Genomic DNA, 144,179 nt, shown 5'->3' on the forward strand with positions numbered 1-144,179 from the left:
ATCCACCTCGGAGTTAGGTTGCTTCATGACTTCGTGACTTAGGTGCCCTCTTGCAGTCATTCACTGTCAACTCCAAAGCAGATAGAGTTCAGTAAGGAATCAGAAAACATAGAACTTTGTTGTAGAATTTTCTGTGCTATATAGAGCTGCGAGAGGGTGTTTATGTTCTTCAATTTCTGAAAATCAACCTAGTAAGATATCACCAGGATTACCAGACAGTTTGCAAAACAGGGTGATCTGCCTCGTACAGAGGGTGGCTAGGGAAACCAGTGAAATAGGACATACTCATTTAGTGAATGTAAGGTTTATTGAGGCGCCAAACAGAACCAAAGCTCCAATTGGCAAAGTTTTAGAAGTAAGCTTTATTGAGAAGCTTGCGGGCGTGTTCAGCAACTCAGGGTATTGAGCTATTGAAGTCGCACCCTACAGGTGCCGAGGGGAAGTTTTTATATGCCGGAGAGAAGGCAGAGGGGTGGGAGTTCCTATTGTTAGCAGGTGCAGCTGGCGGGCTGCCTGGGATACCTGGTGTTCTGAGCACATTCCGTGCTGACCACGGTCATCCTGCCCTTTCTTTGTGGTATTCTGAGAGGGTTGTTCACCAAGGGAGTGGAAGGGCAGCAAGGGGTGAGTGTGAGAGCTAAGATGGAGGTGTTGGATTCAAAATGGAGTTCCTCGTGCCAAGACTAGGCAGTGAACATGTCCTGTCTCCTGAACAGTACATTAGGCACAGAAGATAGACCAGAAGTACAGTTGGAGTACAGTTAATAGTGTGGAGAAGACCAGTAAGTATATATATTTCATACAAGTACTTAAGAGAAACACAGTCATCAGTTTTTGTTGTTATTATATAAAGTTCCTGTTATTCTTTTTGAAAAAGTTTATAGAAAGGCTGATTTAAGAATACAATCCTTTTCCTTATGGCATATTTTATGTGCAAGTACTTTTTTAAAATCTATTTTTAGAAGTTTTAAAAAATCATTTTATTGGGGGCTCGTGCAACTCTTATTTTTACAGTAAAAATTTTTTTAACAAAAAAGAGGTTTCAGATAATGTAAGTTCCCATTGTAAAGTAGTTTTATTGGCAGATGCAGCACATGTCAGACAATTGAATCGTTCGGTCATACTCAGAAGGCTGTGCAATCACTACCACAATTCAGGGACCGTTTCTTCTCTTGCTTGGTGCTGACACCCAGTTTTCTCCATCCTCGCCTGCCAAGCCCTTGGCAATGATCAATTCAGTTACGGTCTCTATCTCTACCTGTCCTGGATGACCTATACAGAAAACCATACAAAACCCAACAATGATTAGACAAAACATGGAAAACCCAATCAGAAAGAAAACAGAAGGTATTAACAACTGGTGCAAAGTGGGAGATCCAATGATCAGATGTTACATTTTAACCTAGCAACAGCTGCCGTAATCCACTTCACGATGCACTCTTCCTGACTGCAAGGTGTCCCCGTGCCTCCAGTGTAGTCAGAGGGGCTTCAGCGGAGCCCGAGCCTGGGTACGCAGCCTGCACATGGATTTTGGGGTTCCACTGTTATCCACAGCCTTCTGAAAACGGAGTGTTCACAATTTAAGCTCTGATACTATTCCCTCCTTTGGATTTGGATTTTATGAGTTACCGTCCTTGGATCACACAGACTAGCATGCTTCTTCCATGCGGACTTAGTTGACACCTCACTGGGATGGATGCTTGTTTGAAGATAAGTCTTTAAGACCACGGATGCTGTTCTGATAGGTGGACACGGTCTGGTTTCTTCACGCGTTTCTAGGGCACTCATGTCTTCAGTGCGCGCTTCATGAGGGTGAGCGTCCAGCGGGGCCATGTCACAAGAACTAATTCTTTCACACTGGGGCTATAATTAAATGCAAGCCCTAAGCCCATTCATATTTCTCTGGGTTATATATGTCTCTGGGTCACTTTAGAGATGCCATTATCATTTTATGATACAGAACATTATCAATCATCTCCCCTGGGGTATAAGGTAGTCTGACAATGGCATTTATTTAGCGAAAGGTAAAGAGTTTAAAACACTGTTGAGAAAGGTAACTTATACAAATAGAGGCTGAATTCAGGCCACAATACATGAATTGTTGACTTGTACAGATGAAACTCTTAAGTAACTGGACACTACGCAAACAATGGGGCTGGGTGATAGGGCAAAATGTTGAGTAACACGCATTCACAAAGACAGAACCACGTCTACCAGATGAATGCATGTCATAAGCAAGCAAACCGGAACAATTCACTGCATCAAGTTGATGCGGACACATAATGACCCTACAGGATAGGGTCGAACTGCCCCTGTGGCTTTCAGAGACAGTAACTCCTTACGGGACTAGAAAGGCCGGCCTTTCTCCGGTGGAGCAGCTCTGGTAAATATATGTAGTCCTGGGGCACCGTTCATGGGCACCCTCAAAGCAAGAGATCTGCTAAGTTCCCATTTTGAGAAGGGGGGAAAATATATTTGAAACCTTTTGTCTAAGAAAGGATTTAGATTCACAAATGGAGCCAGCCCCTTGAGCTAGAGGCGAGATGGTGGAATGGAATCTACCTGTTTTATCCCCTGGTGCAGACGCCCACCAGGTGGGCAGGTGCCTGACTTCTGGCTTCCCTGAGTAATCCCAGCCCCCGCTTTCAGGTGACTGATTTCAAAGGACTGTGGAAGGTCATTTACAAAAGGACGAAGACGGAGTAAACGCTGAGGACAAGCATCTGAGAATCCTCAAACTACTGATGCTGAATTCCATCTCAGAGGGGAGGGCTTCTGGGGAGCTTCTGGGAAAACCGGCAGTCCTTTGCTCAGACGTTGTTCAGTGAAATTCAAATCTTCCTTTGAGAAAGGCCAAGGACCGCTGCTCAACCAGAAGCCAGAGCTGCTTCCTTAACTCCTCTTGTTTCTCTACCGCTTGTGACCTGGTGGGCCAGCGGTCCTGGTGCCACTGGTGGCAAGAGCCCTTTGAGATGTCAGCGGAGAGGCTGGCCAGGCAGAAAGCAAGGTCTGGGTACACTGCCAGTTTCCCTCCACTTCAAGATGGAGAAGCTCGATGGAGCCTTCGAGGTGAAGGACCCACTAGTACTCATGAATGGGTTTCCCCTTGGTCATCACTGCCCTGAATTTGTGCTCCCACCCGTACAGGAAGTGTGATTCCTGCCGGGCTGGGACCGCACGGTTGCCTCCACAAGCTCTCCGAGTCTAATCTCGACACTAGGAATTTACCACCAAGTTTCGAGGTGTATTCCCACCTCCTAGGTTCACGCTCTAACCTCTGGAGTTCCTATTCAGACCCAGAAGTACACCCAACGTCCCTGGGGTCCTAGGGGCCCATAGCTTCTGGGATTCACCCCAATCTCTTAGAGTGCACCCCAAAAACACAACTGTGCAGCCTGATCCCCAGTTCGCCGCTGCTGAGGGCCCATTTCCCTAGATCATTCCTAGGAGCATCCTTCCTTCATCCCCAGATAAAAGGATCGGCCCTTTCTCCAACGGGGATTTTTCCTCATGCTGGTTTCCCATGTTTTCTTCCCACAGAGAAGTCTGGGGATTGTGGACCAGATACTGCACTGTCTCGCAAAAGCCGATCAACCAGATTCTGCCGCTGCCCCTGGCCCTCCAATAGTATAGATACATTAAGGTAACAAGAAAAATATAATACATCACTCAATGAAAGAGCCCTGGACTAGTTGTCCTATACACTAGAATTGCTACCATGTAGAGAAACATTAATACAAACAAGTGATGATGTTTTCAAAGAAGGACGACAAGGAGGAGGCTATTTGACTTGTGATTAAAGAGAAATGATAGATGTAAATGATTACCATGGTCCTCCACTAACCACAAGGTTGGAGGTTCAAGTCCACTCAGAGGTGCCCCAGAAGAACATATAGAAATGGATTTGGGGTTTGCACTTAATCCTAGCTCCAATCAATTAGTTATTACGACATGGCCTTGCTCTATACTCGCCCTCACGAAGAACCATAGAAGATATGGGTGCTATGGCAAAGTGTGGTGAAGAAATTGGATGGTGCCCAGAAAAAATAGCAACCGGAGTCTTAAAGCCTTGTTTCCAAAGAAGCAGCCATCTGAGTGAGATGTCAACTAAGCCCACGTGGAAGAAGCACCCCCACATCTGTGGTCCAAGATGTGGACAAGATAGAATTCAAACTCGAAGGAGAGAATGGTAGCAGGACTTCAATTATGAAATTCTGGTTTGCAGAGGCCTATGGGTGACAGTGGGAGCCTGAAATACATCGGCAGGGTCTCCACAAGGATGCTTCCCTGCTGACCATGCGTGAGAGATGGCAATAGCCTGGGTGTCAGATAGAGAGTGTTGGAGAGACCATTGGAGTTGATTTAAATCACAGATCTGCCTCAAAGGGTTAACACCTTGTCATTGATCTCCCTTTGAGCTTGATCTGGTTGGAAATATTTCTTGGGGTTTTCTGGTTGGTTTTCCTATTGTTGGGAGCATTCTTGACTCTCTGTTATGTATCTTTTTATGTTTTTAGGTACATGACACCCAGGTTGGGGGAATCTATATAGACAATAACTGGAATGGGGTTCCTGGAAGGTACGGCAGGGGAGGGAGGAGCCAGTGGGGAGCTGATATCAAGGAGTGTGTGCAGGAAGGAAGGAAATGTGTTGAAAATGATTGTGGTTTCGATTGTACAGCCTGCTTAATATGACTGAACTATTGAATAAGATGATGTTTGGATTAAGTGCTCATCATCCAAAGAATCCACTAATAAAGTGATTGGGTGGAAGGAAAGAAGAAGAAAGGCCTGGTGATCCCTTCTGAGAGATCACAGCCATAGAAAGCCCTGTGGAATACAGCTCTTCTCTGAAGCACCCGAAGGCACCATGACTGGACGGTAAATGGAAAAACAGAGCCACGAAGCAACCTTCTCGTCTACGCATGTCGATTGTGTCTCTTCCCAGCGCACGTTCCCCAGCTCCTCCGCAGGTCAGCGGGGCACAGAATCAAGACCCCCAATCAGATGTCGATTTGTTCTGGTCCCCTCATTTAGATCACCACTACTTTTTAAAGAGAAGACCTATTACATAGAAAGATGCTGAACCTATGTTCATCATTTAAAGTTGAACACCCCCCACTATGTTTGTATTATACTAGGGTTTGCAAAATGTGCTTTTGCTAATTTTTAAACTCAAAACAGACAAGCAAACTCACTGCCATTGAGTCAATGCTGACTCATAGCAGCCCTGTGGGACAAAGCAGCCCTGCCTCTATGGGTTCCCCAGAGTGTAAATCTTTATGGGGCTAGAAAGCCTCATTTTTCTCCCATGGAGCCACTAGTGGTTTTGAACTTTTGACTTTGCGGTTAGCAGCCCAACACGTAACTGCTATGCCACCAGGGCTTCTGAGACGTCCTAAACCACGCCTGGGCAGTGAGGACGTCTAAGCTCTAGCAGCTGTGGACTACAGGGCTGTCATGCAGCCAATGTGACCTCTGTAGGGTTTGGTTGGTGTTGTTTTTTAAAACTGGTTTCACCTGCCTCTTAAACCGCAGCCTCTTAAAACCATAAGGTCCTTTGTGAAGCTGGAGAAAAGAGCTTATGCTGTTAATTGTCCCAGCTACCGTGGTCAGAAAGGAACTTGGATGAAAGGAATCGTTGGCATTTTTCTGAACCCACACGCCATGGATACTTTTGTTGTTTTGATCTGATGTGTGTGTGTGTAGTGGTTTTGGTTGCTCTAGGAGGTGGGGCTTCCCTGAGGAACAAGACCCAGCCAAGTCCCTTGGAGTCCGCAGGCTGGTGTTTCCCTGCCAGGCACCCCCCTTCTGCATGGATCAGGGTCAGATATGCAGAAAAGGGTCAGCGGCATAAACACAGAAAGTGAGGAGGCACAGGGCTGAGAACTTCCACTTAAGATACAAGTTGATACACAGCAAAGCACTTAGCAAGATCCAGAACGTGAAGACCCAGGGTTGGCCAACAATGAACCGAGGATCTGCAGCATCTGCTGGGAGCTGTGCGTCTCTTTCTGCCTCGTCCCTGCACACAGGCTGTCTGAGTGTTTGCCTCTGGCACCGGCTCCGTCTGAGTCATCTTTATAGCCCATTTCTCAGCATCAGGATCACAGTTCTTGGCCCTGAATGGAGATTCGTGAATAGTGGTTAAATTTTAACAAAGCAGTCAGAAGACGCCCTGTCTAGTGGAGGGTTGACTCAGGATTGTTCGGAGAAAGCCTGGTCGGTAGCAAGTGCTCATTAACCACATGATGCGCACTTTGTCTGGAGATGCACTCTCTGTGTAGAACTTGCATTCTCATTTCCACCCCAGATATACTCAACCAGAAAATCAACCTGCATTTCAAGAAGAACTCCACAGACATCCCAGTGATTCTTATGTATAGCCCTGGGATTCTTAGAAGACTCACCTGGAGATGCTGGTGTGCTTGTAGATTTGATTCCACACATCGGGGGTGGAAGTACTGAAACCCTCAGGAGGGGAGTGAATTGGAATGACCTGGCTCAAAGCCCTGTGAACATCAAGTTATCATTTCTACAGGTGTAATCGTTGTTTACCGAGCACGTTCGTTTTTGTTTACGTGCATTATCTCATTTAATTTTCACAACCGTCCCAGGAGGTAATGTCTTGATCTTGATTGCTACAAAACTAACCGCCCTGATGCAAAGGGCTTAAGTGGAGAGCAAATGCTTTGAGAATGATTGGGGTGGGGAATGTATGGATGTGCTTTATACAATTGATGTATGTATATGTATGGATTGTGATAAGAGTTGTGTGAGTCCCTAATAAAATGTAAAAAAAGAAATAAATAACTGAAAGAAAAAAAAACTAACCACCCTACAACTTAATGGCTTGATGCCACAATTGACTCTCAGCTGTCATCTTTCTGAGGGTGCACTGGGCTCAGCGGGGCCCTTCTCAGGGGGTTGCAGCCAGAGGTTGCCTGGAGCCGCAGTCATCTGAGGGCTCGCAGAGGTGGTATATTCAAGACGGCACACTCAGTTGAGCAGCAGTGGATGCTAGCTGTAGGCTTGGCCTCTTAACCAGACCGCCTACCCATCATCTCTCCAAGTACCTCGGGTTTGTCTCACAGCATGGTGACTGATCCCATGAGGGCCATCCCGAGAAGCCCAGGCAAATGACCTGCCCTCATGGGACCTCGGTAGCAGCGGAAGTCCCAGAACATATTTCCACCAGTTTCTAAAGTTCAAGCAGGTCACTGAGGCCAGTCCAGGTTCAAGGGGAGACAAATCAGACTCCACCTCTTGATGGAAGAATGGCCGGGCCTTGTCAGAAGAGGACATGGGATGGGGAATATGTCCATGGTCACTTATAGAAAATACAACCTGTCACAAATAGGTGCTAGTACACAGGGAAGACAATGTAAAAGGAATTGCTAGGTGATAGGATTAAATTATTCATTCTGTCAACTCAGTCCATTATAACCCTTATACTTCAATGGCCCCTGGGTGGTGCATCTGGTAAACAGGTGTAGCTGCTAATCGGGAAGTTGAAGGGTCCAGTTTACCCAGAAGCTCTCCAGAAGAAAGGCCGGTGAACTTCCTGTAAGAAATGAGCCAGGGAAAACCCGATAGACCCAGCTCCACTCTCATCTACAGGGGTCGCCACACGATGACAACTGTTGATTTCTTTTTCTTTTATACATATTCCTCTCTCACCGTGTCCTGAAACTGTAATAATGGAACACTGACCCCTTTGCAGGAGACAGTATTCGTTTCACAGACGGGAAACACTGTGCACGTGGGTAGGATTGGGACCGCACTCCTGAGGAACGCCGTGGAAGGGGAGCTGACGCTGGCTGAGCTGGTGCAGTGGTGCAGGGACTGACACACACTGTGCCCCTTGAATCCGAATGACATGCTTGTGCCTTCAGGTGAAAATGAAACAATTAGAGGAAGGAGACCGTGGACCCGGATTCCCTCAGGTACGGAGTGACCGATTGGGATTTGAATGAGGTTTGTTTCACTCCATAGTTCATGTGCTTCCCGGGAGTCCGACGCAGAGATAGAGATTGAGGTGAAGAAAATTCACTGCTGAGTCCTGCCACCTGCGGAGGGGAGAGAGGGAAGGAGGGAAGAAGGTGGTCAGGATGTGGTCTTAACAAAGACCTCAGCAGGGCCCCGGGGACACTGGGAAGCTGGGATAGGCCTTCAGAGTTGTCCAGGCCAGGGTCCTGGGCCTTTGTTGACCCTCCTCACTCACAGCAAGCAACGAGTAAATGTTTGTGGAATAAATAAAAGCATAAGGCAGTCAATCGAGACTGACCTAGTCTAAAGGGGCCAGTGTAGAAAGCTTTGGTACCATGGATGTGTCCGAGAAGCCAGGTCTAGCTTAGAACAGGAGACTCTCCTATATAGAGTATTAAGGCCCTATCTCCAAGACTAGGAGCCCTGGTGGCTTAGTGGGTTATGTGTTGGGCTGCCAACCACAAGGTCAGCACTTCGAAATCGCCAATAGCTTTGTGGGAAGAAAATAAGGTTTTCTACTCCTATAATGAGTAAAAGTCTCAGAAACCCACAGGGGCAGGTCTATCCTGTCCTCTAAGGTCACTATGAGCCAGAATTGACTTGATGGTAGTGAGTTGTTGTTATTTTAAACTCCAGACAAGGAACCTGGAAGAGCTGTCTGGTCAGGGTTGGACAGCTACTGGGCCAGCCAGTGGTTGGAACCTACCAGCTGTGGTAGAGAGAGGAGGGTGTCTGTTCCGTAGCATTACAAAGCCGTGGTACCCCTATGTGGGGTCATGATGAGTGAGAATCTACTCAATGGCGGTGGGTTGGTTTTGGGAACTGCAAGACCGACCTCGGAAGGTCTCTAGCCCACACTGAGCTGCAAAGATCTAAGAGGAATGGAGCACGTCGCTCTGTGTAACAGTACCGAGGAGCCACAGGGAGGCCTAGAACATTTTTTATGTTGTCATGTTTAGACATGACCCCAATTGAATCAACATCCAGCATTCAATCTCTTTGCTCCCGGATTCCATATTGTCTTGAGACCCAGTGAGGAGTTCCCCAAAGTAAATAATTCCAGAGTCATCCACTCTGAGAGACCCCGGTGGGAGTTGGTCGGTCAAAGAGACTGTCATACCCGTGACCGTTGCAGCGTCTTCTTAAAAGGGTAGGGAGAAAAATGAGTGACACGACAAAGGAAATACACAACTCCCTGGCCCCGTTTCTCCTGCCTGCACCTGATCCAGCCTCTCCTTCACCTCTGTGGGTGACAGGACAGCAGGGGGAAGGAGACTCCACCAAGGAGAGGAAAAGGGGGAAAATAAAGAGGGGTCGGGCTTACGTATTGAAATGTGTGCTCTTACTGGTTCCATGTGTTAGTCCGGATGGACCAGAGAAACAAATTCATAGATACTCATATGTGTATAAGAAAGAGCTTTATATAAAAGAACAGTTGTATATTGAGAAAACACCCCCAGCCCAGTCCAGATCAAGTCCATAAGTCCGATATTAGCCCATATGTCCGATTCCAATCTATAGAATTCCTCTTCAGACTCATGAAACACATGCAATGACGCCAAATGTAGAAGATAACAGGCCAGTGGGTTGGAAGTCTTGTACTTCCAGTGGTGGTGGAAGCATCTCAGCACTGGCGTGGGTCTCCACATGGCTCCTCCAATTCCAGGGCTCTGGCTTCATCAGCATAGCTCCATGTGTCTTATCAGCAGGAAGATGAAACAGAGAGTCTGTGTCTGGCCCCCAGTGAGCTATTTATCTCCATTACACCTCCAAATGAGGACATCAAGCTAGACTCCTGGCTAGACTCCACCTCTTCCTCAAGTCGACATAGATTATGTAACCCTGTGAGCAGAATAACTGGGATCGTAAGTTTTCAGATGAAGAAATTGAGATCTAAAAGGGTTAGTTGAGACCCCAGGGGTGTTGAAAAAAAATAACAAGGGGAAACAGGAGGAGGGAAGGAAAGAGCCTAGAGTAGAACACCTTTCTAAGAAGTGGGGGCTATTTTACAAATGTTGCCCCCAAACCCTCAAACCGTGAGTCACCGGGAGGGAGAGGAGTCCCGGGGTTCTCAGCCCCTTTCCCATCCTCCTCATCATGTCCAGACACCTCCCAGAGGATGCCAGACAGGTGCTCTTGCCTTCGTCATGAAAAGAATTCGCTGTCCATGGGACACAGGGGAGCTTTCAAACAGGTTGTTTCACTTGCGCTTCACAACAACCCCAGCGAGATAAAGAAGTGCGGGTGCTGTCTTGATGGAAGATGGATCGGAGACTCAGAGAGGTCAAGCAGCCAGTCCAGGATCATGCAGCCAGTGTCAGAACCAGGATTCTAAGTTGGGTCAGCACCTCACACTAAGCCTTCTGCCTTACCGTTACTGTGTACAAGTTCCATCTGTGGTCACCGCAAAACCCGCCCGGCCTTGCCTGTGGTGGATCCAAACATTCTCCGCAGGGCTCTTGATTGTATCTGCTAACGGCAAATCTATTTTTGCTGATGGAGTTTTAGTTTATTGTTATTTGGGGAGTGAGGTTAGTAGGCATACAGCCTCCTGGCCTTCCTCACATCACGTCTCACATCTGTATGGAGTCATTTGGCAAGAAAAAGTGGCCCACAGTTCATGGGAATCGAGGAGGAGGACAGGACAAGGGAGAGGGGGAGGGGGAGGAGAATTCTGTGACCTATGGACGTGTGAGTGCAAGCACCTCGTTTTTGCCTCACCTCAAAATACCCACCCCCACATATGGACAGTCCCAGGAGCCAATCCTGCTCCTCTCGTCTGGGGCCTCTGGGGTCACAGCAGCACCACTGGCCTGTGCCCTTGACATCTAGCCTGGGTCTGAGGCCGGATCTCCCCTCTGTGGACAATGCTGCCAATAGGTCCTTGAGAGAGGGACCTTGTACCCACAGCACCCCAAAGGGCAGCACTCTGACCCCGAGGGTGGCCAAGCTCTTCCACAGAGCTGGGGCCAGGGACGAGGGTGGTGTGTGAGAGAAGGGCTGGGGCTGCCATGGACTGCTGGAGCCTGCACAACCGCTGGAGTCAGGGCGATGGCAGCCAGAGCTTTGGGATAAAGAGAGGAACATGTCACAGTGGCATTCATCCATCATTCTTCAATGTGCAGTTACATAATTTTCAGGTCAACTTGAAGATATAAAAGGAGTCTAGCCTGTCAGTCAGGTCACAGCCTGATGGTACCTCCTGGTGGGCGTGGTGTTCTCATAAGGAGGGTCCTGGGAAAATTCCTCTCTCTGCGTCACCTTCTTGCTGTCTAGTCACTCCGAGTTGGGATTATATTAAGTATTATATAAGCGTGCGTGTGAGTGAAAAGGGTACAAAATCCGAGGAAGATTTAGTAACCAAACATGGAAATGTGAAGCTCTCCTTTCTAGGCGTGTCCTCCATCATGAATAGTCAGTTCCCTAAGAAAGCTGAGCTCTTCAACTGACAGCCCGTCAAAACCACCCTGTCAAAATGGCATGGTGGGTCCTCCAGGGACCCTGATCATGTTCCTTTTGAAGGTTCTTTCAGGTTGGGGAACTAAAAGGTATCTGGGACAAGATCTGGGGTGGAGGTTGGGCAGAGCAAGGTTTCTCAACAAAACTCTCCTAAACTCGCCCACGCTGTTCTGGAAGAATGGGCAGGTAGGTCGTCATGGTGGAAAAAGAACATCCTTTAGGGGAGGAAGAGGGAACCCATTGTGATAATGGACACGTAACCACACGCCCGCACCCCCACCCCACGAACAACAGAAACCGTGGGGGAAGGGATACGGTGGCCGGTATGAGATATGAAAATAATAATAATTTATTATTTATCAAAGGGTCACGAGGGTGGGAGGTAGGGAGGGAGGGGAAAAAGAGGAGCTGACACCAAGGGCTCGATAGAAAGTGAATGTCTAGAAAAGAATATGGCAGCATAGGTACAAATATGTCTGATACAATTGATGTATGGATTGTAGTAAGAGTTGTAAGAGCCCCAATAAAATGATCTTTTTAATAAAAAGAAAGTCTTTGATGCAGTATCCCTAGCCTTTTTCTCACCAATACAGGTTTCAATTTTCTTTAAACTTCTTCCTAAGAAACCCCCATGATCATCCTGCGTCCTTTGAGAAAAATCTATCAAGAATCGATCCCTTTGGAATCCCCCAGAGAACGTAGCCTTCGGAGCTGGATGGAACTTGCCCAGCAGACTCTCAGAAGCCACTGCTTTGACTGGACCGTTTTTTGAAGGCACCCTAAAAAGACTACCCCGAAACCCACCGCCCTGGAGTCAATCCTGGTCCATTCGAACTAACTGTAACCCCAGGTAGGGTCCCCCAGACAGTAAACCTTCCTGGGAGCAGACAGCCTCTTCTTTCTCCCCAGGGGCAGCTGCAAAGGGTTGGAAGCGCAGGCCTTGTCAACAGCCCAGCACCTCCAGGGTCCCTGTACAGTTTAAGGGACCGGAGACCCAGGCATTCCCGAGAGAACGCGTCTGCAGCTCCCCAGCCATCACACGGGCATGCGTTACTTGGAATAAAACCGTGCATGTGTGTGAGTGAACGGAACCAATCTTTTTACTTATGAGGCCCCTCCACCATGAACTGTCCGCGGACCTTGAAGGGGAACAGGGTTGTGGGGCTATTGGAGGGCACACAGGACTCTCCCAAGAGAGCAGGGAAAGCGCCCTCCTTTCCACTCCCTCATGGACTGGGGGGGTGGGGGAGCCGTTTTCTCCCAGGGAAAAACCTCCAAGAGTGTGGCTGGGGTTTTCGGGTTCTCGGTGGAGTCCTTTAAGGCGTGGGCATAGCGGGGTAGGATTAACTCAGACTGAGGGTGTGACAAAGGAGCATTGTTCCCCCGGTCAGGCTGGCAGCGCAGGCTGTGACTGGGCAGGGCGTGGGCGCGGGCAGATTTAAGCCCCAAGAAAGGACTTCCAGGCTGACCCACGATGGCCAACCTCACCATACTTTGGGACAACCAGCTGCGCTCTCTCCCACCCCACAAAATGCCAAGGAACTTTTGGTTTTTTTCTTTTTTTCCTTTGCCCAAGTGGCGCATGAATCTATCTTACCCCTGACCAGGCGCACAGAGATTTGATGGCAGACCCTTCGGAGCCGAGCTCAGGTCCTCTGACCGCCCCCTTCCAGCTCACTCACGCCCCCTTCCCCTTGCGCATGTGTGAATCGAAGAAGCTGGGGCCCTCGCTCAGGCCTCCAGTGTGGACGAAAGTCCTGCCACCAGGCAGGCAGCGAATGTCACGACGGAGAAAGTCCCCCAGCTTAACATCAAGCTCCCTACAGGGCAGCTAGCCACTAGGCATATAGACATAGGCATACAGACATATAGACATAAATATAGGCACCTAGACATACAGATATAGACATATGGATACAGACATAGACATGGGTGCAGACACAGACATGTAGACATACGGACATAGACATATGGACATGGACACTGACACATAGACATCATGATAGACATGTAGGCATATAGACATGTAGACGTGTAGGCATATAGGCACACACATAGACACAGACATTGCTGGTGAGTATTGGGGAGCCCCCTCTGACCAATAGCGGCCCAGGGCTGTCTAGCAGAGTAGAGCTACCCCAGACGGCTGTCCTTCTGCACGGCATCTACACTTCACTCAGCAGCCTTGTTCTTAATCATTTTGACATGAAGGAAAAGTCTTTTATAGAGTAAGTGATAGACATTGTATTACATATTATCTGCCCTCTGCCGTCCAAGCAGTTCTGACTCGGAGACTGTGTATAGGGATCCGAGGCTGTAACACTTTACAGGAGCAGGCAATTCCATCGTTCTTCCTCAGAGCGGCTGGTAGATTTGAACTGCAGACTTTGAGGTTAGAGGTCTAGCGCTTACCTGACAGCACCTGCAGGGCTCATAGAGTGGAAAAAGTACAGGCAGATGTCTCTTAGAGGCAAGGATGGTGAGACTTTGTCGCACATGTTTTGGACATGTTGTCAGGAGACAGCAGTCCCTGGAGAAGGACATCATGCTTGGTAAAGCAGAGGGGCAGCAGGAAAGAGGAAGGTCCTGGACAAGACGGGCTGACACAGTGGCTGCAGCCTGGGGTGAGGGTGGCGCAGGACGGCAGTGTCTCATTCTGTTGTTCACAGGGTCGCTGAGACAAACGGAAGCGACAGCGGCCGACAACAACGACACACTCTAGATCACATATGAAACAGTAGCGTGGACACCGGGCCTTGGAGAAATGCATGGACAGTGGAAGGAAAAGATCACGGAAACTCCCCGTGCGCTTTTGCAGCCCCTCATGGATTAGATACATTTCATTCATATTTTAAATACATTGTAGGCATTGTCTAAGTGCATTACATAGCCGAGGAAATCCCACCAACTTTTCAGTAACATGTGGTGCTCACGGTGTGTGTGTGTGGGGGGGGGGTGTGTTGCTTGTCGTTGGCAAAGATGCTCCCCTTGGGGAAGAAAAGGTGGACTCGAGTTCTTCCTCACTTGTGTGATGCCTCTCCAGTCCTGGGGGGTGCTGGGTGCCTCTCCCCAGTGCATGGTCTCGAAGGAGACAGGGTTGGTGTCTGGGGTTGGAGAATCAAGAGGAAAGCCCCCCACAGATTCGCATCCAATCCCCTGGCCTTGGGCTTGCCTTGCCCATGCTAGTGGCCAAGAGTCTGATGGCAGTGACCCCGCCGCTTTCTGGGTAACTTCCTCATGCACTGCATCTGCAGGGACCCAGGGATGCTCACTGAGTCCTCACAGTACCCTGGTGTGAGCCCTAGAAGCAGTCCACAGGGGGCCAATAGGACAGCCAGGGCTCTGACCCGCAGGCCTGACCTCCTCCTTCCTCCCTGCCTTCCTGGGGCTGGGGATCTTTGAGAGTCTAGAGAAGATGCAGACTCCTACAGCAAATGCACTTCCCTTCAGAGGTCCCTAGACACCCAGGAGCCTGGGATGGGATGCAGACCCACCAGGGAAGGGCTCTGGGCTCTGGGCTCACCTTCTCCTAGCCCGGTGGGGCGAGCGAGTGCCCGGTGTCTGCAGAAGCCCAGGGCCTCACCCGGGAGGGCTGCGCTGGGGAAGTCTGCTTTATGCACCCATTTTGTCGCCAATGATCATGTCGGGAATGAGTATCATAGGACGCCACATTATTAGAACAAATTGTTTTTGTACTGAGGTAAGATTTAAGTAGAGGTCAAGGCCATATTTTGGCTCTCTTGAAATTGTTTTAATGTTCTTCAGCTTCAACCTGAACATACATAAGAGCCATTTGTGGTTCTGTTCCACAGTCAGCCCTGGCCTCATTGTGGCTGATGACATTCGGCTTCTCCATCATTTTTTTCTACAGAGCTACTTGGTTTGTTGTTGTTGTTTATGAGCCGAAATACATGACTTGCCAACATGTACAATTAGACTGTTAAGTGACTGGACACCATTTACACAAACAATAGGGGTTGGTGATATGGCAAAACTTTCAATAATATTCATTCACAATGGCAAAGCCACACCTACCTATGAAGGACCAGCCTCTCCACAACCGAATGGTTCTTGGGGCGGTTGTGTAATTGTGGGGTAAATTAAAGAGACATCAGACAAGATGTCTGCATGCAAGGGCTCATGACTTCAGGAGCCAGGTCAGAGGAGAGAGAGGGTATATCGTAATGTAATCTCTCGAGTTTATATCACCTCCGCCATGCTGGCCACAGGGAGCACATAAGGAAGGGGTTGGACAATAGGCTTACCCTCATAACATGAGGGGACAAGCTAGGGATGTTCACACAATAGGAATGGCAATGATCTAGGAACCGAGACACCACCCCTCTCTCCTTTTCCGGGCAGGTCTGCCCACCCCTGCAGATATGCCCACATGCGAGTACCCGGTGTGAAGACTGGCATGCTACACCATGCTTCAAGACAAAATTTCATTTATTCATAATTAGAAATAAATATTTCACAATATATAATTACTGCACATATTGTTTTGTGATGAATCACTATGCTTTAATTATGTCCAATTTGTAACAATGAAAACATCCTGCATATCAGATATTTACATGATGATTCATAACAGTAGCAAAATTACAGTTTGGAAGTAGCAATGAAAATAATTTTATGGTTGGGGGTCACCACAGCATGAGGAACTGTATTAAAGGGCCATGGCATTAGGAAGGTTGAGAACCACTGCACTAGAGGAATACTTATGGCAGGAAGTCACAAATGTAGCAAGATGGGCGGGCTCTAGAGTCAAGAGGGCAGCCTAACCTTGGTCGTCTCTGAGCTGCCTTCACCTTATGTCTTTGAGCTCTTCTTCAGGGGAACAATCCATGATCCTTTTCAGAAGGGAGTGGGCCCTACGTAGCGTGAGACAGACAATAGGATTGATTGCCTTAGATGACTGACAACCTCCAGGAAGATAGCCTTCAAGCAGTTGACCTTCAAGAGTATAGTGAGCGACCATGTGTTTGCAGACAGCACCTTATATTTGGCATTATTCTGGGGGGACATTGCGGAGAATGACTTTAGTGGGGCATATCTCCAGCCCATGAGAACCTTGGCCTCCCAGACTTCTTAATGTATGACTGTTGAAAGTTTGTCCACATATATTCTCTTTCCTGTTTGTTTCCCATACCTACAGATGAATATATGTCCTAATGAAGCAAGGAGGACATTTACATAGTAAGTACATGGTAGTCCTGAGAGATGGAATTAACTGGATGCATGTGTACTCATTCCATTTAATATCCACGCATATAGTCACCGTTTATGTTATTGGTCTTGTGAAATTCTAGCATGAACTTTTCAGCTTCTTTCTTATCACAATAGCCATGTTTTCCAATTACCAATCCTTCAGCTGTGTGTCCAACTTTTGCATTCCAATCAACAATAATTATCAGTGCAGATTGAGTACATGTTTAATCAACTTCAGATGATAGAAGTTGGTAGAATTCTTCAATTTATTCATCATCGGCTTTTGTGGTGGTGCATGAAATTGAATAATAGTTATATTAGTATGAACTGCTCTTCCTTGTAGGTATATATATATTATAACAGATAGCACTATACTTCAAGGCAGATCTTGAAATGTTCTTTTTGACAGAGCACGTGATGCCAGTCCTCTTCAATGTGCCCACATGACTGCTGGGTTCAAAGGACCACTGCCAGGCTATTGCAGTGCATGAGGGCCTAAGAGCTTTATGCATTTCATTCCATTTCATTTCAACCATTTCCAATCTCCCTAGATTCATACTTAAGATGTTTCACATTTTGCTTACTAATGTTTGTTTTCAGCTGTGTGTCCTAATTTTGAGTTGTGTCACACCAGTAAATGAAGGTCCCACAAGCTTTTATCCACATCATTTAAATGGACTCTCCTCTCCTCTCTCCGTCTCCAGGTGGGTTGGCCCACATGCAGATACGCCCACATACAAGTACCTGGGGTGAAGACTGTTACGCATGTTACACCATGCTTCAAGTCAAACTTTCATTTATTTGTCATGAGAAATAAATATTCTTGCCCTCAGGAAGAGATCACAGAAGACATAGATGCTCTAGCAAAGGGTGGTGAGGAAACTAGGTGGTGCCGCTATCAGATCAACTAGCACCTGGCCTCTTAAAGGCTGTCTTTTAAAAATCAGCCATCTAAGTGATGTGTCAGCTAAGTCCACATGGAAGAAGCATGCCAGCCTGTGAGATTCAAGGATTATAATGAATAAAATCAAAGACCAGAGGCGAGAATTGTGTTAGAGCTTAACTTCTGAACACCCAGTTTGCACAAGATGATGATGGCAGTGAGAATCTGAAATCCATTGACAGGGTCCCCACGTGGATTCAGTCTCTGGAGAATCCCCTGTGGCCTTTGGCCAGGGATGTGAATGCCCTTGCCATCAGACAGAGTGAGTGCACTGGAAGGTGGATTAATGCCGACGTAGTTAGGTCAAAATGAAACACCTTACCATTGATTTGCCTTTTGCCTCATTTTAAATTTGTTCTAGTTTTTAATATTTGCTACTTTCTTTTCAGTTGAGGCTTCTCTGTTTTCTTTTGTTATTTGTTGTTGTTATTTTTGTTTTTGTATGTTTTTCTGTATGTGAAATCCAGGATAAGTAAATCTACAGAGATGGCAATAATTTCTTAGGGTTATGGCAGGGAAGATTGGGAGGTGATGAGGGGTTAATAATGATGAGTATAAGAAATAAGACGATTATACAACCCTTTTTAATATGATTAAATCATTGGATTGTATGATATGCGAACGATCCTTGTATGTCAATAAATCTCTTTAAAAAGAAATGAAGCATGATATTTCACGATAGAATTATGCAAGACCAATAACGTATTCATTGAAAAAATATATTTTTTTTCAAAAACCAGAACAGGAGCTATACATATAGACTTCACCAAATGGAAGACACAGGAATCAAACGGACTATATTGGTGGAAAGAGGTGATGGAGAAGCTGACCATCATTAGCCAAAACTAAGCCAGGAGGAGACTTTAGATCAGAACATCAACTTCTCATGTGCGAGTTCACATTGCAGCTGAAGAAAATTAAAACACGTCCACCAGAGCCAAAGCACAGCCTCAAAGATCATCTCAAGAGACTTTGAACACCATGGCAGATGGCCCACTGAGCCATGGGCTGACATGAAGAAGAGCGTCGAAGACGAAAGGACTGGGTCTGTATAAGAAGACAGCAAGAAAGGGGAACCTCCCATAAATTGGATGTGAGGAGAGACTGAAGCGTGCTCTTGAATGGAGACTAGCTAAGACGCAAGAAAGAGCTGAACCAACAATTCCCTAGATCAGCTCGAGGAGACAAAGGAGAGAATTGCAGCGACATGTACAAAGACCTGGAGTTAGAAAACCAAGAGGGAAAGACCAGCTGCACAGGAGAAAGGTGTGGCCGTCTGTCTTCCCTAAGGACCACAGTCTTGGAAATCCTCTGGGCAGTTCTACTCTGTACCATAGGGTCGCTATGAGTCAGAATGGATACCATAGCTATGGGTTGGTTTTTTTCTCTTCCCAATAAAAAAGACAATTTTGTGCATATAAAATTTAGTTTTCAATATGATTAGAAACTGCTACTCAGAAAAGTGACTTGCCACAGGTCTTGGGGGCTCAGGCCCCTTGTCTCAGGAGATACCAAAGTCACATGACAAAACATAGTACACAAAGTCCAGCTCCTTCTTGGGTGAGTAGTGACTGAGGTTTTAAAAGCTGGTGAGAGGTCCTTTAAGGTGAGACTATTGTTCTCACCTGCCCAGAGAACAGAGGAGTGATTAAAATCAAAGGCATATGGAAACACTTAGTCCAAGGACTAGTGGACATCGGTCTCACAACCTGAGAACCAGAAGAACGAGATGCTTCCCAGCTGCCACTACCAACGACTTTGAAATGGGTCATCACAGACGGTCCTGGATAGAATAGAAGACAACATGTGGAACAAGCCTCAAATCATAAAAGACATCCAGCTTAGTGCTCAGACAAGCTCCAGTACTACGCTCAGGTCCTCCTTCCAGTCTGGAACTGAGCTCACCTGTGTGTCTCAATTTTCAGCCAAACGGGAGACAGCTGAATAAGGGGGGTTACTAACGTTAGTTAGATATACACACCGTAGGCTAATCAACCATTTAAGAGCAAAAGGGCAGCATTTGCCCCAAACCTGAGTCCAGCATGGTGAGGCCTGCAGGAGGAACGGAGACCCAAGCACTGGGAAGAGGTGGCAAGGGGAATATTCCGTTGAGGGGATCACAGTGAACGAGACGAACCAAAGTGTACGAATCATTGAATGTAAAACGGGTGATCTACTCTGAAAACCTCCTTCACTCAATTCACGATAGAAAATTAAAAAGAAAGAAGAAGGCGACTTATCCAAACTCAATCACGTAATTAATTATCGGAACGTGGGCTCTAGAGCGGCACCATCGGTGTATCATTAGTAACTGCAGAAGCCCAGGTAACTTCACAGCACCTGTTGTTTTCCAACTCTACCGTCCAAGGTCTTCGAACCGCTCCCCACCGCATCCCCAAGGTGGCGGCAGAGTCCACGGAAAGGCGCTGCCTTGCTGGAGCTCCACTTTGCCGGGACAGGTGAGTTGTGCCAGGTAGGGGAGAGACAGGTCATTAGGAGCAATGGGGAAAGACAGTGTTTTTATGCAGCTGTCATTTGTAACTCCAAAGGAAATTGCTTAGAGTGGCGTGATGGTTACTTGTTGATCTGCTAACGGCCAGATCGGCAGTTCAAAGCCACCAGTCGCTCTGTGGCGAAAGACCGGACTTTCTACTTCAGTAAGGAGTTCAGGGTCTCGGAAACTCACAAGGGCAGTTCTAGCCTGTCCGACAGGGCCATTATGAGTCAGCAACTCGATGGCAGTGTGTGTGTGTGTGTGTGTGTGTGTGTGTGTGTGTGTGTGTTGTTTAAGTCATAAAGTTGACACCAGAAAAAAATGAGTACAGTAAATTTTAAAAATCACAGAAGAAAATAACTTCTATTTAGATGAAAAGGACCTGCACCCTCCAACTCCCAATCAGAGAGCTAGGAAGCAGCAGAGGGGAAGGCCCCCCTGAGGCCCTTTTCTCTCCCCCCCCCCCCCGCCCCCCGAGTGCCCACTGTCTTGGCTGGGCTTGTCTGCTGAGGAAGTTTTTGCTGTTTGAGGGTGGAGACAAGGTCCCGCTGATGCTACATCAGAGTGGATCCATTATATTGATTTCAATCCAAAGCGACCTTCTCCTGGGTGTCCGAGCCTATGAAATCTTTATGAAATCTACAGGAGCAGACAACCTCTTGGTTCTTCCCCAGAGTGACTGGTGAGTTTGAACCACGGACCTTGTAGCTAGCAGTCCCATGCCGAATCTAGAGAGTACCCATGTCTCCGTAGAGGGGATTCCGTGCTTGCTTCTTTGTGGAGTAGAGTGATGTCCATGTGGAGGGTCAGTACATTGGCTTGTCATGGGGCCCTGTCCCTGCTCCTATCCTAATAAACATGTTATCCATGGATCCATAAAGAATCAGAGGCAAGGCCATTGGGTTTGCCAATGCCAGAACACTCAGGGTGCTTGTAAGGGTCCATTCGGACAGATTGACAGTGTGCAAGCCCAAGCACTGTGGGTCCACAAACACAAGGAATCAGCAGAACTTTACCCTTGTTCAAGATATTTTGATACGAGCATCTTCGGAGAACCATGGCCTTAGCTAGGACTAGCCAACCAGGAGGCTCCGTGGAAGATAAGCGTGGCAATGGACGTCTGGGACTAGCCAACCAGGAGGCTCCGTGGAAGATAAGCGTGGCAATGGACGTCTGGGACTAGCCAACCAGGAGGCTCCGTGGAAGATAAGCGTGGCAATGGACGTCTGGGGCTAGCCAACCAGGAGGCTCCGTGGAAGATAAGCGTGGCAATGGACGTCTGAAAATCCCGCCTATGGAAAGCCCGTCACAACACAGTCCTACTCTGATGCCCAGAACTGACACCAAGGCAACTGGAAGCGCTTAAAGTATCATTCCCAAGGCTGCTCAGCTATTTAAGTGAATGACATTTCTGCCATGCCGGCGTGGCTTCTCTGCTTCCCCTCCCAGCTCTAGCCAGCTGTGAACCCTGCTCATTCTTTCTAAATAGCCCCTCTCAACTCTGTCCCAGCTGACCTCCCACCAAAGGAGTGTTACCTATCTCTACCTTGATATCCTTATGGGATCTCATTCTAAAGGGAATTTACATCAGTAAGTGTGATCCAAGGATTGTAAATAATAAAATCTGAAACCTGAGGAAGGAGTGATATTAGAGCTTAAATTCTGAACTCCCGGTCTGCAAGAGGCTGCAAATGCCAGAAAATTCCCCAAACCCATTTGCAGGGTCCCCCATACAGAGAAGGCTCCTCCATAACAGAGCAAGCCTCTGACGATGGACCAGAGATGGGAAAGGCTCTGTTACCAGACCAAGTACCATTGTATGGTAGTACTCAGGACAAAATGCGACACCTTGTCACTGATCCCCCACTGACGCAAGTATAATTGCTCTAGTGTTTAATATCTTCTACTCTGTTTCCAATTGAGGCTTTTCTTCTATTCACTGTGTCGTTGCCGACGGGTCGTTCGTGTGTATTCTGCATTGATTGTAAGATTCTCTGCATCTGAAACCCAGGTTAGGTAAACCTAAAGGGAGAACAGCCACATCAATAGACTCCACAGGGAGGCTGGCAAGAAATGGGGTGCTGACAACCACGAGCACAGGAAGAAGGATTGTCTGGGAAATGATTGTAGGGACCGATGCCTATACAACTCCTAGGAATGTGATCGACTACTGACATTGTGAGATGTGAATTGTGGGTTCGTGAAACTTAAAAACCAACAAACGGGTTTTAAAAAATAATGAGATGTTGATACCTACCACTTTATGATGGCCTGATTTAGACAACAAACTAACAAGCGAGGCCCAGACTTTTCAGTTTGAGTAGAGTTTCGGATAAGCAGTGAAACTTTTGTGGCATGAAGTATACTCGGGGTACAATCATTATTATTTATCTGAGATTGAACTGGCTGCCCTACCCATAAACGTTAATTCTGGAATACCACTTCCTTCGTTCTGATGTTTCACTAGCTTCCTGCAGGGCTGAGGTCACAACTCAATTCCTTGTAGACTCTGGGAGGTAACTGCAATATGGGAAGTGGGTGACAATAAGGAGAGGTGGGGCTTGTAGCTAAATTGCAACAATAACAACACGAAAGAGCAAATACTCCGCTAAATTAAAACCCAGATTTTTAAAAAGATACAATAAAACATGATGTAAGTAATACAATTTAACAAACAATAGCACAAACAAACAAAAGGAGACAACCTTCCGCTTTCAGCCTGCAGTCTTGTCCTAGACTCAGCCATTGCTCTCTGCCATTCCTTCCCGCCATGTTCCAGAGAATTCTTCTCACCCCTGAGGGCCGAGGGCCTCTTCACCGCTGGCCATCTTGCACTCGGCCTATGTCTCTGGCCCCCCTACTCCCCGCTTGCAGCCATCTTTACCCTTTCTATAATCGGGCCTCCTCTCTCTCCAAAGCGTTCTCTCATGCTGCCATCAACTCTGCACCCCCCCCCCACCCACCCCCACCCCCGCCCCCAGGAGCCCAGAGCGAAGCCTGGAAGTGATTTACATATGCACCCTATTGTGATACAATTCAATAGCTCATAAGTCAATTAAACTGCTGGGAAAAATAAAAGAGGAGGGAACCTGTCGACTACACCTCGGGCCTTCACCTTGAACCTCGGCAGCATCTCCGTGCTCTGGACTGCCGTGCTTTTGCAAACCCAGGGGCTGAGTGCGGCAGGCTGCACGTGGGACACTGACCCAGGCTTCCCCCACCTGCTCGCCATCTTTCCCGGCTGCTCCCCCAGCACCACCTAATTCCCTTTGCAGGCATGTTTTCCCTCTGAGGCATTAGCCCAAGTTTCGGCCTTGGTGTGATGAGCTGTGGAGGGCGGACGGAAAAGTTCATTTTTTCACAGGGCTGATTAGAAGCTGTATTTGAAGGCAGCTGGCCCTCGGCCCTGCTGGGTAGTCCAGCTTTATTAGAAAATTAGTCATAGCCTTTCAAAAGGCTCCTCTGTGCACGTTGAACTGAATTCTGAAAGCACTGCCATGCAATCTTGGCAAAGCCCCACGTCTCTTTCCAAGGGCGGAGAAGGGGGCAAGGAGCACCGAAGGACGGCTTGAGGCCAAGGCCAGGCGGATCCTTTGGAGAGGCGAGGCCACACCCTGGAAACGCATGAAGGACACACTCGCTGGGGCAAGGAAGGAGAAGCACTGGCTACCAGGCAAGTTCTTGGTTTTATTAACTCCCAAGATTTTTTTAGCATTTTATTAGGGGCTTGTACAACTCTTATCACAATCCATACATATATATATATATACATCAATTGTATAAAGCACATCTGTACATCCTTTGCCCTAATCATTTTCAAAGCATTTGCTCTCCACTTAAGCCCTTTGCATCAGGTCCTCTTTTTTTCCCCTCCCTCCCCGTTCCCCCCTCCCTCATGAGCCCTTGATAATTTATAGATTATTATTTTGTCATATCTTGCCCTATCCGGTGTCTCCCTTCACCCCCTTTTCTGTTGTCCGTCCTCCAGGGAGGAGGTCACATATAGATCCTTGTAATTGGTTCCCCCTTTCCAACCCACTCACCCTCTACTCTCCCAGTATCGCCCCTCACACCCCTGGTCCTGAAGGTATCATCCACCCTGGATTCCCTGTGCCTCCAGCTCCTATATGCACCAGTGTACAACCTCTGCTCTATCCAGACTTGCAAGGCAGAATTCAGATCATGGTAGTTGTGGGGGAGGAAGCATCCAGGATCCTCCCAAGATTTTTTAAAAGCTCACTCCTCTCTCAGAATTCCTGGACTCCCCAGAGATGCCTGGCAGGGCTGTGCTGAGCTTGGGTTGGCCAGGTCCAGGCGGGGCTGTCACTGAGGCCTGGGAGTGGCTAACAGTCTTGGGGTCTTCAAAGCCCTCTCCTTTCTGGACTTCCTCCCTCAGACTCCACCACTGCCCCACCAGGGAGGGCCCTTCTAGAATTCCACTTGCCTGGTTGAATTTTGTTTGTATTCTTTATAAATAGAGATGCTTCTCTTTACTGGGGAAGGTGCCATGGCCACTACAAGCCCCTATTGTAGCATTAGGCTCTCAACTTCTCCACGGGGGGGGAGCGGGGGGGGGGGACATGGCTATAGATGATCTGAGCAGTGTCCTGCCAGGAAGGGAGTGGGAAGCAGAGAGGAGCTGAAACAGGTGAACTTTACTGGCTTAGTCCCTTTCATTACATAGTCTGTGGTCGTGTCTCTAGAGGGGGAGGGAGGTTGCCTGGGCTTATGTCCCGGGCATGGTGCTAGGAACTGGGGTATGGTTCCCCGCCGGATGGAGGGGATGGGGGTCCCCAGTGCCCAGGAGGAAGGAGTGTGGACACGTGGCTAGGGAAGTGGTTCTGGAGGGAGTGCGGATTCTGCACGGACTGCCCTCTCTGAGCCCAGGAGCGCGCCTGTGTAAGTAGCCTCTCTGTGCCGTAAGCTTTGTCTCCAAAAACCGAGGGTAATAAGGCAACCATCATTGGGAGACTCGTGTGAGGACTTTAAGGCGCTTTGCTGGTGCTGTGGATTTTGGGGTCAGGCTGCTAACAACAAGGTTGCTGGTTCCATCGCACCAACCATTCCGAGGGAGAAAGCTGAGGCTGTCTGCTCCTGTGAAGATTGAGTCTTAACAACCCACCACCATCAGGTCACCATGGGTTGAAATGGGCTCCATGGCAGGGCTTTGGGATGAGGATTTAATTGTTGTTGCTATTGGGTGACCCAAGGTACCATCGAGGAACCACTGCCCATTCCCGTGCCAGCCTCATAATTGTTTTGTTGGCGCTGATTGCTGCAACCACTGTGCCAATTCATGTCCTCGCGGCGGTCTTCCTCTTGTTCATGGACCCTATCATTTACCGAGATCAGTGTCCTTTTCCAGGAGCTAGTTTTTCCTGGTCACCTGTCCGAAGGACATGGGACAAAGTCTCAGCGTCCTGGCTTCTAAGGGACATTCTCTCTGTACCTCTCCTGAGGCAGAATTTGTTTGTTCTTCTGGCAGTCCCTGGCCTCTGGCGTCTCCTTCGCCAGCATCCTAATCGCATGGATTCTTCGCTGGTCCTCCTTACTCAGTGACCAATGGTCACATGCACCTGGGGCTGTGGGAAAGAGCACAGCTTGGGTGAAGGGCACCCTACTCCTCAGAATGACAGGTCGGCTCGTTGACACTGAGGATGTAACAAGTTCAAATATTTCAAGCACTGTAGCCCAGAGCCCCGCGCTGGCGCCTGCACCGAGCACTAAGGAAGTGTGTATGAGCCCAGAGGAGGGTGTGACCGACTGTCTGGATGGGGCAGGGGAGGCTTCAAAGAGACCGTGACATTTGATTTGCACCCTTGAAGGAGGAGTAGGAGTTCAGTAGACAGAGGAGGGGCTGGGGGAACCAGGCAGGAGCCAACATAAGCAGCGGTGGTGGAGAGAGGGGGGTGACTGTAGGAGCAGCAGGGGCTGGGGCGGGGATTGGGGGGCTCCAGCCCAGGATGCCTCATTTGCATGCTGCTGTTGCTACGTGCCATTCATTCCATTACACGGGAGGGTACAAAGGCACAAAATGAGTCTGCCTGTGGGGTACAGCCTAGGCTGGGACACTTGCTCACTGCCGACTCTCAGTGACAGGACAGGACTGGGCAGAACTGTCCCTGTGAGTGTCTGAGACTGTAACTGTTTATGGGAGTAGAAATCCCATCTTTCTCTTACAGAGTGGCGGGTGGGTTCGAACTGTGAACCTTGGGGATCACAGCCCAATGTGTAAGCACTACCCCACCAAGGCTCTATTGATGGCAGCCCTAGGAAACTAATGCACCTGGAAAGTAGGTCCTGTTGTCCCCATCTTGTGAGATGAAGCAGGAAGACGGGAGTGTGCCCAGTGTCCCCGGGTCAGGTGGCGGTAGAGCTGGCGTTTGAACCCGAGCCTGACTGACGCCGGCAGCGAAGCTCCATGTGTCTGGTCTCACAACGTGGTGGTTGCTGCCTGAAAATCCCGCTTCACACTCGCCGCCTCAAGTCGGAGTTTCAAACACTGAGCAGATGTTTTTCCAAATGGCTGTTCGAGTCGTGGAAGGTTCAAACTTGGTGCCGTTTGACAACCACGCTATCACTGGGTGGCATTGCTGACGGCAGGTGGACATTCTCTGACAGCTCCGGATTCTAGAAGCCGGCTTACTTTTGTTTTCCTGACTATGCAAATACACTCGAGCGTGCAGGCCATAACCAACTGTAAATAACATTGAGAAGGATGGGAATCGGAGGGCGCTTCCTTGTGCTCATGCAGCACGGACGCACAGACCAAGAGGCAGTTGCTGGCACAGAACGAGGGGATGCTGCTTGGTTAAACACCAGGAAAGATGCGTGTCAGGGAGCCAGTCCTGTGGGAAGCCGGGTTATCTGAAGAAGAAGAAGGCATCAGGATTAGAGGAAGGCTCGTGAATGCCACATGACGTGCAGGTGGCACAACCTTGCTTGCTGAAATGAGAAGAGAATTTGAGGCACTTGCTGATGAGGATCAAAGAACGAGCCTTTGGTATTACATGGGTTACAAGTCAACGTCACGAAGATCACACCCTCACAACTGGGCCACAGGCAACGCCGTGATCCACGGAGGAAAGATTAAAGTAGCCCAGGGTTTAATTCTACCTGAACCCACCGTCAACGCTCATGGAAGCAGCTGCCAAGAACTCGGACAGCGTCGCGCACTGGGCCATCGGCTGCGGGAAAGGGTTGAAGAGCGAAGATGTCACTTTCACCTGCACCAGGCTGTGGGGCTTTCAAACGCCTCTTGTGCTGGTGAAACGCGGCGATGAAGAGCAATCGTGTGTGTGTGTGTCCCTTGATGGAGAAACAGTGTGTGTGTGTGTGTGTGTGTGTGTGTGTGTGTGTCCCTCTTGATGGAGAAACAGTGTGTGTGTGTGTGTGTGTGTGTGTCCCTTGATGGAGAAACAGTGTGTGTGCATGTGTGTGTGTCCCTTAATGGAGAAACTCTCTTGTAATGACTTCACTTCGGAAAGAGTTTGTAGGCAGGATTTAGAATGGGGGATTCATTTTCACCATGGGGATCCTTTCTGTGTGGTTTTGTGTGGGTTCCACCTGATTTTCACTAACATTGCGGCCCTCCTTTGGTCTCCCAGTCATAGTGGGACAACGAGAGAGCACGTAGGAAGACAGGTGGGTTTAGAGCCATAACCCTGTGTGGAAGGTGGTCTAAAGGAGGCTTCTCCCAAGAGCCAGGTCGTTTCTGAAAGGAGGCTGGGGTAGTGGTGGTAGCATGAACATATGTGTGGGGATCTGATAAAAAAAATGAAATCGTGTGAATCCCAGTGTATCCATTCGGATTCAGCAAGCCCGTGTGGCGTCCTAGAGCCACTAACAGGGCACGTGTGAAACCCCATCTGCAGTGGGGGCAGCAGCAGGCAGAGGTCATGCCAGGCTGAGACCACAGGCTGAGGCGAGACCAGACTCCACCGTAGAGCAGCGCCGAGAGGACGAGGCTGTGAGGCAGAGGTGCAGGTGGGCGTCCCGGCCTCAGAGGCACCGACCGAGGGACCGCGGAGCTGAGGAGGGCCAGAGAGAAGGACGTGGCAGATGGCTGAGGAGAGGCATTGCTGTGGGTCAGGGATCGTATCTTTAATGTTTTCTCATCCTGACTTGTGGTAACCTGGAGCTTCGCTAAGAACGCCCCCTAATTGTGAGCTGTCTGTGAGCTCAGCGTGGCCCTTGCAATGAGCTAGGAAGCCCAGACGAAACATAGACCCTCGTGGGAGAGGCGGTTGGCGTCAGAATAGGGGACAGATCGAGGGTGGGGACATGCCCACCTCTGCCCCTGGCGCTCCGTCGAGGGGGGGTACTGCTGTGGCCTTGGCTTCTCCTCGCTCTGCAGCCGCAGACGTCAGATGTGGCCCAATGCCATTTCCTCCAGGTGCAACCGTCATGTCTCACTTGTCTGTGAGCACACAGCACACAGAACACTCTGCATGGCTTCCTCTGCGAACGTGGTCCCCTCCTGCGCACTCCTTTGCCCTCCGTCCCGGGGAGATGATACCAAATGAGTGTTTCTAGGATTTCTGCTCACCTGTCCAGCACTTCTGAGGCTCCACCAGATAGGGTTGTGATCCTGGAAGCAGCTGGGCATTGATTTGGTAAATCAAGGCCGCAATTCTTTCCACTGTTAAGAGGAGGGGCCTATGAAGTGGGGGGGGGGGCGGGGTTCCTTTTGCTGCTCCACCGTCCTTGCCATAAACAAGCCAGACACCGACAGAAGGCTCCCGGTCAATCCCAGTGCCAGGTGGGGGGAGGACAGGCGGCTGCAAGAGCTGAGGGGTGGAAGGGTCACACTCGGGGGGCGTGCATGCACATGAACAAAAACTAACAACCTCCGGAAGCCACTGTCTAAACCTTATCTGCCGCATAATGCACAGTTAGAGGGTGCCAAGTGGTGAGGCCAGCATGCGGAGCCAGCCGTCGGGGAGTCTGGCACACGGGTGGGAAGGGAAGGCCGTGCACGTCCAGCTTGCTTTCTAAATTGTCTGAGGGGCATCACAAAATTCCTGGAAAATTCCCATTGCCTTTCAAGGCCATCTTTTCCACGAACGCTTTGAAAGCTCCCTAGGAGAGGCTACATCTTTAAGAGGCCAGAATTCGGAAGGCCCTCGGTCAGATGGGTTGGCAATGCAGCTGCAGCAGTGGGTGAAACATACAAACAAGTGAGAGGGCAGCTCAGGACTGGGCACTGTTTCATTCTGTTGAGCACGGGGTCATTATGAGTCGTAACTAACTTGCCTGCACCTAACAACAACAACAACCTCAGTCACTGCCATTGATTCGACGACGCTGACTCCTAGTGACCCTGCAGGAGAGAGCAGTGCTGCCCGGCCCTGGGAGTGTCTGAGACTCCACTGTTTAGAGGAATAGAAAGCCCAATCTTTTTCCTGGGGAGCGGCTGGTGTTTTCAAACCTCGGACCTAGCAGATCACAGCCCAATGCATAACCACCAGGCCACCAGGGCTCCTGACTAACAACAGCTATTGAAAATATTTAAGAAGCTATTTAAGGTATTCTAAAAAAAAAAAATAAAACCCCAAAACCAAACAAACCTCCAAGCAATGGCAGTACAGCCACCTTGCTGATTCTGGTCAGACTCTGATTGTCAAGGAGATGCTACTGTTTTATAATAGACACATCCATCCTTATGCTGAAGGTGCCATTAAAATGACTCCACGAAGCCGCCCTGGGTGAACTGGGCTTTACCTCACACTCACCCGTAGCGGCGGGAAAGAACTGGCAGTGGTTGGACCAATGTCCAACACATCTCTTCCCTTGAGAGTGCCCAAAGAATGGTGAGCCCGGGCTACCATAGACTTACTGTCTTAATGCCCCCCTTGCTTGAATATGACATGTATGAGGCTGCTAGGGACGGTGCTGCTGCTGTCAATGACTATTTTTGAAAGTACCTCCCTGTCACCAGCTCCCAATGTTTGCACAGTGTCCAGTCACTTAAGGGCTTAATCTGTATAAGTCAACAATTCATGTACTGCTGTTTTTAGCTGGCCTATACTTGTGTAATTTCCTTTTCTCAATTGTGTTTTAAATTTTACACCCTTGGATAAATTAATGACACTATCAATAGATTTGCTTTATGCCCCAGGGAGATTGACATAAAATGACAATGGTATCTCATGTCTCTAACGTGAACCAGAGGCATCTATAAGCCACAGGCATATTCACGGATTTAGGACTAGTTCTTAATTTTAGCCCCAATCTAAGAACAATTAGTTCTTTTAAAAAATCATCTTATTGGGGACTCATACAACTCTTATCACAATCCATACATACATCAATTGTGTACAGCACATTTGTACACTCATTACCCTCATCATTCTCAAAACATTTGCTCTCCATCTAAGCCCCTGACCTCAGCTCCTCATTTTTTCCCTTCCCTCTCTGCTCCCCTCTCCCTCATGAATCCTTGATAATTTATAAATTATTATTTTGTCATATCTTGCCCTGTCCGATGTCTCCCTTCACCCACTTTTCTGTTGCCCATCCCCCAGGGAGGAGGTCACATGCAGATCCTGTAATTGGTTCCCCATTTCCAACCTACTCTCGCTCTGCGCTCCCAGTATCACCACTCACACCACTGGTCCCGAAGGGATCATCTGCCCTGGATTCCCTGTGTTTCCAATTCCTATCTGTACCAGTGTACATCCTCTGGTCTAGCCAGACTTGCAAGGGAGAATTCGGATCATGATTGTGGGGGTGGGAGAGGAAGCATTTAGGAACTAGAGGAAAGTTGTATGTTTCATCATTGCTATATCGCACCCTAACTGGCTCGTCTCCTCCCAAGACCCTTCTGTAAGGGGAAGTCCAGTGGCCTACAAATGGGCTTTGGGTCACCAGTCTGCTCTCTCCCCCTTATTCACACACAATGATATAATTTTTTTGTTCTGATGATGCCCGATACTTGATCCCTTCGACACCTTGTGATGGCACAGGCTGGTGTGCTTCTTCCATGTGTGCTTTATTGCTTCTGAGCTAGATGACCGCTTGTTTACCTTCAAGCTTTTAAGACCCCAGATGCTATCTCTTTTGATAGCCGGGCACCGTCAGCTTTCTTCACCACATTTGCTTATGCACCCATTTGTCTTCAGTGATCGTATCAGGGAGGTGAGCACACAGTGGTATGAATTTTTGTTCTTTGATGCCTGATAACTGATCCCTTCGGCACCTCGTGATCACACAGGCTGGTGTGCTTCTTCTATGTGGGCTTTGTTGCTTCTGAGCTATATAGCCACTTGTTTACCTTCAAGCCTTTAAGACCCCAGATGCTATATATTTTGATAGCCAGGCACCGTCAGCTTTCTTCACAACATTTGCTTATTCACCTGCTTTGTCTTCAGTGGTTGTGTCGGGAAGGTGAGCATCATAGAATGCCAATTTAATAGAACAAAGTATTCTTGCATTGAGGGAGTACTTGAGTGGAGGCCCAATGTCCTTCTGCTACCTTCATACTAAGCCTATAAATGTATGCACATAGATCTATTTCCCCATCCTCATATATAAATATATTTGCATATGTACATGCCTTTATTTAGACCTCTATAAATGCCCTTTGCCTCCTAGCTCTTTCCTCTATTTCCTTTTACTCTCCTCTTGTCCCATTATCATGCTCAGTCTTCATTTTAATTTCAGCAATTCCTCTTGGTTATATTACCCCTGATCATGCCCTACCAGACCTCCCACACCCTCCTCACCACCGATTTGGATCACTTGTGAACAATGAGTTCTTATAACATGGTCCTGCTTTATGCTCACTTTTGTGTGATGATGAAACGAGATGATGCTCACATAACATAAAGAAGAGCAGCTGGATCTTAAAGCCTGTCTTCAAAAAGCAGTCATCTAAGTGAGGTGTCCACATGGAAAAAAGCACACCAGCCCGTGTGACCTAAGGACTGAAAATAATACAATCCACATCTGAAGGAGGGAATGGTATTGGAGCTTAAAGTGTGAAAACCTGGTTTGCAGAAAGCCATGGAGGGCAGTGGATGCCCCAAATCCATGTACCGGGTCCAGACGTGGATTAAGCATCTGGTGGATGCCCTCTGATGATATCCCAGGGCTGTGAATTGCCTTGATTTCAGAAAGCATTATCAAGTTGAGTAAGACAGATAGAGTTAGGTTAAAAATGTAATACCTTATCATTTGATCTACCCTTTGACCCATGTTAACGTTGTTTCAGTTAAAAGAAAACAACAACAACAAAACCCGAAGGGAAGTATACGTGGATTAAACCTCCAGTGAGTTCCCTGTGACCGTTGACCAGGGAGGTGAGTTGCTTTGCTCTCACGCAGTGTTTTGGCAAGTGGATTATGGCAGAAGCAGCTAGGCGTCAATTTGACACCTTAGTATTTGATTTACCCTTTGACCCATTTAAAATGTCTTCACTTTTTAATATTTCCTACTTTCTTTTCAATTGACATTTTTGTTTTCCTTTGTTATTATTGTTGGTTTTGCATGGTTTTCTGTATGTGGAATCTGTGATAGGTCAATCTATAGAGACAGCAGACGAGTTAATGGTTTCTTGGGGGCTAGCAGGTATTGGGGAGCTATCAACAATGAGAATAAGGCAGAAACAATGGGCCAAAATGGACTGTGGTGATGAGTGCACAACTCTTCTTGACGTGATTGAACTATTGAATTGTGTGCTAGGTGGATGAAGTGCCAATAAAACTGTTTAAAAAATAAATAACATTAAGAGCAGGAGAAAGATGGAGGGTAGCTTGGACTGAAAGGAAATTAATTAAAAGAATAAAGGACTTTTTAATTATAAAAAGTTATTTATTGAACATTCTGATTTTAGATAGAGTGAATATTTTTTGAATTTTCATCTATTAATCAAATAACTGAATATTTTATCACCAGTGTTTCTTTTCATTTAAAAAATCATTTTATTGGGGGCTCATATAGCTCTTTTCAGAATGCATACATGCATTGTGTCAAGCACACTTGTTGCCATCATCATTCTCAAAACATTTTCTTTTTTTTGTGTTTTTTTTTCAAAACATTTTCTTTCTACTTGAGCCCTCGGTATCAGCTCCTCATTTTTCTCCCTCTCTTCCCCACCCTCCCTCCGTCTCTCCCTCATGAACTTGATAATTTATAAATTATTATTATTTTGTCATGTCTTACATTGACCAATGTCCTCTCTTCACCACTTCTCTGCTGTCCGTCCCCCAGGGAGGGGTTATATGTAGATCCCTGTGATCGGTTCCTCCTTTCTCCCCAGCTTTTCGTTCCTCTACACTCCTACCATCTGTTCTGCTCTTATGGCTTGGCTTAGTGTGTGCTGTAGTTTCCTATAGGTTTCAGCTATATTCACTGGGCGTTTCCCACATTTCCCCCACTTCCCCCATATAATCCAGACATTATTCCATGCCATAGTTGAAGCACATCAAGCAGTAAGTACAATTGCCACCACAATGAGTTTCAAAACATTCTCTACCTTCTTGAACGCCTTGATACCAGCTCCCTTTACCCTACCTCCCTTCCCCTCCCCTTATCCCTCCTCCCCCCGAAACCCTAACTGTAGTTGTTGTCTCTATAAGTTTACTTATCCTGGGTTTCATATACCAAAACCATAGAAAAACATGTAACAAAGGTTCGAGAAAGCTACCACCAATGACAAAATACAAGAGCTAGAACCGAATATAAAAAAAGGAAAACCAACAGAAAAGATTAAATACCAGATCAAGCCAAAGTGTGTCAGAGGGTAGATCAAGTGACAAGTTTTAACTGTTCAAATCAGATCAATCATTTTAATCTGTGGTCATCGTCTCACCAATCTTCTCTGTCTGATCACCAGGTTAGTCCCATCCCTCAATTATGGTTAGAGGGAAATCACCGGAGGCTTACTGCCTGTGTAGATCCTGTGAATGTACTTTGGGCTTCCCCTGTTATCCATAGCCTTCTGCACACCAGAATGTCACATAACCAAGGTCATTTCCCCTCCTTTTTTAAAAGTTACTTGAATTTGGAACATCGTCCTCACAGCCTTGTGGGCCAGGATGTGCTCCATTCTCTCCTCCTCCCCCTTTATCTGCTCCCGTGTGCTCTGGTCAGATATGTCCCTCTCCCGGGGCTGCAGATTCAATGCCATCCTTTGAAATAAATTCTTCTGGGGGGAGGGCCCCCCAGACCTCTCTACTGGTTCCCTACTCCATGCCGGCATGTTGCATTCACATCTTGGAGCACTGGGTTGAAGTCTGGACCCTCTCTCCCTGTGGAGATATAAACAATACCCTCCCCTTGGGTGGGTTAGTGTCCTGTGCCCCCGCTACCCATTTCTTTTGTATTATTAGTTTTTTTTCCTTTCTCCACCTGTCCACAGAGAGGACAATATGGCTGGCCCCACCATGAGACATGACGCCTCTCACTGACCCATATCCCTACAGGGGACAACACCAGAGACACAGTGTGGGAATTGCACCCGATCTGACCCTGCCACACCAAAGCAAAACACTAAGGGGTGCAATAGAACAGCAGCAAGGGAATGGAGCAGCCAGGTCCCCAGGAAATACTGAAGGTGGACTTTGGGGCCAGGGCATGGTGCCCACAGACTGGACTGGAAAACACTCCTAAAGGCCAACAAACAATCCTTGAACTAACTACAGGCTTTTCTTTCTTGTTGCATTTTGTCTTATTTTTTGCCAGTGGTTTGTTGTATATTGCTGCTTGGTTTTGCTCTGTCTTGTTTTTGTGCATGTTATTATCTCTGCACATGTGTCTAAATAAGATAGGATGGATGAAAAATCTGGAGGAGAAAACAACGGGACCTTTGGGACAAGGGGAGGTGGGGAGAAAGGTAGTGGTGTTAACTAATCCAGGGACAAGGGAGCAACAAGTGATCCAAATCAGTGGCGACAAGGGTGTGGGAGGCCTTGTAGGGCATGATCAAGGGTAATGTAACCAAGAGGAATTGCTGAAACCCTGGTGGGGACTGAGCATGATAGTGGGACAGGAGGAAAGTCAAAAGAAATAGAGGAAAGAGCTGGGAGACAGGGGTATTTATAGAGGTCTAGATAAAGACAAGTACATATATAAATTTTTTAAATATGAGGATGGGGAAATAGATCTATGTGCATATATTTATAGGTTTAATATTAAGGTAGCAGATGGATATTGGGCCTCCACTGAAGTACTCCCTCAATGCAATACTTTCTTTGATTAAATTGGCATTCTATGATGCTCACCTTCCCGACACAACCGCTGAAGACAAAGCGGGCGAATAAGCAAATGTGGTGAAGAAAGCTGACGGTGCCCAACTATCAAAAGATATAGTGTCTGGGGTCTTAAAGGCTTGAAGGTAAACAAGTGGCCATCTAGCTCAGAAGCAACAAAGCCCACATGGAGGAAGCACACCAGCCTCTGCCATGACAAGGTGTCGAAGCGATCAGGTATCAGGCATCATCAGAACAAAAAAAAATCTTACCATAGTGAATAAGGAGGGGAGTGCTTAGTGGAGGCCCAAAGCCCATTTGTAGACCATTGGACATTCCCTTACAGAAGGGTCTTGGGGAGGGGACATGCGATGTAGCAATGATGAAGAATACAACTTTCCTTTAGTTCCTAAATACTTCCTCCCCACCCCCAACCATGATCCCAATTCTACCTTAAAATTTGGCTAGAGCTGAGGATGTACACTGGTACAGATGGGAAGTGGAAACACAGGGAATCCAGGACGGATGATCCCCTCAGGACCAGTGGATGGTATAGGGAGGGTGGGTTGGAAGTGGGGGAACCAATTTCAAGGATCTACATGTGACCTCCTCCCTGGGGGTATGGACAACAGAAAAGTAGGTGAAGGGAGATGTCAGACAGGGTAAGATATGGCAACATAATAGATTGTAAATTTTCAAGGGTTCATGAGAGAGCGGGGAGCGGGGATGGAGGGGGAAAAATGAGGACCTGATACCTGGGGCTTAAGTGGAGAGCAGGTATCTTGAGAATGATGAGGGCAATGAATGTACAAATGTGCTTTGCATAATGGATGGATGGATGGACTGTGATAAGAGTTGTATGAGCCCCTAATAATAAAATGATTTTAAAAAGTCATTTTATTGGGGGCTCATACAGCTCTTATTACAATCCATCCAGCCATTGTGTCAAGCACTTTTGTACATGTGTTGCCATCATTTTCAAAACATTTGCTTTCTTGAGCTCTTGGTATCAGCTCTTCATTTTGTCCCCTCCCTCCCTTTGCCTTCCATCATTAACCCTTGATAATTTATAAATGATCATTTATTTATGTCTTACCTTGTCTAATATCAACTTCATCCACTTTTCTGTTTCCTTCCCCAGGGAGGTGGCTACGTGGAGATCCTTATATCGGTTTCCTTTCTACCCTGATTCCCCCCACCTTCCCGGTATCACCACGCTCACCACTGGTCCTGAAGGGATCATTTGACCTGGAATCCCTGTTTCCTGTTCGTATCTCTACCAGTGCACATCCTCTGGTCTAGCCCGGATTTATAAGATAGAATTGGGATCATAATAATCACGGGGAGGAAGCATTTAAGAACCAGACACAGGAGTCCTCAAACTTTTTTTTTTTGTATAAGAAAGAGGTTTATATACAAGAGCAGTTGACTATTGAGAGGACATTCCAGCCAGGTCCAGATCAAGCCCATAGTGCAATATTAGCTCATCTGTCCAATACTAATCTATAAAGCCCTCTTCAGACTCACAGAACACATGCAATGGTGCTGAATGCAGGCCAGTGGGGTGGAAGTCTTGTGGATCCAGTGGTGTTCCTCAAACTTTTTAAACAGGGGGCCAGTTCACTGTCCCTCAGACCCATAGGAAGGCCGGACTATAGTTTAAAAAAAAAGCTATGAACAAATTCTATGCACACTGCACGTATCTTATTTTGAAGTAAAAAACAAAATGGGGCAAAAACACCTGGCGGGCCGGATAAATATTCTCGGCGGGCCACATGTGGCCCGCGGGCTGTAGTTTGAGGACGCCTGAACTAGAGGAATGTTGTATGTGTCATGGTTGATACACTGCATCCTGACTGGCTCATCTCCTCCCTACAACCCTTCTGTAAAGGGATGTCCAGTTGTCTACAGATGGGCTTTGGGTCCCAATCAAGGTCATTTTATGCCGTTAAAAAAAAGGTTCTACCATGAACCAGCTTCAATCTGGCTTTTCTCTCCTCTCCCAAGGGAATAAACATAACTAGTTTATATAACCTCTCAGACCCTGGACAGTCTAACTGAACTGTATTTTCCAAACCCACCTTTTAATGCCAGGTCCACTACACCTGCCGCGAAGACCACATTCTGTATTTTTGTCCCCACTGACCTCTCCTCTAGAATATTCTGTTCTCTGCAAATCCTAGCAATCCTAAAAGCATTTGTTTAAATATTACCCATTGTATAAAACCTTCACTGATAGCACCAAACAAAAGAGCCCTGATTTCCTCTGTGGGACACAGAAAAAACAAGAACCCCAACAGTGGCCAGTCCCGTGAGAGCAGTCCTATTTAGTGTTTGACTTTAGACAAGTTGCGTAATTTTGCTAAGCTCACTTTTTACAACTCCTTGAGATATTCAGGATATGATGGTAAAAGGAGCATTTAAAGTTCCAGTGGGGCCGTGGTTACACGTTGGTCTGCTCACCGCACGGTCAGCAGTTAAAAACCACCAGCCGCTCTGAGAGACATGGAGGAGACTTTCCACTCCTGTCATGTCAGTCTCAGAAACCCACAGGGGGCAGTTCAGCCCTGTTCTATGGGGTCGTGATGAGTCAGAATTGGCTCATTGGCAGCGACAGAGAGAACCTTTAGACGGGTTTTTAAAATGACCCTCAGCTTACAAGCTATTATCTCATTATTTCCTGTATTCCTACCTTGCCCTCTTCTAACCAACTTTTATTCCTTCCTAAAGAACCTTCTCTTAGTTGCTATCATTTCCTGTATTTTCTAGATGGGGAGGCTGAGGACCCACAAGATTATGTAGCTCACTCTAGGACAGGTAAATAGGACCACTGGTGGCATAATGGGTTACAAGTTGGGCTACTAACAGCAAGGTCAGCAGTTCGAGGCCACCAGCTTGCTACTCACGTACAGGGTAGCAGTTTTGGAAACCTACAAGGGCGGTTCTGTTCTGTCGTAGAGGGTGGCTATGTGGCAGAATCAGTTAGATGTCCATGAATTTCTAGGCCACGTAGTGAGCACTTGTGGAGCTGAAATGTGGGCTTAGCTCACGCTCCTTTTCAAAAGCCTATCCCATACTGACGAAATCTGGGTTCCTCTGGCAGCAAATCGGAGGACGAGGGAGCGAAAGAGGAAAGGAGGGAAAGGTAATAGAGTTGGTACTCTGAGAGGGGCAGAAGGTAGCACCTATTCATTGACTAGTCAGCCATTGGTCAGCTAACAAACACAACTCCCTGCACTGTGGGCTGAGCGTGCTGAGTGCAAAGGTGGTTCCTTCTGGCATCCTACCCTGGGGTGTGTAGGCAGAAGCAAGCAACCTAGGGCCATAGGAGGTCCTTCTCATTGCACCTGTGAAAATGTGGCCCAAATCTGCACAGAACTGGCTAGCGCAGCAGCCATAAGGGCTAAGAAGACTGAAGCAGTGTACAAGAGCTGTGCGAATCAGAAAAAAAATAGTAACTGGGCTCTAAAGGTATCTCTCAAAACAAGCAGTCATCTAAGTGAGGTGTCAGCTAAGTCCACATGAAGGAGCACACCAGTCTGCATGATTCAAGGATTACAAATAATAAAACCCAAGATCAGAGGAGGGAATTGCATTAGAGCTTACATTCTGGGCACCTGGTTTGCAGAGGCTTTGAACGATAGTGAAAGTATAAAACCCATTTAGAGAGTCACCATATGGAGGAAGCCTCCAGTCAGCTCCTCCAGACCATTGCCTTGGGATGTGACTAGACTGGTCCTCACCCAGAGAGCACCGGGAAGTGGGTTACTGCAGATATCGTTAGGTTCAAATTGAACAGAGTATCTATTATTTTGTTGTCCCTTTTGACTAATTTTTAATCTGTTCTAGTTTCTATTACCTTCTTCTTTCTTTTGGATTGATGTTTTTGTTTGATTTTGTTGTTATTGTTGGGGTTGCTAAAATAGTTTTCTTTCTATGAAATCCAGGATAGGTAATCCATAGAGACAGGAACTGGTTGATAGTTCCTTAGGGTTATGGCGAGGAAGATTGGGGAGAAACGGGACACTAATAATAAAGGGCACATGAGTGAAATGTTCTAAAGTTGTGGTGATAAATGCACAACTTCAAACATTTTAATACACCTTTTTTTGGGGTCTCTTACAGCTCTTACCACAATCCAGACATCCATCCATGATGTTAAGCACATTTGTACATTTGTTGCCACTATTTTCAAATTTTCAAAAACATTTTCTTTCTACTTGAGCCCTTGATATCAGCTCCTCATTCTACCCCACTTCCCTCATGAACCCTTGATAATTTATAATTTCCCCCCTTGTCTCACATTGACCGGTCTCCCTTCACCCACTTTCCTGTTGTCCATCCCCCTAGGAAGGGATTATATGTAGATCATTGTGACCAGTTCACCTTTTCTCCTCCCACCTTCCCCTTCCCCTCCTGGTGTTAAACCTCTTATAACAATCCATACATCCACTGTGCCAAGCACATTTGTCCATGTTGCCATCATCCTTTACAAAACATTATCTTTCTACATGAGCCCTTGGTATCAGCTCATTTCCCCCCTCCCCCCAAACCCTGATAAATTATTTTCATATCTTGAACTGTTTGATGTCTCTCTTCACCCACGTTTCTGTTGTCAACCTGGATGTGTGCAGTGGGGAGAGGGTTATACATCGATCATTGTGATTTTTCCCCCTTCCCCCCTACCCACAGGTTCCCTGAGGGGTCCTGGAGTCCATGTGTCAAGAGCTCTCATCTGTACCAGTGTACATGCTCTGGTTTAGCCAGATTTGTAAAATAGAACTGGGGTCCTGATAGTGGGGGACAGGAAACATTAATGAACTAGAGGAATGTTGTGTTCTAGTCAGTGTTATACTGCACCCTGGCTGGCCCATTTCTTCCTTGTCACCCTTCTGTGAGGGGATGTCCAATAGTTTACAGATAGGCTTTGGGTCTCCACTCCGCCCCACCTCCTTTGCATCAGTATGCTTGTTTGGGGTCTTCTGATGCCTAATGCCCAAGCCTGTTGACACCTCGTGATCACAGACTGGTGTGCTTCTTCCTTGTGGGCTTTGTTGCTTCCCAGGTAGGTGGCTGCTTGTTTATCTTCAAATCTTTGATACTCCAGATTTTATATCTTTTAATAACCAGGCACCATCAGCTTTCTTCATCACACTAGCTTATGCACCCATCTTGTCTTCAGCGATGCTGTTGGGAGGTTGAGCATCACAGAATGCCAGGTTATTAGAACAAAGTGTTCTTGCATTGAGGGAGGACTTGAGTAGAGGCCCAATGTCCACTGATTGCACAACTTTTAAAATATGTTTACACCATTGGATTGTTTAGTATGTGAATCATATGCCAGCAATTTTTTAAGGGTGTGCAGAACTTGGGAGATAAAGGAATCAATCAGTGGATGTTGAAAAGTACTGTTACCAAGATAATTTTCCAGACTTTCACTTTAATGAGATGAAGAACTTGCATATGTATATTTTAAGTATAGGTCAGTGCAAGAAGGAGTCTAATGTATAAAGGATTCTCATCCAAGCTTCTTTTTAAGGTCTAGCTTTATGGGAAGGTTCGGGTTCACCTAAATGTTCTGAAATATGTCAACTAAACAATTATGGGAGAGTTCCTTTCTAAATCCACAAACTAGGAAGTGTTGTCATTAGACAAGGTGATTTGGTATCTTACCTTTCATCAGACAGATTAGTAGTAGAAATGATTCTGTAAGAGATTCAGCTTTGCCAAATCATCTTCAGGATGAAACTACTTGTTGCCTTGGGAAGGGGTGTGAGTAATTTTATCTTTTGAACTCATAAATTTAGATATTTTAGATATTGGGATGTAACATCCTCTCCACAGTGATCATATATTTGAAACCAAAGGCTCCATTTAGGATCAAGGTGTTTTTGTGTGTGTATATATATGTATATATATGTATATATGTGTATATATATACACACACACACACATATATAAATTTGGTGGGTAAAGTTAGCCAGCTAAGAAAGTTATCTAAACTCATTTGAAATAGATTACCTATTACCTATTAGTAAAATATGGTAGTATTTCATGGATACCAAGATCATCTATATCCTTAAGAAATTAAGCCAAGGTAGGGTAGGGTAGTTCAATGTCAAAAAATAAATAAAAATCTGCCATGCTAATTCTAGATGTGGCCCTTGGGCAAGCGAAGCTCTCTCAGGCTCCATTCTGTCATCCATAAAACTCAGCAGTTGTTTACAAAGTTATTACTAGGATTGAATGATTTTGTATGTGAAAGGATATTGCTAGGATTAAGTGACATTTTGTATGTGAAAGGACCAAGCCTAGACATACACATGAGTTTTATTTTACTTTAATAAATTGGTTCAAAGCGATTAAGGGATTCATAGAGAGCTAGGGGCAAAAATTCAGATTTTGACCCCGGGGAGATCTTGTGGCCGGGCTAGGCTATTGGCTGATTGTTTGCTCCAGCGAGTCCACCCTTTATCTCTCCAGAGGCTGTAGGTGATTAGAAAGGACAGACTCTCATTAGCCAGGAGCTCATGTCCATGGCTTTCCCATCCCAGCTGGACGTCTGGCACCAAGGAGGATCTGCTGCCTTAGGTGTTATGTTTTATGTAATAAACAAGCTAAGAGCAATGGGAAGTTATAACTTCCCTTGGCGGAAACTTTTGCCCAGGGCTTTACCTCCTACATACTTCCTCGTTCTACTTAGAAGACTTACCGTCACTTGACATTGTACACGTCTAGTCTCCTCCTCCCCCGTAATTATTCTTCCTGTGATGTTACTGCAGAGAAGCCACACCGCTCGCCAGCATCTTCACTTAGCCCCGTGGTTCTCAATCTTCCTGATCCCGCGACCCTTTCATATAGTTCCTCATGTTGTGGTGACCCCCAACCATAACATTATTTTCGTTGCTACTTCATAACTGTCATTTTGCTACTGTGACGAATTAGGCGACCCCTGTGAAAGGGTCGTTCAACCCCCAAAAGGGGACGAGACCCACAGTTGGAGAACCACTGACTTAGCCATTTACACTTACATCTATAGTATGTTGTTTCACGTGTATCTTCACACTTCACTAATTCTCAACCAACTCCTCTCAATTAGTCTTCCCTGCAGTTCACAGTGAGGACACCAAGGACCATAGAAATGAAATCACTTCCAAGGTCTCCAAGCCAGTAGAATGAAACAAAAAAACCAAAGCCGGTTTTGAATTCAGCCTCTGATCCCACGCACAGTGCCCCCTCCCATTCTATATCATTATATCCATTAACAAGGGGTCGCGGTGAAATTGATTCGCCTCTTGTTGAGACCACAAGCAATATTTTAAAAGGAAATAATGATGTATTTTTCACAGCTTGCATTACTACACTATTCCATTAGTGTAATCCTGGGTGCTTATGCAAATTGTAAGGAGATGGTGAGTCAGGAAGAAATGAAGGAAAATAAATGACTCTTACTCTTCTGATGTCTCTCAAGACAAACAACCCAATCATCAAACAAAAGCAACCACAAGCAAGACCCTTTCTCCAATATAAATATATGTACATAGATACATAGAGCCAAGGGATCAGGATCCAGGTTTGCCAATTTTATTGAACCAATAAAATTCCTACTGATAACAATGAAATAAAGTTCTGCAAGTATAAATGTGATACAGTTTAACAAAACCCATTGTTCTGTACCTATAAATAGATTTTCAAAATGTCATAAAAAGTGCAGTTATGAATTGTTGTTAACATGTTAATACACAGTTCCTTTATTTCCAATGTGTTTTGTCTTGACTCACTAGCAGTTCCTTCTGCATCTGTTCAAATAACATTACCCATCCCTCAAAAAAAAGCATTAAAGCCCTAGAATAGTACACAAAAACTGATCCATTCAGGTCAGCTTTAGTCAGAATTGTGACATCAGCAACATAAGAAAAACAAAACCTACTTACATCCCCCCTCCCCCCCCAAAAAAGCTTTCATGGGTCCTCTCCTTAACTGCTGACTCACGGGGAGGGCATAAAGTGGAGAAGGCTTGGATGGTTAACTACCTCACACTACGGCTACAGCAGAGTCTGGTTTGCCAGAACAAAGTTTAAAGTGGCTGTTGATCAAGTTTGCTATTTTCAGAATTGAAACTATAATAAAGACCACTGTTTGACACGGGAGCTTGTGTGAATCCTAAATTGCATCAATGATCTAGTCGATAAAAGCTTATTCTAATTAAAAATCTTATATAGTAAGAGACTGATCCATATAGCAGTCTTAAAAGATCACGTTTTCCGCCTCACATTAGTCCAAAGTCACGTGCTTTGTAAAAGAGTTCAAAGAAAAAAAAGTTACAGTAACAAAGCACAGGACTGCCAAGGCAAAACGTCACAGCTTCTGATTACATTGAATAAAAAGTACCAAGGGACACAAAAGATAATTCTGTATTAATACTGATGAATTAAAGAACTATAATAGACGTTTCACAGCATGCTACATATATCGCTCACGACTTAATGATAAATGACGTCTAAACTGAAAGTCAAGAGTTGGCAATCTGATTTCGTGCGCAATTCAGCTACAGACTCTTAATATGTACATTCATGATGTAGCTGCCCTGCAAAAATCAGGGTTTCAAAAAAAGAGAAGAGATTTCAAGTTCGAATCCTACTTCGTTAGCTAAAGGGTACATCCAGTTCTTCCATGACCAGGAAAGTTACTTTCTGTTTGAAGGACCTGCCTGAGCAAGGGCGTGCTCCCAGCTGACTGGCCAGAGCACTTTCTTGGCTTGCCTTGCTCAGACTGCACGTGGACGCGCCTATTCCACAAGCACTGAGAAGATGCCAAACTAGGATGTGGTTTGTGTTCTGTGTCTGTCTTGTTTCGGGGTGAAAGCGTAGAGGTGAAGAGAAAGGGGAGGAGGAAAGTGACATCTTTGCAGCGAAGAGAGATGGGTGCAAAGGAAAAGACTTGCACTAGAACATTTCGGGTCACTGTCCTTGGCGGACAAGGGTACCGTTTAACTCTGGACTTAGGGTTCACAGAACCAGTGACATTTGGAAAAGAGAGAAACAGTCTCTCAACATTATAAAGGAAGGAAACGTCTACATCCACCCAACTGATAGCTTTGCTTTATCCCACCACGTGGCCTGGCCTTATCGGAGTAGGGCCAGGCAGCTGATTAAGTAGCACTGTGTACTCACTTTCCTTCAGTACATATCACAACGCACGGACTTAACTGATCAGGGTGCAGGACGGATGGTGTAGGATCAGAGACCAGTGTCCTCACACTTGCTTTACTCCTCTCCTGTCTGTAGAAATTATACATTCATTTTTTAAGAGGTTCAATCGAGGAGGCAATAAACTAGACTGTTTTAGGAAAATTGACAGACCAAGCAATTATATTTTCCATCATCAGACCTACCAGTGTTAATGCTGTCCTACAAGCTGACACACGGGCATTGGTTCTAAGGATGACTTACTTCTGAGGGCGCGTTGTCTTCTGGCAGAGATTTCCCTACATCGGGAGAAGACTCAGCTACTTACTGTTTCCTCTCCCTACCCTCAACATTTTTTTCTCTTTCATTTCTGTACTTCATGGTGGGACTGTCCTAACTAGTTTAAGACTAGAACGAATGCTTCTTGGCATAGTGTCCTAGTAAAGACTGCCCTACCTCCATGATGAAGGCTCGTCTCTAACTGGGCCATCCACCCCCTCCCTCCCAGGCCCTCCAAGGCATTGGATGGGCTGGCCCTGGCTCTGCGGTCAGGTTGACTTGTCCGTGAATGAAAATGGAAAGCATCCAAACAAATGCGACTGTGGCTCACAACACGCTGCACTTTCAAACAGGGTTGTGACTTATCGCCAGGGCCAACAGCCACCTGCAGAGAAACAGTCCCCATGCTCGGAAACCGACTCAGAAGCCCTTCACGATCTATGAATATTGAGTGCACCCTGGCTGGAGTCGAGGGGCTGGCCTTTCTCCCTCCCGCTCCATAGCCACTCTGTGCGGCTGCATCGGCAGCACACCCAGCCTCCCAGGGGGCGAAGCTTACCACGGAGGCCGTGCACTCCTCCTTCATCCCAGAGTGTTTGCTTTGCCCTCCCCAAGCGAACGGGGGGGGGGGAGGGTGTTAGAGTCCCAGTCTAACCTGGGACAGCCTGATCTAACCTATGCATCTAATTCTGTGGTACTTTATCCTTCCTGTAGGTCAAATGGGCTTCTGTGTTCTGGCGGGGGTGTGGGCAGCTAAACACCACTTTTTATACGGGACCTTGTCTTAAAATGTGTGTCAAGGTCCCAGCATTAAGAAAGCTGTCTGAAACAGCCTTCGTTTGGATAACAGGAATTGCCGGTTCCATGGAAGGGCTCTACAGATCAATCTGGATTGCCAGGGAATCATAACTTTACATTCAAATACCTTGGGTTAACATCAATATTCATAACCTAATATAGATTGAAGTTAGAATGGCAATTCACTCACTTTAAAATCTGGTTTAGTGCTAAATTCTGCATGGTAGAAATAGTTCAATTTCTCAATCACGTACAAATATAAAGATTCCTACTTTGATAGAAGGCAAAAATCTTTTTTATGGTTTTATGATTCTTTAAAATATGGAAGTAGTATGACTGAACGAGAGAGAGTAAATCCAAGAAAAGATTGGATACTCGAAATTTACAGGCTCTTTGGGATGAGGTAGAGGATAACAAGATATTTTGGCAGCTGGGAACAGAGTACAATGGTATGGGACGGACAAGACGACACTGGTGTTGCGTTAACATGTGTTGTCTGGGCTAAGGGGTGGCCAAAAGAAGTCTGGTGGGGGAGGGGTTCATAGGGGACCATGGTGAAGCCATATTCTTAATGGATGGAGGAAAACTACCTCAGACACACGAATGCTGGTGACTATCAGCAGGTGGCTGGTGATGTTTGGTTTGGACTCTGAAAGGCATTCCGACCAGGATGGGCTAAGGGACGGGGAGGCGAGAGGACGTGTAGAGGTCGAGGCACTTGGGAGGAAGAGAGAGCAGGCTAGAGAGGGTGGACTAGATGCAGGTTAGGAGTTACCACGTGGGAAATGTTTCTTTCTGAGCAGGTGTGAGGACAGCCACTGTCTCAGAATTATGCCCCAGGGTTTTTTGAGAACCTTTCCTTCCCTACAGGGCTCTGCCTCGATCTATACCTCCACTTCTGAAATCCACTCACCCCAGGCTATTTCTGTTCTAGGGCTCACCTGAGCAGACACTGCTAAGGATGACAGACTCACATTGAATTCCGCCCCACTGAACCTTGGGCATTTCAACTCTGTTGACTGAGATGAATACATTCATGTTACAGTACTGCTTTGAAGAAAGATGACTTCATTTGATTCTCAGTCTTCAGAGGGGTGAAACAGAGAAACGGTTTATGCAGACAACCACCTAGAATAGGTTCTTATTGTACAAATCACCTAACTTAAAATTCAATTTTAACAGAGAAGCCACATGCCTTTCACTCTGCTGTTGAACTATCGGTTACTAAGAAAATTTCATATACTACTTAAGTAACATAAATTGCCTATTGCATACTTCTTGCTCCAGGCAAGACTGCTGGTTTGCATAAAAGAAGAAAAAGTCCTCTTCCAGAATAAAGAGAAGGATTTAAGGTCTTGCTCTCAACAGACAGTATGTACAGTTGATTTTAAAACAGCTAAAATACAAAACGAAGACCTCAGTTTACTATCGCAGTGCATTTCTGTAACATGCACGGAACAGCTTTCCATTGACTAACTGTCCTTAGAACTTAAAAGAATCATATCATCATATATGAATGCATTTGGAACAAAAATGGAATTATTTTTAGATATCTTTGTTTGCTGATAACTTTATTTTCTTGTGGATAAAATCCTAAGCCGCCAGCATTTCCCCCCCTCCCCCCAGTCTTCAAACTCTATAAAGAAAAGGAAAAAGTGGTGGCTGTGGGATGGTTAAAAGTTGCTAGGCAATATTAAAGACAATCAAAGGAGGGGCTCTGGTTCAAGTATGATCTGATGTAGAGCTTGGGGTGAGTCTTCTGTTCCACCACAGCCCCGGGGTGCTCTTCCCTTGGTGTGAAAGCCACGATGAAAGGTCAAGCCCATGCCCACTTGCTGTCATCTAGTCGATTCCAACTCACGGAGACCCTGGAAGACAGAGTAGAACTTCCCCTTTGGGTTTTCGAGGTCAGAATCTACCTTAGCTTCTTTTACTTTAAAACTCTTCCAAATGGGACAAAGAGTCTTCCTGAGACTGGGAAAATATTCTTCGTTCTAACAGGTGAAGAAGGTAGTAAGAAGTCCTGCCTCAAGCTTCCTTCATCATGAGGTGTCTCCTGTGAAGAGTCCAGTGAGCCATATACCGGGCCAAACTCTCACGCGAGCGATCAGGCTAAGGAGCAGATTTACTTTTGGATGGGAGACTGCTCAGCTATTTCTTAAGGTGATCTGCGAAATTAAGAATGACAACTGAAGCTGGAACACTTACTCTTCCAGCAAGAACGCGTGAACAGACAGCACTCAAGGACAGACATCAGTGGATTACTACACAACTTGTCACGTGATAGGCAACGAAGATGAAGGAGTCACATTCACATGTGCTTTTGGAACGTGACATTGCACATTTAAGTTTGGCACAATGCGAGCCCAAGGTGAAGGTTAGCGTGTCGTATAATTTTACCATCACACGAATGGAACCAGACAACTCTTTTAAAAAATACCACATTTGAATATAAAAGGCTATCCTACAAATTACTACATAGTAAATGCAATACTCTTGAAAAAACACCACCCTGGAAAACCGCATTAGAACTTCAAGTTTGCATTAGAGAGAGGGAGTTAAACAGCAAACTCGCTGCGAAATGGTATTCACAACCTAGCATGCTGTGCACGCTGCGCCTTAGGGTGCGCTCGCACCGGCAGACATCCATTTTTCTAGGCAGGTTCAGAGAGTCAATTGTTTTTGTGTCTAGTTCCAAGTCAATTTAAGTTTCCTGATTCTTGAGGAGACAGACCGATGCTGAGCTCGAGAGAAACGCAGCTAGGAACGAGATTTAAGGAAGGCAGTACACAGCTCCAGAACCCACACTCCAGCGAGTTCTATTCCGGAGGAGGAGGAATCGAGAGGGAAACAGGCAAGAAAACAACAAACACACAGCACAAGCTCAGTGGCTTTTTTGTTACTGAAGCCTTGATTCCCATTTTAGTAAGGAGCTCATACGGTGTTCTATGAGAATGGCTCCTCCTTCTCCGTATGTCGAAGTCATCGTTCATCCTGTAATCCAGTTCACCTGCACAAAAATATATCCAACTACTCACCGAAAGAAATCTAGTATAAAAGCAAAGGCCAACAGTACAGCTAACCTCCATTGGAAGTACCAACGTTAGGGAAGTCAAATGGACATTGACGTTGTCGTCTAGGTGTTTGCCTTTCTTCCAAATATTGTCCTTGCACTTGACTCATTCCCAGTGGAGTGGGACACTGGACTACATCAACGGAGAGTATGTGCAATGGGAAAAAACAGAAGTTCTTTAAATAATTTCTTGAAACAAACTACCCTGTCCCTCAAAAATATTAGTGAAGATTTCAAATAAGATCCTGGAATGGAAAGCAATGCAGAAATAACTGACAGGCACAGCTGTACAATCAATCATCTTCCTTTTTCCTTCTCTGGAACAAGATCCGAAAGAAAGCAACCTACTGTATTCCACCAGAAGGAGATGGCCAATGGACGGGTTAAAAGACTGAACAAAACTAATCCACGTTTCTTTTAGGAGAGTCAAAGAGTCTTAGTTAACAAGGAAGTCTGAAGTGAAATCACTGTGGATCTCCAATGGAAAATCTCCGCTACCAGCGCAGTGTTTGCTGTGTGGGGTCGTTCTCAATATCAGCATGCACGTGCCAAGTCACCCTGGATCAGCTCGCGTGCCCCAGCAGGGCAGTCATGTGTCTCACTGACTCCTCGTAAGTGTCTCTTCAGGCACTTTACTGGCTCATGAACAAAGTACAAATTAAAGCTCTAAACACATCATGTTGTGCTCTCTGAGAATAGTCTAATCAAGCAATATAAACCAATGCAAAAATGTGACTTTTTGGGGCCACTTCTTCTTCTTCCCCTATGACTTTTTTAAACCAGTTGTCTAAAGAGATTTTTCTGTCTAAAGAGAAGGGGCTGCTTTGGCATTATGAAAATAAAATGTTGCTTAAACCCAGGGAGGAAGTTAGAAATGAAAAATAAAGAAGGGGGAGGAAACACAAAACACTATCTTTGTGCAATAAAGAAATTTGAACAAAATTTCTTTATGGCTAAGTTCAGAAAGTCATTTCTGCAGTGGCAAAGCCAGGGGAGAAGAATTGTGCATTTCTCGCCACGTATTGCACTCTTTGCATTGTTGTTGCTCTGCTGTTCCACCCACCGATGCATAGAAACACAATGTCTCCCTTTGAGTAATAACGGTTTAATTGACTATAAGCAGGAAATCATGGTAAGTCATTTCTAAAGGCCTAACAGGAAAAATATAGGCATTTTAACCTTCCTTTGCTTACAATGTAGAAAGAAAAAGAAGAAAGGAGAAGAAGAAAGAAAGGGAAAAAACAGCTAAGAGAAAGAAAAAAATGTGCAAAGAAAATTTTTGGTCAGTCTTGTGTGGGCGCAGTGTGAGCAGGAGCAGCGGGGTGAGCTGTGAGCAGGACCGCGTGCGTGGACTGGTAACGGACGGTGGCTGAGGGTTACGTCCGTGCAGACAGGATTGTGCACGACTCCACTTCTAATACGTACATCTGACAGGGAACGCTGACACTTGTTTCAGAAGCGAAAGAAAATAGCAGAATTTGGCATTTCAGTAGCATGCTCTAGAATTCATCACGATTCATTTCACATTAAAGTATGGACAATGGCTGTATCACATTCATTTCACGTTATCGCCAATAGAAGTCAAAACCAAACAACATGAAACGAAAACAAAAGGAAAACAGTGCCTGACAAATAAATCTCCTGGGGACACAGGTGTGTCCGCTGAGCAGCTTGGTCCAACAGAGCATGCCTCTCCTCTCCCAGATTTAGGACACAGCATTACCACTCCATGGCCAGGCGGCCCATCCGGTGTTACATTCCAACCTCTGAAAGTCGAACAGATTGTAAGCGCGTTTTGTTTTTCTTTCCTGTTTGTTTTTTGCTTTTTAACTTAAAAAACCAAAGCCAAAAACACAAGCAAAAAACCAAAATGAAGAAGGGCTAAAGAGAGACGGACACAAACACACAGGCCCAACAAGGCTGAAGTTAAGCATTAACAAACCAGGTTCATGACTTATGGTCAGTCCACACTCCACTAGACACGATGCCCAGCAGTGCTCCTCAGCACTGCCTCTGCGGTTGTCAGTAATGTTAAGCATCAAGAAAGAATAAACAACCAAAAACACATCATTGCACATTACGGCCGCAAACAAAACCGGCTAAACGTTGACACTAGCGCAGGGGATGATTTCTGATGCTACATCACAAACAGCTTCTCAGGCCTCTCTGGTGTGAGGCCTCGCAGGAAGGAGACAACATGGACGGCACTCTCGGTGGGGCGCTCAGGTCAGATGCCGGGTGATGGCGCGAAGGGCGTACAGAAGCTCAGCTTGCATCCGCGCCTCCATCAACAGTAAATTCACGTGAACCTGGAAATAGAAACGTCGTCCACTTAGGAAAGGCTGCCGTGCGTGCACACAGACAGATGTGCAGGCGCACGGCTGGGCTTCTTTATGCATGTACATGGGGCAGCGCTCACAAGGAATCTGTCCTTCCTTGAAAAAAATCGCTGTAAGCAATAAAGACAACTATCAAGCCTAAAAACCCCAATACTTTGGTTAGCATATCCTTTGTAGGTAAAGCCAAATTACATTTTCAGCTGTGAAATAAGGTTAATTTTTGAAAATGATATTATTCTTATAAATTATACTTTTCCCCACTAGTTATAAAATTTCATGTGGCTAACAATCAGTCTGATCCTTTTTACAATCTATGTTTATTACCTGAAAAGGCTTTTTGAAAAGTTTGCATTGTTTATCTGAAAGATACCAAAATCAAACCAAACTGCCATCAAGTTGATTCCCTTACGGTTTCTGAGACTTCACATCTTTACAAAAGCAGGCGGCCACATCTTTCTCCAGGGGAACCACTGGTGGGTTTGAACCACCGACTCTGTGGTTAGCAGCTCAATGCATAGCCACCACGCCACCAGGGCTCCAGACTGGAAAGCTATTCAGGTAAGAGTTGGAAGCTTGAGGAAGTTTCTAATCTGTTATACATGTGCAGGTTTCCCAGAAACTATTAGAGAAAGGCATGGACATGTACTTCTCAGCTGACAGGTTAAAATGAACATGTTTTAAGATGTTATTATAACGAATAGGCTATGATAATATACTTAAGTCTGTAATCTTTTTATAAAGGTTAGTAAGTGTTGCATGTATTTTCCTGACAAATGAAAGCCATTTCTAGATAGTAAATGTCAAAATCTAGTGGTAGCACATACAGGAGCATAAAGGACCCCCAGGGAAGGATGCCGGAGATCCAGAGGGCATCCCCTGATGTGTGAGTGACGGCGAGACGTCTACACATCTGTTAGATACTGAAGCCAAGATCACCCCGTTCCTCAGGAAATGTCAAACTCGATCCTCTCTTGACAGGACTTGATTCTGACTCATGGACCTGGAGGGACAGAGTAGTTGACCCACAGGGTTTCCTAGGCTACATTTTCCCCCCTTCCGATGATGTTCTTTATTATTATTATTTATAAATCATTTTATTGGGGGCTCTTACAGCTCTTACAACAATCTATACATCAACTGTATTAAGCCCATTTGTACATAAAGTTGCTGTCATCATCATTTTCAAAACTTTTCTTTCTACTTGAGCCCTCGGTATCCGCTCCTCTTTTTTCCTTTCCTCCCCACCCCACCCCACCCCACCCCACCGTGAATCCTGGATAAATTACAAATTATTATTGTTTTCATATATTACACTGTCCACTCTCTCTCTTTATCCATGTTTCTGTTATTCCTCCCCCTGGGTATGGGGGTGGGTTATACACAGATCACTGCTATCGGTTCTCCCTTTCTCCCCCTTCTCTTCCCACCTTCCCCCTGCGCACATTACTGTTCCCAAGGGATTTATCTGTCCTGGATTCTGTGTGTCGAGAGCTCTTATCTGCACCAGTGTACATACTCTGGTCTAGCCGGATTTGTAAGGGAGAACGGGATCAAGTTAGTGGGGGAGGGGGAAGAATTAAAGAACTAGAGGGAAGTTGTGTGTTTCATTGGTGCTATACTGCACCCTGACTGGCTCGTCCCTTCCTTGTGACCCTTCTGTAAGGGATGTCTAATTGTCTACAAATGGGCTTTGGATCTCCATTCTGACCTTCCTCGTTCACATCGATATGATTGCTTTATGTCTTCTGATGCCTGATACCTTATCCTGTTGATACCTTGTGATCACACAGGCTGGTGTGCTTCTTCCATGTGGGCTTTGATACTTCCCTGCTAAATGGCCGCTTGTTTACCTTCAAGCCTTTAAGACCCCAGATGCTATATCTTTTGATGACTGGGCACCATTAGTTTTCTTCATCACATTTGCTATGCACTCATTTTGTCTTCAGCAAACATGTCAGGAAGGTGAGCATCACAGAGTGCCAGGTTATTAGAACAAAGTGTTCTTGCATTGAGGGAGGACTTGAGTAGAGGCCCAATGTCCATCTGCTACCTTAACACTTAACATATAAATATATGTACATAGACCTATATTCCTATGGTTACATATTAATATGTTTACAGGTATACATGACTATACTTATGCCTCTGTAAATGTCATTCCCAGGCTATCATCTTTACAGAGGCAAAAGGCCACATCACTCTCCTGTGGAGCAGCTAGAGCTTAACTACCGCACCACCAAGTCTCCTTTAGTGACTCAGGCCCAGACCAAGATTTTACGTCCAGCCTTATAACTTATAATATTATAATGATATGAAAGATACTTAGAGTCAAAGGTCAAAGGACCTATGACTTTTCACATGATGTTGCTGCTAAAATCCTCTACCACAGAGACCCTATGTTGGGTCTCCAAACTGCAAACCTTTACAGAAGCAAACAGCCTCTTTGTTCTCCTGTGAAATGGCGGGTGGGTTTGAACCTCTGACCTTGTGGTTGCTAGTACACCACTCATCTGACAGTACTACCAGGGCTCTTGAGGATGTGGACAAAGATCCTTATATGAGGTCTTAAACGAGGGCTCTTACCTATTCTCTCCAAAGAAATATGCTGATAGGATAACATACTTGACTCGAAGGGCCTGGATTGCAGGGCCAAAATCCCAGATCACTGAATGGAATCAGAAGTTATTGCTCCAACAGGTTAAGCCCAATGGTTGAATAGTTTAAAAATAAAATCTCTAAATGAACCAAGATAAGATCATATCTGACACAGTATCTCACTGGGTTTGAGTTTTATTCATAGTTAAAATGGTACAAAATTTCCCAAATGCATTTTAGAATGATCAATATTAGACGAAACATGTGACCAAATTTAATTAATAATCAATATACCATATATACTGGAGTATAACCCAAGTTTTTCCGCACATTTTTTTATGCAGTCTTTGTGGTAAAATTAGGTGCCTCGGCTGATATTCTGGGTGTCTTATACTTGAGTATATATGGTACTTGACCACAAAGACACTGACAAAAGATACCTATAGTTAGGTGATGCCACTTTCACTTCTCCATGCATCATCTTTTTATACCCGCTATGCGCTGTGGTGAGCATCATTTCTCCTGATGGAGTGTTTAGCCAGGAACTTCCTTACCTTCTCCGAGTGTTTGAACTGGCGCCAGTAACTGTCATACATGCGCTTTGTAGTCCTCTCGGGATAGCAGGCCACTGTCTTGATGTAAACCTTCAGGCTTCGTTCAAGTAATTGATTAACTTCGCCATAATCGTAGTCATCATACCTAAGTGATCCAATGGCAGGTTTACAATGACATAACCAGAACTCTTAATTTATAAAGTGATGCCTGAGACGTTCATTGCATAGTAATTAAATGCTAAAAGCTCATCAGATTCATTGAGAAAAAAATCCATGAAACACCTATTATGCGACAGGCACACTTTTAGCACTAGAGATGTGAACACTGATAAACAGATCACACAAACAAACGAAGTTCTAACCTCCAGGCATTTAAATGCTGCTTGGAAAAAGAAAAAGAAACTAAAGTAAATGTGTACTATGTCAGACAGTGAGCAGTGCTAAGGGGAAAAGAATGGAGCCGGCCGGAGGAGAGAAGCTGTGGTTGAAGCAGGGTGGGCAGGGGCTGCCGCGAGAAGCCGGCAGCTGAGCCAGTCCCAGAAGGTGAAGGAGCAAGTGCAACGGCTCTGAGACAGGCGGCAGCGGAAGAGCGTGTCAGGAAATGGGGAGGGAAGACAAAGGGATCACGTGAAATGACCACTGGATATAGTGGTGAGGGCCGGCACTGGCAGCCTCGCCAAGAGCAGTGCTGGTGGCACTACTGGAGTAAAAGCCTGGTATGAGAGTAGGTTCCAGGGAAAATGGGCCGGAGAACCTGGTGGCAGTGAATGCTTTAAAACATGGTTTTCACTTGCCGGGCCGGTCAAGGAGGAAAGGAAGGATGACGGTAGCACTGGAGGCGGGACAGTGTGGAGGATTCGGGTCAAGCTCTGCTGTAGGGAGAGTGAAGAGCCAGCTGCTGGAAGGCGAGAGGGGGTGGAGCCTGAGTTCAAGCGAGTGCGGAGCAGACCATCCCTCTAGGACCGCAGGAGAGGCCCTGCGGCGGATGGGCGCAGGCGGTAGGGCGATGAATGGGACAGTGACAGCTTGTGGCGTTTTTCTTCTATAATTTTTTCCCAGTCGATTTTTCATGTTTTAAATGTAATACCTATTGGGTTTTTAGAAAGTACCTTGTGGATCTAACTACTGGAGCATTTATTGCCTTCCATATGTAATACATATTTATTGCAATTAAATTCTATTCATGCTTATTTTTCTTGGGCAGGTTTAATATGTATGTATTTGAAAATGTTATGATTGTATGATAAATTATCATCCACAATAGATGTGTTCTGTAACAAGTCATTATGTATAATCAGAATGCAGTTTTTAGAGAGAATAACACATGGCTAACTAATTTATTAGGACATTTTGGATTATCCATTTAGACTCTATAGAAAACACACTGCTCAACAATGTGAATTCTAATTCCAGCCTACAAAAATTTTAGAACCACCAGAAAGGATAAAGTAAACAATCAAGTTGAATGCGCACATTAACTGGAAATTGTTCCTTTCTGCAGATTCATCTCCACAAACGCCAGCTTTTTAAGTCCAGCTTAAAAAGTCACAGTATCCAAAAAGAGTTTTCCAGATTGCATCTTTCAGTCTCCTTGGCTTTTAGTCACTGTCCTCTTCATGCTAATTTCCTACGTTCCAAGGCCATCAATTTAGATGGATTGATATGTGTTGTTTCAGTGTGTTGATGTGATGATAATGCATGCAAGCTTGGAGGGCAGAATCTGCTCCACTTTTAATTATGCTCTAATTACCACCCTTTCAAAAATAAATTACAACAGCAAACAAACAACCAAACAGGCTAACATTTGTGACAATGGTCTAAAAAACACAATGCATGAATTCTGAAGTGACCTCTTCACGTTTCTAGAAGGATCCGCCAATGGAACCTGAGGCTAGCTGCAATGCTTGATGTTGCTTCTCCTTTTTCTTAATACATTCTGACTACTGGACTTACCTGTGTATCAATAATAAGATTCACAACATTTAACCCCGCCCTATGCTTTTCTACACAATGGAGTCAAACGTCCACAGGTAGTACCTTCTCCCCTTGAATTGCGCGCTCATTAACAGGGGGTAGCTACGACCCGAGTTAGAATGATCACTTAGCAATGTGTACAACGGGTTCCAGGGTGAACGTACCTGATTCCAAACATACAGTGAACATAGTTAAATAAAGCTCGGCGCAGCATGGTTGTGTCGACGTCCTGGTGGGTGGCCATAGTGTTATAGGTGAGATTGTAGACCATCCGGAACTTTTCATCCAGAAGATGTCCAATGTCAGAATAAAGTCTGTTCACCAGGGAGAACCCGTGATTTTCCCAAGTGTAGTCCTAGAGGGAATAAAATCCACCGAGTTGCAAAATGGGCATTCTACACGTAAACTCTGGGCTTTTGTTGACACCAACTATTCAAGCAAGGAAGTGAGGATATTTCAAATTGACATTCTGGGTTTGTTGCTTTACTACGAGCCTTTCTCCTGGGTCCACGGGCCCTGAGAGCACGATACTTCCCCTGGGAAGCCTGCAGTCTAGTGCGTTAGTGATGAACCCTGGCCACCTCCTATGGTTAGGAGGTTTCAGGAAGTCCCTTATTGACTAAACTGACTTTGTGACGCAGACAGCTAGCAGATCAGGTGTCCTAATGACAACTGTACCCTCTCTCCAGTCCTATCACCGTGAGACTGAGCCTTCTAAGGGGCTCTGTGTTTAAGGTTAGCCTTTAACATGGCAGCAGGTGTAAATGCTGGCAGATGCTCTTCCTTCGCCTAGAGCCAAAGTCTCTTAAGCCTGTTAACGACGGGTGTATGAGCTTACTACAAACATATTAGTATCATAAATGCGACCCTGCGGCTTGATTTCTTCCCTGCTCCAAACAAGTGGTATGGACATTATAAAATGACCTTACTAATGCAAGTAACCAGTAAAAGTTTCCTTTTGCTTTGAGAGGGGTGGGGTGGGGGTGGGAGTGATGGGGTCCATTCACTTGAACATCAAAGGAGAGTAGGCCTACAATGAACTTGTTAAGTCATACAACATTTAATCCTGTCGCTTCTCTGAATCAAACACAGCTCCTACCTGAGCTCGGAATGTTGGTAAATGCTCTTCCCCTCGTCGGGCAAAGTCCTCATACCCGTAGCCGGGGTCCTCAATATATCGGGAGACATCTGATGTCACAACCATGTCCTCTTCAAAATCTAAGGGCAATAACAGTGTGGTGTTATGAAACTGGTACATGGCAAAGACAATGAAACAAAATCCGACTCTTTCCACTTTTTAGCTTTCCCGGGGCATTTCTGAAAATCATGGCCGGTCAAGCGGACACATAACTTTTAAGTCTCACCGCCAGCATTAACTCTTGCTTTACACCACAGCATCTGTTACTGCCAGATATACAACTCTAATGCACACAATACTTGGACAGATACTTTACTACTGTACATGTGAAGTGTTGGATAATGAAATAGTCAATAAATTATAGTCAATCAGTAGGTGCATATGAAATAAACAGTGTGCCCACGTGAGAGGTACTTAATGGGTACCAATACTATTGTCTGCAAGTGAAGTAGTTTGAGGTGTGGAAAACTGCTAGATACTAAATCACTTAAGTTGACCCGAAGCTTTTGAATGGCTTTCAGTTCTCAGGCTTTATCCTTAGCTCAATCCCGTGGTCAATTTTGCTTTCCTCTTGTATTCTAGTACTCCAGTCAGATAAAGAAAAGCATTGTTTAAATACTGGTTTTACAATGGACTATCTCTTAATATTTAAAAATAAGCTATGCTTTGCTTAATTTCGTCCATTATATCATAATCAATAAGAGTGTTAAAAAATGTAACTGAGGATGCTATGAAAACTAGGAGTAGATGGGATTCAAAGAAAAATTAAGCCCACATTGAGTGGCAGGTACATTCTGTAAAGTAGTTTCTCTCTTGACGAGATCCTTTCCAGGGCTGGCTCAGTGACCCTGTAAGACAGGGTAAGCACTGTTCCTGGGATGTTCTAGACTGTAATTTTTCACAGGGGTAGAAAGCCTTGTCTTTTTCTGTGGACTCAGGCTGGTTGTTTTGAACTGTTGACTTTGCAATTAACATATTATTCAAAGCACATACTGAAATTAGTGAATTTATTATTTACTTAGTCTTTTTTCTATTATACAAAGATTTAAAAAATTTTAATTTCATCTATTAAAGCAGGATTTCTTTCTTTTTAAAATCATTTTATTGGGCGCTCATACAACTCTTATCACAATCCATATATACATCCATTGTGTCAAGCATTTGTGCATTTGTTGCCCTTGTCATTCTCAAAATATTTGCTTTCTACTTGAGCCCTTGGTATCAGCTCAATTTTTTTCTCCTCCCTCCCCACCCCTCCTCCTTCAGGAGCCCTTGATAATTTATAAGTTATTATTATTTTGTCATGTCTTACACTGTCCGATGTCTCCCTTCACCCACTTTTCTGCTGTCTGTCCCTTACGGAGGGGGTTATATGGAGATCCTTGTGATCGGTTCCCCCTTTCTCTCCCACCTTCCCCTTTCCCTTCCCCTCCTGGTATGGCTGCTCTCATTATTGGTCCTGAGGGGTTTATCTGTCCTGGATTCCCTGTGTTTCCAGCTCTGATCTGTACCAGTGAACACCCTCTGGTCTAGTAGGATTAGCAAGGTAGAATTGGGATCATGTACCTTCAGGACCAAGGGTGTGAGGGACGATGCTGGGAGAGTGGAGGGTGAGTGGGTTGGAAAGGGGGAACTGATTACAAGGATCCACATGTGACCTCTTCCCTGGGAGAGGGACAGCAGAGAAGGGGGGAAGGGAGACTCTGGATAGGGCAAGATATGACAAAATAACGAGGTATAAATTACCAAGGGCACATGAGGGAAGGGGGAAAGGGGAGGGAGGGGAAAAAAAAAAAAGAGGACCTGATGCAAGGGGCTTAAGTGGAGAGCAAATGCCTTGAGAATGATTGGGGCAGGGAATGTATGGATGTGCTTTATACAATTGATGTATGTATATGTATGGATGGTGATAAGAGTTGTATGAGTCCCTAATAAAATGTAAAAAAAAAAAGAGGAGAAAAAAATGATTAGGGCAAAGACTGTATAGATGTGCTTTATACAATTGATGTATGTATATGTATGAACTGTGATAAGAATTGTATGAGCCCCTAATAAATTGTTAAAATTTAAAATAAAATAAAATAAATAAATAGAAAAAAAAAGAATTTGGATCATGATAGTGGGGGCGGGGGTGAAGGAAGCATTAAATAACCAGGGGAAGGTTGTGTGTTTCATCATTGCTATACAGCACCTGACTGGCTCCGTGACCCTCCCCTAAGGGGATGTCCAGTAAACCAGAATTTCATTAAACCCTACACAAATAGGTTGAATTCATTATTTCTACCCAACTTAATAAACAATTGGTCAGCTTTGGATCACATTTTTACATATATTTGAATTATTTTTACATATCCACCAGGACAATGCCCAAGTCTGCTCTGTCAGGGTGCTAAGAACAGCAGAATGCAACGAGAACAAAACCAATCACCTGAAAGAGGAAATGAGTGAAAAGTATCTCCAGCCACCACGAACAGCCGTTCTTTCTTCTCCTTCTCAAAACGAGTGGTCATTTCTTCCTGAGAAGCCTCTTCACCTCCCCTTTCTCCTTGAAGTCTTTTCATCCTGTCCATTAAGGCCTCTAGTTCACTCAGTGAGTCCACGATCTGGAAGCAGAGATCACACTGGGTGCTATCAGCATCCTCCCCACGGCCTCCCTTTCCCAGTGCTACATAACTGCGCGCAGTAGAGTGTGCCTAAGTGGATTGCCCATCAACTTCGCAAAACCCGTCTGGCAGAGTCAAACGTTTTTGAAGGGCAGGACTTTAGGCTTAGTTATAAATACTTACTTTTTAAAAGTAACTTATGAATGTAGATGTATGTAATCTAGAATGAGAGCATGTGGTACAATTGAATTATATAATAACAGGAAGCATCAAACTTTTTAACTTTCTTCTGTCATTAAAATATGTGTTTGCCATTGGATACTCCAGCATCTTTTAGACAAAAACACACTCTTCTGAGACTTGCTCTTCCGAGCCTGTAACCACTACAATGCATAATTGTTTTGATCAATGTTACCTGGAGTAATATCGAATTGCTTCAAGAGCCTCTTTAAGACAAACTACAATTTCAGGTACCAGTTAAATCTTAATTTTAATAAAAAATCATGCAAACTTGTTTGTACAAGTTTGTACATGTGAAAACGTTGCAATGGCACGTGTACCTGGATATATCCCCCCCTCCACAATAAAACTGTATGCTGAAATGGTTCATATAGAGGTCCCTTTAAATTAGAAATGAAAACATAGTTAAAAAGGAAAAAGCTGAGAAGACACACCCCAAAGTTGCTGCTTTTAAGGGATGCATTCTCGATGTTGTTGTCGTTGGCAAGATCACAGACGCAAAAATTGTTGACTGTAATTAGCCTGAATCCATTGGAGATTTCCGGATTTCTTTCTGGATTGATGCCACTCCCAAACACAAAGCTTGCCAGGGCATGATAATGTGTCAGAAGGACCACAGCATGTACCAGTTCTGGCAGAGACCAATTATTTTCTCCAGTTTTGACAAGTTTCTGAAATGAGCAGCAAGTATGGGTACATGTGAAAATGGTTATAAAGGAAAATTTAAAAGCATGGAGATCTATCAAATTTCACATACTCATTTGTCACAGTAAAACTTAAGACCTCTTTTAAAAAAATGCTTCCTGTATTAAACATAAGGCCGTGGTCAAATGGTGCTACATTCAAATAATCAAACCAAACAATGTAATTGTGTATGGTTTCTTTTATGAAAGTTCTTATATAAGAGAATATCAAAAAGTATTACTACAAAATAAATGAAACATTTATTACAAATAAATATTTATTAAAGTATCACAATATGAAACTATTATTTCTCCCTATCTCCCCATCTAGGTCTATACGCTTCCAAAGGGCCTGTTTCTCTCTCTGGAAGGCTTCTCCGAAGAACTTTGTGCTCTCTGGTTACTGCCACATCAAAATGGTAGTCCGGGCACCTGGAAGGCTTCTCAAGGGTTTTCCTTTTTAATGCTCTTTTTAAATTGGGTAACAAGATCAAGTGTGAAGGGGCAAGAAAGGGCCCTGAGATGGATGAAGTAAGGCTGCAAACCGAGATCCTGGCAGGACATCCCTTGTTACCCTCGACGAATGGGCAGGTGCACGGTTATGGCTGCAGGGCCCTCTCCTTGTATCCATCTCCACCCCTTGCTAACCACTGAGTCCTATTTATTTTCACATGGAAGGATTCCAAATACCTGGTTTCTCTTTTTAATCTTCCATTGCCTTAGTATTTTTGGAAAAAATCACTTCTCAAGGTATCTGGCTTCTCTGCTTCTAGTCGGTTCCATTTATAATTTACTTTCCACATCACACAATCAGCTCATGCCACAAGTTGGTTTAAAGAGCCTTTAAGAATTCTCCCTCATAGTCACCACTAAACTTTTACCTAACCACAAACATTTCCAGCAAAAACTGACTGGGAGGGTAATTATAAATGCATACATAAAATTTGATATAGCATATGCATATACTCAAGTAATGTCATAAAATTCAGAAACTTCTCAAACAAAGCAAATGTAATGGATGATATAAGAACATGCATATGCATACACACATGATCTCTGCTCCTGTTTTGGAGGATTCTCTTATACACTGCTGGAGAGTCATTAAATTGCTCTAGAGGTGTGAGGCTAAAATGTGAATTCCCCAATGGAGCATTCATTAACTTACATAAAATGCTCCCAATTCTTAGTTGTGAGGATTGCCTAAGATGTTTCATTTTAATAAAGGTTTCTGTGATCTTGTAGCAATGCATAAATTTTCCTAGAATAAAAAATAGACTTTAAAAAAAAAATATGCTCCCAATTCTTCCCTTTTCTTTTCCCAACCTGACATGAAATTCCTATATTTCAGTTAACTCCAAGCTGTCAGGCACTCATTCAGCCTATTATAAGACTGCAGACTCTATTCACTGTCATCGTTCCAACGTCACGTCACCTCTGCCAGAAGGCTTCTCTCGGCCCAGGGACAACATTGTCACCCCCTCCTCTCTATTTCCACCACTGCTCTCAGAGCACTCATGTGCTGCCATAGTATCTTTACCCCCCTGCCCACTGCTGCCCATCTTTCCTCTCCCTAAGCATTCAGAGGGAGGTCTCTCACTAAGTAATCACGGTATTTCTCCACTAAGCAATCAAAATGCAAAATAAAAATGACTGATTCCTTTATCTAATGGAAAGATGATTAATCTACCTATAATCCTCAAGGCAACACTGGACTTCGCAGATTTCCAGGAGAGGCTCTGAGTCCGAGATTTCTAAAAGATTTCTAAAATGTATACTCCCTGCCATCAAGTCAATGCTGACTCATCGCAACCCCCTTGTGGTTTCCTGAGACGGTTACTATTTTATGGGAGTAGCAAGCCCAGTCTTTCTCCTGAGGAGCTGCTGGAGGTTTCTAACTGCTGACCATCCAGATCGCAGCCCAGTGCATAAACACTACACTACCAGGGTGCCTCATATAAAATGTATGACTGGGAAAATCTCTAAGAAAGAGATTGTCTAGTAAAAAGATTTAAAAGCAAAGCTATTTCTATGCAAGCAGTTTAAATGAAGAAGACTTCATCGACAACAGAAGATCATGTGTTGATTCATGGTGACACCGGCCTTACCAAGCAGACCTGCTCCTTAGGTTCTCTTCGTTGCCATCCTGCACACAAGCAAGATCCTAAGGCTTTTCTTCCCTCGTGGCACCGAGCACTTGGTTAGCAGCAGACCGCCCTGTTTGGACCACTCAGGCACCTAACTTAGATCACAGCTGCTACTGACTGAGCACTAACCAAGTGTCAAGCACGGCGCCAAACACACGGCCCTTACCGCACCTTGTACGTCTCAGATGGAAGTCCCCTTCAAGGTGAAGGTTCCCTTCAAGGTGAAGCGCTGCAGTCAATCACAAGTCTACTTCCATCTAAGTTCTTTCTAAAGTTCTTAATGACACAATAGCTGGCAGATCCCATCTCATTTGCAAAAGTACTTTTTGAAAAGCTGGATTCATGTAATGCTAGAACTAGAAAAGAGCTTAGAGCTCGTGTTTCCCAGCTCCTTCATTTAAGAGCAGAGGGAATGGAGGCCACAGAAACTCCGTTACTGATCCTCACAAGCCTGTGAGTAACAGACTAGATTCTGGGCATGTCATGAAGCAACCGTGTTTTCATTGTTCTACTTACTGCATGAAGATAGAAAGCAACTTTCCCAGGTATGTGCTAACTGCCTAGGACTTAAGGAGAATGATTCATTTTAAACTTACATTAAATCCACTGACTTTCTACAATTATCTTTTCGATACAAATTGACATATTTTGTTGTTTTTCAAGTACTTAGCATGCACAGGTTTTAAATTAATTCTTAAGTAAAATGCACAGCTCAGTAAGTATCTCTCAGTTAGAAAGACTCGCGAATACTCCTTGATTTAGAGAAAGGCAGGAAGCGCCTGGTACCTGAATGTGCTCTTTTGTGATCAGCCAGGGCCGGTGTGCTAGCAGCTTATTTATGTCATTAAGGTTTCTCAGTCTTCGTGGTACATATTCCAAACCATTCAGCCACTCGGCCACACCGCCGGTCTTTAAAAACTCATCTACGTGCATGTTTATTAAATAAGAACACTGATGTCTAGCCGCAGCCTGAAACACAAAGAACACACCCTGTTGATAAAGCAATCACGGCGTGGCTACCAGTATTCCCTGTTTCTAAACCAATCACTCAGATGGAGCTCAGTTGTTTTGTTTTGGGGTGGCCATATTTTTTTTTCTTTCAAAATTCCCCTTCTAAAAAGTCTGCTTCAATGCTGCAAAAGATTCTTGAAGGAATACTTGAAGCTGATACATAGATAACCAAGCTCCTATCACATGAAGCTCGTTGCCCCCTCACCCAGAAGTTGGTGGAGGTCAACCCAGAGCCTACCATCTAACCTTGGTAAGGAGATACATGTGCATGTCTCACTGTGGGAAACGAGATCTAGTGTATTTTGTTTAAAGCATAAGAAAGTCTGATTAGCGTGTCGGTGTATTCTCCCCTGATTTAAGAGATCTCTGACTCCAGTTCTCCCTGCGCCTCATATTAGCCTGTTAATACCAATGGAACCCAGTCAGTCTGGACACTGACCATGGAGTAACCCCGCCCCCAAGGCAATTTTGACCTTTATTTCCTTGGGACTGCTTCTCAGAGAAAAAGCATTATTTTATTCTTCCTACTGTCCCCATTCTGGCTCTGTCTGCGGTCACTCTGTTTTTAATCAGCCACCCTATCATCAAAACTAAAATTAGTTATTTGTAGTCACATCCATCAAACAGTAAAGCAGAATGCTACCCAGACCTCCGTTGGTTTCTACCTTCAGTGAGAATATTGAAAAATATAATGAAATCAAATTTGGTATAAACGGACCTATTAACTACTGGCCAATTCTGCTATTACTCTAACACAGGGATCCTCAAACGTGGTAAACAGGGGCCAGGTCACTGTCCCTCAGACCCATTGGAGGGCCGGGCTATATTTTAAAAGAAAACTATGAACAAATTCCTATGCACATTGCACATATCTTATTTCGAAGTAAAAAAACAAACGGGCAAAAACACCCAGCGGGCTGGATAAACGTCCTAGGCGGGCCCCTGTGGCCCGCAGGCCTTAGTTTGAGGACGCCGGCTCTAACATCTTCTAATAGACTAGGGGCTTCAAAAAGCTTGGGGAAAAGGCCATTATTCTTTAACTCTTTTTTCCACCAAGTCTTTGAAGTCTCGTACAGCACAGCCATCTTTTCCTCCAGGAGCATTGTTTCTTTCTACCCTTCTCACCCTGACGCCGCATTCACCCACTGCCATGGAGCCCATTCCGACTCACAGACACCCTACAGGACATAGGAGCCCTGATCCCATCATCCCAATGTATAATTCTCCACGCCACCTAGGCAATATTAGCTAGTTAACTTGTGTCTAACAAGTACTATAGTAAACGTGCTATTTTTCATTTAAGAAATCTTCTTACTCATATTCTCTGTTGGTCCTGACTGATAAAACCTCTTATTTAGTCAAGCTAGAGATATTCCTCATGTACAATGTGACTAAGTAAAATATCACAAACAACCTGTGTTTAATTAATAATAAAAACAGGGCATCAGGAACAAAAACAAACTTGGGTGAGTATTATTTTGAACCCTGCAAGCATCCTTAATCCTAAGCGATTAAATATGGAAAATGTGTTTACTAAAAATTAAATGAGAAACAGCCAGCCTGTGACGTGGTTTAAAGCATGTGAGATGGTATTCAAAAGGCCACAGGCTCCTTCAGCTGTTGCCTCCACAAGACTGTCCTGAGCTCCGCACGTACGCACACTTTTAGACTGGAGAAGGACGTTGGCAGAAACTAGGAAGCAGGGCACCCACCATGATTGCGATATAGTGCCTGTGAGGGAGAGGAAGGGGCCCGTCCATGCGCAGCATGTAAAACTGGCTCCTCAGGAAAGACTCCAGGTACTGGGTGTGCAGACTCATGACCTGCGTGATGTTGTCCAGGCGGCCGGACGTTGAGTATTCTTCCACAAGAAAGTTGGTGCGCTCATCTACCGTGTTTGCTTGGACAACCTTATAACCAGGAAACACAAAACAAAACGCTGACTGAGTAGTAAACACATCTTTGGTTTACCTAAATTATGCCACTGCTGAAGCAAATGAATGTTCTTTTGCAATTAACAGACAGCGAAATTATGCAGTTGCTCATACTAGAAACAGTGATGAGAAAGAAAACACCCTTCATTTTTGGCTCTGATACCACAATTTATTAAACAACAAATGTCAAATTATCAAACATTCGACACACCATCTCTGAAAGCAGAGGAGAGAAGCTCCATCTGCCTTGCCAGGCACACAGGCAGATTTTCAGGGCCCACTTGCCTGCCCATTGTCACGCTCATGCAGGGAGAGGCAACAGCCACGGCATTTGGACGACATGTGATTTTTATCTCAACAGCCTGTGCAGATAATTAGTCACATTATCTTTAGACAAATAGTCTCAGTGTGATCCTTTGGCCGTGCCTGGCGTTCAACATTATGTCAAAAAAGGAAGAGAAGAAGAAAGAAAGCTCTCTTAAGTTGTTCTGGGAACAAAGAAAAAGTAATTGGTAGAAAGTGTTAATTGAAAATTTAGGAAGGATGCTAGAATATGATCATTCCTATTTTGAGCTTATTATTACAAATGATAAGAAACAAGGTACACTATTAAAACGGACAACCTCCATCCTAGGAAATCAAAGGCATTTTTTCAAATTATGATTATTTATATATATCATTGTGCACAGTGACAGTTTGTGGGAATCACACCAAAAATTGGCTCCGAAGGTGTTAAGAGCTTATTAGCACCTTGTAGAAAGACCCGATTCTGTGGGAATTAATGGACACGAGAGGCATTATTTCCATATTTTACGTCACTCATTAGAAAGCTGAGTGTACATTTGCTCATTCCTGCCCCTTTTGTCTATCACAGGGCCCAAGAGGGTAAGTTGGAATAGAATAGGATCCAGACGAAGCACTCCTATTTAGGGAGAAAATATTTGTTTTTGTTTCACCCCTCTTTGTTGAACTTTCTTTTGTCGTGCTACATGCCTAAAATACATTAATCGGGTCTTAGGATCCCATCCATTCTGAAACCAGCGGTGGCATCCACAAACGGGTGATCTTCCAACGTGAACTGGGAAAACAACTACTTTGCGTGTGTACTAGGCAGTCACCCCACTAAGAGCAGCACCTGGTCATGTGAGAGACACGGGCGCAAGCACAGCCCTGGCCACCACTGGGATGAACAGCTGCCGCTGAGCTCCCGAAGCAGCATGCCTGCTATCCTGGATGTTCACTCACACGGCCAGGCCACTAACAAAGTGACATGAAGATGAAGCAAGGGCTCACTCTGGCAGTGATCTGGCAGGCATGGTCCTAATTATACAACTCTCTTCTTTCATGTCTGGCACAGCGTAGGTATTCTATTAATATGCATTTACTAATTGGAGATGAAAAATGATAGCTTCGCAGTAACTTGTGTTATCAGTACACATGGAAATTCTATTTGAGATGAACTAATGGCCAGCTCCTTGAAGCAGTGGCTCCTAATCTTTATGCAGCACATACAGGTCTGAGAAGCATTTAAGGATCCAGAAAGTGTTTGTATACTGCTGTGATCTCTCATAGAGATATATTCATGAAACATAGTCACAGTCCTTTGGTTAATTTCAATCTCTTGTGGGTCATCTTACAGCCCCTTGCCTTGCATTTACCACCTTGATTCCAACTCTACAAAAGGTTGCCAAATTTTATTGGAGATCCTGTGGAAAGAGACATCACTGGTAATGTAATGCCATTTCTTACTCAATAGACTTGTTTGAGAAACTTTATTTATTTAAAAAATATCTTTAACATTCATGTAACTGCTAATCACCATGCAAATAGTGACTGTGGGAGTCACATAACCCCTGTCAACTTGAGGAAAGGGTGGAGTCTAGCCTGTCAATCAGGCCTCAGCTTGATAAAACATGACAGAGATAAATAACTCACTGGAGGCCAGACACACCTGCTCTCCCTGCAAGACACTCCTGTTGACAAGCCACATGGAGCTACTACAGTGATGGGAGACCTGGAGCTGGCAGAGCCATGTGGAGACCCGCGCCAGTGCTGAGATGCTTCCACCTCCACTGGATCCACAAGACTTTCCACCCACTGGCCTGTGGTCTTCCTGCATTTGGTGTATTGCATGTGTTCGCTGGTTTGAAGAGGAATTAATAGGCTGGTGTGCTATTCTGGGTAGACTAGAGAAACAAATTCCTGGATATTTATATGTGTATTAGAAAGAACTTTATATAAAAGAGCAAGTGTATATTGAGCAACATCCCAGCCTAGCCCAGATCAAATCCTTAAGTCCAATATTAGCCCATATGTCCAATACGGGTCCATTAATTACTCTTGAGACTCATGCAGCCATGCAATAAAGCTGAATGCAGAAAGATCGCTGGCCCAGTTGGTGGAATGTTTGTAGATCTGGCGACGGTGGAAGGATCTCAGTGTAGTTGTGGGTCTCCATGTGGCTCCTCCAGCTCCAAGGCTCTGGCTCCATCAGTGTGTCTCCATGTAGCTTGTCAACAGCAACATCAAGTAGAGAGTGTGCGTGTGTCCCGCCTCCAGTGAGTTATTTATCTCCTTAGTGCCTCCAAATGAGGTCACCCAGCTGGACCTGATTAACAGGCTAAACTCCACCCCTTCACTCTCAATAGTCTCAAATTGACAAAAGATTATGTAACTACCACAACTGGTATTGGACATATGAGCTAATACAGAACATATGGGCTAATAGCGAGCTTACAGACTTGATCTGGACTGGGCTGGGATGTTTTCTTAATATACAATTACTCTTTTATATAAAGCTCTTTCTTGTACACATATGAGTGTCTATGAATTTGTTTCTCTAGTCTACCTGGATGAACACAGGGGCCAATGAAAAACTTAAAGCATTCAGGTTAACATTAATTTTTAAAACTCTTAGCAGCTTTGTTCAGCAGAGTTGTATCTGAAATTAACAGATGGCTTAATTTCTATTATTCTAGCCGTATTGTATTACCTAACTTCAAGAAAATAAGACAGATAGCACACTCAAACGTTTACATTAAGCTGAAAAGAAAATCTCTCTGTGGTGTTCTGACATATAAATAAGAAACTCAAGCACAAAGCATTTTTTCCTTCTGAATTAAAAATGGAGATATTTTTGGTACAAAGATATTATTTATCATGTGTCATGTATTTTAAGGTATAAACTTACATCCTTCTCTGGAATAAAGGCACTTGGTCCTCGTGTCAAGGGCTGAGATACTCTGATTCTTTTGTCCTGTTTGTAAAGAAAGGTTTTATACATTAGTGATGATAAGAAAAGGTAAAATTGTTCACATTTATTAATAACGTAGGATAATAAGTAGAGTTATATAAAACCAGAGTGAGTGGACGTTGGGTCTCAGAAAGAAGAAACACAAGGCATCATTACATGGATGAGACAGTGGGTCGAAGGCCTATCATCTAATGCTAGATTTATAGGTTCCACAAAAATAGAAAGATCTATTCTGCTTGATCCTGTCTCCTGGCCACAGCTAACCAGAGCAAGCCCAACCAGTAAGGATACCAACTGGTAGCATTCCCATGGATGAGAGAGGTCTGGTGCAAACATTCTGCCCAAACAAAAGGTGAAAATACTTAGCTGGGCCACTAAGATTCTGTGTACTAGAATTACACAACAACAATGCAATCTCTCTTTTTTAACAATAATGCAATCTTACTGAACGAAGAGAAACAAAATCTCACTCAGATACCATGGAGAGATGGCGAGAAGTGTGACGTACGAGGGCTGACATCACAAGATACTTGCCGCAAAGGAGCCAATCACTGGCTTCTGTGGACTCCCGAGAGAAAGCAAAGCCTAACCGCCGCAGTCTTAAGCTAAGTCAGCCTTCCTTTCTCCTGGCTGAACACTTAAAATGTGCTAGGCATTGTGGGTACACAAATGAAGATTAGATTCGTAGAAATGAATATAACTCTGATATGGCATCGCTGACTCACACACAAAGTGGCATGGGAAGGTATTGTAGCAGTCAAGTACCTAGTCATTTTCTTAATGTTGAATAGTCAAGTTATATATAAAAAATCCTTATTATATATTGCTATTATAAACATCTTTGATTAGAAAGATTTAGTTGCATTTAATATTATTTCTCTAGGATATCCCCAGAAAGTGTGTTTTTATACATACTGTCAATATGCTAACAAAAATGTTTTACTGATTTTATTTTCATCTAAGAAAACACCCATTTAACCCACCCACTTCAAACTAAAAAAGGGCATCTCAGAATGTGTTAGAAACTTTTACTGTATATGTGGTGCGCGCGCGCACACACACACACACACACACACACACACAATGTTCTTAATCCGAGGTGTGGGTGAGATCTGTGACTTTAAAAATCTAATTCTGGGGGTGATGTAGGCCCATGGTTTAGAGCCAAAAACCTAACTGGAAAAAGGTATTGTAATAATCCAGGAGAGGCATGATATGACCTGATCCAAGAGAGTTTTTTTATACATTGACGAGAATGGAAAACAAACACGATTTCCCCATCATGCATTCCTCCTCATTTATTCATATAAAATGGCATTGCTACTGAAAAGGTCAGCCTAGTTCTGCTGCAAGGTGCTCTGGTGACGACCGAGTGGCTGACACACTGGGCTGCTAACCACATGGTCAGCAGTTCGAACCCACTAGCTGGTCTTCAGGAAAATAAGGTCTGGCCTGGTCAAGGTTTCCAGCCTTGGAAGCCCACAGAGTAGTTCTACTGGACTTGCTGCTACAGCAGCGGGAACATCCTTTCTGTTAAGGACGTCGCTCTTGCCTGAGTTGGCTACTGTTCAGATAGATGTATAGTAAACTGGAAAAGGAAAAACTTTAATTGACTAAGGGAGCTCATAAATTCTACTTTAGTGTTTTACTTTGAACGTTTTTTGTTCTTCCACCAACTTTGTTTGTATGTTTCCGAAGTCCATAAGGTCAAACGCCCAAGGGGCAAGGGATTCAATCTTTGAAGATGCTGCATTCGAAAACCCTTAGCTGAGTAGAGCTGGTGCACAGGAGGAAGACTCTCGGAGAGGAACTGACACTGCGGCGGGCGCAGCAGCCAGGACGGCCCGGGCCCAGGCTGCATTCTGGGCTGCTGCACGTAGACCGCTGAGAGTCAGACCGACTCGGCGGCACCCAACACCAAAGAACGACAAGCTGAAGTTCTGATCAAATTAAAGTTGAATCATTTCCCCTCGGCTTTGGTTTCAGCCCACTTCCTCCGTGTCCAATCAACCTTCCTATGACGCCAGCGAGAGCTGCACGGCTCGATGTGGAAGCCAGCAGGCGCACGCTGCCGGGTGCGATCGAAAGTAAGTGAATTGTACACCGCTTACCTGTCCGTCCACTGCGCACCTCCAAGCACCCCGCACCCAGTCGCGGGCGGCTAGCTACCCTCCTAGACAGCACCGGCGCCTTCCCTCAGCGGGGCAGGAGTTTCTATGGGATAGTGCTGCTTTGGGCTCTCCAATGGACTGTTTTTAATATTTAAATCGCATCCCCAGGCAGAGTGTCATGTATTTTCAAAATGTCAAGAACTACTCTATTGTGCTACTGGTTTGGTGGTCCCACCTACTTAATTCCAGGACCCAAGTAGTTAATGTTGGTTGTAGAAATGTCCTAAACCAAGTTAAGAGTGAACCAGAGAGGGGTGAGTCAGGAAGAGAAAACAAAGCAAAAAAATACCAGTCAGTTCCAAGGATCCTTGTCCTAATTCTGCTCATGTTCCACTGACCAGATAAGTACCTAGTGTTTTCTACGTGAACATATCCATCAGACCCATGGGGACGTCGACCCACCCCTTCCGAAGAGTGCATAGTCGAAGTCCACATCTCTTCCAAACTCTGAGAACTGCCCAGTCCACTTCCCTTCGACCCCTGTCCATTTGTCCCAGATGTTCCCTCACGTCTGTCTCATAAACATACATTCTCAAGTCAAAGCTCTCCCCCGTGGCGTTCATCTCCTTTATGGTAATCAAGTTCCACTAAAATGTGATACACTGCCCCACCAGGGCTCACGGAATGTGATACAATTACTGTAACAGTGGGGGGGGGGGGAGGCAAATGAGGGAGAAAAAGGGCTCTGGAATAGAGAGAATGAGCGAACCACTCGACTACGGCCTGACCTCGCTGAATTAGCTCTTCCTTGCGCTTCAGTTTGGCTGTGGGCATTTGGAACTGCCTGCACTATCATTTGGATGCAACACTGATACCTTAAAGATCAATATTTAAAAACCAACCTTTTATGCCACAGTACACACCAGACACCCTGGCTCAAATGATGGGAGTAACCTTGCCCTCATTAGCTTCATCCCGGAGCATGCATTCAAACTGCCCGCAGTAGTTGCCCGCACCCTTTCTCTAATGCTATTTATTGCAAGACTGCTAAATCCTTAAATCAGCCTTTCTACAGCCCCTTACTATTTTTTGCATGTATATATATACACACACGCATTGTAATCCATACATCAATTGTATCAGGCATGTTTGTCCATATGTTGCCCTCATTCTCTTCAAGACAGTTACTTTCTATTGAGCCCAACTTGGGAGAAATGCTTTTGTTTCTCAGTTACCAACTCCATTTTTTCCCCTCTCCCCCAATAGCTTGTACATTTTTATTATTTTCATCTTTCACACCAACCGCTGTCTCCCTTCCCCCATGTTTTCTGTTGTTCTTCCCCCTGGAGAGCGGTGTTTGGTTATGTGTCGATCGTTGCAATTGGTTCCCCCTTTCTCCCTCCCTCTCCCCTTCTTTCCCTACCCTTCCAGCATCACCATTCCCACTCCTGGATTCTGTGTGTCATGAGCTCCCATACCTTTCTATACCTGTGTACATAAGAATTTATTTCACGCTGAGAAATCTTTTCCCTTCACAAGGGAAATTTGTATTAATTCCAGGCCTTAGTTGTTCTCACTGGGAGGCTCTGAGGAAACAACACATTAAAAGTATTGCATTTTTTGCACAATACAAAATCAAGTATTTTTAAATCATCTTATTGGGGCTCGTACAACTCTTATCAGAATCCATCCATCCATCCATTGTGTCAAGTACATTTATACATTTGCTGCCATCATTCTGAAAATATCTGATTTCTACTTGAGCCCTTGCTATCAGTTTCTCGTTTCCCCCCTCCCTTCCTGCGCCCCTCCCTCATGAACCCTTGATAATTTATAAATTATTATTATTTTGTCATGTCTTACACTGTCCGATGTCTCCTTTTACCCACTCTTCTATTGTCCGTCCCCCAGGGAGGGGGGGTATATGCAGATCCTTGTAATCAGTTCCCCCTTTCCACCCCACTTTCCCTCTGCCCTCCCGGCATTGCCACTCTCACCACTGGTCCTGAAGGGATCATCGCCCTGGAGTCCCTGTGTTTCCAGTTCTTATCTGTACCAGTGTACATCCTCTGGGCTAGCCGGATTTGTGAAGTAGAATTGAGGGGGGGGGGCATTTAAGAACTGGAGGAAAGTTGTATGTTTCATCGTTGCTACACTCAAGTATTTTTATTCTACCAAGTTTCCGTGTGTGCGTGTGTATGCATAAAACCAAAAAGTCAAATCTGACTAGTTCATTCTGACTCATGGCCGCCTGTAGGACCGTGTAGAACTATCCCATGGGTTTCCAGGACCGAAAGTCTTTACAAAACAGATAGTCACATCTTTTTCCTGCAGAGCATCTGGTGGGTTCTAACTGCTGACCTTTTGGTTAGCAGTTAAACATGCTCCCCCCCCCCCCCTCTCTCTCTCCACACACACGCTTCAAAAGTTTGTGGAAAATTCCATTTGTCTACAAACTTTTTGAAGTATGTGTGTATGAAAATAAGTATAACACATTTTCTCAATAAATGTTGATTGTGCATTAGTAATAAAATAAGCTGTAAGAGTTGTTCTATATTTTAAGTGACAATAATTGACAGCTAAACTAATTTTGGAATAATATTGCCATGTTTTCTTCTCTTTATTAAGTGCCAATGAGCCTTATTAGTTTAGCTGTATAGTACAATGTAGCAGCCACTAGACATATGTAGCTATTTAAACACATGCAAAATTTGCTCGATATAAATTGATGTATAGATTGTTATAAAGGAAGAAAAAAAGTATGTGAGATGAAGTCTCACCATCTTTGCTTCTAAAAAATAAATTTTAGTTAAATAACATTAAATAAAATTTAAAAGTTCAGACCTAACGACACAAAGCTACCATTAAGCATTTCAATAGACACACATGGCTTGTGGTTACTGTGCTGGCTGGTATGATTCTAGCATATTGTATCATTGCTGATGGAAGAGTGTTACTCTGTGTCACTGTCCAGTGCTGATGTCAATGACTGCAAACATTACATGCAAAGATATAGAAGAACTGAAAATTCAGGACAGGACTGAATACAGGCATAACATAATGGGGCTCCCAACATTTAAAGACAAATGTCATTCTCTTCGCAATCTTCTTTTCCACAAACTTTTAGAGGTTCCCTTGTATATGTGCACTAAAGCAATTTCACGGGAATGAAACGTTTATGTGGATGTTAAAAATGAAAAGTAAAATAGTAAAACCATTACATTAAAGTTGTAGAAAAGTCTGAAGATACCATATTTTATAGTCTTTATAGGATGAGAGCTTTCAAAGGTCACTAACTAATAAGGAAAAATTTCTCTAAAATGTTGAGTCAACATCCTAGTGTAAAAGTAAAGGACCATAAAAGTATGTAAGAGAATTTAAAGAGTAGAATATTCTAATATTACTTATTTCCAATAATCAGCCACAGGATTTGCTTATTTTCATGAAAGAATAAAATAGAAACTCATAACCAAACCAAATTCATTTCCCTCAAGTCAATTTTGACTTACAGTGACCCCATAGGCCTGCTTCTGTGGGTTTCTGAGGCCATAAATCTTCATGGGAGTGGAAAGCCTTATCTCTTATCTGTGGAGCAGCTAGCTGGTAGTTTTGAACAATTGACTTTGTGGTGTCCAAGTCGTTACCCTTTAAGCCACCAGGGTTCCTTCTTACTTCCTATACAAGTCTCTCACTCTACCTACCTACCTACCTACCTACCTACCTACCTACCTCCCTACCTACCTATCTTCTGAGAGATAGCTATATCTATATATATAATTAAAAGATTTTATTGGGGCTCTTACGACTTTTATTACAATGCATACATCAACTGTTTCTGGGATATTTGTACATGTTGTCATCATTCTTTTCTAGACATTTACTATTTTTACATTGAATTTAAAATTGTTTTATTTTAGAAGCAGGTTTATGCTGCTGTTTTCTTTCTTTTTAAAAAAAATAAATCATTTTATTCAGGGCTCATACAACTCTTATCACAATCCATCCATCCATCCAATGTGTTAAGCACATTTGTATATTTGTTGCCCTCATCATTCTCAAAACATTTGCTTTCTACTTGAGCCCTTAGTATCAGGTCCTCATTTTTTCCCTCCTCCCCTATTATACATATATTTAATGCTATATTAAAAAATGATGCCTCTTTTCAGATGTTACTACAGTTGAAAAAAGTTATGCTTGAGAGCCTTCAGTGACAATCATGTCTATTAATGAATTAACTATTGGAAAAAAAACACTGAAATGATAAAGATGAATTCTATTTAGAAAACAGTTTGTTACTTAACAAATAGTGATTAACTAGAACACTTAATTCCACTCAATCCCAATAGGAAATTAAGATACTCGGAAGTCAGGAACTCTTAAAATTATGACTCTTAAGAAGTAATCTTGAGAATGATGATGTCAACAAATGTACAAATATGCTTGACACAATGAATGTATATATGGATTGTGGTAAAAGTTTTACGAACCCCCAATAAAATGATTGAAAAAAGAAGTAATCCAAAAATTGCTTGCCCCCTAAAAGGTTAATTGCCAAAACAAAACAAAAATACTTGTGGTATTTAAAATGTCTAAATACTTTCAAAATAAATTATTAGATTTCATTTATACTTATCTTTTCTTTAGATTATTTCCCTAGTAACTAGAAAACAAAAACAAAAACAACCCCCCAAAACAGTAAATTGTACCCATTATGCTATAAAGCCTGTTAATACTTTCTATAAGAGAGAATAGTAAGAGTAAAGTATGTAACTAATTTTATATAGACATACTTGGGGATATATATATATAATTTTTTATAGAAAATCTACTCAACATACAATAACTTCCAGCAGGGCAGAAATATAACTCACAAAGCATACGAATCCCACAATTCTTACAGAAATCATTAGGAAGCAGTTTACTTCATAACTTCAACATTATGTTTTGAACACACTATGCGTACAACATACAAAGGACCCAACCACAAGGTCCAAGCAAACTCTTTAGCTGGAAACATGACTTTAATTATCGACACACTAGTAAATGTGCCATTGACAGACGCTACATTTGGCAGAAGCGACTGCAGAAAGAGCAGGGATGGCCAGGTGGCTATAGACTACGAAATAATGCTGATTCCATGTTTTTTTAATCCCTGGCAGATTATTTCAGGAATAGTCACTGATTTTTAGAAACTGAGGACGGTATATATTTCAAAGGGATAGGCCAAATGGAAAGTACCACAGAGACACTGCTATAAACATTCTTTAACCCTAAGTGAGAAAAGAGCAGGTTTAAAATTAGATGAACTGCAATGGATTGGTAATTTTAGTCATCTCAGATTGAAATGTGAATCACTACCTGAAACTGACATACATTATGTTCCCACCATTCCTAGAAGAAAACCCCCAAATACTATTAAACACAATTCTTTGATGCTGGCTTATGTGTTGCTCTTCCCCGTATGATAACTGAGGTCTGGGCTTGTTCCAGGAAAGGTCTGAAAACAGAAGGTGACACTGGTGCCAAGGGGCTGAGTCTTTCAAATCCCGGCACCATCTCTACCTACCACTGGGCTTAGAGCAGGTGATCACTGAGCTCATAGGTCTACGGGTGTGGCAGAAAAATCACAGATACTCCGGAAAACACAGAATCCGGTCTCATTTTAAGGGCGTTAGCCTCCGGGAGCACTGTTTTCAAATATGCTGCTATCAATGCCAAGGTGGTCCTAAGTCCTTCCTGCAGCAGGACCACAGGGCCTGGGGAGCGTTAGCTCAGGAGCATTACTTAGACCTTGTAGCTGTGATTTCAGCATCCATTAATAAAACATGTTGTTCTGGCTTAATTTTTTAAACTTGAAATCTCCAAATGCTTCCATTCAGGAATAATGAATGTATCAACTATATTTTTGGCATTTGTTTACCCACTGTCTTGCCTACTAAGCGGCGGCTCCTCGTGAGCGGAGACAGGCCTTGTTCATCTTATCGATGAGTGAGTGTTTCAACCTCATGGCAGCATACAGTGGGAAGCATACTTCTGGTCCATTTTCCTAAGTTTTACATAATGGTCATTTAAGTAACAGTACACCCCCCCCCATTTCACTTGTTACAAACTGAGTTATAACAATAGACACCCTGATTAACCAGTTCTCATTGAGCACACATACACACGGTATGCGGTCTGTTACAAACCATTGGGCAAACTTTATTTCAGTAACTGTGGGCCTAACATTAACTGTAGGCTTACCAAGGACAAAGTCACCGAGTTTTCACAAGTGGCAGCTGCGCGCACTCTTTTACTAGTAGACAGTAATAGCAGTTGAAGCAGTCAGGGTGCTGAATAGAAAGGATCTCGTTTTTCTAACAACACCGAAAGAATTAAAAATGTATGTTCAAATCATCAAGGATTGCTAGTGAGCTAAGCTTGCAGTGCAATACAGCCAAGTTTGAAAACAAGCATTCTCTTGATTAATAAAATCCCTTAAATGTTATTCATTAAAACAGATAGGGACTTTTTCAAGTGTAGAAATGTTTTTGTGTATTACAGAGTAGCAAGCATCTAAAAACAAGAGGACTAGTTACCAAAAATCCCCAAACCCATTGCCATCAAGATGATTCTGACTCGCAGAGGCCCTCTAGAGTGTTTCCCGCTCGGGCTGTAAATCTTCAAGGGAGGACATTCCAGTTCGCACTCATAGCAGCTGGTAGGTTTCAACTGCCAACCTTGCAGTGAGTGGTCCGATGCTTGCTCCACAGCACTACCAGGGACCCCTGCTAACTGGAAAGCTGGTGCTGGAATACACAAGCCACTGTGCAGACTAAAGTTGTGACAGTTTGTCTCTTTAAAACTTTATAGTATTGGAAACCCTATGGGGCAGTTTCAGTCTGTCCTATCAGGAGCCATGAGTCAGAATATGCAGTGGGTTGGGTTGACTTTTGCAAAACAATCAAAAAGTGATATAAGCCTATAAACGTGCAAATATCTTAAGAACTAATATGGTGCTCAAGAATATTAAAGCTATTCCATTAGTTTGGCATTACTAATTGATGGCATTACTAATGAATCCTTTAAACCAGAAGTAAATTTAAAATAATTTTCATGATTAATAGTTTCTAGAGGCAAGTAAATAGCAAAGCCCACAACTCCTTTTTCCCCTTTTCAAGTGATGCCACAGAGCAAGATATAGCAGACATGTTAGGTTCATCTGTAAATTAAGAGGACCACTGGTATTTTCAGCCTGGTAGGTTGCTTCTGTGCTCTCTGACATTTGGATATATTTGAACCCGGATTTTCTGAGGATGTTGCCTTCCTTTATACCTCAATTGAAATCCAATTCAATTTCCAGTTCCTTTGGCTTCCTGCCCCTGGCCAACTACCAACCTCTTAATGAGAATTTGAACTTACTCTTCTGAGGATTTACCACTGCATTTTGTTTCTCTCCCTCAAGAGCTATGTTTAACATGCTGCAACACCTATCGCCATTTTATCACATCTTTCAGACCCTCAGCTCCTTAAAGACCAGGATCCCTTTCTAACATAGTAACTACAGAATTATAGCGTAGAACAACCAAACTCCCTGCCACTGAGTCCACTTCAATTCACTGTGACTTCATAGGGCAGAGTAGCCCTGGCCCTGTTGATGGGAGTAGAAAGCCTCAACTTTTTCAAAACCCACTTGAATTCCTAGTGAGTTTGAACCGCTGGCCTTGTGATTTAACAGCCTAAAAGTAACTCACTCTGCCACCTAAAAGTAACTCGCTATCCCTGAATGATAGCGTATCGACATGAAAAGAAAAGGGGCTCCTTTATTTGTTGAATTAAGGAGATAGGTGTCTCGGGTCAGGTTCTTCCATCCCAACTCCTTCCTGGGATGGAAGAACAGCGAGAATTCCCTATATTCTTATTAAGAAACATCAATAAGCTAAATAGTAATAAGGTAGACATAGTCATGGACATCAATCTACAGCCGTCCTTGTACCTTGGGTTCCCTCCATGACAGAATTTCATCTCCATCCCGTTTCCCCCTTTAAAACAAGCAATGCTTCTTGTAAGTAGTGCTACTTTCTTAGAAACCACAATATACAGCTGCACACTGGACATGACTTTTGAAGCAAGTGTTGAACTTCCTTTAGAGGTGCAGAGCTATTAAGAATATACTTTCTGAATGTGCTATTTAAAATCTGGTGCAATGACAGCTGTCTCCGAAAAAAAAAGGTCCCAGTTAACTTTGTATCCACCACCCTCTATCAGATGGCCCTCCTTCGGGACATATGATGGAGAAGCAGCAGCAACTGGGAAAGGTCTGAAGACATTGCAGAGGGAGTAAGGACAGAGAGCTCATCATTGTTGACTCAATAGCCCAAGAGGGTGAGTTGGCAGATGAGTGACAGGCACTGAGCTACATCACGTTCAACCTGTACATCTACCACTGAGCCCCTGCCTTGGGAAGAGTCCTGCAGGAGTCTTGCCTCTATGAGGACGGACTCTTTCAACTTGGCTTCTCAGTCCCACAGAACACATTTGGCTGCTAACCAGAGGCTGGAAGTTCAAGTTGCCTCAGAAGAGAGGCCTGATGACTCTTGCTGTTTCTATGCACCGGCAAGTTGAGAGCAGCTTGGCTATGCGATTCTGCCTTGGGTGGCTGTTGTCATTGAAGGATCGTCTCGGGCTGGGGGTCTGGTCCCAATATGGCTCACTCACATGGTTGTCGGATCCTTGAGTGTCTTCACAGGACAGTGGTTGGCTTCTTCCAGAAAGAACAGTGCAAGAGAAAAAGGGTGGTGGTGACAAAAGCCACAATGTTGTCTGTAAGCCAGGGACAGGGCGGACATGCCATCCCTTGAGCCATGTTCTGACTGCTCACACTCAGATTACCCCTGGAGTCATGTGGGGTCAGGTTCTGCAGGTGCATGCCTTTAACAAGACAGAGGTCAGTAAGCAGCCTTTTGGAAGTTGACCTCAATTCCATCTCACAGCGACCCGATAGGACAGAGGTTTCTAAGGCAGTAAACTTCTAAGAAAGCAGACTGACCCCTCCTCCTTCGCCTGTAGAAAGGCTAGCAGGTTCCAGTTGGAAACCTTTGATTAGCAGCAGAGTTCTTTAACCGATGTGCCAACAAGGCTCATTGCACTTTGAACAGGTGGCACAGGTAACTACAAATAACAAGATTAAAAACCTTTCTACAGGAAGATAGGCCACTAGCACTGTTAACAAAACCAAGAAGCACTCTATGTGAATATAATTTCGATAGGGCTTTCTAAAATTTCACTTTCTGACCCATATATATCTGTTTTGCTTTCAACTGGAATGGGAGCTCCTCAGGGGAAAGAGTGGTGCTTTTCCTTCGTTCTCTGTTTCCATCTGAAATAGTGCTCAATGTGAACATCGCCGACAAATGCCAAGCTGGTGCGCGTGACCCTCTAAGAAAGTACAACTGAAAGAACAGTCTCAAGACAAAAGAGAATGTTTACATGGAACGTAAAGCGAACGTGGAAGAAGTGGTCAGGTGCATTTGTGAATGATGAAAAATGCATTCACAAGTGAGAGAAGAAGTGAATATTACAAAAGTATAAAGAAAAGGCAAGGATCATAGCTTTCCATTATGATTTCGCTGTGATAAATTAAATTCATTATTCCTTAAAATAACAGGAACCCTGCTCAGTTAAACCGAGAAAGTACTCTCACACAGCCTTCCAGGAACACAGTGACAGATCAAATTAAAGCATGTTTGATTTTACCTGGATCTTGTTAAATTTCAGCTTTAATCTATTTAAAAGGTGAAAAGAAGTTTTTATTGATTCTGAACAGTCATTAATGTTTTAATTTTTTCTGAATAGAAAATACATCTGCTCAGTCTAGTTAAGTCCCATGGACCTAATTTTTACTTTGTCAGTCTTTTCGTATATACAGACAGTGTGTTTCATGGAAACAGACTGATTTACAACCTATTATAATCAAAGCAAAAACTATCAACTGTAAGAATCATTTAAAGAGCTTCACAAAAAAATTTTTTTTTACATTAGGACCCTTTTGCACTCTCAAATAACATTAAGAAGACTCTAAGAGCTTTTATTTGTGTGTATATCTATCAATATTTATCATATTAAAATTATATCAAATGAAGACTTAAGTAGCTATTAATTAATTTGAAATAAAGATAATACATAACTATTACATGTTGCCACCAAACAATTTTTTGGAAACTAATTTCCAAACAACACAATAGTGAGAGGGGCAGCACTGTTTTGCTATATCTGGCTAGAGTAGAGAGAACTGAATACTCATTTGTGTCTGCATTCAATGCATTGCTTTCTGCTGTTGTGGTTGAAGGGTATGAAGAGACTCTGGTCTCAGAGAGGTAAAGAGATAGAGAAGAGGGCAGTGTTTCCAGATGACTCCGGTTATTCTTTGACATTGCACTGAAGCTGGACAAGGGGAAGCTTCTGAACATTTGCTGTGACGTGGACGCTGACACCACCAGGCTTTCTTCTTCCGATTCTAGCCCATCGCTTTGTCCTGCGATTCGAGCAGATCTTTCACCCGGGCATGGCTCTGTCATGCCCACCACTGGCCAGTTCTGTGAGTTTTATTATATGATACTTTTAAAGCATGTTATTGAAATCAGCCTAGACCCAGGTCACATCAGCAAAGTCTTAAGGAGAAGTTGTCGGCCCGGAGTAGACAAGAGCAGTTTTCCAAGAGTCTTTTCCTTCTGTAACTTGATAAATTCTATCAGTTGTTTTCCTTAAATTCACAGGCTCACTTTGTCCATTTTTGAGAAAATGGTTCTAAAAAATCCAGGTCTGAAGAACTATGGTTGTCAGTCAGTTTTTCATAAAGAACTGGCAAGCGGCCAGTTAGCATCACGACTCAATCTATCACACAACCGCTTTGCCCAGAAGAAACCATCACGTTTTGATATGTAGAAGAGATTTTTGCATATTACCCATGTTGCCTATTAAGAAGATATGTAGTTATGATTGAAGCACAAGAAGCATGTTTTGACCATTTCATCATGGGCATTCTAGATGGGGAAAAACAAAAACAACAATCTATGCTACCATTTGTTGCTACTCATTTGCTTTGTATCATGGTGCCAAAGACGTAGGTTACGAACGACTGACGGAATCATATGCTTCAAACACACCGCTGCCTTGCTTCCTTTGAATCATGTATCCCTAGAATTTGTTTCAGGCACTCCCCAAAATAACCTCTAGGAACAACTAATTTGTATTTGTTTTCCTCCAGTAGAAGGAGAAAGTAGGCCACGAAGCCCTGGTGGTGCAATGGTTAACGCTACCTGAAAGGTTGGTAGTTAAAAGCATCCAGCAGCTACACGGGAGAGAGACTGGCGACCTGCTTCCATGAACATTACAGCCAAGGAAGTCCTCTGGGACAGCTGCACCCTGTCGGAACGGTCTGGGTGGCAGCGAGGTTAGAACATAGACAACAGGCTAATCCTCCAATTATACAATATGCCTCAACAAGAGAAAATATCAACAGCAATTAGGTAAAAGGGCAAATACATTTCCATTAGCAGAAAAAAATGTTCCACTCTTAAGAAATGCAAATACCATGGTTCTATATGTTTAGACTGGAAAAAAAATCCAAGTTAGTCATCATGCTCTACGACACTGGACAGCATATTTTATTGACGGGGTTAAGCATTTACAGAAATAGTAAGGAAATGCAAAATCAAACCACCCACAAGGAGAGGAATCTGGCAAAACCTCTAAAAATTATAGATGTGTTTACTTTTTGTTGTAGCAATCCCACTTCTTTACCATCAATATGAGAAAAAAAAATGTCTGCAAACCAAAGTTAACTTGAACATGAATCTAATCAAGCTTTTACCCAACTTTAAATTAGGAGGATGGAACCGATCACCATGATCTACATATAACCCCTCCCTGGGGGATGGACAACAGAAAAGTGGGCGAAGGGAGACATTGGCCAGTGTAAGGCATGAAAAAAAATTATAAATTATCAAGGGTTCGTGAGGGAGAGGGGGCAAGAAGGGAGGGAAAAATGAGGAGCTGATACCAAGGGCTCAAGTAGAAAGAAAATGTTTTGAGATCGACAATGGAAACAAATGTACAAATGTGCTTTACACAATGGATGGATGGATTATGATAAGAGTTGTATGAGCCCCCAATAAAGTGATTTTTAAAAAATTTAAGAGGAAAGATTTAGACAAAAGGAAGTTAAATAACACTATGAGAAAGCACATAAAATATTCAGATTACCCAAGGGTGACGAGCAACAGAAACATAGGTGAAGGGAGACAGTGGATTGTGTAAGATATGAAAATAATAAGTTTTCAAGGGTTCATGAAAGGGAGCAAGTAGGGAGGGAGGAAAAAATGAGGGTCTGATATTCAAGGGCTCAAGTAGAAAGAAAATGTTTTGAAAAGGATGATGACAACATATGTACAAATGTGCTTGACACAATGGACATACGGATTGTTACAAGAGCTGTAAGAGCCCCAATAAAATGATTTTAAAAATTAAGATTATGAGATATTTTATAGGATAACTAACTCAATTTCTTCAACTAGTTAATGGCATGGGAAGAGAGAAAGAGACAGAAAAAAGCGAGGGGCGGGGTGGAGAAGGAAGGCCTGCTCGGGAGACTGAAGACTACCCTGGAATTAATGAAGACTATCCTACAATTTCAGTGGGACGTCTATTCTTTATGAGGAAGAAAGTTTCAATCAGAGCCACCCTTTCTGCCAAATATATGTAATGGTGGGCCCAACTCAGAGCAAATCAACTTTAAAATGATATTTTTGAAACAAATGAGGAAAATTGGATGACAAAGTAGATGGTGCAAAATTGTTGCCAATTTTGTGGATGAATAATTGCAACATCAACTGAAACAAAAAGAAATCAAGATAAGGAGGCAGCCTTAGATTTAGATTGATCCCAAGAATCCCAGGCTGTTTATTTGTAAAGCACGTATGCAGAAGGGTGTGGATTTCAGGGAGCTCAGATATGTCGTTATTTTAATTTGTATTTAAAAACAAAAATTTCCTATTATGCATCATACACCAATAAGTGGTGGCATAGTGGGGTACATGTTGGGCTGTTAACTGCAAGTGTAGTGGTTGTGGCCAAGGGAGAAAGGAGAATGTCTGTCTCCGAAAAGATTTATTTACAGTCTCAGAAAGCCAAAGGGGCAGTTCTACTCTGTCCAGTAGGGTTGCTACAAACCAGATTCAACTCAGTGGGGTGGGTGAGTGATTACTTTATACTGCTCCAACATTTAATAACTTCATACTAGGTTATCTCACTGCCTCGTCGAAAGCTCCGTTTAGCAGCTCTAGTACACATTTCAGTCCCGCCGGCTTAGTCTATCATCTGATCCCCAGCTGGGGAGGAAGAAAACATCAAACAGATGTTTCTGGCCCCTAATCTACTTTTCCTAATTTTGCTTTTCACATGTTTCCTTCCCTTGAGCTGTACTCGCCTGTTGACTCCCAAACATGCCTCTACATATTCCAGGGGCTTTGGTCCTTTGTTCTTGACCTATCTTGATGTGGAAGGCAACATAGGTCTTCACATGTATGAAAATGTGCATGCAAGCACACGCAAGCGCGCACGCGTGCACACACACACAATGATACTGAATTTACAACATCCAAAGGTTTGGGGTTCCTGTTTTGATGATGGCATTCTCAGAGTGTAGTTTTTGATAGAATGAGCTATAATTATACTTAATTATGATCTGTAAATGTAACTATCTCCTCATAACCACAAAGACTTTCTTTAATTTTCATTCTCCTGATATTGCATCCTAATTTCAGATTCGTTTGCATACAGATGCTATTTCTGTCCCTGACTGTTCTTTATGCTGCTGTTTTCACCAGCACTGCGAGGCTGTCACTCTTAGCCTCTAACCTCACACTTACATACACATATCGGACCCAGTCTCCTAGTTGACGCATCCCCTCCAGAGCAAATAAACGTAAAGAAAAATTTTAAAAACTCATGGAAATAAACTAAGTCCAAATGTAGAAGGGGCCACAGTAGAAGCAAACATGCAGCCGCTAACATCCTGAGACATGAAGAACTATGCTGGTGCCTGACTATCACAACCACTTGTTGTGTTTAGATCACAATAGAAGGTTCCGGACAGTGTGGGAGGAAAATATAGAACCAAATCCCAAATCTTAAGAAAGATTTTAAAGATTTACTAGTCCAATAGACAGGGGAACCCAAGAAAATATGGCCCGAGACCTGTGAAATATGGAACCGAATTCATCCTAGAGGATCCCTTCCAGCTAAACAACAGTCTATAATACCTCAGAGCAATCACCCACACTGAGACCCGAGGAACAGTTTGCCTAAAACAAAAGTAATGATGCCAACCATTTAGTCCATCCCTAAAGAACTGAGGACCCTGGACACTTAACCATGCCAACACAGTCACATTTACATTAGTCACTGAGGGAGAATGGGTGCCTTTAGATATATTTTTAAAGACTAAGAAACAAAAAGGAGTCAGAAGGAGTGAAATCCGTACTCGAAGTCAATGGCTAATGGTGTAAAGGTCTGGTAACACTGCCCCTGGTTGATGAGAGGACGGAGCAGGAGCACTGGCATGGTGGAGAGGGGCTCTACGGTGAAGCTCTCCCAGGTGCTTTTCTGCTATAGCCTTGGCTAACTTTCTCAAAACTTTTTCATAATTAAGCAGATGTTACCCTCTTTGGCCCTCTGAAAAATCAACAAGCAAAATGTCCTAAGCATCCCCAAAATCTGTTGCTATGACCCTTGCTCTTGAATTTTGCTTTGACTAGACCCTTTGCACCTCTCAGTAACCATTGCTTTAACTGTGATTTGTCTACCGGATCATGCTGCTCAATCCAAGTTCCCTCTCCTGCTATAATTCTTTGAAGACATGCTCCAGGATTTTGGTCCACTTGTTTAAAACATCTATGGAAAGCTCTGCTGTTGTCTTTAGCTGACCTGGGCAGGGAGCAGAAAGTGTGCTCATCTTTAACTTTTCAGTCAGAATTGTGTAAGCTGACTAATTTATGTGTCTATACTGTTGATTATAGTAGTCCTGTTCACTTAGGGCAGGGGGAAAATGCTTTCTCTGAAAATTGATGTGGACGGTCTGCCTCTGTTGGCTTCATTGTCTCACCCCTTCCTAAAAGGAGCTACCTGTGTGTAAACTCCTAATTTCTTTGAGAACTCTCCACAAAACTTTTTGTAAGACATCAATTATTTCACCTTTTCCCCACCTAGGCATCATATTAAAGTTGATGCTTGTTCTTGCCTCAATTTTGGAATTCATGTTGCTCTTTTCAAGCTGATGTCTTATCCTTTTCAGTTCCTCAAACTAGACCCTGTTCAGACATGTTATAACACGTTAGTATGAGGTTATTTTGGTGCAAATATTTATGGAAATCCATGCAGTTTAAAAAAAATAACATTCATTTCCATAAACTTTTGAAAGACCCTCATAGTGCTTAATGCTGTTTTATAAAACACATATTCATTATTAAAAACAAAGAAGACAACAAAAGGTAGACAGTAAAACTAGCCAACCATAATTTTACCACCCAGAAATTAATACTTTTAAAAGTCTGTCTAGTATTTTTACATTAAAAACAATAAAAATGAAAATCATTCTTCATATATATATTTCTAAAAGTCTTTTCCTCTTAGTAATCTCTTTTGGGCATCTGTCCACTTCAATAAATATACCTACATCATAAGAGATGTCCTGTATTCTGTTTTGTTTATGCCAATAATTTGTTTAAACAACTGGTTGACCAATGGTACTTTAAATAGATGATTCAAATGAGAGATAATTCAATTGAAAATTAACCCTATTGTGAGATGAAGCTAAGCAAGGAGGAAGTGAAAGGAAAATCACCACAGTGGATTCCAATGGATAATGGGACCTTAATATAGACCTCTCATTGGTCTTGACTTCAGTTTGGGGGCAGAGCAGTGAAAGTCAACGGACTCTGCTTCTGCAGCAAGGCAGGCAGTGTGGCGCCGTTGGCACAATTATGTGATCCATCCCAAAATTGTAGGAACCGGTTGGGAAACAAATGGCACAAATGGTAAGCATTTATCTATCTATCTATCTATCTATCTATCTATCTATCTATCTATCTATCTATCTATTTATCTATTTATTTATTTATTACTGCTCCCCATGTTTCAGAGATAATTTTGTTAGGTACAATTAGGACTGTCTTACAATTTAGAAAGTCGTCTTATTCTTCATGAGAATAAAATTACCACTAGAGGTGAACAACTCTGTTTTCTTTCAGGCATTGGCCCAATCCTAAACTTACTTCTGGGCTTCTCGATTGTTTTTCTATCAATCTGAAGATAATAACTATCACTTATTAATTAAGGGAGGGGATATTGTGTAGCATTTTAAAATGGTGTGATACAAGGGGCTGGTTAAAAAATCAAACAGATGAGTTGGCGTAGTCAGTCGCATAATAACTGACAGGAAATATCCTCATACTCTACTTTTGCCTCACTGCTTATTTTAGACCATGCAAAGGCTTTTTAAAAAATATCCTTTTTTTACATGTTGCTAAGTCAAAGGCTGACTGCTCACTGCCGTGGAGACGGTTCTATTTAGGTTCTGCCTTACTCCTTGCCCTACAGGAGGAGGAGGGGAAAGTGGTCAGTAAGAGAGCATCCCCGTCCACATACTTCAGTATTAAGGAACTATACGAGCTTTTATGGCAGTAAACACACAAGTGAGTTTGGAGGGTAGTGTAGAGGGTATGTAATACAGTCCAGTATTTTTCCTTAGTAAGAGCAAATATGAGCAACATTGATGTTACATAAAAACTACATGGGGGAAAAACAAACACAAAATTATGTATATTCCCTATTCTAGAGAGAAATGCAACTAACTGGGGGGGAAATCAACTCCCAAACTTTCCATTCTAAATGCAATCTTTTATCTTGTGATGTATCCAATGTCCATATATACTATACATGCTTTAAGTCTGAAATTTTAGACTTCCTAAGCTGATTCTCTGATAACTCACTTGGAAAAGAAGAGTATACTCTCTATCCGTTTTCAGATTTTTAAAAAAAGATTTTCTATAATTTACATACAAATTTAATCTTGTCTAAAATAAAACTGAGTCAGAATCAACTTGATGGCAGTGAGTTGGGAGTTTGAGTTTTTGGAAGATGAAACAAAAACCCAAGTTCATCAAGTTGATACTAACTTATAGCAACCCTGTAGGACAGGTTAAAATTGCTCCTCTGGGTTTCTGAGACTTTAAATTTTTATTAGTCACCTTCTTTCTACCAAGGAGTGGCTGGTAGGTTTGAACCTGACTTCGTGGTCAACTAAGTTTCCAATGTTTTCCCTTAAAATGCAAAATCTAGCAACAGTAAAATAATACATTATGTTTTCCTATATGTGTGAACATACTGTGCTTTAAGGTTATATCATATATGACAATGTTTAAAAAGTGGAAAAATGGATGTTTCTGACTCTAAAGCTGGTGCTACAATTGCTTATCTATAGAGTAGCACTTAAGCAGGAGCCCTCGTGGTGCAGTGACTTATGAAGTGGGCTACTAGCTATAAAGTCAGTAGTTCAAAACCAGGAGCTACTTCACCGGAGAAAAATGAGGCTTTCTGCTCCTGTAGTGAATTACAGTCATAGAAATCCACTATGATTCAGACTCACTATGCGTCAGAATTAACTCGGTGGCAATAGCTTGGCTCTCTGATTTTTGAGGGTTTTAGTATTATTTCAACAATATTTTTCAAATTAATGATGTATAGTAATGTATCACCAACATCTATGATGTATTCTGTGAGCTAAGTTAGGCTTCATGTGATCTGGACACTGTGTGAACACCATTATTATATACAAGAAGTACCTGGATTACAAACGAGTTCTCTTCCTAAATCTAAGTCAAATGTGTATGTAAATTGAAACAGTTAGGTACAGTACATTGTCTAATATCAGTAAGTCAAATGTATATCCTAATACATAGTGTATGAGGGGTACCACCACCCCCCCAACTGGAAAAAGTAGGTGAGCACTGAGCAACTTACTCTGACTTAGTGTACCTAGTGGCATCACTTGGGAAGGTTCTCTCTGGTCACAGTGAATTTTTTCATAAAACTAGTTTTACTCTAGCCTTGTTTTTTGTGATGGCTGATTTAAGAGAACAGTGTGTGGCTGTGAAATTTTGTTTCCTGATTGGGAAAAACAGCACAGAAACTGTTGTGGTGTTCAACACAACTTACAGGGACAGCACTATGGGAAAAACTCAAGTGTATGAGTGGTTTTCTCGTTTCAAAATAGGTGAAATGTTGATTGATGACAAACCTCGTTCTGGATGTCCATTAACTTCCTGAACGGACGAAAATGTCAACTCATAGCACATTTGGAGTTCATTCCACCAGGTCAGACTATTAATCAAGCTTTCTATTTAGAGGTTTTGAAAAAAATTGTGTAACAGTATGTAACAAAAAAGGCCTGCTTGTGGCAGATGGGGGTCTGGTTTTGCTACCATGACAATGCATCTGCTCACACAGCCATCTCAATGCTCCATTTTGGGGGCAAAAACCAGCATGCCTCTCTTGCCCCATGCACCTGACTCAACCTGACCTCGCTCTGTGTGACTTCTCTTTGTTTATGTGAATGCAGAGGGACATGAAAGGCCAGCAATTTGATGACACAGAAGAGGTGAAGAAAATAATCAGGGAGGTGCTGTCAGCCATCCAAACAGATGAGTTTGAAAAATGATTCCAAGAATAGAATTGCAGATTCAACAATGTATTAAGTGTAATGGAGATTACTTTGAAGGTGATAGGTTGCTTTGTAAAAAAATTTGAAAAAATAGCTTTAGAGACAAAAATTATGTTTTTTGGGGGTACCCCCTCATATATTCAGGTATATAGAGTACCTTATTGTGCATAGAAAACATTAAAGAAACATTTACAGTTACACAAAACATCTTTAACATAATAAAACAATAATAGCAATGTTCTACTGTACATCAGAAAACTGTTTTCATTTGTTATCAGAAACAAACTCCGTGTACCTTGAATTTCTAATATACTAGGTTTCAATGGTGTTGGAACCAGACATTGTCCAAATGAATGTTATGTGGCACATGATTGTATACTATAGCTTCTGTCAAATAGTTAATGAGCCATCAACACTAACATGCATCGCAATGACTATTAAAGTCGACTGAAATGCAGTGGCCTTCATAACAATATGCTCTTCTCTTCTTTTAGGATCATGAAATAGATACCTGTCACTGAGAGTGATCGACAAGTTACGGGCTTAGGGGAGAAATGGCTTCATTTCTATGACATCAGGGTACATTTTGTGAGTGATAGCACAATGGTTTACTAGATACCAAAATTATTACATGCACACATGTACACATAGGGCAGGGCAGAACTTTATCTGTGAGTTTCCCACACTGCAACTCTTTACAGGACTAGGAAGCCCTGTCTTTCTCCCATGGAATTACTATTGGTTTTGATATTGATAATGCTGATATTACACCCCAACACATAACTGCTACGCCACCAGAGCTCCTACCGTCTACAAGGGGCTCTCCAAAGTGTATAGAAATAAAGAGCTTTTGAAGCCCCTTTATATTCTCTAAATTTGTGCCCTGAAGTATGACTTGCCCACAACAGGAATACTGGAGCCCCAAAGCCCTAGAGTGTGCAGAGGAGCTCTTCGCAGTGCAAAACACACTGAAGCACATTACACAACTCTAAAGCGACTGGGTCCGCACTATTATATATCACTCTAAACCACTCAATGTAAATCAGAGTTTTGGGGAAAGCGCTCAGAATGTATCTGTAATTAAAATGTAAGGCTCTGTAATACATCATGGTGCTTTTTCTGTTGGCATCAAACAAGGTGTCACAACTTCAAAAGAGTAGAAAGCATTCTGTATTTGCAAGTGCTAAATGGCACAACAAATATGCTTTCAACCATACTTGGTGTCTACACATTTTTACGTTTGACTTTGGATTCATTCAAAAAATAGGGTAGATGCATGATAAGGACCAGTATGACTCTAATGCCTAAAATGTGGAGACTGATCCAGTGCTCACATTCTCCTTGCCCATCATTGTTCACCAGATGCTCAGGAGCTAGCTAGTTAATTCTCCCCCTCTCTTCTTTCTCCCCCTGTGGAGCAACTGGGAGTTTCAAACTGCTGATGTTGCGGTTAGTAGTCTACCTCATGACCCACTATGCCATCAGGGCATCCAAATAAAAAGCATAACATTCTTCAGACTGCAATAGACAGATGCTAGCTGAAATTTTGGGAAGTCCGTATGAAACCCCAACCTTCTGACATGCTGGCTGCTCATTTGGGGCTGGCTTCCCACTGCCCCTTCAGGTTGCCAGCCGCAAGCTCAGGAAACCCTGACTTTCTGACTTCCGCTACTGCTTTAGTTCTACATCCCATAGCATTCAGAGCGCACCATACTTAGGACGACAGATTACAACCCCACAGAGGACAAATGAACAGAGATGCATAGGGCAAGGCCTGGGCAGGTTCCAATGTGGAGCCAGCCAGTTCGCAAGGGAGGTGCTAGCTTGCTGAGAGCAGATGGTCCAGCCAGAGAGGTAGCGCTCTAAGCCTCTATGTTCAAGGATTTTATTGGCTAGTCCCGTCAGACAGACTAAGCCATGCCTCTGGAGGCTCATTGTAAATGACCTGCCAGGTGAGGTTTACTGGTATGTGCTGCCCCCCGCCCCCCACCAGCACAAATTATCAAGTGAGCCTGGGAAGTCCCCAGACCAGGCACCGCAGTTACTACAGGCGTTCCTTCTTTGGAGCTGAGGACCGAAGGCCACCTTACTTGGGTTAAAATTAGACTCCACAGTAGTCATCCAAGCACTGAAAGGAAAAAAAAGCCATCCTAATGAGATGTTTTTTAAAAAATGTAGATTTTGTTATACGGTGGCTTCAATTAATTCTGTACACCAGTAAGAGTACAATTAGAGATGAGAGAAGTATTCCTATACAAGGATCGCTACAGTCCTACTTTACTAATGAGAAAAGTACAGCTCAGAAAGGTCACGAAATGCCAAGCCGCTTGCTCTTCCTTCTATGCCAGGGAATCTGCAACGATAAGACTGCTGGCCAAATCCAATCCATTGTCTGCCTTGGTAATGGCTGGGGCCTAAGAAGAGTATGCGTGCCTGGTGAAAGAGTCTTAAAAATAGAGATAGAAAGAGGAGACTACTTCATGTGCGTATTAGAAGAATTACATAAAATGACTTTTAGTGCCCATAAATAAAGTTTGATTGCAACATGCACAGCGATGGTTATAGTTTATGTCAAGTAGACCCCTCTGGATAAAGGTAGGGGGTAGAGTAGCCTAACCTGTCACTCCTGTGGCAGTCTGATGACACCTCCTTTTTTATAAGAGAGAATCCGGTGCAAAGCGGCCCTCTCCTTTGCCTCTTTGCCTTCTACTGGACCTAGATCCTGAGACTGGTTCCTTGAGCCCCTGTGTAAGTCATTTCTTGATATAAAGATATATATATATTTATATACAGAGAAAATAATTTTTTTTCCAGACTCAGTGCTATCGAGTTGATTCTGTCTCAGAGTGACCCTACAGGAGAAGGTAGGTTTGCCCTTGGAATTTCCAAGACTGGAACACTTTATGAGAGTAGAGAGTCTCATCTTTCTCGCACACAGTGACGGGTGGGAGACCTTGCAGTTTGCAGCTCAAGGTGTAAGCAATAAGGCACCAGTGCCACTCCTCTCTCTTTCTCTCTCTCACACACACACACACACACACGTGCGCGCGCGCACGTGCACGCGCACTCACACTCTTACACACACACACACTCACACACACACCCCAGTGGTTTTGTTTCATTAGAGAACCCAATCTAATACATGCACACTCAATTAAAAAATTGTCTTAATTATCCGAATGCAAAGACACAAATGTCACAGACCTAAAATATTTACTACAAACCTAAAGCATTTACTAACTAGCATTTTACAGAAAATGTTTCTCAAATCCTCTTCTACATTATGTCAATTCAGGAGCATGTTGCTGAAGATCTCTTTGTGAGACTTGGATGCCTACTGCAACCTGTGAACAACCTCGGAACCCTGTAAAGACCCCTGTGGTCCTCACTGTTTGTTCTTGTTGAATGAATAAATTAATGAATAAAAAGTAGTCTTGTAACATATGAGTGGCTTATAAATGTTAACAGCCTTCGCATTTCCTGCCTGATCAAGAATGTGAAGGCTGATACGGGGTAATATGTCCTTAAAAACAATGGAAGATCCTATGGAGTTAAGCCGAAGTATCTCACTTCAGCTTGGTGTTTTTATTTTGATTTAATTATTTTTATATGGAGAAATTTTGCTGGGCTGGCTTATTTTTCCCAATTATTTTATACCCCAAAAATGAAGACCTACATGTTGAACTGCTAATTTTACATTGAAAAGAGACTTTGGGCAGCTCAACTTGTATTGCTATTAGTATAAACACAATAGTAACCATAATAGTTATGCTCCCCAGATTAAAACCTGTGAAGGGGCTTCAAAATGTTTGTGGAAAAATGGAATTAAAGAGAATGAAAATTTCCCACACTTAAAAAAATCATTTTATTGGGCGCTCTTATGACCCTTTTGTTGTTATTTTAAGATTTAAAAAATCTTTTTAACGGGGGCTTTTATAGCTCTTATAACAATCCATACATCAGTTGTATCAAGAACATCTGCACATTTGTTGCCATCATTATTTTCAAAACATTTTCTTTCTACTTGACGCCTTGGTATCAGCTCCTGTTTCCCTCCCCTCTCCCCCACCCTCAAGACCCCTTGATAATTATAAATTATTATTTTCATATCTTACAGTGTCCGCTGTCTCCCTTCACCCATGTTTCTATTGTTCATCCCCCTGAAGGGAGGGTGTTATATGCGATCATTGCGACTGGTTCCCCCTTTCTCCCCCTTCTCCCTACTCTCATGGTGTAGATACTCCTGGGAGGGGTTTATCTCTTGGGGGGTTTATCTGTCCTGGATTCCATGTGTTGAGAGCTCTTATCTGTACCAGAGGACATGCTCTGGTCTAGCTGATTTATAAGGGAGAAATGGGGTCATGATAGTAGGGGGAGGAAGCATTAAAGAACTAGAGGAATGTTGTGTGTTTAACCAGTGCTATACTGCACCCTGGCTGGCTTGTCCCTTCCTTGTGACCCTTCTGTAAGGGGATGTCCAATTGTTTACAGACGGGCTTTGGGTCTCCATCCCGACCCCCTCGTTCACATCAATATGATGATTTGTTTTGGCTTTTTTGATGCCTGATACCTGATCCCATCGACATCTCGTGATCACAAGCTGGCGTGCTTCTTCCATGTGGGCTTTGTTGCTTCTCTGCTAGATGGCTGCTTGTTAACTTCAAGCCTTTAAGACCCCAGATACTCTATCTTCTAACAGCCAGGAATCATCAGCTTTCTTCACCACATTTGCTTATGTACCCATTTTGTCTTCAGCAATCATGTAGGAAAGGTGAGCATCACAGAACGCCAGGTTATTAGAACAAAGTGTTCTTGTGTTGAGGGAAGACTTGAGTAGAGGTCCAATGTCCATCTGCTATCTTAATACTTAACATATAAATATATGTACATAAACCTATATCCCTAGCATTATATATTTACATATATACATGTCTATATTTATACCTCTATAAATGACGTTTGCCTCCTAGTTATTTTTCCTCTATTTCCTTTTATTTTCCTCCTGTCCCACTATCATGTTCCACATTCATTTGGCTCTCAGTAATTCCTCTTGGTGGCTACATTAGACTTGATCAAACCCCACTAGGCATTCTACACCCTCCTCACATCGATTTTCTTGTTATTCCCTCCTTTTCCCTCACACCCAACCCCCCTTCTCCTGTCCCTCAGAACCATTGATCTTATTGTTTTCTACCAGGATTGTTTATTTTGCCTATCTTATATAGATAGATATGAAAAAAAGTATGTGTGTGTATGGGGGGGGTGTGCCTAAAAACAGTACCAGGTTTGCCTTTTTCTGATCGAGTCTGATGAAGTGTCAAGCCCTGCCCTCCAAGGCTAAAGTCTACTTTCAGGATTCCCTGGGGACTTCATTGCTTTGCTCCTCTTGCTGCTTGGTTGTGTTCCCTCCATGTTTTGCCCCACTGTGTGTGTGTGTGTGGAGTGGGGTGGGGGGTTTCAGACTGGGCACAATCACAATTCTCGCACTGTCACACAGCCTTTTGAAGGCCCCTCATACTGTGCTGGGCCAGCCCCAAGTGAACATGGATAAGCAACTTGGCTTTGGCCCTTGGCCATGCCACCCCCTGATTATCCCTCCTTTCATTTCAACCTCTACCTAAGAATGCAATGAACAGTTCTCCTATCAGATTCAATAACTATTTGATAAACGCATTCTTGGTACACTTCAATCATAACTACTTTTATCAAAAGCATTACCATTTTTAAAGCTGAGTCAGCAACTTAGCAGTCACCAATGAAGTATCTATTTGAATTTTGGAGTATATTTTTACCTGGAAATGCTATACCTAGTGGTTAGCTTTCCAGGCCAATCAGTAAATACCTACTGAATATAGCTCGAACATGAATAGCGCTCTGAAACCTACCTCGCACGTGTCTTAATGTTTCGTTGGGAAACTCTCTGAGGCCTCATTTACAGATAGCAGAACTACAGTGACCAACAAAATCTCCCTCTTTCATGTAATACGTAGTAAACCAAGAAACCTTACCCTTTCCTACACTGTACCACTGTCGGGGATGGATACTAGCAGCAGGGTGTGTTAGGGTGGGCTATCTAGAGAAATAAAGCCAACGACACTCATATATGTATAAGGAAGAATTCCGTATCCAGGAATAATTGCATATCAAGAAGGCATCCCAGCCCATTCCAACTCAAGTCCATAAATCTGATGGAAGGAGGGGCCCTCTTCAGAGTCGGTAGCTGCAGGCCGGTGATGCAGAAAGGTGAAGCAGGATGCAGGGAGATCACAGGCCGAGAGGTGCAGCATAGTGTGGATCTAAAGTGTGGAACTCTGGCAGGGTACCAATAGCTGTCAGGGTTGGGAAGCTCATATGAGGCCAACCCTAGAGGCAAGGCAGAGTCGCAGGAAGCTGAAGAACCCTAGAGAGAGAGAAGTCTCTAGTTTCTCCTTCATAAAAAAAGGCCACACCTTCCAGGAAGCATCATTAGGCTGTGACCTGATTGACAGATTGGACCCCATGTTCACACAATGTCAAGTTGACTTAAAATCTAACTGCTACAAAATATTACTTTGCATCTTTCCCCCACTATTTTTTCCTTACCACAAAAATCCAAAAGGAATGGTGGGCATGAACATTCATGCTACTTATTTTAAATAACTCTTTTAAAAATTTTGCCAAAAAGTAAGAGCATTTTCAGTGGTCCTATTCAAGAGACACAAGTCCTAAGCTTAAATTTCCAAACAGCTTCTTCTGTCACATCCTACAGAGTACGTGACTGTATGATTCAGTACTAATGAATGAATGGATGAACTAATGAATGAATGAATGGCCTGGTTGGCAGAAGGACTCGCTTCAAAGTACAGCAGAAGTTCAAAAAGTTCATGGTAAAAATAGAATTAAAAGACAGTGAGAATTGGAAAAGGAAAGGATGGCAATACAGTGTAGCTAACCAGTTACGTTAAAATTGTTCAGTAAGAACTTCATTTTCTTTCTTTATTGATTTTATTTCATAGATACTATTTTTGCATTTTGATATAAAAATAAAATAGAAAATATCTGAATCTGAAATCACTATTACTAATCTCTTGGACAATCAGATCTCATGACATTTTACCAATTTAACATTTTATAGAGGTTTTTAAATTAAAAAAACAATTGTCCTGGTGAAGAAAGCTGATGGTGCCCGGCTATCAAAAGATATAGCGTCTGGGGTCTTAAAGGCTTGAAGTTAAACAAGCAGCCATCTAGTTTAGAAGCAACAAAGCCCACATGGAAGAAGCATACCAGCCTGTGTGATCACGAGCTGTCGAAGGGATCAGGGATCAGGTATCAGGCATCAAAGAACAAAAAAATCAAATCATTGTGAATGAGGAAGAGTACAGATTGGGGCCCAAGACCCATCTGTAAGCAACTGGACATCCCCTTACAGAAGAGTTGTGAGAGGAGACAAGTCAGTTAGGGTGCAGTATTGCAACGATGAAACATACAACTTTCCTCTAGTTCTTTAATGCTTCCTTACCCCCCACCCCTATCATGTTCCCAGTTTTAGCTTACAAGTCTGGCTAGACCAGAGCATGTACACTGGTACAGATAAGAACTGGAAACACAGGGAACCCAGGACAGATGATCCCTTCAGGACCAGTGGTGAGAGTGGTGATACCAGGAGGTGGGAGGGAAGGTGGGGTAGAAAGGGGGAACTGATTATAAGGATCGACCTATAACCTCCTCCCTGGGGGATAGACAACAGAAAAGTGGGTGAAGGGAGACGTTGGACAGTGTAAGATATGACAAATAATAATAATTTATAAATTATCAAAAGTTTATGAGGGAGGGGGGAGCAGGGAGGGAGGGGGGAAAATGAGGAGCTGATACCAAGGGCTCAAGTGGAAAGCAAATGTTTTGATAATGATGATGGCAACAAATGTAGAAATGTGCCTCACACAATGGATGGATGTATGGATTGTGGTAAGAGTTGTACGAGCCCCCAATAAAATGATTAAAAAAATAAACAAAAAAATTTTTTAATGGATAACTCAAAAATAGCCTTGAGAGTCTTTTAATATTGCTTAACTGGAAGGAAAAAAAAAGCACTACTACATGTAGCATGTGAGACAAAGCACTATTTATACCTGTGTCTTTGGTGTCTGCCTTAGTTACAAATCCAAAGTATGTTCTGTATTAATATTATGACCTCAAGAAAGTAGCTGAGTTTCTCCATCTATTAAAACAGGGCTTCAAACCAATTTGTCCTCTGGCTGAGAATATGCTTTTCCACCTCAGATATACTGAATCAGAAACTACATCTTAACAAAGTTCCCAGTTGGTACTTACAGAATGTCAGGTGTTTCTTATATAAACACGTACCAGTATAATGTACACATAGGAATCACCAGGCAATCTTGTTCACATCTAGACTCTGATTCAGCATATCTGAGGTAGAAATGCAAATTCTCAGTAGGGGGTGGAATTGAAAGGAGCCAGTTGGAAGCCCAACCATGAGATGTGATTAAGGGTTCACTGTAATCATTAGATAAGAGAATACATGCAACATTTACACACAAGGCACAAAATATGATACATAGGCAGTATTCAACAAAAGCACTGCTATAATTGATATAATGAGACGTTTTGAAAACAAGAGACATGATGTGAGATAATTATAAAGGTCTTTTGTGAACTCTAGAATAAGTTGCCCATGAGGAAAATCAAGTTTTCTGAACATTTAGCATAGAACTACAATTGGAAAGACAGATTTCATGTTCCACAATACTAAATGATGCAAACATACATATGTATCTAGAAATGAAAACACAGCCCTCTATCGCAAGCACCATGAATCCGCATACGGCAACGAGAAATGAAAGACTCAAGTACATATTTTTTAGACTTGTTTTGTTGAGAAGTCACCGATGAAACAAATAATATGGCCCTAAAGGAGCAATGTTTAGATTTGGTCATACATCTTCCTATATATTTTCAATGTGTTCTTTATAAAATGCACGGTGACATGACTGTTAAGCCTTATCAGAAGCTTTGAATAGCAAATGCAAGGTATTTCCAAAACACATGCTTCAAAAGGAACCCGAGGGCACAGTGGAATAAATGAGCTGCTAATCCAAAGGTCTGGGGTTCACACCCACCAGCTGTTCCACAGAGGGAGAAGGCAATCTCCTTCAGTAAAGATTTATACTTTATTGATACTGGAAAACTCTATAGTACATTTAAAAAGATAATTTTATTGGGGGCTCATACAGCTCTTATCACAATACATCCATCCATCCATCCATTGTGTCAAGCATATTTGTACATTTGTTGCCATCATCATTCTCAAAACATTTGCTTTCTACTTGAGCCCTTATAAATTGTTATTATTTTTTCATGTCTCATACTGACCGATGTCTCCCTTCATGCACTTTGCTGTTGTCTGCTCTCAGCAAGGGGGTTATATGCAGAATATTGTGATCGGTTCCCTCTTTCTACCCTCACCCTCCCCTTACCCTCCTAGTATCACTACTCACTCATTATTGGTCCTGAGGGGTTTATCTGTCCTGGATTCCCTGTGTTTCCAACTCTTATCTGTAACCATGGACATGCTCTAGTCTAGCTGGATTTGTAAGGCAGACTTGGAATCATGATAGTGGGGGGAGGGGAGCATTAAAAAAACTAGAGAAAAGTTGTATGTTTCATTGGTGACATACTGCACCCTGACTGACTGTCTCTTCCTTGTGACCCTTTTGTAAGGGGATGTCCAATAGTCTATAGATGGATGGGCTTTGGGTCTCCACTCTACAACCCCCTCATTCACATTGATATGATTTTTTGTTCTGGGTCTCTGATGCCTGATACCTGATCCTATCAACACCTCATGATCACACAGGCTGATGTGCTTCTTCCATGTGGACTTTACTGCTTCTGAGCTAGATGGCTGCTTGTTTATCTTCAAACTTTTAAGACCCCAGATGATATATCTTTTGATAGTCGGGCACCATCAGTTTTCTTCATCTAAGGTACAATTTCGTTCTGTCATGGGATAAAAATCATAATTGATTCACTGGTAGTGGGTGTTTTGGATTCAAGTTGAGGTCTAAAAGGGGATAAAATACCACTTAATATTCATGTGTCCCTCAGAGAGTGGTTAATGAATATCTTAGCTCTCAGATCAGGAAATGACCAACTTTCAGGGTGATTTAAAAAGAAGACCAGCTGTAGGAAGGGTAGCCCAGACCTACACACCATTGTCTGTGTCACAGGTACCATGGGAGTACCTGCTGGCCACAGGGGTCACAGCTGGCATGGGAAACTTCCAAAGGAAAGAGTTTGAGAGGAAGAGAAGGAAGGAAAGGTTTTTAGCCAGAATTCCATATTAAAACGAGAAACTTAGGAAGTAGCCTACAAAGAATCTCAAAAGGTTGAAGATACGCTTAGCCACCCTAAAACAGCTAAGCCTCCCAGAGCGCTCACTGACTCTGAGAGGGGCCGTGTGTCTGTTTTCGAGCAGAGGTTCCTTCGCATATCTGAGAATGCACGACGACAGCTCAGGTCAGCGTCCTGATCACCTTATGGACGAATGTTCTTGATGCCTAGTGCCACAGCTCGGTCCCAAACCTGTAGGATCAATCAAAATTCACTGCCATTGGCCTGATGACGACTCATATATTTAGTTGAAATAATACTATGGCCACAACCGTGACCACACATGATAAAAGGTTTTCTTTTTAAAAATAGGCACCAGTGTCCTTTCTTTGCTACTGCACTTCTGAAAATGTTCCTTACAAATAAAGAGAACAAAACAGGGCTGTAAAGTATCTAACAAATATCAGATAGACAATTTGGGGAAATGAGAAAAGCTTTAATTGTACGAGCTACATTATATAGTGCCTGGTGGCGGAGTGCTCACACATGGGGCTGCTAATCACAAGGTCAGCAGTCTGAAACCACCAGCTGCAGTGTGGGAGAAAGACAGAGGAGGTGCTCTGCTCCTGTGAGGATGTAGTCTCGGAAACCCATAGGAGCCCTTCTACCCTGTCCGATAGGGTCGCTGTGAGGCCAGAATTCACTGGCTAGCAGTCAGTTTTGGTTTGGTTGTTAATATTATATTATATATCTCATCAAAAAATCTTGTTGGGGGTGGTGGTAAGGTACTTCAAAACATTCGTGGAAACATTGAATTATCTTTTAATCCCATCCCCCTCAATTTTTTTGCAGTCCCTGAGGACCTAACCAGAACTAGATGCCCTATAAATAAATCCGATTTTGCCAAAAATAAACTTTCGATGAAGCAAACCCCAGTAATGCACAGCTTGGTGAGAGAGAGAGAGTATGGTTAGGTCTAGTATAATTCGACGGGTTAAATGCAATAAGGGCGACAGCACCATACACAGACTGCTAACCAGCAGCCTTCAGTCCCAACCCGCCAGTTTCTCAGCGAGAGAGTCATGGTGTCAGATTCCCTATAGAGACCACTGTAGACAGATCAACTTCATTTGGCTGGGTTTACGTGGGTGGGTGGCAGAGCCATCCAAAAGGTTAAAGGAATGATAGGAAGAGGGCTAGAGATAAGGAAAGAATTTTTGGAGATGCCGCAGAATTCTGAAAAAAAGAAAAATAGGAATTCTATAGGTTAACCGAAGGTTTACCTAGTATGGAAGACATCGTTTTAAATAATTCATAGCTCACCTACTAATAAATGTTTTAGATAATGTTTAGGGGCACATGACTAAATGCTTTGTCTAAACGATGTATTTACTGTACACTGTACAGTGATTCCACTTCCTCTCCTTCACCCCACAGTCACCCCCAGGACTGTTTAGAGCAGTGGTTCTCAAGCTGTGGGCTGCAACCCCTTTGGGGGTCGAACGACCCTTTCACAGTGGTTGCCCCAAGACCATCAGAAAACACGTATTTCCTATGGTCTTGGGAACAGAGTCGCTGTTCCTCTATTGTCTCTAGGCAGGTCCGCCAAAATGCAGACACGCCCACATGAGTGCCCCGCATGAAGACTGTTAAAACCCATGCTACCCCATGCTTCAAGACAAAATGTCATTTGTCATTAGAAATAAATATTTTACAATATATAATTACATATTGTTTTTGTGATGAATCACTATGCTTTAATTATGTTCGATTTGTAACAATGAAAATACATCCTGCTATCAGATATTTACATTACCATCATCACGGTAGCAACATGACAGGAAGTAGCAATAAAACTAATTTTCTGATTGGGGGTCAGCACAACACGAGGAACCGAATTAAAGGGTGGTGGCATTAGGAAGGTTGGGAACCACTGGTTTAGATGCTAGGAGTTATTTAAAGGCCTCATCAGATGTAACTAGACAAAGTAAGAATGCCTTTATGTGAACACCTCCAAGAAACATGCTGTGTCTATGGCCATAGTCTCTCTCTCGCCCTCTCAAGGAATTGACCATTTGGGAACAGCCTCTAGTCCTGTCTCTAGTGCTGGTTTTCTTCTTTGTTGTAACAATGTTTATTATCAGTACCTTACATGGTTACTCCTATATTTTTAAACAGTCTTATTGGGTCATAATTCAAATATACAATTCAATCTTTCAATCATATCAAGGAGTTTTTTATAGTCATGACTACAATCACTTTTATAACTTTTTTGGTGTGTGTTATTAGCTCTCCCTTTCCCCTCAACCTCCACCACCATACCCCAAAGGAACCCTTAATCCACTTAAAAAAATCATTTTATTAGGGGCTCATACAACTCTTATCACAATCCATCCATCCATCCATTGTGTCAAACACATTTGTACATCTGTTGCCATCATCATTCTCAAAACATTTGCTTTCACTTGAGCCCTTGGTATCAGCACACTTTCTCCCACCCTCCCCACTCCCTCATGAACCCTTGATAATTGATAAATTATTATTTTGTCATGTCTTACACTGATGTTTGCCTTCACCCACTTTTCTGTTGACTGTCCCCCAGGAAGGGGTTGGGGTTATATGAAGATTCTTATAATCAGTGCCCCCTTTCTATCCCACCTTCCCTCCACCCTCCCAGTATTACCATTCTTACCACTGGTCCTGAAGGGTTCATTTGTCCTGGATTCCTTGTGTTTCCAGTTCCTATCTGTAGCAGTGCACATCCTCTGGTCTAGCCAAATTTGTAAGGTAGAATTGGGATCATGATAGTGGGAGAGAGGAAGCATTTAAGAACTAGATAGAGGAAAGCTGTATGCTTCATCATTGCTACACTGCACCCTGACTGGCTTGTCTCCTTCCCACAACCTTTCTGTAAGGGAATGTCTGTCTAGTTGCCTACAGATGGGCTTTGGGTCCACACTACTCACTTCCCCTCATTCACAATGATATGATTTTTTGTTCTTGATGCTTGGTAACTGATCCCTTCGACACCTCATGATCACACAGGCTGGTGTGCTTCTTCCATGTAGGCTTTGTTGCTTCTGAGCTAGATGGCTGCTTGTTTACCTTCAAGCCTTTCAGATCCCAGATGCTATATCTTTTGATAGCCGGGCACCATCAACTTTCTTCACCACATTTGCTTATGCACACATTTGTCTTCAGCGATCCTGTTGGGAAGGTGAACATCATGGAATGCCAGTTTAATAGAACAAAGTGTTTTTGCATTGAGGGAGTACTTGGTTACTCCTATTTTTCTCTCGAGTCTTTTTTGTCCTGCCTTCTTCTATTGCTTCTCTCACATGTCTCATCTTTCAAGAAAAAGGTTAACTTATTAAAGATATTGCTCCCCACGACCTCTCCTCTTCATCCAAGAAGCAACCAAGCAGAGCACAGTGGTATGAGCTTTAGAACTGACCATTATTCACTACTTACTGCACAGCATTAAGGATGCAAATAGTTCTTCAGAGCCAAAGAACTTTTTCCCTCTAACTCAGTGGTTCTCAACCTTCCTAATGCTGTGACCGTTTAATACAGATCCTTAAGTTGTGTTGCCCCTCAACCAGAAAATTATTTTCATTGCCACTTCCTGTCATTTTGCTACTGTTATGAATCGTAATGTAAATATCTGATATGCAGGATGTATTTTCACTGTTGCAAATTGAACATAATTAAAGCATACTGATTCATCACAAAAACAATATGTACAGTAATTATATATTGTGAAATATTTATTTCTAATGACAAATAAATGACACTTTGTCTTGAAGCATGGTGTAGCCTGGGTAACAGTCTTCACTCCGGGTACTCATATGTGGGCGCATCTGCATGTGAGCGGACCCGTCTGGAGACAGAGGAGCAGCGTCTTGGTTCCTGAGAGAATAGGAAATATGTGTTCTCTAATGGTCTTAGGTGACCCCTGTGAAAAGGTCGCTCAACCCACAAATTGAGAACTGCTGCTGTCACTGGTTTCTACCAGGGAAAAGGATACTAGTGACAATCACAGCAGCGGCACCTCAGTTGGTCAAAGATTTCCTGTGATTGCAGTGGATGCTACCGAGAAGGCATAAGGCTGAACCTGCAAGTGATCCCTACATGGAATATGGAAGATGGGCTTGGCCTTATCCACATTTTCTATGTCACTTGTATTACCTTTTAACTTTAACACAGGTACTTCGGAGAGCCACACTTACATAGATCATGCACTGTTTATCACGTACACAGATTTAACTTAGTCTCTTTTCATTCAAGCTAAAAGGTATTTCAGGGGGACACAGCGGGAGGTGGAGTGGGAAGACAATTCAGTTTGGCAAGTCATGCAACAGCTCCACTGCTTTCCCTGGAGACAACCAGTTTACTGGGCAGAGAGATACACTTGGTACATTTAAAATTGCTTTAAATTAAAATCATTTTTGGGGGACTTTTATGGCTCTTCTCACAATCTATACATACATCCACTGTGTCAAGCACATACATTTGTACATATGTTGTCATCATTTTCTTTTTTAAAAAATTCATTTTATCAGGGGCTCATATAGCTCTTATCACAATCCATACATCCATTGTCTCAAGCACATTTGTACATATGTTGTCATCATTTTCTTTTTTTTTAATTCATTTTATTGGGGGCTCATAGAGCTCTTATCACAATTCATACATCCATCTATTGTGTCAAGCACATTTGTACATATGTTGCCATCATCAGTTTCAAAACATTCTTTCTACATGAGCCCTTGATATCAGCTCATTTTCCCCTTTCCCCCTCATGAACCCTTGATAATTTATAAAAGTTTTCTCTCATGTCTCACACCAACTGCTGTCTCCCTTCACCCACTTTTCTGTTGTTCATCCCTCTGGGAGGGTGTTATATATAGATCATTGTGATTGGTTCCCTCTTTTCCCCCCTCACCTCCCCCTTATGCTCCTGGTATCACTACTCTTATCATTGGTCCTGAGAGGTTTAGAGGTTTATCTACTTTGTGCATTTTTAAGGACTGAATTATGCCTTTCCTCAATATGTATTTCGAATATTGCCTCTAGGTTTGTGGTTATAATTCCACTGGGTTGTCTTTTGCTTTCGTTGTTATAGAGGCAAAGTTAGTGTAGCATGTACGTTGAGTCAATCTCTTTTAAGATATGAAAGCGTCAATAAGCAAGGGGAGTAGAGCTGGGGAAAGAGATGTGACAAATCCCACTGAGACTGCCAGGAGCAGCATCTCAGACAAGGGTCTCCCTTCAATGCAACCCAGAGAGAAAGCCCTCCCTCCGAGCTGGCATCAGACACTCCAAAACTGTTGGATGATCAATGTGTTACAGCCACCCAGTAGATGACTGAGACACATGAGGGGTTTCCAAAGTTCAGGAAAAAAATTGAATGAAAAGATAATGGAGTTTTTCTACAAACTTTTTGTAGTCCCCTCATACAAACTTTCCATTTCTTTCACATAGGGCAATAAAACCAGGCATAATCAAGGATCAAGATTTAGTAAAAATTACATATTTTTCAAGATTTAATAAAAGTTAAATGTTTGTACTGTTTCATCAAGAGCACTCTTAGCCAAACTGACATTTTCTCTCCACTGTGTTTGCACAGTAGTGAAGAATTTGATGATTATTGTTTGAGGCAATTGATTTACAGTAAGGACTTAGTACAATTTCATTACTGCTGCCTTTTCATATAGTAAAAAGGGCAAATAAACTCCTAGCTTTGACCTGTACGACACACTAAGGATTTGGAGATACCCTTCCCCTAGGCGTCCAGTCTTCATTCATAGAGAAATGCTGTTGTTTGACCTTATTGAGTCATGATCCACACAGCTGTCAAAGTAAAAGATGCCAACTATTCTCCTACCCTCCTTCCTCAGTATGTAAATAGTGGATAGCCTTCACATGTCTAGCAGTGTTACCCAGAGAAATTGAAGTGCGTGTGGGCATTCCACAGATCCTGGCACTGGGAGGGGCCCATCCTTGGCAGGCTCAGTGTAGTGGACAATTAGAATAGTTCTGAGGCAGTATTTGGGAAGTAATATTAAAACTGAAATGTATTTCTTCATTTTGCCTGTATGACAGAGGTGATGTCATTTAAAGTCCCTCAGTTTCCAATTGTGAGAATCAACTGGGATAATGTGAAAGTACTCTAAAAATTGTGAAGGTTTTATATGAACGTAAATTATACCCCATTTTTTCAAATAGGGACAACAAAAAAGTGTCAGAGAAAAGACAGACTTTTATTTCCATAACTTTATTTCTAACTAAGTGCAAATTTTCAACTTTGTCCTAAATGTACCCCCCGCCCCACCTTCCATTCAACACACTCATCTTTGACTCTTGGTCTTTTAGAACAAAATACCAATTTGTTTCACCTACTAAAGTGTCAGGGTCAATTTTATTTTATCTACTTGACTTGATAAGACAAAACCAACACATTAAATTACCATTTAAATCAGAACACAAATCAAGAACAATGTACACTATTCTAACTATAAACGTAGTTTTACCTAAATTAAGATCACCCAAATTACTTACTATGCATGGAATTATATTACAACAACACACAGAAACTGTGTATTCTGGACAAAGGAGGCATAAATATGCTTTTCCTTTGGTTCTATTTAGAGTTATCCTTTATGATATCCAGCATATACTATCTCTCTAGCACCACAAAGCAACCTGTAAGGCAGGTAGAAATTATCTACATTTGACAGGCAACGCTAGGCTCAAAGGTGTTAATTAATTTGCTCAAAATGAAAAGATCTGTCAAAGACGTAAGTGCAAGCATATCTTGGGTCCCCTATCATTACATCAGCAGTTATGTTTTCAGGTATTTGCATGGCCCAATAGAATCCTTTTTACCAATGCCATCTGAACTTGAACACATGAAACAGATAAATAGCAGCAACAATATTTACAGTGTCTCACTTATACAGTAACAATTACTGATTGCAGTAACTTTGTGTTCTGATAAGTGAAAAATTAAGATGGCATGTTCAGGAAGAAATTTCTTTAAAATGCAGAGCCTTCATCATCAATAACGATCTTTCTTCTTAATGATATATTAAGAAACGGTCAAATACACACACACACACACACACACACACACACACACACACACTGATACCCTGGAAACAATGGCAGACAGCAAGTTTGTATTTTTATAAGCAAAATATAAAACGTGCAAAAACTACAGAAAGATTTATCCCTAGAACTACCCAAACATATTAAGAATTTTAAAATGTTAAGCCTGCCAACTTAAAGTGTAGAGTTTCACTTACTTCATTCAGTAGCATAAACTGCTCAGTACTCAGAAGCACCTGGTAACACACCACTTCATTTACCCCAGAAGGCAGTGGACTGGTACTTACCTCCTTCAATGCAGTGAGCCACTCCGCTTGGAATTTAAAGTGAGCGGGCACATTTCTAGTTTGCCACTGGAATTTCTTCAAGTAGAATACATCACACTTTAAAACCCATTGATTCTCTAAAGAGAAACACTTCTTATTTCAAATTTTAATAAAAACAACTTTATTGAACCACGTCAGTGATAACACAATTTAACAGGCGTGAGTGATTTGTGGATAGTTTGGTGTGGCTTTTGTGGTTGTCAGTTAATTTCTGTGCTTGGTTTGTCTCTGGGTTCATTCTGCTGTTCCAAAGTTCCTATGTTGGACACATTCATTATTTTAAGATGTCTTTGTATTTACAAAACTTTGAATCAAAGTTTGAAAAGGTACTGTAAGCATATATATTAAACATACAATTCCATTTTCAGACATTGGCGCAACCTAAATTATTTTATTTGCAGGTAAATCTAGTTCCTTTTGATTTTCTCCCCAAATTCAGCACATTACAACAAACGAAGCCAGTCCCAGGGAGAAAAGGGTTTATACTGGTGACCCTCCTCCCATCATTGGTGAGGGTTCTAGCAGTCAACAGTTCACAGAACATTCACTCTTCCATTCCAACTTACTCTCAACTAAAATTCAAAAGGCTGTGGTTCCCTGAGTCTTCAGTGAACACATTAGTATACGGAGGAGGTGGGGCATGTGTGTGTGTGTGTGTGTGTGTGGTGGGGGTGGCAATAAATCTAGAAAATCACTATTAGAGAATCACAGCTGAATCTTACTTAGTCATAAACTTTCCTGCAAAAAGAAAACTATTAAAAATAAATTCCTATAGGCTATTTTTAGAATGATAAATTCCAAATGCTAGACCTTGATGTCTTTTAAGAGCACTTAAGGATGGCACTTAAAAAAAGGCCATGTTGCCAAGTCATGTCATAACTGGCTCAAACAACCCCATTTTCATCTAACGTTACTTCATGCTACTGCATGAATCAGTATTAAATAATAGCTTGGAGTTACTAAAAACTAGAATATTGGCACAGATATGCACTGCAATTAGAGTATGGAAATGATAAATATCCATTTTCCATATACTTTCTCTAGGCCAACAGAAAAAGTTTCTTTAAAAAACTAAGAGTAAAATCTATATCTCTGTGACTAGAGAAATGCCATGTATTCATAACCAACCTTTTCTCAAGAGGAAAATAAATTAGATTTTGCAGTCTAATTTCACCTTCAAACATCTCATTAGTCCACCAAATTGTCAGAGCTATTACCTACATATTCATACACACACACACACACACACACACACACACACACACTTTAACCTAGATCAAGATAGCTTTTTCCTATTTAATTAAAAACAAAAAAGCGATGAAACACCCCCCCCCAGTAAAACCTAGAAAGAAAAACTAGCTACCACTTTAACTAGATTGGAGTACAATGTGTCTCAAAAGACTCTTGTCACGTCAAAGGCATAGTATCACCCCTTTCAAAGTCATGAACTAACGATAACGGATGGCGAAATGCGGATGCCATCAGGCCCAGCAGTGAAAGAGTTAACTAACCTTCGCCGGCGCCGCTCTGCACTTCTGATCCATTACGTTTCTCACGAGCTGCGCTTCAATGTGCCGGGCAAGTATCAACTGTAATTTGATCCCAGAGTTTATGGGGGGAAAATAGCTGCACACACTGAACATGCACATTCAATAAAAATGTTTTGAGAGAAATATAACCTATAAACACAACGTAAGGTATCGTTAAACGTTAGATTAACTTCAAAACTGCAATCTCTTCGCTTTCCTCCAGCTCTCAAAAAAAAAAAAAAAGAAAGGAAGAAAGAAAAAAAAAGGCAGCAGCCCTACTGCAGGGAAAGAGGCTTGAAAAACAACTTTGATTGGCACTTGGCCTGACCCACAAAGGAAGAAAAGCAGTTTTGGACAAAGAGCGCAAATATTTGAGCTAGCTTACTTACACGCTTTCTGTTTTATTTTTTAAACATATAATGCGCAATTCCGGGTAGACTGTAGTGCGAGAAACTGCCTAAAAACGGAACTGTCTCCGTCGTTCTGGCTCGGCGCATTTGCACACTCAGCGATTTTAATTCATTTGTGCTGGGCAAACAGGAGCACCTCAACGAATGCGTTCGACGACATCAAATTTAAAAATGGAGCGTGGCGAGCGATAGACGGGTTCGAACAGTGGTGAAAGTCCGAGGAAAAGCTTGTCTCCAACCAAAGCGGCCCCCTCCCCCCTAGGAGCTCCCCTCCCCCGCAAGAATTGATTAAGCCAAGTAAGCGAAATAATACCGGAGTAAACTTTCTGTCAGTCACTCTAGGAAGTAAGAAGTTGATGAAGCCACTGATTTTGGTCTTTCCTGGACCAACACGGAGGGGAGTGTGTGCCCCGAGGGCTGACCCGCGTCCACCTCCGCCGCCCGCGACCCCAGACGAAGGAACCAGCACGTCCCACAGGCACGAAGTTCCAAGCTGCTTCACCCAGTCCTCTAACGACTCCACTAGACCCGGGACGAACAGTCCAGGAATTTCCAAAGAGGGTGTTAGGGGAGGGCGCGCCAGGCAGAAGCACCCCGAGGAACCAAAAACAACACCCACAAGGATCGGCCGCAGCCAAGAGGGAGCCAGGAAGCTCCAGCCCAGGCAGTTCAGGCTCCAACCCACCAAGCTCCAGCGACAGCCAAGCTGCACCGAGAGGGGGGCCCAGCCTCCCGGACGTGCTCAGGAGCGCGCGGGTCCTCCCTCCCGCTGCCGGGGGCGCGGACCCCGGGTGCCAGGAGGGAGGCGAAGCGACAAGCACGTACGATTGAGGAAGAGGGGCCAAACCTCGCTCCCGGGGACCCGCGTCCGTCCCGGCGGAGGTTCGGATCCGCGGTGCCCATCTTCCACCCTGGACCCACGCCCCCTTCTCGGGTCTCCGTGCAGGGATCGCGCCCCGGGAGCCCTTCCCCGCGCGCGCCGGGGACCTGCAGCCCGTACCTTCCGCAGCACTTTCCGGCAGTTGGTGCACAGCAGGTAGTTGGTGGCGGCCGAGGGGCTACTGCCGCCGCGGTTCATCGTGGCCGCAGGCGCGGGGGGCGAGGGCGGCCCGCCGGCCGAGCCGGGCTGTCACTGCCGCCGCCCGCGCCACCGAGGGGCCGGGCTGTCCCCCGCCGCCGGCCGCGCTTCAGCCTTCGCCTCCTCCGGGCGAGATCGGGGCAAGGGGAAGCGACGGCCCGAGAGCCAGCGACGCGGCTCGCGGCGGCTGCCGAAGCGACGGCGGAGACGGCGGCGGCTGCTCTTCACCGGCCCGGTGCTCCGCCCGCTCCCATCCTCCAGACCCCCGCCCCCGCCAGCCTAGGACGAGCAGCCGCCACCGCCGCCGTCGCCGCCGCCGCCGCCGCAGCGCCTCAGTGCGGCCCCGCCCCCGCCTGCCCCCCACCTTCACCACCTCCGCCCTCCGGGACCGCCCCCTCCAGCCAATCGGACCGCTCCGGCCACGCCCCCGGGCGCTAACCCTCCGCCAATGAGCTCCCAGAGGCGGCGGGGAGCTGCGCCGGCCAATCGCCGCGGCCGAGGACGCCTTGAATCTCCAGGCAAGTTAAGTTTATCTCCGAGGCCCTGAAGCGAGGGGAGATGGCGGGTTAGGTAGGGAGCCGGGTGGGAAAGCACGGCGCGCCCGACCGCCTATAGGAGGTAAAGGGTGCCTCGTCTGCCAGTAACTGGGAAGCCCAGCCCTCCTCGGAGGCCACTCACGCCCCTTTCCTCTGTCCCTGCAGAAATGGGGAGCAGAGGGAGATAAATAGCTAGGAGGTCGAGCAAACGAGAGGTTCCAAGGCTGAGCTAAATAATTTCCTGATCTCTTGTGAAAGCGGGGCTAAAATATTCTTACCATCAGGGCAGTGGCCAGGCTCTCAGCTAAAACCAGAGCTTTAGCTGCGAAGAAGACTTGCGTTCACGCATCACTTGGCACCCAGGGATCTCCAAGAACTTTATGCATCGGGAGTCTTGTTTTGCAGCAAATCCAGTTCGTTACCTGAGGCTTGGAAGGGAGGGAGACAGGGGAGAGGTGGGAGAAGGATACTGATATAGTTTATCAGGTTACTGAAAGAAAAAATAAAGACACCAAACTCTACACAGTCCTCCCACCAATGAAAGCTCCTTATTTGTCCAGCACGAAAGGCCCCAGAGAGGTTTGTCCCCTCACCCAAAAGTCCTGTCCCCAGGGCCAGCGGGACCGAAGACTGCGGAGGAGAGGTTCTGAGAACAAATCACCATGTAAAACTATTGGGCTGGACCTGCCTCTCCCAAAGCATTAGAAAAATAAAATCATCATAATGGTGAGTCAGGGTTCTCGCGTCCCAGCTTTGGGGAGAGAGGAGGATGCAATTGGGGAAAGCTCTGGTTGGCAGAGGACGGGGTTGGGGGCAGGGAGTCAGATCTCCCAGGGGCCAGCAACACGCGTGCGGGTTGAACGCCGGTTGCGGACGCGGAAAAAGCCTGGAACCTGCTCCCCAGTGAGAACAAAGACGGGCGCTGAACAGGAGCCTGATTGGTGCCCGGTGCTCACGCCTCCTCCGGGCCCGCAGACAACTTGCTCACCCACTGGCGCAGCGCTCACTGGAGCGCCAGCTCCCTGTCTGGCTTGGCCTTAGCCGCACTGGACTGTGCTATGACATCACCTGTTTTCTTTCGTTAGAACTAAGATCCGTATCCTCGGCTTTCTCTCTCTCTCCTTTTGGAAAGGTCTCTGGCGTAACCAGGATTTATGATGGCCTGCTGTTTGCAGAATGAATCTGTGGAGATGATGGGGACTAGGGGGCTGAGAGAAGGCGATAAAGGTTTCACTGGGGAGGGGGGGGGCATATTTTGCTTTTCTTCCTCTTCTTTTTAAAGAACTACCCTGATTGCCTAAGGCGACCTAGTGGCCCAATGGTTAAGCTCTTGGCTGCTAACTGAAAGGTCTGTGGTTCGAACCCAACCAGGAGGCACACCCATAGGAATTCGATGGGGACAGTTGGATCCTGCCCTACAGTCACTAAAGTCAGACCCCACACCTTGGCTTCTTAAGAGATTCACTGTGGTGTTGTGATGCGAAATCCAAAAGGTACACTGGAGGGGCTCACAGGTTTAACATGTCAACGCTATTAGGCCAAATTATGTGCTCAAAACTGTCAATCTCCTCATTGCTCAAAAGCGGCCTCCTTTTCCTCCGATTCACAGACCAGTGTATAAACCAAGCCCACACACTGAACCAAGATGGATATCTCCTAGTGTCAGGAAAAAACAGACCGGGAAACTGGCTTTAAGTTAAGTCCCTGAGTAAATGTGTTGACTCATGGTAGCTAAAGGCCATCTGATGCTCTGTAGACATGTGTAGCCTAGAGTAGCAAGAGGGTGCTGAGGGTGGTGGTTCAAGCCCACCAGCATCTCAGAGAGAGAAGGATGAGGCTGTCTGCTGTCAAAAGTTTAGTCTTGGTTACTGTGTCAGAAGCTGGGGTCTGTTCAGTCCTCACAGTCATGGCTATGTTTGCGACCATGGGTGCAGCTACTGTATCAAACCATCTTTTTGAGGGTCTTGATGTTACTTGCTAAAATAGGTTGTGGAAATGTTTAGCCAATTCCACTCATACTGTGGTGAATAAAAAGATAGGTCAGAGCGATCATTTGAGTTTACCAAATCTAATCTGTCATTCTGCTGTATGAAGCTCATCAATATTCCTCCTCCCTCTGCCTCTAATCGCCACCTTTCTGCTTGATGGCTTCTCTGGTTCAAAGATTTCTTGGTGGAGACAAGCAGTTTTCAGTTGTTCCTGGTATCCTTCTCGTAATTCTTCTTTAGCATTAAGCTCAGTGCTGAATTGCTTGGTTTGGGTGCTATACTCCCATCAGAGAGCAACCCCTGGCAGCCAGAGAAGGAATTCCAGATACTTTGCATCACCAGCTTCTACCTCAACCCACAAAGAAGTGCTTACAACATCGTAGAGAAAGGAATGAGTTTTTACTCTTTCCTAACTGCACCCCTCCACCCCTAGGATCTATAACTTGGGTCTTTAATCAATTTAAAGCCAAACTCACTGCCATCGAGTCAATCCTGACTCATAGCAACTCTGTAGGACAGGATAGAATTGCCCAAGTGGGTTTTGGAGACTATACTCTTTCCTGGAGTAGTAAGCCTCATTTTCCCCCTGGAAGCAGGTGGTGGTTTTGAACCACTGATTTTGCAGTTAGTAGACCAACACATAACCACTAGGCCACAACCCCCCCCCCCAACAAATCCACCGCCATTGAGTCAATGTTGACCCACAGTGACTATAGAATAGGGTCGAATTTCGCCCTGTGAGTTTCCATTCGCCCTGTGAGTTTCCAAGACGCTAACCCTTTACTGGAGTAGAAAGCCCGTCCTTCACCGGCAGAGTAGCTGGTGGTTTCCCACTGCTGATCTTACTGTTAGCATTCCAGGCTTCCTGAATACCCACCTCCAAGACAAACAGACAAACAGACCCTGCCGCTGACCTCATGCATGTCAGAGTGAAACTGTGCTCCATAGGGTCATCCGTTCATGCATTTATTTTTCCAGTGTAGATTACAGGCCTTGTTTCTGGGGTGCCTCTATGTGGACTTGAATCTCCAACCATTTCCAAAGCAGTCAAGCACCAACTATTTGCAACCCAGGAACTCCAATGAGATCCTCTAAAAGGGCCTCAATAAATATCTGTGCATTAAATGGTTCAAAGAAAACTATCATCAAGAGCAGTGCTATTGGGCTCATCTCACCTTGGTTATTAGATATATCAGTTAATTTTGGCCTTACACTTAATTCTACCTCCAATCTAAGAACAATTAGTTCTTATGATATGGTGCTGCTTGATGCTCACCCTCCTGCAGAGACCACTGAAGATATGGGTGCTCTAGCAAAGTGTGGTGAAGAAACATGGTGGTGCCTAGCTATCAGAAGCAATAGAGCCTGGGGTCCGAAAGGCTTGTCTTCAAACAAGTGACCCCCTAAGTGAGGCATCAACTAAGTCTACATTTTGGTTGTTAGACATATGATTTATTTACCAAGGATGGTAAATAATAAAACCCAAATCCAAAGGAGGGAATGGGATCAGAGCTTCAATGATAAACACCTGGTTTACAAAAGGCGATGGATGGCAGTTAAACTCAAAAGCCTCTGGCGAATCTCCTCTGACCGTAGTCTAGGGATGTGAATAACCTTGTTATCAGACAGAGAGCATGATAAAGTCAATTATAGCAGATGTATAAGTGAATGGAAAGTACATGTGGATTAAGCCTCTGGTGAACAGCCTGTGACCATAAACTAGGGTGTGAGCCTTGCTATTCCAGAATGAAGTTGGATTAAAATTGAACACCTTGTCATTTGATCTCCTTTTGACCCATTTAAAATCTGTTCTAGTTTTTAATATTTTCTGCTCTTCAATTGAGGTTTTTCTCTGGTTTACTTTGTTGTTAGTTTTCTTTTTTAAATGTCTATGAAATCCAGGATAGGTAAATCTACAGAGACAGTAACTGGATTCATGGCTTCTTGAGGGTCCAGGAGGGGAGTTTGGGGGAAAATGTGGAACTAACAACAATGAGTTACAAGAATGAAAAAAATGTTCTAAAATCTATTGTGATGATGATTGTGCAACTCTTCTTAATATGATTGAACTATTGAATTATATGATTTGTGAGTTATGCCAATAAAACTGTTAAAAACATTTTGGTTATTTCCATAATACAGCAGTCTTAACAAATGTCAAAAAAGAAAACCTCTCCTAACTTATCATTGTGATCAGGTTCCAGCTCATTATGCAAAAATGGAGAGTGACTACATCAGATCATAAAGTGGAAGATGACAACATCATTCCATAACTGCCAAACCACCAAGAATCAGGGCCCTGCCAAATCGATACACGACCTTAACTGTGTCAGCCAGCATTGCTCCTGATGTACTTTTAGCTAAGTACCACGTGTAAAATAGCCAGTTGGTAGATTTTCTACTTTTGTCACATATGTGGAATATTAGATTAAAGAGATAGTTGATAGAAGTAGATATCCTGTCATTTGTTTCTTGAACAAAGGAATTTGCACTGGACACAGCTATGAGTGGCTTGTTCCCCTGGGGTTCTTAGTTGTATAACTTTCTCTTCAGGAGACACAGAAGCTCCATCAAAGAAGGCCTCCATCATAGTCCCTCTCCACTGCTCGCCCTCCGCCCCACTTCCATCAAGAACATGATTCTCCCCCAAACCCACTTTTCACAAAGCAAGTCTTCCACCAAGCTCCCAAAGAATTCACTTTTTACCTTCTGCCACAGGAGGTTTCTGCATTTAACTCTATGCAAACCAGACTGCTAACAAAGGGACTATAAAATAGATTTGAGGTTGCATGTTTGGAGATTTTTCTTGTTTGGTTTGTTTTTTTTAATTGAATTGTTTTCAAGTATTTACAATTTAAGAGATTTTACACACACACACACACACACACACAAAACACACACACACACACATCTAGATTTTTGGTTTCTCTTGAAAAATGTTCAGGTTTGCCCACAGTAAGCAATGTATACTGGGGACCACGGCCTGCGATGCAACTTCAGGTGCACACTTTCCATTTACCAAAGCCCTTGAAATTTTGTCACTCATAAGAATTTGTGTTTTCTACTTCCATAGCTATCTTCAACACCTGCTGATGACCACTTTTAATGTTATCATTGAACATGACTTAGAAAACAACACCTAATTTCTTGGTTATAGCAAAGGTTTACACAAGGAGGCAAATACATGGGCCATCATGATGTACAGCAGGTACTCTGGCTTGCTCTTGGTAACTGTGTGTGTGTGTGTGTGTGTGTGTGTGCAAGTATATAGATTTCGCTCTCTCAGACCTGGTGACACTATTGGGTAATTATCAGGCTGCTGACAAGGTTGGTGGTTCATGCCCACCAGTCTCTCCACAGGAGAATGATGAACCTGTCTGTCCCCATAAAGCTTTATAGCCTCAGAAACCCTACTGATGAGTTCAGGTTGCCTCACAGGAGTGGGCTTGGCTAACATACATAGAGACAAGGAGAGAAAAATATGCAAGGGTGCTTCAGAAAATTGGAGGAAAACTGGAATTGAATGAGAATGCAGATTTTTCCGTAAACTTTTTGAAGGCCTCTTTATTAGTTACACGTTCTTACTCCATGTCTTTATGTTTATTTTTCCGTAAATAACAATATAGCAAATATCTCAAAGGGTAATTGTGCAGATCTAGTGAGATGCTGGAATGAGGTTATACATGTATACATAAATAAATACATGTATACATGTATAAATCAACACCAAACTCACTTCAAATGAGTCATATCTGACTCATAGGGACCCTGTCAGACAGAGTCGATCTAACCACATGGGTTTCTGAGACTGAAGCTTTTTAAAATTGCATTTTATTATAATTATTTTTTAAATTATTTTATTAGGGGCTCATACAACTCTTTTCACAATCCATATATACATCTATTGTGTAAAGCACATTTGTACATTCATTGCCCTCATCATTCTCATAACATTTGATCTCCACTTAAGCCCCTGGCATCAACTCCTCATATTTCTCCTCTCTCCCCACTCCTCCCTCCCTCACGAACCCTCAATAATTTATAAATTATTATTTTGTCATATCTTGCCCTGCCTGACATCTCCCATCACCCACTTTTATGTTGTTTGAGCCCCTAGGGAGGAGGTCACATGTAGATCCTTGTAATCGGTTCCCCCTTTCCAACCCACCCTTCCTCTACCCTCCCAGTATCGCCACTCACACCACTGGTCCTAAAGGGATCATCTGCCCTGGATTCCCTGTGTTTCCAGCTCCTATCTGTACCATTGCACATCCTCTGGTCTAGCTATATTTGTAAGCAGTTCCGGGGGGACATGGGAGAGGGGGAGGTGGGGGGAAAGGTAGTGGTGTTAACAAATCCAGGGACAAGGGAACAACAAGTGATTCAAATTGGTGGTGAGGAGGGTAGACCTGGTAGGGCGTGATCAAGGGTAATGTAACCAAGAGGAATTACTGAAACCCAAATTAAGGTTGAGCATGATAGTGGGATAAGAGGAAAGAGCTAGGAGGCAAAGAGCATTTGTAGAGGTCTAAATAAAGTCATGTACATATGCAAATATAGATATATATGAGGATGGGGAAATAGATCTATGTGCATATATTTATAGGTTTAACATTAAGGTAGCAGAAGGACATTGAGACTGAAGCTTTATGGGAGTAGAAAGCCTCATCTTCATCCTGCGAAGTGTCCAGTTCCTTTCAAACTGCTTACCTTGTGACTAACGGCACAGCATGTAACCCATGGGCCACCAGGGCTCCTTATGCATGTACAGTATGCAGCAAAGTGACCAGATCTTTGTAAACTCTGGATAAATGTCATCAGCTAACTGCCGAAATGCAAAGGATATCATACTCGTTACATACTGTGTGACCTTGGTCTAGTTACTCTACCTCTCTGTCTTAATTTTTTGTCATCTGAAAAGTAAGGCTGTTAATAATACCTTGGTCATAGAGTGACTTTGCAGAATAAAAGAGTTGTTAGATGAAGAACACTTAAAAGAATCACAGATATTTAAGAAACGTGTTTGCTATTATTTTGTACTATGGCCAAGAGATTATTTGTCTTTTTTAAATAAAGAGTTATTTAGTGATTTTAAGATAATTGTTCTCAAAATTAAGATAATGTGGGATTTATAACAATGGACAGAAAGGGTGCTGGTGTTTAGTTCAGGATTGTTGTGCACTATATGATCGTGGGCCTCAGCTTTGCCATCTGTTTAATATGGACAAATGATTAAGGAGGGTCTGAGCCAGATCCAGGTTTGTTGAGAATGGAAACAATGGAAAGTTATACCATGTTGGAAAGAAAAGATGATAAATTATAAATGCAAATTTACTTATGAATGGGAATATTTTTAAAAATTGAAAAAATACCCTAAGTGTCATAATGTTCAGATAATATTACAATTTTTAAATTAATTAATTAATGGCTTAACACAATCCTCCATTACTTCCCTTCTAACATTTGTACTTTTGGAAGAGGGCTTTATATTCTGAGAAGGAGCTCTGGTAACGTGGTTCTTTATTGGGCTGCTAACCTCAAGGTCAGCAGTTTGAAACCACCAACCACTCCACTGGAGAAAGATGAGGCTCCCACTCCCATAAAGAGTTGCAGTCTCTGGGTGAAGAAGGAAGAGTTTTTGCTTAGGGAGCATTGAGTTCATTTTAATGGTGGTGGAACAATTGGGAGAGGATATCAGTAATTGTTGTAACAACAGGAAGAGCGTAATCAATGACACTGAATTATACATGTAGAAGTTGTTGAATTGGAGAATGCTTTGTTGTGTATATTTTTGCCAAAATTGAAAAATAATTGCATGACTAGTAATGAATGTGGGGGGAAAGAAAATGTTCTAAAACTGGTTGTGGTAAAGATTGTACAACTCTTCTTGGTAGGGTTGAGCTGTTGAATTGTATAATATGTGGATGAAGTGCTGACAAAACTGTTGGGAAAAAGAGTTACAGTCTCAGAAAACCCCAGGTGCAGTTCTACCCTGTCCTGTAGGGTCGCTGTGAGTCAACTCCATGGTCCTGAGTCTGGTTTAGTATGCTCTGATTTCCTCTTCATGTGATAGATGAGTTTTGCAATAGTATCTTCTAGTATCTGCCCTGGGGTACATATTGCAATGATTACGTATCCCAGGCCTGGCCCTACACCTGTAGGCGATAAAGGCAAACCCACTATCCTTAAGTTAATTATGACTCATAGAGACCCTATAGAACACAGTAGACCTCCTGTTTGGCCTCAGTAGGCCTCTGAGACTTTAAAATCGACAGCCTTCATCTTTCCCATGAAGCAACCATTACTTTGGAACTACTAACTTCCTGGTGGTGATTAGCAATCCAATGAACGCAACCCACATTCTGCTTGCAGCTCACAGCGGGGGTATTCTTAGGCTTATGGCTACAATGACTGGACTCCGCATGACTATAACCCACCAAATTCAAACAAAAGGGATCCTCAGGCAGCTTCCCCTTGGTGAGATCACGCACCCTATCCACAACTTCTCCAAATCCATCAGCAAGGGGGAGAGTGTGAGGAAGGTAAATTGGAATGCAAGGTGACTGTGATCCCTACCAGGAGTGGTTAGAATAGCTTACTTTTGAAAATGCAACTAAAAACATGGCCGCGAAAACGCAGTGCTAGGCGTTCTCAAGTGTCTTGGCAGGAGCTAATGTTAGTGAGAGGCCCTGAAGCTTAAATGTCATTAAATTGGTGGTTAATCCATACCTGTGTGAAGAATTGCAAAACCTCGTGTGCTCTAAACTGATTCAATTTTGTTTTATTTTAGCATTTCCCCCGAGGATCGAGTGTAAAGAGGCTGTAGGGGAAGTAGCAGAACTTCTTCAGGTAAGCAGGGGTGGAAAACGGTCATGTTTTGAAAATTTCCTAGGGTTGGGTGAAATTTTCATTGGTTTTAGGAACTTTTTTTTTTCTTTTCTGTGCATCTGTTGATTTTCTGAAAACTCTAAATCCACGGTCCTCAAATCTGACAATCTTGCAAGAGAACTAAGGGAGCTAAGACAGAAAAAAAAAATCCACTTCATATATCTTAAATTTCTGTGAGGAATGCTGGCCGCAGGATGTTAAAAGGAAAAGTTGATGGCTGAAGGAGAGAAAGCCAGGTGAGACTAATGGGATTTTGGAGAAGCACCTCCTCGGAGCAGAAGGGCTCTGTAGGGTTTCCAGGCTGCTTTCGCTGCCGGGGCACATGGCTTGCCTTTGGTGACACAGGAGAGGCTAATGGGTTCAAATGCAATGGTTTTCTGCTAGAAGGTAGTTGCAGGGAGCGTGCACGATTGAAGTGGCTTGACAGGACCTCTGCAAAGAAACTTTCTGAACCTCGAGTTTCAGATCGTTGACTGTAACAATGCCACACACAGACTTTGAACAACTTCAGGGATGAGTCTTACCCATCTGGGTATCTGCAGTACCTGGAACACGAGAGGCGCTCCAAAGGCTTGTTAAATGAATTGGATGGATGAGTTAGTGTCTGTTAAAAATAAGTAAAAAACAAGCAATTAAAAAACACCAACACACCATTTCTACCAATAAATATTCTTAGGCAAGACTAAAAGGATTTGAGAGAAGCAACCAAGAATGAGAACAATGGTCTTCCGATGGTAAAAAGCTATGTCCATCCAAAGGTAAAAGCTAGCTTATTATCAAGAAGAAACTTTGCAAACTCAACATGAGTGATTCCAACAAAGAGTAACTTCGGAGAGGAGATATTGGCTTGCAATGACACTTTCTTACCTGCACTGTAGGCTTGGCATCACGGTAGCAACTTAAGAGATGCTGGAAGACTGCGGGTTTGAAAGCCTCAGCTTCGATATGTATGCTGGCCAGATACTCATTTTTTCAATCATTTGTTTGTTGAACATTTGCTAAGGAGTAAGCTCACATGATACAAATAACAAGCCAAACACACTGTCATCAAGTTGATTCGGACTCAGAGTGACTCAGTTAACTCCAAAAGAAAGCTCCCAACCAAACTTGATGCCAACTGTAGGGAGCCTTATTGGGCAGGGTAGAAGCGCCTCTGTGCACTGTAACTCTTTATGGACGTAGAAAGTCCCATCTTTCCCCCACAGAGCAGCTGGTGGCTTTAACCCTTGTAGTTAGTAGCCCAAGGTCTAACCACTACACCACCAGGACAGGGTACAACGGCCCCATAGGGTTTCCCAGACTGCCGTAATGTTCTCCTGTGGAGTGACTGGTGGATCTGAAGCACCCGCCTCTCTCTCCTTTAGCAGCCACTCTGCCCCAAAGCTCCTCAAGTAGCAAAAGACAGACTTCTGAGACAACAGTGAGACAGAAGTATCATCTTTGCTTTTGCACTGAAGGTAAATGGTGGTGAGCTTCTTAGCGAAGAGCTCAGGAAGGGTTGTCCCCAGCACTTAGACTTGGTAACTGGCTTACCGGTAAAGTAGTAGTGTTGAAACTGGGTAGTGCAGAATCCTGCTGGATGTTAAAGCAATATACAACATCAGTGGTAAAATAGGAGTCATAGTTATGAATATCCTAGAACAATACAGACCAGCAGGTGATTAAATCACCTGCTAATTCCATGTTCATATCTTACTGCTTCCGTGCATATATCTGCTTTGTGTCTATCTCGACAGTGTCTATAATGTGCTGGACACTTGGATCAGGCATGGCGATGCACAGAGAATGTGGGAATCTGACAGGACTTGCAGCCTCGCTGTAAAGATGGACTTTCAACAGGTCCTGTGTCATATGTAATGTAATGAGTGTTCCAGTAGGGAAAACACAGGAAGGGAGCATCCTGTTACAACAGGGGAATCTAATGCGGTCTAGGCCTCACGGAGGAAGTGAAATGGAAACCTACGCAGCGGGCTGCCCCTCGTTCTGACAGTGATGACCAGGTAATCAGTCCATCCACCAAGTCCTTTCCCTTTGTAACCCTCATCTCTCCCTTCTAAGAGCTCCTCTGCGATCACAGCACTCCTCTGTCCTGGGCTTTGCCACAGCACAGCGGACAAACTGGCATGCCGGGAGCAATTTCTCCTTCCGCACCATCTCTACTAAACAGTCACCAGAATTTCTTCTCCCTTCCCCTGATTAAAGGACATCGCTTAACATCATTATCTCACACTTAGCATTTCACCCTTTTCCGTCACCCTACCTGATTTTTCTCCACTTTACATCTGACGCAGAGGGATTAAACAATTTGGCCGAGGTCACAGAGTGACCACAAAACAGAGCTGTGATTTCCAGGCAGATTTGCTTAATGCCAGGATCTACGTCGTCTACGACCTGCCTCAAGGATCCCTGGTGGGGTGGTGGTTACGCATTAGGCTGCTAACTGCAAGGTCAGCAGTTCGAAACCACAATCTGCTCCACAGGGAAAAGATTGTCTTTCTACTCCTGTAAAGAGTTACAGTCTCTGAAACCCACAAGGGCAGTTCAACCCTTCCTGTGGGGTGGCTGCGGGTGGGAATTAACCAGGCAGCAGTGAGTTTGGTTAATGGCCTGCCTTGGCACGGTACAGTTGTGTTTGTAAATATGTGAACTAGTTCTTCCATGTCAGGCCACTCAACTGTGAAACCCACTTACTTAGGCCTCCGATAAGTTCACCAGAAGCATCTCTATTCATTGTATGTCTAGCTGAAACACATGTAAAAATAAATAAAATACATTTTAACAAGAGGCATCCATTGTCCCCCCTTCTAATGTTTCATTGTCCGCTCCGGGATATGCTGAAACAAAACAATGGAGTGCTCTGGGAATGTGAGCAAAACCTAAACAAGATGTCCTTCTCAGCACTCTGAATTAAAATTCCAAATGTTCTGAAATAAGAGTCTGAAGAGGCCTAGCACTGAGAAGAAGGATGATGTGGAGAAAGGCTGTTTCCTGGGGCAGACAGGGCCTGTTGTGACTAGCTGAGGTCCGCCCCTTTAAGAATGTGAGCAACATGCTTTCCACCTGAACTGGCGCTGTGTGCACACTGTCACCTTGATCCTGACTCCTAGTCACACAGTAGGGCAGAGCAGTACCGCCCCATAGGACTGCCTAGTCTGTCATGTCTACAGGAGTAGATGGCCACATCTTTTCTTCTGCAGAGTGACGGGGGGCTCAAACTGCCGACCTTTAAATCAGCAGCAGAGCACTTGCCATTAAACACCAGGCCTTCTTGCTAGCAAGCGAGACTAACCCATACCCTCTGTAAGGAAATATGTCTGCTTATGACCTCTTTCTAAACAGTCATGCTCTAGGTAGCAGTGCTTCCCAAAGAGGGCAATACCGCCCCCTAGGGAGTGCTGGGCTAATCCAGAAGGGCTGTGGAAGCAGATACCTATACTTTATCTTGGATTATGGGCTAGTGGACAAACGTTTTTAATTACCAGGTGAGAGTTGAATTTTTTTACCCCCCGAAAAGGGGTGAGTAGACCAAATGAGTTTGAGAACCTATGCTGTGTAGCTCTGTAGTACGCATTTCCCCAGTCTCTGCTGAATGGACCGAGGAGTTGGTGCTCGACTGGGAGGCAGCCATTCTACATCCTGGGCTGCCATCTGTACAGATTAGTTTAAAATGATAATCTGGGCCAATCAGATTCCTCTCTTAGGAATTTGGCATTGGGAAATTAAGCTACTAAGCCAGTTGGCAGCACAGTTAGGTTGTGGGAGAATGCCATGAACCATATGCCAGCAACAACGATGAAGAAACTAACAGATAGAGAGTAAAGGGTAAGGAAACTGGCTGGAAAGGGAAATTGGGGCACAGCACAGAAAGAAGTGAGGACCCCAAGTCTCTGCTATCATGATTGCTGTAGATCTATGTGCATTTCATATCCCAGTCTCTGTGAATGTGTGAGTGTGTGTGTGTGCACGTGTGTGTGAAGAAACTTAGATCTCTGTTTCTTTCAACCAGAAAGACTGGCTGCAACGGTCTTCTTCATTCCTGTGCCGGACACTTGTAAATATCATGCTTAGTTCTCATTAGTGAATGGGTGTGAAAGTAAGACATTCCGAAACAGAACTAGAACTCACTGGGCCAGAAAACCCCGTTTTAGTTTTTGCACTTAAAATGTTCTTACCACTCAGGTTTCATTTCAGAGCCTGCTCTGTAAACGCCTCATAGATTGGAAAGCAGTTATCTATTACCCAACTGGTTTCTCTTCTCAAGATTGAAGGCTAAAGAATTCTGGTGTGTCTACACTATCACAAAGCTTTCTGATATGTCTGCATTATCAACTCCCTATAAAAATTATTCCTTTGAGAGAAAAGACTTTCTCCTTCCCTACTCTTAATTCCTACCTGCCCTATTTAACTATTTTTTTGAGTTTATAAACCAAAAAGATAAAAAACAATAACAAAACTCCCACACACATACATTCTCACTCCAAAAAAAAATCACAGTTGATTTCCTGGAAAGTTTTGAAGAACTAAGCGGTCAAGCAGAAGACACATTGAATAAGGATGCCTTTGTGTCAGGGAGGGGCAGGTTGAAGACGATTCTGGTGGTATTTTTGAGATATGCAGGAGGAAACAAGTCATATGCTGGATTACTTTGTTAGGGAAATGTATATAGTGCGTGTGTGTGTGTGTGTGTGTGTGTAGACTGATCCAACTTGCCAAGAAAGAATGTGCCTAATAATCTGTTCTTTGTGTCTCTGTCTGCCACAGACTATTATCAATCTTAGCTAATCTCAAAGCAAATTTCAGCTAATCAAACAGGTCTGCCCTTTCCTTGGCCTTCACTCTGAAGCTTCCCTGTTGCTCTCTGTGAAGTGGCTACCTGGGGAAAACTGCAGGAGCCAATCCCTCTTTCTCATCCATCCTCTCTGCTGTGAGCCCAGCAACGCCTTGAACCCATTGCCTGTCTCTCGCACACGTCAATTGCTTCCTAATTTGCTAACCCTTGGAGAGTAAAGGAGGTGAGCCCTGGTGGCATATATTGGGCTACTGACCAAAAGGTTAGCAGTTCGAAAGCACCAGCTGCTCCGCAGGAGAAAGATGAAGCTCTCGACTCCTGTAAAGATTTACTATCTCGATCCACAGAGGCCTTTCCACTATGTCCCATAGGGTCGAGATGAGTTAGAATCAACTCGGTGGCAGGGGGTTTGATTTGGGAGTTTTCACCTTGCCAATGGCTTGCCACGCCTTGGATAACATTGTTTGTTGGAGAAGAAAAAAAACAACTAAGCAATTTTTTAAAAAAAGGGTGCTTCCCCTTGGATAATGACACTCAGAAGGGTATGCTTGGGTAGTGCTTGCTGTTGATGAGATAACGCTGCTCTTATTTCTGTATGTATAAGGCTACATCACATTCAGTTTCTGTTTCTCAGCAGAGACATGGGCATCTGGAGACCCACATGTCAATGGGAAAGAGAATGCTGGCAACATAGTCATATATTACACACATGTAACTTTAGCGGTGACCTGGAGTGGAGCACCTCAGATCCTTGTCAGAGCAATTTTGGACACCTTAAGGCCTTTTTGTTTTTGTTTTCTACTTCATATTGTGTAATCTAGTCATTGACTGCTCAAAAGCTGTTCAAACTTCATTGGTTTTGATACTCAATTTACAGGATTTGGGGGTGGATAATGAGAGAAGAGATATGTATAGTAGTTAAAACAGTGCCCCTCCCATTATGAACAATCAATACATGTTAGTTATTATCATTCCTTTTAAAGGTATTATACAGCAATAATATATATAATTTTTTTCCAGTGAATTTCACTGTTCTGGGCTCCCTGACCATCTGTTTTGATTTGAAAGAGCCTGAAATGCTTCATAGCATGCGAGATTTCTCATTAAGAATGTTTTTTGCACTTGTGTTTGCAAAGTACATTGTTTTCTTCTGTTAGTCGCTCTATACACTCACAATCTCAGAGCCATGCTCAAATACTGAAAAGACTAAGGGCATGAAGAAAGTCAGTGACACAGGGTGTCCGTCATTCAGTGTCTCTCAAGATGAAGAAAGACTGAACTTGGGCTTGTTTGTGCTTGTAGGTATGTGTGTGTGTGTGTGTGTGTGTGTGTGTGTGTGACTACACATGCATGTATACCTTTGAATATCCTGGCTTCAAAAATTCTTTCTTATAAGCTAGTGTTAACCTTTCTTTCTTCTTTTTTTTAAGTCATTTTATTGGGGGCTCGCACAACTCTTATCACAATCCATCCATCCATCCATCCATCCATCCATCCATCTATCCATCCATTGTGTCAAGCACATTTGTACATTTGTTGCCCTCATCATTCTCAAAACATTTTCTTCCTACTTGAGCCCTTGGTATCAGCTCCTCATTTTCCCCTCTCCGTCCTTGCTCCTCCTTTCCTCATGAACCCTTGTTAGTTTATAAATTATTATTATTATTTCATGTCTTACATTGACAGATATCTTCCTTTACTCACTCTTCTGTTGTCTGTCCCCCAGGGAGGGGGGTTACATATAGATCATTGTGATCGGTTCTCCCTCCTCCTGACCCAAGTTTCCCTTACCTTCCTGGTATTGCTACTCTCATTATTGGTCCTGAGGGGTTTATCTGTCCTGGATTTCCTGTGTTTCCAGCTCTAATCTGTACCAGTGTACATCCTCTGGTCTAGGCAGATTTGTAAGGTAGATTTGGGATCATGATAGTGGTGGGGTGGGGGTGCTCATAGGAAGCATTAAAGAACTAGAGGAAAGTTGTATATTTCATCAGTGCTATATTACACCTTGACTTGCTCGTCTCCTCTCCTTAACCCTTCTATAAGGGGATGTCCAGTTGTCTACTGATGGGCTTTGGGTCTCCACTTTGCAATCCTCCTCATTCACAATGATAAGATTTTTTGTTCTTTGATTCCTGATAACCTGATCCTATTGACATTTTGTGATCACACAGGCTGGTGTGCTTCTTCCATGTGGGCTTTGTTGCTTCTCAGCTAGATGGCCACTTGTTGATATTCAAACCTTTAAGACCCCAGATGCTATATCTTTTGATAGCTGGGCACCATTAGCTTTCTTCACCACATTTGCTTATGTACCCGCTTTGTCTTCAGCGATCTTGTCGGGTAGGTGAGCATCATGGAATGCCAGTTTAACAGAACAAAGCGTTCTTGTGTTCAGGGAGTACTTGAGTAGAGACCCAATGCCCATCTGCTATCTTAATACTACATCTATAAATATATGTACATAGATCTATTTCCCCATCATCATATATAAACATATTTACATGTGTACATGCCTGTGTTTAGACCTCTATAAAAGCCCTTTGCCTTCCTTCTAGTTCTTCCCTCTATCTCCTTTTACTTTCCTCTTGTCCCACTATCATGCTCAGCCTTCATTTGGGTTTCAGTAATTCCTCTCAGTTACATTGCCCTTGATCAAGTCCTACCAGGCCTCCTATACCCTGCTCACCATCGATTCTAAATCATTTGTTGTTCCCTTGTCCCTGGGTTTGTTAACACCCATTTTCTTTCCCCCACCTCTCCTTCTCCCATTCCACTCCACCAACGTGAGGCAGTTGTTTTCTCCTCCAGGTTGTTTATCTACCTATCTTATTGAGATAGACCTGCAGAGATAATAATATCCACAAAAAAACAAGAGGAAAAAAAACAAAAAAAGAAAACAAAACAACAATGACCAAAAAAAGCCTGCAAATAATTCAAGTTCTGCTCGTTGACCTTTAGGAGTGTTTTCTGGGGGAGTCTGATGGGATGCCACACCCTGGACCCAAAGTCTATTTTTGGTATTCCCTGGGGACTTCACTCACTTTGTTGCTCTGCTCCCCTTGCTGTTCAGTTACATGCCCTTAGTGTTTCGCCTCGGTAGGGTGGGGTCAGATTGGGCGCAATTCCTGCACTGTGTCTCCAGTGTTGTCCCCTGTAGCTCTACTATGGGTCAGTGAAGGGCATCGTGTCTTGTAGTGGGGCCAGCCCTATGGTCCTCTCTGGATTGGCTGCTCTGAGCAGGAATATCATCCTCAGGGCTTCATGGGCCAGGGTGTGCTTCTCTCTCTCTTCCTCCCCCTTCATCTGCTCCCGTGTGCTCTGATCAGACACATCCCTCTTCCTAAGCTGTCGCTTCAGTTCTGTCCTCTGAAATGAATTCTTCTGCAGTGAGGGTGTGTTAGTCTGTGTACTTTAGAGAAACAAATCCACATAAAATCATATGTAAGAGAGAGTTTATATAAAGGTTAAGTGCGCATCAAAAAACATCCCAACCCAGTGTTGCCCAAGCCCACAAGTCCAACATTAACTCATTAACACATATGTCCAGCATCAATCCACAAAATCCTCCTCCATCTCATAAAACAGACACAATGATGCCGACTGCAGAAGGAAAGCAAAATCAGTGAATGTGTAAGCATCTCAGCGCTGGCAGGGGTCTCCACACAGGTGCTCCAGCACTCAGGGCTGCATTGGGGTAGGTTCATGTGGCTTCTCCTTGGGGATATCTTGCAGGAAGTCAGCCTTGCCAATTGAAGCAGAGAACTGCTTAAGGCAGCTTCACCCTGGTCTAAATATCAGAAAGCAGGAGACCCGAGAACTCGAAAGGTGAGGCTCACAGAGCCATTTACCCCTCTGCCCTTCAATTAACCCCACATGTGTTTATTGGCCAAGTTGGCACAATAAACTAACTACCCCAGAGGGGGTGCTGTCCACAAAGCTGGGATTGGGGCCGGCCCCTCAGGCCTCTCTATTGGATAACCTTTATTTCTATGGAGTTGCAATCACCCCTTAAACTCACAACATGGTAATTACAGTTCTCCAGTTAATGAAGTTCCCAAGCATTGCATAAAAGAGGAAAATATTATTTCCGTTGAAGAACTGGAGGTCTGAGTCAGAGCGCCTTGGAATATTTCAAGAGCTTTGCCTGCTAGCCACAGTTGATGACTCCCAGCTTTCTGCTGTAGAAGGCAGCTGTTTTTTGTGATAGGAACAAAATCATGAAAGTCAATATACCTGGTGCACTCTGTATGACTCAAGCAAAACAGTATTCATTTTATAAATAGTTCTGCTTTATAAATATAGAGCTGGGCCAGGAGGGCCCTCTGGGCTGAATAGTGGGTAGGCTATGCAAAGCTTTGGACCAAGCCACAGCTCTGTCCTCTCTGCCTTTATCGCTGCCTTCTGTTTATAGAAGCCTATTTGTGAGCCTGTCTTGGTCATCAGGCAAAATGCCCCATTTATTTCCTAGTTGTTTACAAAGCCAAGGGCCCAGGCTACAGGATATTTATACTGTTGTCTATCAAAGCATTCTCTGGGAAAAGAGATAAGCAATTTATCCGTCAAAAAGATTGTGGCCTGCAAATGACGAGTACACATGAGAAAGGTCACTGCCATCCCAGTCATGAGCAAATGATTGTGTTCTCCTGAGCTGATGGTCTGGCTCGTTTAGGTTGACTTCACCCTCCATGCCTCATTTCAGTCTTGTAAGTATCGTTCTTAGCCCACTGTGGAGAGCATGCCTGGTGAAACTGAAGCAAAGTTGGCTTCCTTTATGGGTCGAATACTCAATGGGAACATGAAGAGGAAGAGTCAGTACCCCCGCCTCTCTTTTTTTGTGAAGAACCATGGAAGTATGATTGGCCAAACAAGGATAAGAAGGCAGTAAGAAGGTGTAAGAGCTTTCTGGGTGGTAAAAGCAGAGAAGAAAAGACAAATATCAAGGTGTATTGGTATCAGAACCCCAGTGCGGCCCAAAGTAGCTTCAGAATGAAGGTCAGCAGTCTCCTCTCCTAGCCACGAAAGCAAACACGCATCGAGCGAGGCTCTGGCCCCATTCTGGCATCTCCAGGGCCAGCCCAGTCCAGCCTCAACCTTGTGCCCTTTGCCTGCTCTGAGCCTCTTGCTGAGTGAGCTTGGGTGAACTCCTCAGAGCCCATGGCTCCCAGTGGTACATGAGCGAGGCTGGCTGCATCAACACTGCTTCTGAGTCTCCATCAGAAGATTTAATACTATTACATGGTTTCAAAGCTTTGTACTGACTAAAATAAAAAAATAATTTAAAAAATGCCTTGTAATGCCTCTGACCTACTTCTCGTTCTACATTCCATCTCTTGTAACTATCAGCTTGTTTTCCACATTGTTGGCCTTCCTCCCTGCCACCTGCTAACTATAGCGAAGTGTGAAAGCCCAGTCCTTTGCTGCCTTGTTTCCTAAGTTCTCTTTAAGAGTCACTAAAATTATCCTGGGGGGTGGGGGGGGTTCAGAAGAACTTAAAACCATTTGGTAGTCAGATTCCTAGTGATGACGTACGTGGACTCAGGCTTTTCTGTCACCAGATGTAGTTGATGTCCTGGCCAGGGGGAACTTACAGGTAGGGGTTTGCCTAGACCTGTCATGACCATTGCATGCTTAGTCCTTCCCATGGTGATCCAGACATGAATTTAGTGCATGCGGCTCACATCGCTGAGGAGAGAAGCCACTGGTGGCATTCATGCCACCCCAAACTTCGAGCTGTCCCTGACCCTTTTCATGAACAGAATCTCAACTCCAGCCATATTCTCCCAGAAGGAAGTACTAGTTTCATCATTAGACCATAACCTTCATGAGGGTCCCCATCTCCATCCGTCTGGTTGACCCAGATGCAAGTCTCTGCCCAGATGCTGTCGAATGGAGCACTGCTGCAGCTGCTCCAAACGTTTCTCGTTTTGTTTGTATCATTTTGAAGTCTTACAAATTTACCACTCTAGCACTGCGTCTCAACACGGTCTTTCATGCACAATAAGGGGGAAATCAACTTAGAATGATCAAGGCAAAAGAAGATCCTGGGCAGGACGGAAGAGTTAAAGACAATAAAGGCAAATATTGCTACCTACACAATCCTGCAATTGTCTTAGTGACAACAGTCTACCAGGAGATATCTAGACGGAGATGCACACTGAACATGTATGTAACGATGCATGGAACTACACCTACAAATGCACACAGGTTAGAGAAAGGATATGTATTTGAAGGTGCTACAGATATACCCATGAATATAGTCAAACGAGGAGTAAAGCTATGGAAGTTTCTTATCCAGGACCAAACACCTTGAGGGGATGAATTACTGGGCTAACAGTTCTGGACCATCGTCTCATGAGACATTCAAGATCAATGGGCATAACATGTACACCGAGACAGTGTTCTGCCTTCTATTTTGGAGAGTATCGAATGGGGTCTAAAAACTTGTGAGTGGCCAGTTAAGGCACTATTATTTGTCTCTCCCTTTCCGGAGCAAAATCAAAGGTATAATGCAACAATTCATACAAAGGACTAAGAGTGGACCACACAAACGCCAAGGCTTTCCCCGAGATGGAAAGAATCCCATGGTGCATGGCCATTGCTGCTGACTACCCCGAAAGGAATCACAGTGGAGGTCCTGGATAGAAAGGGAGAAAAGATGTGCACCCAAACTCAAAATAATAATAATTTCTTTTAAAGAGTCTGTTGACTGGTCTCAAAGAAATGACTTTAACTTCCAAGTCTATGGCTCTTAGACACCCTTCAGACCTGGAACTGAACTCGGCTCTGTGACGCAACTTTGAATCAAGCGATAGACAGGCATCTAGAGGGAACACTCCTAGCAGGGAGGCCCATCTTCGTACTGCAACAACCAACCGTACAAGATCAAAAGGCAGCATTTGCCCAGGGAAAGGGCTAGGAAAGGGCACATGGAAATGATATATCCAGGCAGGAAGTGGGAAAACTGCTGTTACCCGGTGCGGCTTCCCGTCAGTTTCAGAAAACAAAATGTGAATGGATTGCTAAATGGAGAGCCAATTTGATCCGCAAACTTTTACCCACATCACAACGAACTCCCTTCCTTCTGAAGAGTTCTGCTAGTGCAACAGTTAAGCACTTAACTACAAGCTGAAAGGTTGGCAGTTCAAACCCACCCACCAGCCACTCCACAGCCACAAGATGTGGCAGTGTGTTTCTGTAAAGATTTTCAGGCCTGTGGGGGCACTTTTGCTTGATCCTTTAAAATCCATAAGAATTGATTTGTTCTGTGGCAATGAGTTTCAGACCTTCCGTTCAGATTAACTGAACACGTGCCAAGATTCAGTCTTTCGTAGTCTTAACCATCCTGTTTCCTATAAAATCATCCTTTATATTTATCTTGTAACTGCCTCCTGTTGTTTTTGTTACTGGTTCCTTTGAATTGATTGCACCTCATGACAACTTCATGTGTGTAGAATAGAATTGCTCCCAAGTGAGGCCCCTAAAGAAATACCCACTGCCATCCATTGGCTTGTAGTCTGGCACTACCCAGGAGGACGTCTGCCTGTAGAGCAGTGGTTCTCAGCCTTCCTCATGCCGCGACCCTTTCATACCGTCCCTCATGTGGTGGTGACCCCCAACCATAAAACGACTTTCATTGCTACTTCATCACTGTCATTTTGCTACTGTTATGAATCGTAATGATTCCTGATATGCAGGATGTATTTTCATTGTTACAAATTGAACATAATTAAATTATTATTATTTTCATATCTTACACCATCCGCTGTCTCCCTTCACCCAAGTTTGTGTTGTTCATCACCTTTGGTGGGGTGGTCATTGCGATCGGTTTCTTTTGTCTTTTCTAGATTCAAGTCTGGCCACGTGGCACAAGTGGAAGCCCATACACCTGTAGAAACTCCAAGAAAGCTGTCCCAATGATAGGTCCTGGCCCTGCCTCCCTAAGTGTACTATACTTCCACAAATTGTGATTACTTTGGCCCCGAGAATAAAATGGGGTCTACAAAAGAGGCGGGCACTAAAACGTGCACCAGCAATTACCCCTGGGATCATGGCCTCTCGGATCAGCTGGGCCTCGCACATTTGTTCTTCCTACAGGGCTCCGGGCGGTATGTTGCAGCAGCATCAACCAAGAATTTAATTAATATGCAATCATTCTGTTAAAGATGAGGAAGAATGCAACCAAAAGTTTGTTGTATCCGCCAACGAAATCAGTTGAAAAGTGCTCAAAAGCAAAAGAGCAATCAGGTCAGAAGCAGAGATCGGAGTTCTCTGAGCTTTGCTAATTAGCCATCATCACCAGCATCATTCATACTCCCGAGCTTCTGGTTTGTAGCCCCACCCACCCCCCAGCAACCTCTGGTAGGGCAGTGGTTACTCATCGGGCTGCTGACCAGAAGCTCAGCAGTTTGAAACCAGTAGCAGTTCTTCGAGAGAAGGACGAGGCTTTCTACTCCCATGAAGAGTTGCAGTCTTGGAAACCCACAGGGGACGTTCTACCTGGGGAGTTGGCGCCAACTTGGTGGGAGTGAGTTGCCCGGGTGCGGCATCTGCAGGGCTCTCCAGTGAAGTACTTAGTTGTTAAGTAAAAGGTGGGAAGTTCAAACCAGGTGGGAGGTTGAAGCCCACTTGAAGCAGCTCCTAGGAGGGAGAAAGACCTGGTTAAAGTTGAAGTCCTGTTAAAGTGGGCAGTCAAGCAGACCTGACAGGGTAGTTCCACTCCGGCATCTGGGCTCACTCTGAAACAGAACCCCCTTGATGGCATTTAACTACTCCACCCATCTCCGCCTGAGACATGGCGTGGGTCTTCCAGACCCACTCCCTTCCTTCGTATTCTGAGGAAGAGTAGCCGGCCACGGGGAAAAGCAGCCCCAGCAAAGGTGACACCAGAGAGGTCACACGCTTTGTGGGATCGTGACAAAGGTTCGAGACAACACCCTGAGGAAAAAACAAGTGAAGCTGAGGACTAAAGTGGGAACCATGGGTCGCTTATGGGACTGAATGGCATGGGACACTGAGACACTACCCGTCTCCTGGCGTTTCTCCTTTCTGTACTACACACAGACCCAGGTGCTGATCAAAGCCACTCGCTCGACCTTAGTGATCTGCTGTGCTTTCTGTGTTCCGCAGTTGTCCATTGGAGCGTCTGCAGGGCTACCACCCTGAGCCCTGGCTAGATCCTTCTTGTTTCTCTAGTCTGCCGGGGAGAAGTGGAGATGACTGCAGACTGCATAACCTCCCTGCCAATCCGCATCATAGCCCAGGGAGGCAGCCAGCTGGTCAAGCTAACAAGGAAAACTGACATGCTGTCATGGAAGAGCTGATGCCACCGTCTGGTCGGCCTTTTGACATCTCGATGCAAGCATGGCCTAGGGTCTTTTCTGACAGCACTCTGCGTTTGCTTTGCTGTTTTACTCAGCTTTACTCCAGCAGATGGTCAACATCATGAGGCTACTTTCCCTCACTTGGTATCCTTCGAGGAATGCTGTTGTGTTTTTTTTTTAAAGAAGTGAATAAAACAGAAAAAAATTTAAAAAGAGAAGTGAATACTGTTGCTGAACAGTCAATCCCTGATGTGTCAGAGTAGAACGGAGCTCCAGAGGGTTTTCAATGGTTGATTTTTGGGGAGAAGTAGATCACCAGGCCTTTTTGTGTGTGTGTCACCTACTGGTGGACTAGAACCTCTTACTTTTCAATCAGCAGCTGAGAGCTTTATTTTTGGCATTCCAGGGATTCAGCTCTATATGATAAAAAACGAACTTATAGCTAGCGAGTCAATTCTGACTCATAGTGACTCTATAGCATAGGGTAGAGTCACCCCTGTGAATTTCCAAGGCAGTCACTCTTTATGGGAATAGAAAGCCTCATCTTTCTCCCCCAGAGAAGCAGGTGGTTTTGAACTGTTGACCTCATGGCTAGCAGCCCAATGTGTAACTCCTTAGTCTAAAGATAACTAGTGGTTGTCAACTGAATGAATGTTATGTGTGATTGTAATATTGAATGTCATTATAAATTTCAGAGTAGGAACAAGGGTTCAGGCTGAGCTAGAAAAACTGCTCATTTTGTCTTCTAGCCCTCATCTGTCCTTCAGATAATAACATTAAGCCAGGGTCTAGGCTGGGCAATCATGCCCTTTCCCCCCCCTCTTCTGCCCCAACATTCAGTCCTGGTTGTCTAGGTTGGGGAGCAACAAACTGTAGCTTGTGAGCCATATGCAGCTCTTTGGGTTCCGAAGTGTAGTTTTGAAGTAAAATGGAAAACCTTTAAATGATATTATTCAAATAATGGCTATTTTACTTCTTTGTAAACATATTTACGGCTCTCAAATAATGTTTAAATTGTTGTGAGGGACAGAATTGGCTCTCTGGTCTAGGGGGAGGGCCTCCTCCCCTAGGCGCCTTGGTATGTGGTGAACTGCCAGCCCAGGGCCCAAGGCTTGGATCAGCCGCAGTCCCAGGAGAGTGCTGGAGCTCCGGGGAGGATGTTCGCTCTCTGCCTTGCTCTGGGGGGAGGTGAGCTGGAGCTGTGGGCTCTCTACAGGAAACTTGACACTTTGCAGGGCGTGAGGCAGATGGAGAAAGAGCGGGAGAGCAAGAGCGAGGGTTCTAGTAAGAGACAGTGGGGAGAGGAAGGGGGACACAGGAGGGAGAGGAATTAGAGGTAGTCTAGGTTGTCTGGGTGAGAGATGCAAACTAGTGTAAAGCTCTACCAATCAAAACCAAACTCACCGCCACAAAGTCAATGCCAACTCATGACAAGCCTATCGGACAGGGTAGAACGGCCTCTGTAGGTTTCTGAGACTGTAAGTTTCCTGGAGTTGAAAGCCTTATCTTTCTCCCTTAGAGCAACTGGTGGTTTAAAACAGCAATGAGACGAGGAGTCAAAGCATGAGACACGGGGCGTTCCTAACCCACAGAGCCAGCAGAGCTGAGTATTCTTGGGCAGGAGGCTGGCTTGTGGAATAGGATACCTCTGGGTACTTAATTGGGGAGCTGGGGTTTCTTAGTCCACAGAGCTAGAGCTGGGTGCCTTCAGGTTTAGGATTATAGTGGAGTGGCATGCCCTTCGGGTATTTACTGGCAGCTCTGAAGGAGCTCTGTAACATTGGCTGAGCAGGGCAGAGGCCCTCAAAGAGGCTGAGAGCCAGAGAGAGACCTGCCTGCAGAGAAGAAGCTGTACTGACTGAACAACTGTATCCTGAGCATTTCTCACTGAAGTGTAACCTATGAACTTTCCCAATCAACCCTATAATCATGAGCATCTAATGTGAATTCTGTGTGGGCATTGTAGACTCAGTCATAGAAGCCGAGTGCCGTGGGAGGGATGGCTGGATTCTGAAAAGGATGAAAAAGGACTGCAGAGGAGAATTTCTGACCTCAGCTAATAAAAATCAGCCTCGGTTTTTGCTAATGTAGAATTTGACTTTCTTTCCCTTTTGCATAGCTGGGGCAGGTCGGACACCCCTCCCCCACTCCACATCACACACCATTCTCTCGCTCTCTCTGCTTCATATAATTGCTTTAGGCAGGGTCCCTGACTAGTGAAACTACTTAACAAACTTGGCTGCCACCCAACGATTGGAGAGTTGAATCCCAGAAACATTGGGGAAGAAAGTCCCATGGAGTGCTGGGCTCCGCCAACATACCCAGAGTGGCTGTGAATTGGAAAGGACTCAGCAGCCGCTGGTTGGTGTCGCTGTGGTTTAGACTCGTTGTTTTCACTCCGCTTAAGCAAGTTCCATTGAGCACATAGTAAATGTTGAACACTGCTTGGCAGATGCCTTTGTTATCTAGCTCTGCTGTAACAGAAATACAATCACTGGACAGCTTTCACAAACAGGAATTTATTTTCTCACACTTTAGGAGGCTCAAAGCCCAAATTCTGGGTGCCAGCTCTCGGTCAGCCCTGAGGGGCAGTGCTCGTGTCCTTTCTTGGTGGTAACAGGCTCCTTCTCCTCTGATGGCCTCTCTCCTTTTACCTCCTTTTAGATAAAAGGTGATGCGGCCACACCCCCAGAAAGAGTCCCCTCAGATTGGACTGCGTCAGCCCGTAGTAGCATCCCACCCTAAACCCTTCACAACTGATTGGGCACATTAATTCATATTGTGGTGGATGAGGACATCATTTTGGGATGTAACTGCCAAACAGAGAATCATGACGCAGCCAAATGTATACATATGTTTGAGACAACCCAGTCCACAACAGCAAAGGATGGATATTAAAATGTTTTAGATGTGACCCTTGAGTGATTATAATTTGGTATCAATATTTTTTTTAAGTTACTTATTAAAGACATTTACAGTTAATCGAAAGAAAAACTTCCAGTTAATTCTTACATGGGCTGTGTCTGAGGTACTTTCCCCACATCCTTTTCTTTTACATTTGATTTAAAATTAAAAAATATATATATACATATATATAAATTGTACTTGCCTTTGGTTTCAGGCCATCCATTCAGCCTGCTTGACCTTCTCGGCTCTTGCTTCAGTCATCAATTTATTCTTAAAATGTTATGCAATATGCAGACCAGGTGAGCATGGCCTCTTCTTTTTCTTATTAGTTCCCACAGAAAAAATGGTTGCGGGGTCTCAAAGGACCCTTAAGCTCCTTGCCAGTGCAATAGTAGAGTCCTTTCCAAGTGACTGCTGATTGATTAATCAATGCATACGGGGTACCAGACAGTGTCTTTTTCCCTGGGAAGCTTTCTGTTCCCTTGTAGGCAGGGACAAGTGCTCTCTTTATAGACACCCACAATGCCGGTGAATGCATTTAAATTTTGTCACACCTCTGAGCATCAGCACTAGGACACTGTCTCATTCATCACTGTATTCTTAACAGCGAGGACAGTGCCCTACATATGGTAGACAGGCCATGAGCAGTTGGTCAGTGGCTATAAACCTGCCTAATTTTTGAAGACTTGGAGAAATTGCATAAAACAGCCAGGCTCTTTGATAAATGTCAAGGATGGTAATTTACAGTTGAGCTCTTCTGGCATCACCCAGGGCTGCTGCCAGTGGAGCTGCCACTTGGGCTAGAAATAGGAGCGCCTGGCTCTTCCCCAGAGCCCGGGCCACACTGTCTCAGGCTTTTCTCTCCGGAACATTTCCAGTTGCCTTATGGAATTTCTTCATTTCTTTGGGTTATCACAGAGATGATACACGCCACACAGGGAAATCAGGGGTGGGGGTGGGGGAAGAATTTGTAACCTGTTATGTACAATTCTGGTCCTCAATTTCATTGATAGGACATGTCCAAATGCTGATGAAATTCTGCTTAACACGTTTACCCCAAGTAGTACAAACCAGTTTAATTTGAGAAAGTCTATTGACAAAACAAAATGAGGAAACGTATGGCTTGTTATTGACAGTCATCGTGAGGTCGTTATCTTCCTTCATTCTGTCCCTAAAAGGAACCCTAGTTAGGTACAGTGGGCTAGGTGCTGAGCCCCTAACCACAAGATCCGTGGTTCAAGCTCACCAGCTGCTGTATGAGAGAAATATGAGGTTTTGTCTTCCCGTAGGTTTAAAAAGTCTCAGAAGCTCACTGGGGCCCTTCCACCCTGCCCAGTAGGGTCACTGTGAGTCGGAATCCACTAGATGACAGTGAAGGGGGAAAGAAGTCTATCTTTGCATGTTTCACATAGAGTTATTTATTTTTATTTAGTTTCATTAATTCCTCACTACTTTGATCCCCGCCCACCTTGTGGGAGCTGAATTTTTAATATAAGTTTGGCTGAAAAATAAAATCATTGGATACATTTTTCAAGGGATTTTTTTTCCATCTCATATCCCAGCTCAGTACTATGGATTTTACATGGATTATTCCACCTGGTTCTCATCTATAAAAGGCAAACGTATTACTGTCCTCCGTGTATAACAAAGTAGTTCTCCATCCTTTCTCCTGGGCCTGCTGGTGCTTGAGTGAGGGGTCTGGAGCTGACGTCTGAGTGAGGCCTGGGGCACAGGCTGCAGTGCTGACCCAACCTCGCCATGGAGCCCCAGGCTGAGAACAGCACCTGGAAGTGCTGCAGGAGCCATCTCGCTCAGGACATGACTGTCTCCTCTGGGCAAATCGGATCTCTTAATGCTGGCAGTAGAATGCAGGTGGGTGGAATGGGTTGAGTTGGGGGAGTAGTGCTTAGGGAGTGGAGGTGGAATCCAGTCTCAGACGCCCAGGAGAGAGCTTTCAGGTTGGGAGTTTTGGACACAGGTGGATGTTACACAAGTACCTGCTTTGCGTTAATATGTTTTCCCATGAGGAAAGTATTTGTGCAATAATTAAGCTGTCTTCAACTAACTGTGACTGTAAGATGGCTTGAGAACCAGGACAACTGGTTTAGGGAGTCGTTGGGTGGCGCAAATAGTTACCATGGGCCACTGCTAAGCGAAAGATGGGACAATTGAGTGCACTCAGAAGCCCCTTGGAAGAAAGAGCGGGCGACCAATTTACACAATCAGCAGCCAGCGAAACCCTATGGCGCACAGTGCCACCTGGACACACAGGGCACTCCACGAGTTGGGGTTGGCTGGATGGCAACTGGTTTTTAACCCTGGACCATTTTTTAAAGCAAACTTTTCAGGCCAAAGATGCAGCATTTGCTGACGAAGGGCTGGAGCGGGGGACTCTGGGCAGTGCACGAGAAGACATTATTTCCCATGTGAATACCTTGCGATCTTTAAACAACATACAATGACCAGGAACACTGTTTTTGTAGGCATGGAGGGAGTGGAGACTGAGGTGGTTGGAAATAAGGTTGGAAATGAAGGCATTTTGCTGAGATTGATGGTCAGCTGTGTGCAGAAGTAACATGGGAAGCACAAGATGTGAGCTTGGGGGTGGGAGGGTGGGGGACACAGGATTCCACATGGGTGGGGAGCGGGGAGGCAATGACTGGGGAAGTAGTAGAGCCAGGGGAAGTACACGGCATCAGTCATGGTCATTGAGAAACATGTGACACAGCTCTGTGTTATGTGACGGCACTCACAAAATTAAGATAGAAAAACCATAGCCTATACTTCTATGACCGAGCAGTCAATGTCCCTCACTTCCTCATGCCCTCCTTCACATTTCATCCTTTCCAGCCTTTACGTTCCTGGTGGCACTGTGGGATAGGCGTTAGGTTGCTAACAGCTAGATCAGTGGTTCAAACCCCCTGGGCATGCTGCAGGAGAAAGATGAGGCTGCTTGCTTTTTTTTTGGGGGGGGGGGCGCTGCTTGCTTGCGTAAAGGTTTACCATTCCAGAAACCTCAGCTAGAGTTGCTTTGAGAAACAGTATACTCTGTGGCACTGAGTGGGGTTCTGGAAGCCTTCGGTGAAAGATATTCTGTCTCATTGAGAAAGAAGCATGGATGAAGGAGTGTTTTTCATTTTGCTGGGTGCGGTGGGCTCCTTCATTCCGTGCTCTCAAAGTCAACAGACATAAGTTTGCTGCCTCAGAGTCTACTCTGACTCACAGCAAAGGAGCTGCTCCTTTGTAAATCCTTTGAGGCTGTAAATCCGTTTTGCCCTGCTATGTAAAAATAACCTAGCGCAGCTGAAAGATTTCCAATGTGTATTAGAAGTTGCAGGAAACAAGGGCTGGGAGCAGTGAATGCGATGAAAGGGTAAGTCGCACCAGGCGAGACAAAGGGCCAGCAAAGGGCAGCTTATCATCCGGGCCAGGGATGAAGGAGTGAAGCCTAGGGGTGCCCACTTCTCACTGCTGAGAAGTCTGACGTCGACGAGGTGCCCAGCTGGTTACTTACTAAGCCTGCTATTTCTGCTCTGTCAAAGTCATTCCATTAAAACTGAAAATAAACCTGCAACTGGATCAGCTCACCTCTTGTAAAGTGCTTATGTAATATATGCAAATGGGCGTCTGAATGATTATGATTTTTTTCTTTATCAGAGCTGTACTTGCTAAGTAAAAGCTTGTGAAAGCCTAGAGATTTCAAAGTAAAATAAATGTATTCCTAAGGGCATCTCTATAGGGTTTAGGTGGTGGTGGTGGTGGTGGGTGGGTGGGTGGGGGACGGGGAAGAGTCCAAGTCCAAGCATATTTTCTAGATAACCTTTCATTAAACCTTAAGCAGAACAATAACAATATCATCTAGATGAGGGAGACCATCAGCACGAGGCTACAAGGGGGTCCCTGTGGCTAATTACAGACCATAGAAAACAAAGGGAATTGTCATTGAATTGTGATTGGTGGCAGAGCAAGTCTCCGCGGTCGCAGGTGGGACTGCAGTCACAGTGAAAGAACCATGATTGGTACACGCACAGTGTACAGATGAGAAACATTTATAGGACTGTTTCTGGGGCCTTGCATCACCTGGGCACTTGATGGTCAGAGCATGACTCAGGACGGCGGGGCCTGGGATGTGCATCTGGAAATCATTAAAGGCAAGCCCAGGCACGGCCCCCGAAGGCAGGCCTGCCCCTCCGCAGGCTGGCTCGCAAACCAAATCCACTGCCATCAAGTTGATGCTGACTCAACAGGACATGGTACAACAGTCCCTGTGCATTTCTGAGACTGTATGTCTTTGGGGAATAGGAGTGGCTGGTGGTTTCAAACTGCTGACCTTGCAGTTAGCAGTTCAATGACCTCTATGCCACTTGGGCTCCTCCGGGCTGGCAAGGGGTAGCCTGTCTTAATCTACTGTCAAACACACTCTGCCTGAGGACACAGCAGCTGCCATAGGGCTAGTTAAGGGTGTCCAGGAATTCTAATGGAAGCTGAGTCTACATCCAGACTCAAATTGGGATTCGAACTCCTACTGCAAACCACAGCCTCCCCCAGAGCAAGGGCTTTAGAATGTAAGCTCAAATTCAAAAGAAAACCTGGAGAATGATGTTGTCTTGAGAGCTGGCAAGAGCTTTAGAACTAAGAAAAGGCCGCGTGTGAAGAATGAGGAGTCTCTGGGTCGGACTGGCCTGCTAACCTAAAGGTTGGAAGTTTGAGTCCACCCAGAGGTGATCGGCTCCCCAAATACCAACCACTGTTTTATAGTTTCTTCTGAATAGAGAATTCAGAATGGTCTAAAGTAAAACTGCAGCACAGTTCTGTGTCATGGGCTGAGCTTCCTGTGGCGTAGGATCCACTCGGTGGCAACTGGTTTGGTTTTCATTGAAAGAGGATTGCTGGGTCCTGGCATTGATTGGCCACTTCCTTTGGACTGGCCCTGGCAAACCATTAAACCTCCCAGGCGGAAAGATGCTGTGTACAATGGGTTCAGATACTGAAATCTGGATTTAGGGCCTATCCCAGCTTTTATGAGCTATCTGGCAAAGAATCTAATCTCCGGTGTGTGTGTGTGTGGGGGGGGGGGGGGTTGTTGCTTTATAAAATGGAGTAATCACAGTCCCAACGATACAGGACTGTTGTGAAGAACTGATGAGACAATGCAAACTACAAACTCGGCGCGTTCGAGATGCCTCAACGGAGGGAACGACATGAAATGAGAGCCCCCCTCCCCCAGGCCCTGAGGTCCCAGGTCCCTGGTCCTGCTCCACAGCGCCCCGTGGCAGGTGCAGACATACTGACAGCCCTGGTGGGGGCAGGCACCCGCTCTTCAGAAAGCTACCCCCCACCCCTCCGGGAGGCACGGTAAACATCGTCCTGCATCCTCAGAGAAAGCGTTTGTTTTCCCTGGGACGCATTCTCGGGGAGTCGGGAGGGCGTTGGGGGAGGGTGGCTTTCCGGAGCGGGTGCCGCACAAAAGCCTCGGGTAGGCGACAGTGGGGCAGAGAATTATCACGTAAGAGCCATGAAACAGCTCAGACTAGCACACACAAAAAGGAGCGCCTCTAATTCCATTTCAGCTATAATCGGATTTCGCCGGCGAGGGCAAGCTCCCCTTCTCCCGGAGCCTGAAAATCACTATCTCCCGGGCAGCCGCCGAAGTTTTCCACCCGGCAACAGGATGACGTCAGCGGCCAGGGAGCGCCACCAATCAGCGCGCAGCATGAATCAGCGCGTGCAGGGATTTTGCCCCACTGTCTCCTAGCAAAGCAAGCTGGGTTTCTCAAGTGCAGGGGGCAGCTTGTACTTCCTCTGCACTTGAAGCGCTCCCTGACGCAGTGGCCCCTTAGCTGAAGGACAGGGATGCGTTTGCAAGCAGCTGAGACTATTTGCATCCACAGTCAGGCCTAGCAGTAATAAGCGTCCCATCTACGCTTGTCTGCAAGCCTTTCTCTCTTTTTCTTTTTTGCAACGAAAAAACAGTCTTCATCAATATTTCAAGCCACGATTGATAAGTTTTGCCTCATAACCGTTTGAAACTTGTTTCATGCGTGCTGTGCTGCTGGGCACGTGAGCAGTATAGAAAGTTTAATAAGGTACCCTGTCGAGTTTAAACCTGCTCCTGATGTTTCATGTACTCAATCAAAGGAACGGCCTGGAAGCCAACAGCTGCTACATCTCTGGGTCAAAATCTCCAGTTCTGTAATCCTATGAAAATGTTTTGTGCACGCTTTTTTTAAAAAGTCAGTCTAAGCGGGCAGGCTGCGATGTGACTTACCAACATCCCATCATGCCATATCTGAGGCCATGCGGTTTTTTCGCAGATCTCAGTGGACAGTGGCAGCAGTGCTAAAAGGAGGTGCAGCTCAGCAGTTAAACCTCCCTATTCCTCCTTATATTCCACCTCCCGGGTAGCTCCTCCCTCCCTGAGCCATGAGGACACTCTCTGCTCAAATGCCAGAAGGCAGTCTAAGCAAAGTAAAGTAAAATAAAATAAGGAAGAGGGCTTCGTTCCCACCTTCCCTCCTGTCAGCATTTTTAGTTGTTAGAATCAGGAAGCTCCCTGGAACACTACCTAGTCCAGACCTGCCACAAGCTCTCTCATGATGAAATAAAATCAGGGTTTTCTCTTGATGAAATAAAATCAGGATTTTCTCACAATGAAATAAAAACAGGGTTTTCAAAAGCTTGCTAGTTTGGATCAACTAATGAGGGGCAAGGAGGCCTGGTGGTGTGAATATTTCCCTTCACCCACTTTTCTGTTGTCCGTCCCCCAGGGAGAAGGGCACATGTAGATCCTTGTAATTGGTTCCCCCTTTCCACCCCATCCTCTCTCCACCCTCCCAGTATCGCCACTCTTACCACGGGTCCTGAAGGGATCATCTGTCCTGGATTCCCTGTGTTTCCAGTTCCTATCTGTACCAGTGTACAACCTCTAGTCTAGCCAGATTTGTAAGGTAGAATTGGGATCATGATGTGGGGTGGGGGTGTGGGGACATTTAAGAACTAG

At 44.1% G+C, this 144,179-nt stretch overlaps 1 protein-coding gene across 2 annotated transcripts; it reads right to left on the reverse strand.

Annotated features, from left to right (window-relative positions):
* Positions 1 to 45,871: 45,871 nt before the first annotated feature.
* On the reverse strand, positions 45,872 to 112,107 carry SESN3 (sestrin 3). 2 transcript variants are annotated; one of them, XM_075546476.1, is made up of 11 exons: positions 111,878 to 112,107; positions 111,563 to 111,712; positions 69,030 to 69,095; positions 65,618 to 65,815; positions 63,681 to 63,863; positions 60,502 to 60,738; positions 59,653 to 59,827; positions 57,186 to 57,304; positions 56,251 to 56,441; positions 54,113 to 54,257; positions 45,872 to 50,933 (listed from the first exon to the last, which is right to left on the reverse strand). In XM_075546476.1, the coding sequence occupies exons 2-11, from the start codon at positions 111,563 to 111,565 to the stop codon at positions 50,847 to 50,849; spliced, it is 1,404 nt and encodes a 467-aa protein (XP_075402591.1). In that variant the 5' UTR covers positions 111,566 to 111,712; positions 111,878 to 112,107; the 3' UTR covers positions 45,872 to 50,846. The 2 variants fall into 2 exon arrangements, with proteins under 2 accessions (XP_075402591.1, XP_075402590.1); XM_075546475.1 differs by lacking the exons at positions 111,563 to 111,712; positions 111,878 to 112,107 and adding an exon at positions 110,671 to 111,015.
* Between the last annotated feature and the right edge of the window lie 32,072 nt (positions 112,108 to 144,179).

This window comes from Tenrec ecaudatus, chromosome 4 (genome assembly GCF_050624435.1).
Source record: "Tenrec ecaudatus isolate mTenEca1 chromosome 4, mTenEca1.hap1, whole genome shotgun sequence".
NCBI classification, from domain to species: Eukaryota; Metazoa; Chordata; class Mammalia; order Afrosoricida; family Tenrecidae; genus Tenrec; species Tenrec ecaudatus.

Excerpts from the sequence above, each read along its gene's own strand:
- SESN3 (XM_075546475.1), bottom strand. The coding sequence starts at position 110,748 with ATGAACCGCGGCGGCAGTAGCCCCTCGGCCGCCACCAACTACCTGCTG. Across the intron at positions 60,739-63,680 it reads TCACAAAAGAGCACATTCAG|AAACTTGTCAAAACTGGAGA; the intron begins GTACCAGGCGCT and ends TGCTCATTTCAG. Across the intron at positions 50,934-54,112 it reads AGTTCAAACACTCGGAGAAG|GTTCACGTGAATTTACTGTT; the intron begins GTAAGGAAGTTC and ends TTCTATTTCCAG.